The 144,179-nt window shown below is 34.9% G+C and overlaps 4 protein-coding genes across 4 annotated transcripts in view; 3 read left to right on the forward strand and 1 right to left on the reverse strand.

Moving 5' to 3' along the window:
* Positions 1 to 6,532: 6,532 nt before the first annotated feature.
* On the forward strand, positions 6,533 to 8,152 carry MS3_00003816 (uncharacterized protein; the record flags this gene model as incomplete). The annotated part of the gene is made up of 1 exon (XM_012945784.3): positions 6,533 to 8,152. The coding sequence occupies one exon, from the start codon at positions 6,533 to 6,535 to the stop codon at positions 8,150 to 8,152; it is 1,620 nt and encodes a 539-aa protein (XP_012801238.2).
* Positions 8,153 to 10,103: 1,951 nt separating this feature from the next.
* MS3_00003817 (uncharacterized protein) lies at positions 10,104 to 80,029 on the forward strand. Its single transcript, XM_051211678.1, has 13 exons — positions 10,104 to 10,190; positions 18,108 to 18,302; positions 20,918 to 21,036; positions 29,440 to 29,493; positions 34,633 to 34,813; positions 37,689 to 37,884; positions 39,229 to 39,470; positions 57,248 to 57,348; positions 58,002 to 58,133; positions 61,729 to 61,851; positions 65,038 to 65,176; positions 66,959 to 67,159; positions 78,509 to 80,029. Exons 1-13 carry the CDS (start codon positions 10,113 to 10,115, stop codon positions 78,797 to 78,799), a joined length of 2,052 nt encoding a protein of 683 aa, XP_051071767.1. The 5' UTR covers positions 10,104 to 10,112; the 3' UTR covers positions 78,800 to 80,029.
* Positions 80,030 to 87,765: 7,736 nt separating this feature from the next.
* On the reverse strand, positions 87,766 to 101,715 carry MS3_00003818 (uncharacterized protein). Its single transcript, XM_012944248.3, has 4 exons — positions 101,653 to 101,715; positions 101,289 to 101,617; positions 96,054 to 96,194; positions 87,766 to 88,295 (listed from the first exon to the last, which is right to left on the reverse strand). The coding sequence occupies exons 2-4, from the start codon at positions 101,448 to 101,450 to the stop codon at positions 88,221 to 88,223; spliced, it is 378 nt and encodes a 125-aa protein (XP_012799702.1). The 5' UTR covers positions 101,451 to 101,617; positions 101,653 to 101,715; the 3' UTR covers positions 87,766 to 88,220.
* Positions 101,716 to 130,967: 29,252 nt separating this feature from the next.
* DNAJC11 (DnaJ (Hsp40), sub C, member 11) overlaps positions 130,968 to 144,179 on the forward strand; it is a 19,804-nt gene continuing 6,592 nt past the window's right edge. The window contains exons 1-10 of the mRNA XM_051211679.1: positions 130,968 to 131,116; positions 131,152 to 131,454; positions 131,491 to 131,560; positions 131,597 to 131,725; positions 131,760 to 131,821; positions 138,218 to 138,427; positions 138,859 to 139,120; positions 139,212 to 139,492; positions 139,872 to 140,066; positions 140,684 to 142,344. Coding sequence (XP_051071768.1) covers positions 141,957 to 142,344 — 388 coding nt within the window. The 5' untranslated portion in view covers positions 130,968 to 131,116; positions 131,152 to 131,454; positions 131,491 to 131,560; ... (5 more) ...; positions 139,872 to 140,066; positions 140,684 to 141,956. The remainder of the gene's footprint in view (positions 131,117 to 131,151; positions 131,455 to 131,490; positions 131,561 to 131,596; positions 131,726 to 131,759; positions 131,822 to 138,217; positions 138,428 to 138,858; positions 139,121 to 139,211; positions 139,493 to 139,871; positions 140,067 to 140,683; positions 142,345 to 144,179) is intronic.

Genomic DNA, 144,179 nt, shown 5'->3' on the forward strand with positions numbered 1-144,179 from the left:
CAATTTTACTTTCTTTATGGATTACAATTCGCCCATTGCTAATTAACACCAAACTACTCAATGTAATTCAATCATTTCAAGTACAAAAAGATATAGAATAGATATTTTTCATAACCTAATATGAAATCAAATGCTTTGAATGTTTTTAGCGTCTTCCATTAGACTAATAAAACATTGAAATGTAACTATTTACGTCTTGAAAATTTAATGGTAAATTTTAATTCCCTACTCATAGAATGGGAGCACAAACATGTGTATCAACGTGTAACCGTATAACACAAACATTAGTTGTTTGAACTGAATCTAACTGAATGAACCAAAGTTAAACTATTTACAAATATCTAGAAAGTTTGAAGTGATTTTCCGATGTGAAAAGTGATTTTTATCAAAAAATATTTTCAGAAGGGAGTTTTTTTGGATGTTTTAGTAATTTTATAATTGAATTCATGAATCAACTGAAGCTAGACTACTATGGAAAATCTGGAAGCACTGGATGGTTGTTTCATCGTGGTATGGGACTTCTCAGCAGTGCGTATCAACGATCCATCCTTGCGAGATTTGGACTCATGACCTGTCAGTCTCGCGCATGAACGCCTGAGTTCTAGACCACTAAGTCGGCATCCAACGATGTTAATGTTTAACTTCAACAAATCCACGAAATCACACCACCATCCACCATTGTCTTATGTGAGTTACTACCTCACAACAGACTCGGTTGAATTTCACTGATCACAGCTTCTCACTAGAACTTCAGAAAAGACTTCTAGAAGTTTTCTAGGTTTTCCATGTTGCTTTAGCTTCAATTAACTCATGAATTCAAATGTAAAAAAATATTTCCTAAAACAGGATTTATTTAAGTGAAATTGAATTATATTAGCTTGTCATTTTACAAGAAAAAATGAGAATCGATTTTCAACTCACTCATCAGTTACCATAGTTAACTATCATGTAAATGAGAGTAACTATGATTTTACATAAAACAACTAGGCCGATTCAGAATCGGACAATTAAATTTATACGAACATATATATTGTGACGCAATACCAATACTTCGATGAAGAAATTAGTACTGATCTCCTACAAAACAACAGTTAGTACAATTGATTGATACTTTATGAATAATGAGTACAAAGTTCTAACTAAAGATTCTTTTCCAAGACGATTTCTCCATAGATTCAACTGAAAAAGTAATATTTTCAAATATACTATGTCTTTGAAAGGAAAATCTTGACACAGATTTATATCATTTGGAAAACCATTGAAAACTAGTGAACAGTTGTTTTGTGCTTTGTTTCGGTTTAAGACTTCTTAATATTATGCACTCACAAGCTTAAGTGGGATTGAATCAAGAACTTCCGGTCTTTCGGCAAGTAATATGGTATTTAAACACTGATTCATATTTTGATCTTTCTCATTGTACATGTCTAAGTAATTCAGGATGTGGCCTAATTAATGCCGTTAGCAGGTAACTGATTCACTGTCTAGTGCCCTGAAACCAAAACTTCTAGTACTCTTTCTCAAACCTTATCATTAATGTATTTAGTATTTAGTGTTATGGCTTTTGTAAAGTCCCTTAAATGGTAGTTGAAATATGGATTTCAAGTGATTCAACAAAAATAAATGTAGTTTTAATGCTAAGTTTATAGACATTAAGCTATTTCACCACAAATAATACCGACTGAATTCTCAATCCTAGTACACTGGATTTTGAATCAAATTTAATTTTATTAGAACGAAAAGAACTGAAATTCAAAGAATAAAACTGTTAACTTCAAAATATGCATAAAAAAATTATTTAATTAATAATTCATATGGATTGGTGAGGATATTATGTAACCTGGAAGTGGTTTCCTTCCCAATTCGTTATGAACTGGGAAGAAGGAGGACTATTAAAAACTCAAGAATATAGTCAATTATTTCATTATAGTCTTCCACTTGTCAGCAATCAGAACCTACAAGCTAGAAACTTCTGGTTTCCAGATAAGTAATCAACATTTAAAGCCAAAAATGAACTAAAACCTGTAATCCTAGATTTTTATCGTGAAGTTATTTTTTTCGGTGGTTTTGTGAAATCAACACAACCATTTGAGAAATATGACAATAATTTACCAAGAACTCTGGATGACTATTGTTATAGTGTGGGTTACTTATATTCACATAAGTAGTATATAATGGTGGTAAGGCATAAAATATATTTCAGTAGAAGATCGAGATGCAAAGAACGGGAACAGAACGCAATTGATATGAAAATGCATGAACAATGAAATCTGAGACAAGATACTGATATTTATAAAGGAACAGTGATGTTTGAGATGATGGATTGATATTTTGCAAATTAACTATTTACTATATGGTTCTCAGATTTTATTGAGATGCTTTGTAATTTTGTGCTCAAATATATTCGATTGTCCCCACTGGTGTTTTGTTCACTACATTGTAAGCTGTCCTAAACTGAGCAACATGGTATAAACATGATACTATTTTATCCCAAAACAGTGATTTAATTATATGTTCAGAACTACGATACCTAATTCAATCGCACATGTAGCCAACGTTCAACATTTCTAAGACTTCATCAATTGAGACTAAATAACTGATGCCTATTATATACATTTATAACCTAAATTCATTGTTTTATAGAAATATGAAATTCGAGCAGTAATATTATTAAACATAAGAAATTCTTAGAGAAAGTCAACCTTTTTAAAGTTTCTATAATTGTTCAGATTGTGTTTCATAAACAAAACTTTTGTAAAAACACGTTGTTTTGTAACACAACAAACTCATTCATAAGCTTGTTTACACTTTTTATTACAATTCATTTCAAGCTCTTATTCACTAGTTATTATCATGAGCTTCTTTTAGTTAAACAATCATTGAAAACCTGAAAGCAAATTGATCCTAAGCATTCAGTAATAGTTTAACTTAAATCAGTCCATAGTGTTAACCATGGAACTTAATAAATCTCCATAAACTTCTCATAGTATCTAACCCATTGTTTTATTCCAGTATTTAGTTATTTATTTGTTTAATAGTGAAACATTTTACAAAATGGAATTAATACCAACCATTTGAAGGTAAATTGTTAAAATGTTTACATTTCTTTAATGTCGTTATTTAACATTGTAATAATATTCTGGTTGTGATAGGTATAACTGAATAGTTTAATATATTAGTCAAGAATAAAAGGATCATTTAATACTCTTAGGTTAAACTTTATAAGTGGGTTGGAGAATGCCAGTCGGCGGCCTATGCTCCATTGGGAGTAACAGGCGTAAGTAAGTAAATTTTATAAATCATCATATTAATAATTTATACATCAATAATCATATTGTAACAATAATATTTGAACTTAGTTCTTCAAGTTAAATAAGATTCATTTTGTATTATTTTGTTCGGGTTAATGAAAGTATAAAAGACAAGTTATAATATAAATATAAAATGTAATCGATTGGTATAATTTATTTAGGATACTTTTCAATTTCTTACAGATTAAGGATAAAAATAAATAATAATGTAACTAAATTCTTCATTTGATCGGACTGAGTTTCACGAAATCATCTTGATGTAGTTGGTGAACTCTGTTAATCGAATAATGTGATAATTAAATATTCATATCAGTTAATAATGTAATGAATATAGATCTGATAATTATATCACTGACCCTGTAGTAGTGAACAAAACACCAGTGGGGACAATCGAATATATTTGAGCACAAAATTACAAAGCATCTCAATAAAATCTGAGAACCATATAGTAAATAGTTAATTTGCAAAATATCAATCCATCATCTCAAACATCACTGTTCCTTTATAAATATCAGTATCTTGTCTCAGATTTCATTGTTCATGCATTTTCATATCAATTGCGTTCTGTTCCCGTTCTTTGCATCTCGATCTTCTACTGAAATATATTTTATGCCTTACCACCATTATATACTACTTATGTGAATATAAGTAAACCACACCACAACCCTTTTGATTGTCTTATATATATATATATTCACATAAAATCCTGGAGAGATTCCTGTATTATACTACAATCATATATGAAGAATACTTAAAGATAATTATCTCCAAAAGGTCCGCCATTCTTTAATTTGAACCCATTGTCGATGTAAAAGTAGAATATACAGTCAAGAGGGGAAAATAATTTACATAGATATGACATGATAAACTTGACGTGACCAAGTACCATTAAAAAATATAGCCTGATAGAAAGTGATTATGTATTATACTTTTATTTCTTAATATTAAAACAAAGGGAGTATTCTGTAATTAGAAAAAATAAAATTCATAGTTTATATAGAACTAGAATAACGGTAAAATAATCATGTGGCTTAAGAAAAATTAAAACTGACACTTTAAAACCAAAGGGCGCTGAATGTATGCTGTTTTAAAAAATGGAGATCAACATCAATACAAACCCATGGTACAAGACTGAATAAAACATAGGATTTTTGGAATTAAAAGTAAGTACTCTGTCATTATATCGTTCTGTTGGAATTCAGTGGTTTACATATCCAATATCATAATTCACAAATAATATTGTTCTACGTTTATTGTTCATGTCTACGCTCTAATAGTTAGGACTTCTTTATAAAACTTGGAAAATACACTTATGATCTATTTACCAATGAACATTAGTGAAGGGTTCTACAGTAAAATAAAACTCTCTGGAATAAAATAGTTTTCGAACGGTGTCAACATTTGGTAAAATATGAATAATTTCTATTTTTCCGTTGAAATCTTTGGTCTGCTTTTATTTTCATTTAATATAGAAGGAATTAGCTTACTCAGTAATATACGCGTACGTAAACACAAATGCTTTACAAATTAATTCCAGTAATATAAGAAATATAAATAAGAATCAATCCCTCAGGCAATATATAAAACTGATAAGACTAAATACTGTGTAGTATGATAAATGTTTAAATACGAAATTTCGCCGGCAAGATAATGGTTCATCTATGAACATTCTAGTATCACCTTATTGACCGGAATGTCTTGAAAATTGATAATGATCGTTTCAATAGTAGCAATAACAGGGTTAATAAGTGCAGATGCACGTATAGTCTAATTTAGATACCAAAATGATGACATAAAGACTGCCTACTTTAATGTTAGATATGGTTGGAATTATTGTCAAAATTTAAACTTAATGGTGTTTCACTTTAATCACTCATATGGTAACTTTACACCACTGATCTTTGAACCAAGCACATACACCAGTTATAGGTATCATTACCAAGGTTTGATTTGATAATTTCGAATAAATTGAGCATTGGGTAGATTGTTATGAATAAATAATATATTTGTAATATATTTGCAATAACCTCTGAAGAAGTGACTTATACTAAGTCACGAAATGTCAGAAAATCTAATTTTTCTACTCATTGGGATATTACAAATATATTATTTATTGAACAGAGTTGTTATGAAAACAATATATATATATATAGCTCGAAAAGTCTTCAAAATAAATATCATGAGCATGCCACCAAAATGGTCGTTTAATATAATAATAATAAAAATAATAGTAGAAGCCAGCAATAAAAGTAGATAGAAATAAGTGATAAGATAAAGTATCTAACGCTTTTTAAGAAGCAAGTAGTTTTGGATGTGTCTCAGATCACCTTTGTAACAAAAAGGTGATAACTCTTGTTTTTTTAGATACTAAAGTGTAGCCTCCTTTTTTGATACCAACCAATGGATCACATTAGGTTATTTATTATTATTATTATCCCTTAGATACACGCCTAGTATAGTTTCATATTACGCGAACTACATGATTGAGTTCCATAGCCTGCATTCCATCGTTTGATCACTAGTGATCGGCCTTGAGATGAAATTTCGAACTTCTGGTGCAAAATCTTGACCAGTACAGTTCAACAATGTTGTAATTGAGATTTTTAGTATCAATAACAAATGATAAGGGTTGTACCATATCACAAGTTCGTTCAAGTCGGCACCGTGAGTCATTCAATGGCACTTCAGTGATCTGAGGCGATCGTGCCCTCTGTAAGATTCTACAGTTCTGGATTCAATCTCTGGTAGCGTCCTGGGTGTACATTACTGAACGACCTCATAGCTGTCCAGTCTTCAACAATTCCTCAGTTTCATTAAATTCGTGAGCCGATCAATGTTAGATCACCATCGATAACCTTAAAGCACTGGACAATCATTTCATCGTAGTATGGAACTCCCCATCAATGTACATCCACAAACCTGCACGCGAGACTTGAAACCAGAATCTTCAGTCTCGCACGAACGCATAACCTCTAGACCACTGCGCCAGCGTCCAATGGTGTCAATATTTAACTTCAACGAATCCATGATATTGTGCAACCATCTTCAATTATCTTCGTAGAGTAACTGTATCACACCCGACATGATTGAATTCCGCTAGTCACGCACGGTTTCTCACATTGACATATCTGAAAAGTACTGTTTTTTTAAAAAGCACTTTAAAGTGTAATTACTTTTTAATAAATTAATGTCATAACTATTTGTTATCTTGTTTTAGCATTACCATGACAAATTTTGAAACAATCAAACAAACATTTATGTCTAAAATTAATGAACCAAATTCACAACGTCGTATGGTTTTATTTGTTGTTTGTATAGCTTTATTATTAGACAATATGTTATACATGGTTATAGTACCAATTATTCCGGATTATCTACAAAATCTACGTGCAATGGATACAAAACAAATTTATTGGATTAATGCTACACATACTAAAAGATTAAAAGATGAAAACTTTATTTTTATTAAAACTAATGGTGATTATAAAATAAAATGGCTTATTCATCAATCTGAAACTAAAATTGGTACATTATTTGCATTTAAAGCTATAATACAATTATTATGTAATCCTATATCAGGAACTGTAATTGATCGAATTGGTTATGATGTACCAATGATGTTTGGCTTATGTATAATATTTCTGTCAACTTCTGTATTTGCATTTGGTAGTTCATATGGATTAATGTTTATTGCTAGAGGATTACAAGGTATGGGTTCAGCTTTTGCTGATACTGCCGGTTTAGCAATGATAGCTGATCGATATACAAATGAATATGAACGTACAAAAGCATTGGGAATAGCTTTAGCATTTATATCATTTGGTTCATTAGTAGCACCTCCATTTGGTGGAATAGTTTATCAATATTTTGGCAAAGAATTACCATTTATTACACTTGCATTTATAGCATTATTTGATGGTTGCTTATTATTGATTATTATGCAACCAGTTAGAATTGAACGAACAGTTTTAAAAACTCAAGGTAATCTACCTAAAGGAACTCCTATACATCGTTTACTAATGGATCCTTATATTGCTATATGTGCTGGATGTCTCACTGTAGCTAATGTATCACTTGCATTTTTAGAACCGACAATATCAAACTGGATGTCAAAAAGTATGAAAGCAACAAATGCACAAGAAGGTTTAGTATGGTTACCAGCATTTTTACCACATTTAGCTGGAGTTATAACAACAATTAAGTTAGCTGATAAATATCCAAGTAAACAATGGTTAATGGCTGCAGTTGGTTTAGCTATTGAAGGAGGAAGTTGTTTCTTGATACCATTCTGTACTAATTTTATTGCATTAATGATTCCTATTAGTATTTTGTGTTATGGTATTGCATTAGTTGATACAGCAATATTGCCTACAATGGGTTTTCTTGTAGATACACGTCATGTTTCAGTATATGGTTCAGTGTATGCAATCGCTGATATTTCATATAGTTTAGCTTATGCCTTGGGACCAATTGTTGCTGGTGGACTTGTGGATACAATTAAATTTGTTGGACTTAATATTGTTATGACATTAATCACTTTAGGATATGTACCAGTCATGTACTTATTACGTCATTGTTATAATGTTGAAAGACCACAGAATAGAGAATTACCACCTTTAAAAACTGATTCAATTGATCATTCATTTGATCAAGATGATTATGCTTCAGTTAAAAGTTATCCAGGTTATGAACAAAATTCAACGATAAAGGGTGAATCCAATCATCATCACCGACAACAATATCATCATCCTACTGACCCTACTAATCAATATAATTATCAGTCAGCATCAACGTATGAACAAGATGGTAAACTATTAACTCAACGAACAGATTATGCTTATTGAGTATATCATTGTCAACTTATATAAATATTCGTCAAGATTACAACAAACAGTTTGACAAAATTTGGGCGCCGAATATAGAGAAGACATTTTATGTCAAAATTATATTTGAACTGATCTCAGCAATTAAAATTTAAAATAATTCCAATGTTTGGTCCAGCTAACTTGTCTAAACTTCTTCAGGGTAATGATCAAAACCATCAAGGAAATATATATAGTGTTTTAACAATCAAATCTATACTGCGTTAATCCGATCATAGTTGGATGTTGATTATTAATAAATAAGATAATATGAGTCGGTTAAATACAAATCGTGTGAAAAGTTCACGATGTGAGAATAAATATCAATCCATTTCAGTCATTTATTTCCATATCGTGAAGTTTTCACACGATTAGCATTTAATTGACTCATATTATCTTATTTATTAATAATCAATATCCAACTATGATCGGATTAACACAGTGTAGATTTGATTGTTAAAACACTATATACATTTTCTTGATGATCCTGATTATCATCCTGAAAAAGTCCAGACAAGTTAGCTGGACGAAACATTGAAATTATTTTTAAGTTCAATTACTGAGATTATTTCAAATATAATTTTCATATATAATGTCTATCATTATTAACAAATAAAATAGTTGATTTATTTAGATTAAATGCAATCATAATAAACAGTTTACTACGAAAAAAATGTTTATCATACTACTTATTTACCATATGTGAGTAATACACAATTCAATATTCATAAATGAATAACACTGTGATTTCTAAATCTAACATAATAAATATAAATCTAACAGTTACTCTGACATATATTAACTTCTTTTCTTGTAAATTTTTACTAATTTTCTCTGTTTTTTTCTTTTTTTTCCGTAACTGAAAAAAAGAAAAAAAATTTTTCTTTCTGAATAATATTTATTCATTGTTTAAAAATCTATTTTATTCAGTTAGACATTTACCCGTTTAAATGTATTCTGTTTTCATTCAATATTGAATCTACACAAATTAAAGTATATCTATCTATCTATCTATCTATTTATATACATATACTCTTATTTGAAATTTCGCGCAAATTCAACGGAATAGTTTCCAACTGTTAATTTAAACAAATTTCTCATTTTATTTACACATAAAACTTTTGTTTTTATTCTTTTCTTTATTTAATATCCTTTATTTTATTTATTTTTATCATGAATTATGTTGAAAGCTATAAAAAGTGATGAAGACGAAGTTGAAACTGATGCCAAGAATAATAAATGATATTGTATAAATGAAAAAAAAGATCTTTTCATTTGCTTGTTTGTTAATAGTGATATTGTTATGATTGTTTGAAATGATGAAAGTAGTATGGGTTACGTTTAGAATTAGTAATTGAATAAAAATATAGTTATTTCCCATTTCATAGTATTCTCTTCTCTTCTCTTCTTGTTTGTATGACTAATTGCTTATAATTGAAAGTGACAATCGTTGAACAGGAAAATGATTTCAGTATCATTGTATAAGTAATATAATGATTGACTGTATTATACTTGAACTATATAATAAATCATATTAAACTGTAATATCAGTTCTATCAGTATATCAAAAAAGGTATGATATTTGAAATATATAATGATTTAAGTTATCTTGTAACTTTTAGTTGTCATTTGATCATACATATCAAATAACGTTACTTAAAACCATACTCAATAAATAAGCTGAAAAAGTATTCACTATAAAATTCTTTGTAACGATTATATATATTGAACACCTTCAAAAGTGTTCATAAGTACCATTTAATTATTAGAAGATCAAATGATAACAGACTATTACTAGTAGCATTAAGATCTTTCAAATAATAACATAGATTTATGTTGAAATAGTAAGGTAAAATTTCTATTTGTTGTAAGAAACGAAGTAATAACATCGTTCAAATAAATATAATATCTATTTATTTTTCTTTATATTTCAGTCGGTTAGATGTCTCATCCAATTAAAGAATTTGTCAGACGTTTATCTAATCTAGATATTGAACGTTATCCAGAATGGGATTTGTCTGTAAGTGTTCTTATTTATATCCAATAAATGTGTTAAGTTACTGAAATGTTTGTGATTTTTCTTCCGAGCAATTTGTACTTGATGTCTATTTTGAAGTGATATTTGAAAAAAAATTGACTGGACTATTTACCACTCTACTTTAATCAGTCTTATGTCACAAAATTAAGTTCACTTAGATATATTTTCAAGTGAAGTATGAATTTCATATTTCTAAGAAAATAATAATTATTTACTAACCATCATGAATACATGAAAATGAACTGATTGTTAATCCAATTTGTATTAGTTCTTGGATCATCTCGTCAGTGATATTTTTTTTACTGAACTTCCATTTGCCTTAGTTAGTATATGTGCATTCTGTGTGAATTACATTATGTAACGAATTATTATACAATAGATGGAATGTTGTTAATAGTGGGATCTACATCAACTACGAGGTGAATGCATATCCAGTAGAGGAGTTCCAAATAAGATGAAATGCTCATATTACGTCTATTCTATAGAACTTGTTTATTAAACTGGAAATTCTTATCAGTACTCAATCAGTGATCTTTTCTATGGAGCTAGAACAATAACTACTAGTTTGTATACAATTGATGAGAAGCTACTGAATTCAGGATAAATTCGTTGTAAGCAACAAATACAACATTAATTTTGATATTTAAACTAATCATTGATATATGAAACAATTAGACCCATCGAATAGCATTATTATTTTAAACTTTATCATAAAGTGACTTATAGGTAATCACTGACTAGCACCATCTATTCAGCCAGTTGTGACTAATAATAAAAAAACATCTTGAATTTTGCCTGAAATGTTTTAGTATAGTGATCAGTAATAGCGATTTCAAGTAATTCAACAAAATCTTTAAAACAGTCACTTAATCGACAATCAAACAGTGAAAAAATATCAAGTTCTTACAATTGCCAAAAATATTTCATCCACAGTACTGTTAATAATTTGAAGAATAAAGATATGAACTATTAGATTATAACTGTGTACGTAAATTAGCGTATTTCTATATTTATTTATGAATTTTTGAAGACAACTATTACAACTCAAGCAATATTCAATTGAAGTTACTTTTTCCTCAGTTTTATCCTATGAACATAATATCTATACATAGATAAACAACTTTTTGAACAAGTCTTTTTTAGAGCTTATTAAATGGAATCATTTGGAGTGTTTGTCACATAATTTGATGGTCCTAAAATTCATGATTATTTTGAAGTAGACATTCGACGCTTAAGATTGATAACTTTTAAACAATGAGTTTGTAGCGTCGGTTACTATGTTAGGCTCAGATAATCATCCGATTGAATTGACATCAAAATGAGAGGCCTCACAAGTTCAAAGATTTTAATAATAAGATTCTTTTATTTTTCAAAAGAATAACTTACTCCATGAATTCCAGAAATTACTTTATGAGTTAAGTTGAACTCATAGTGAATGGCATTTTAAAAATACAACCTTAGAAACTGGTTTATTAAAGATTATTGACAGATTGAAATACAACATTTTAATACATACGTCAATAACCGGTTGAAACTTAAAATATGATCAACCGTTTTTTTTCTTACAGCTTAGTAAACTTAAAAAAATTCTAAACCAGGGTCTGAAATCTTGAAGGATATACAGTATAACAGTGAAATATATGCTGATAGGTTTTATTCTCAAATAACTACAAAGACAATGATTAGACTAATTATTACAAAAAATTGTATTTGGTTATTTTACAAGCCATGGTATTAGTCTTTTAATTGGACTCTAGATTCGGTTCCTAAGCTCCTCTAGTAGCCCCCAGGCTAAATTTACACAATGACTTGAACACGAGAGAAAAGGTGCGAAATATGGAAAAAAACACTTTACTCCAAAGACTCGTTTTTATACAGAAAATCTAGGGCTTTTACAGCATTTTGGATGGTTTTGGACTTCTGGAAAATTCTGGAACACTATGAAACATAGTAGCAGTATAAGTAATCATCCAATCAGAAACACGATATGTGGCTTTTCACTTTCTAGATGTTTCTGGCAAAACTTCTATTGAATGCCAATTGCATAAGGAGTTTCTCAAAGTTCTCACAGACTTTTTTAAAGCCTTTTTCGAGGAAGTTTCTGGATCTCTCCAACATATTTAATAAAATTATGTTAAGTTGGAAGCTCAATTCTTACATTTGTAAAAAAACACTTCTGAATATAGTCTTCAATATCAATCTATTCCAAAACGATTCTTAAATGAATATCGTTTAATGGGTAGTAATTAACATGAGCATCTCTTAGAATAAAAAAATGTTTATTTTCAAACTTACATAAAATAACTATAGTTTCACGACACATTTATGAGAGTTTAAGACCGGTCAAAGGGATATACCAAAATACAAAATGTTACAAATATGTATATCAAATAATAAATTCTTACATTCAAAATAATTTTAGGCTAAGTTGAGAGGAATTTGTCGAAATGTAAGTGTACTTGATTTGATTTGATTTGATCTTATTTTTTCGACTGTTCATTATGAATAAGTGTTGAATTGGACTAAGAGTATTTAAAACTACAGTAATTAGTCTTTCTATAATAGCTGATATCATTTTGTGTAGTTTTAAGTACTAACCAAGTTTTATTAATCAAAGTGCTGTGTAGACACTAATATAAATAACTTGGTATCATAATGAAATTTGTTTGATCACTACTTAGCTATGGATTGCCTTAAAACGATCAACTGTGACTAAAATAGCTTAGTAGTAAGGTTTAAAACTGTGACATTGCTAGAAAAGGATTTCAATCCTAACAAGAACAATAAATTTATTAGTACAGTCAATTTACTTCACTGGCGAGTGCCAACTAACAGAAAACTTAGATCCAAGAAGTCTTTTCTGTTTACTAGAGCGAACTAACAAAAGTTACCACTATAAATCCTACTGATTCATCAATATTTAATATTCATCTTCATTGTGGGATTTCACAAAAGTGACCATTTTCTTATAATAGAAAGGGTATTTGTGATTAAGTCAATCAGTTGTATAGATTAATTCAATTTTAAGATAGTTTTCGTTATATACTGCATTCAACTGATGAACCTTCAAAACCTAAGGAACTCTGAGACATTATCATATCTTATTTGACACCATCGATGTGGTTGTTACTTAATAGAGATAGAACAGATGTTCTTCATATCTCAAGAATAGTACTTTACATTCTGACTACAAGTATGAAAAAACATCTTATTTGAATTGGCTCAAATAGTTTTGTTAGAATAGATAAATTCTCCCGAATATTCATGGTTAAATATTCAAAACTGCTAGATGTTCTTTCATGAATAAATATAGTTGAAAATTTTGTAATCAGCTGTAACTTGTTTTATTCCATTTGATTCATAAACATCTAAATTGACTTAGGCATAAATAATTATGAGAAATATACTTTCTACATAATGCATACAGATCAAATAACACATATACGATACTAGTCAAGATGACTTGATAGATCTTTCTAAGCAATAGCTAATCTAACAACCTAACATCTTTCCAAGTACTGATGACTTCAACATATTACATTAAATAACTAAGCTAACGGAACAATTCCCATTAAAAAATGAAGAGAGATGTAAACATGAAATGCTTAAATCAAGATTGGTTGAAAACAAACAAACAACAAAAAAGCACGACCACCTTTTTATAGTGAAACATTACAATGAGATACTTATATTATGTTATTTATAGAGTTACAATTTGATAATACATTTAGAATTATCTTCAATGAATACATCTTTTATCTTTAGGCATTAATTTTCTCAAGAAGAAAATGTAGCGTAAGATTAAATTTTAATTGTTTTAAATACAAAACGGTGCAAAATATGATTATAGCTAAAATATATATGTGTATGATTTGATTATGTAAATAAAGGTATAATTTGAATGAAAATAACAGATGGAATATCAATGTATATTTGAATGTTCGAGTTCCAGATCTTATCCATCTAAGTAAAATATGTATAGCCACTCAGTACAAATCTCTTTGGGTAAATCTCTCTCTCTCTCTCTCTCTATATATATATATATATATATATATATATATATATATATAGACCAGTGATCATGAAAGCAATTTAAAGCATATTTTCACATCAAACACCTCCAATTAAAATATTATCTCATTAAATCGTATCACATCAAGGTGGATATTTTCAAAAGAATGTTACCTTTCTAAGTGTAAACTATAAATAAATGTCAGTTTAGGGGTTATGGAGATTGTTGAGCTTTTTTTGATTGAGATCATGAGCCGATTGATGTTGGACCACCATTGAAAACCTGGAAGCACTAAACGGCCGTTTCGTCATTATGTGGGATTCCTCAGCAGTGCGCGTCCACGATCCTGCCCGCGGGATTCGAACCCGGGGCCTTCAGTCTCGCGCGCAAATGCTTAACCTACTGGACCACTGAGCCGGCATCCAATGGCGTTAATGTCTAACCTCAACCAATCCACGAAGTTGCGCGACCATCTTCCATTTTACTGAGGAAGACACCTGTTTCTACCCGACACGGACTAGCTCCATTGGTCACGGCTTCTCACCAAAACTCCGAGAATTTTTTCACGAAGCTAGTCACTAGTGAGCACATGGTAATTATCGGTTATTAGGATTAAATATATACAAGTTATCTATTTTATTTTTCACACGTAGAACCATTGAAACATATATAACTTTTCTGAGTTTTAAAAATATATATTGATTATGGCTAAACTTTTCAACAAAATAATTTGGAAGGGATTTTGTGGAGATTTTAGTATTTTCAATGGTTGAAATCATGAGTCAATTGAGGTTAGACCACCATGGAAAACCTAGAAGCACTGGACGGCCGTTTCGTCCTGATATGAGACTCCTCAGCAGTGTGCATCCACGATCCCGCATCGCCCGTGAGATTCGAACCCAAGACCTCTTAGTCTCGCGCGCGAGTGCTTAACCATTAGACTACTGAGCCGGCATACAACAGTGTTAATGTTTAACTTTATCCAATTCATGAAGTTGTGCCACCATACGCCATTGTCTTCAGTGAGCTGATATTTCACAACAGACCTGGTCGAACTCCACTGGTCACAGCTTTTCACTAGAACTCCAAGAAATACCTCTTGAAGCCAGTCACTAGTGAGCAGATGATTATTATCAGAAGGAGTTTGGTCTTATATAGATGACAACTAAGTCCACTGAAACAGGAAATCTAGGCCGTTTACAAGAAAAAAAGCAAAGTATTTCACCAGTTTCAAAGATTAAATCGTTACTCTAGTTATTATTTAAACTAATCTTGTAATCAGTTACAATTAATTACATTTCAGAAATGTTATGATTACTTGATCATAACAATAACTAATTTCTCGGAAATTCAACTTTTCCTTATTAAACAAATGGATTATTCAAGAAACTAATATACAGCCAACCCTTAAAAGAAGTTTTTTTAGATTTTGCGTCAATTTTAGTTCAGCAAATGATTCTTTATATTTGAATAAAATTATATTAAACGCTTATTGAGTAGAATTACCCTAAAATGTGACTTCATAAAGAATCCTTAAAATGTTTTGAAGGTGACCGTTTTTAAAAAACAAACGTTCATAGAAAAAGCAGCGGAAACTGTTTGAAGGCTTCTTCTTCCTATGATATAAAATATTTTTTTCTAGTGCTCATTCAAAATATCACACAACCTCATGGTGATGATAATATCATATAATTGAGTAACATTCGATTTGGAAATTTAAAAATATAGAGTTTTGATTCACTGCTTCATTAAAATCAACACTTACTGAATTACGCTTGCCATCCCTCGTAGAGGAGAATAGGACGCTCACCAGCATGCTCCAACCAACTCTATCCTGGGGAATCGCTTCCACTTGTTTCCAATTGTTGTTCATTCTTTTGATGACTGCCTCCAATTCCTAACCCAATGTGTTCCTTGATCTGCCTCATTTCCTTTCCTCTCGTTGAGTCCAAGTTAGGGCTTGCCTCATGACGAATTCTGATGATTTCCGCACTATATGTCCTATTCACCCCCATCGTCTGTTTGCAATTGCCTCTTCAACTGGAAGTCAGTTTGTATTCTCGCACAGCAGTTGTTGCTGATGTCATCTGGTCAACAATGGACATTGAGTATCTTGCACAGACAATTGCTCGTAAATACATTTGCTCTTTACACTACTTACAAACAATCATGTGAGTAACGTCCTTTACAGTAATAGTAGTTCTTCACGTTTCAGCTACGTGCATTAGAACTGTCTTGACGTTCGTAATGAAGATTCTGACTTTGATATTGGTTGACGGTCGTTTCTAGTTCCATATATTCTTCAATTGTTGGAATGCTGTCCTTGATTTGCCGATTCGTGCCTTCATTTCTGCATCCGATCCTCCTTACTTGTCAAAAATGCTGTCCATGTACACGAAAGTTTCCACCTTCTCCAGTGCTTCTTTATCAAGTGTAATCGCGTTAGTGTTCTACATGTTGTATCTGATGATGACTGCCCAACTTTGCAGTGTGGTCTGTCGTGTGAACTCTGCATGATGTTGAAGATCTTCTCAGGTGCACCGTAGTGTCGAAGACGTTTCCATAAGGTTCTCCTATCTCAACTGATTGATCACTGGATGGTGATCAATGTCATGCTTGTCTAGTCCTTATTAGTGCAGATCGAATGCTATCGATCATTTTGCAATGTGGCCACCAGTCTAGGTGACTCGACACTACAGGCACTATGTATTGAGATTTAAATGGTGATTGGAGGTAGTCAACAGGAAACCCTGGACCCGGGTTTCGTGCTACTTGGCACTCGTCAGCAAGATGTACCTGTAATCTTGAGGGAACTGGTACTCCCTGGCGGATTCGATCTCGTGTCACCCAGCTTCACAGTCAGAGACGTTACCACTGAGCTATCTCCTATCTACACTACTAAACACTTTCTCACAGTCAAGGAAGTTAATGTATAGTGAAAAATTCCATTCACTTGATTGCTCAACAATGACTCATAGTGTCGCGATTTGGTCTGTGCACAAACGATGTTTATGGAATCCAGCCTGTTGATCTCGAAGTTGGGCGTCTTTTGAATCTCTTATACGGTTCAGCAATACTCTCTTGAAAACATTTCCTGGCACTGACGGCAGTGTGGTATCTCTGTAGTTAGTTCTCTCACTCGCTCAGATCTCCTCTCATTGGTATCTTTATAAGGCGTCCTTCTTTCCAGTCTGTCAGTGACAATTATTCTCCCAAATTTTCCCAAATAGAACGTGGAGCACATTTGCAGTTACTTCTATGTCTGACTTCAATGCTTTATCCGGTATGTTGTCAGGTCCTGATGCTTTCCATCTCTCAACTTGTATGATGGTCATCTTCCCATTTCCGCAGCTATTTAATAGATTCTTCCGTTGTCCCACATTGTCCCGATATTCCATGTCCCCACATCAACTGTTGTTCTGATTGTTAGAAAGAGCATTGACCTCGTGACTTCCGAAGAATCTCGGCTTTTACCATGATTTGTCATTATTTTTGTGTATGCAGATTCTTCAACTCAGAGGGCAGAGTTTAAATGGTTTAATTTTTTAGTCTACTTAACGTTTTTTCGGCAACGTTGTTAACCTCATGCCCAAACCCCTCCTCTATCTCAGTTTAATACCGGCAGTAACCCTTGTGTGATTAAATCGATGTGCATTATTAGTGAAGGTTCTTTGGTTCTTGAAGTTACTTCTGATGATACCAATTCACGATTAAATCCACCATAACAACTTCATTAAATTCTTATAGGATTACCTAACCACACTGTATTCCGTTTCATTTTAAATTTAAAATCGTTTGCTAATGATTCTTCGATATGTTGCTTTATTTTTAATATTCTAGTCATAATATTTTGATATTTTTTACATTTCTTCCGACTACATATACAGAAACCACTTCCTAGATTACCGGTTCCAGATTTACATAATACATTAGATAGATATTTACGATTAATAGCACCAGTTGTTTCAAAAGAAGATTATGAACGAACTAAACTATTAGTTGAAGAATTCGGCAAATCTGGTGGAGAAGGAGAAGAACTACAAAATTTACTTAAACAATATGCAAAGACAAAGATCAATTGGGTACGTTAAACAAAATACCTCTTGTATTCTGTTCTGTTTAAATTTAAAACTTAATATTATTAGGTAATAGATAGTACTAGAAAAGAATTTATAAATATTTTCACATTCCTCTACTTCTAGACAGTGTACAATTACTCTTCTATTTGTAAAACAATCAATATTATATCGCGAACAATTGTTTTTGATAACTTCTTCATTAGGCTCTACAGTTGTAAATTCAAAATCATTATTGTATTACAACAGACAAAATATCAGCGTTGAGTTAACTCATGTTAAAGATTAATAATGAAAAATTTCATGCCAACTGAGTCCTACATATAACAAAATACTAAGGTTAGGCATTCGCGAGAGACCAGAGGTCCTGGGTTCGAATCTCGTATGCGGGATCGTGGATGAGCACTGTTGAGGATTCCCATACTAGAACGAACCGGCCACTCAATGCTTCCAGGTTTCCAAGGGTGGTCTAACATTAATCGGTTAATAATTTCGACGAAATTCAACAATCTGCACAACCCCATACTGAAAAAAATCATCAGTAAAACTAAAACGTCCTTTATAAAGAGTTAGAAATATTATACGGCTCAAGGTTATGAACTTTAATCAATAAGCCAAAATTGTATATTAAAATGTTTGATACAAAATGGAATTCCAAATGAGGAGGCGTAACCAGTAGAGTTCAACCATGCCGGGTAGGCGTCAGCTATCCATCTTAGATGAAGGATGAGGGTTACTCAATATCATGGATTGATTGAATTAAGACTAACGGAGTAAGATGTTGACTCAAAGGTTTAAAGGCCAAGCACTCACTCATGAGACTGATTGTCCTGAGCTTGTTCTCCAGTTGAGATGTCATTAGTGTGCACTTCTGAAGAGTCCCACAACAGAAAGAAACGGAAGTCCAACGCTTCCGGTTTTTCAATTGTTGACTACCTAAAGTTGGTTCGTGTTTTAAACCACGAAAATGAAAATTTTGTCTTAGTTCTTATAATAATAATGATAATAATATAGTAATAGCGATAATAGTCTACTCGTAAAAGCATCCATCATAAGGCTCTTGTACAGATGTATTATAGTCCCATTAATAAAATCAAATTTTAATTTTTAAGTCTTCGTTGAGATCTTAAGTACACCCACTCAATAAGTACAAAAAATCTGAAGATCGACCCCAATTACAGCATCCCTTAAACTGATTTTAGTGATGGGAGATCGATTTGACCTGGTCATGGTACCAGGTAAATGTATCATAAAATTAATGACTACAACTAGACCAAAACTTAAGACTAGATCACATTGTAAGAAGATGAAACTAATGAACAAAATGTTTGGGTTGGTTACCTTTCTTATAACGCAATATTATTTCTAAACGCTTTCTGTACTAATTATTCAATTACACCTTTTTCATACGTAAAAATACATAGGATTATAAGTATGGGGGTGGTGTAGATTTGAATTTTTACCGATATCACGGAGTGATCTAATTTAGATAACCATTGAAAACCTAGAAACTCCGAACATCTGTTCTGTCCTAGTATGAGACTCCTCAACAATGAATATTGAAAACCGCACCATTGAGGTTCATACTCAAGACATGGAGTCTTGCACGTAAACCTTCAACTTCTAAACTACTCAACTGAGATACGATGATAAATCCACGATATTTAGTAGTAATCTTCTATTGTCTTCGTGGAGTACATTATCTATATTCGACACAGTTTAGTTGTAGTGGTCAGTGCTTTTTACCAAAACTCTGGAAAGTTCCTCCTAAAACTAGTCACTAATGATAACATGATACTTATCAGTGTGGGGATTGTGAGGATCGTTGAATTTCTATTGAGATCATGAACCGATTTAAGTTGGACACTTGATGTGAAAAAAATGACACATTCAAAATATATAATTTTGTCATCAGATTAAATGTAAGAATTTATGGCTGAGAAAAGAAGTAATACAATACATTAATTTATTCTGCTACATAAAGCATCTAATATGCTTATCATTGTAGTGCACTGATGGATCAACACTACGCTATTTATTCACATTTTCTAAATATATTATACTTTCATAATGGACACTTTTTCCTCCTTGAGATAAACCATCATTTTCTAAATTTTGTATTTTCATGAAAAAGAAAAGAGAAAAAAAGAGAAAGGGAAATAACATAACTCATTTCATCAAACTATCTGCCTATTTCTTTCTCTAGTTGATTTCTATTAGTTACTTATTGTATCTATCATTCTTCTCATTTGTTATCTATTTAAGAAGAATGAAAAATCTCTCATCATCATCATCATTGTTGATGATGATGATGTGGATGATCAATGTTAAATGCACCTGTAACTATTCCCATACGCAATTATCTACACTCTAATATAGATTTTTTTCTTTCATAGATAATAAACATTTAATTTCTTATTCATTTATAATAGAAAGAAAAAATAAAACAAAAGAAATAAAACAAAATTTAGTTATTTTTCTTATCCAATATAACATTAGTTATCTCCTTCTTGTTCTTTCATAGAAAATGTAGCGTATTTTATTAAATGATTTAAAGTGAATTTACATTTGTTTTATTTTATACTAATTACTCATTATATTTAAATATTTATGTATAACAGGTTACAGAATGGTGGTTAGATGATATGTATTTATTAAATCCGGCACCATTACCAATTAATTCTAGTCCAGGTATGGTATTTCCACGTCATTCTTTCATTAGTACAAGACAACAGTTAAGGTAAGATGTAATTGTTATATATATATATATATATATATATATATATATATATATATATATATATATATATAAGTTTACGAAGATTTACTGAACCTAAGACCTCAAATTTATTGGTTAATGGTAAAACGTATTATGATGTGAACTTTAATATAAGTTATATCTCATAGACGGTATCACACATTTGACAGCGTACTTGACACTTTTAATACCACTGTCCAGAATGTTTAATTTTATTTATGTTTCTCACTTTTATGATTGCTTAACGGTAACATCTAGAAACTGATAGTATTTATTGTTATACTTTATTGACTTTGTGCCCTATTAATATATAACGTAATGATACCGCCAATTGGAGAACAGTGATTTATCGACCGGACTAATAACGCATACGAATAGTCTAGAGTCTTTATCGGTCCTTCAGTCCAGAACATCAATCTCAGCCTCTGAGATATAAATCACGTATTTCAAACATACTGGATTTATTTTAAAACCAAACAGACCACATCGTAACATAAAATATAAAATAAAATTTGTACAAGATCTAACCAAACGTGGCTGTGAATATGAAAGATAGTAACTGATAGACTGGACATAACTCAAGAATGGTAATTCGTATAATAATAGTCTATGAGCTAAAATAGAGTTTATAATAAGAAGAATGTGAATATGTATAGTTTAGTTACTTAGTAACTATACAATAAAAAAATATATGTACCGTATTGATTCATAGATAGTTCTGAAGAGTTACCATTCATAATTCTTGTCACGATATAACACTCATATATCGGGAATTGATCAAATTCGAAAAAGCTCAAAATCAACACTTCTCATCTCACCATAATCCTTATTATTGAATATCTATACAATATAGTTTATACATTTAAAAAAATGATTCTTTGTCTTTCATCTTTATTTGTTGTAATATTTATGTGTCATATTTCATCATTTAAGTAAACTAATCTTCACTACCATACACTATTTAAATTCATCTACTTTTGTTCTTTTAATTCATCATATCACCTAAATTATGAATTCCATCTATTTATGAATAGAATAATGTAGAACAATATGACACACCCAGTTTTAACCATTGTCTTTTTTTCTCCCTCTTCTTATCGTTTTTTATTATTCTATCGCAACTTTGTTTTTTTCATTTATTTACACATTACTTAACAATAAAGACTTCATGTAAATTTATTAATTGCTTAGGCTATAAGATTATTTAATTGTATTCGCGACCTTTCACCTTGAATACATCTCATTATGTTAGACAATAATGGAATGAATGAGTGAAAAAGACAAAAAAAGGTAGTAGAATAATAAACCAGGGAGTAAAAAACGACGACAACAACAACAAACAAACGAAAATACATTTAACATTAACGAGGACAATTACAAAACAAAAATTAATTAACTAGGTTTATCATAATTTATTATTTTTGTCAAATAAACTAACTAGCTAATTAACATTTTTTTGGGTAAAAGTAATAGTTAAGTATAAATTAGTAATAGAAGTTTAATTAAGTATACTAAATTACTAGATTAACTTGAGTTTATCTTGCTTATAATTAGAGAAGGGTTCTATGGATATTATAGTAATTTAATAGTTGAATTCATGAGTCGAGCTAAACCATTATGGAAAACCTGGAAGCACTGGTTGGATATCGGCTTAGTGGTCTAGAACTCAGGCGTTCATGCGCGAGACTGATAGGTCATGAGTCCAAATCTCGCAAGGATGGATCGTTGATACGCACTGCTGAGAAGTCCCATACCACGATGAAACAACCATCCAGTGCTTCCAGATTTTCCATAGTAGTCTAGCTTCAGTTGATTCATGAATTCAATTATAAAATTACTAAAACATCCAAAAAAACTCCCTTCTGAAAATATTTTTTGATAAAAATCACTTTTCACATCGGAAAATCACTTCAAACTTTCTAGATATTTGTAAATAGTTTAACTTTGGTTCATTCAGTTAGATTCAGTTCAAACAACTAATGTTTGTGTTATACGGTTACACGTTGATACACATGTTTGTGCTCCCATTCTATGAGTAGGGAATTAAAATTTACCATTAAATTTTCAAGACGTAAATAGTTACATTTCAATGTTTTATTAGTCTAATGGAAGACGCTAAAAACATTCAAAGCATTTGATTTCATATTAGGTTATGAAAAATATCTATTCTATATCTTTTTGTACTTGAAATGATTGAATTACATTGAGTAGTTTGGTGTTAATTAGCAATGGGCGAATTGTAATCCATAAAGAAAGTAAAATTGCAGAAAATGTTATAAGATTGAAAGCGGAGTGGATTTAGTGTTCGATTTTATTGCAAGCGGTTTGGTCGTAAAAAATATAGGTATTTGAGTTGGGTAACTTAATTCATTCTGTCAATCTGATATCTAAAGAATTTAAAGATTCAAATTAAAAGTATCATAGACATAATAGATAAATTGCACTCCAATAGATGGCATTCATTCAAAACTAAGGACTAGACGAATATGACAATTATTACTATTTAACGGTCAAACAGTACCTTCAATACTGTAAAAGTTTTAGTCATTATTCAATTTTGATGTTTAAACAAATAACTCAGATACTTTTCAATAATCATGAACAATTAGATGCGTCAGGATAAAAGCTGCAATTTCATTTTGTATTGATTAATAGTAATAACAATATCTGGTAAAAATAGATGACATCCAAATTGATAATATGATGAATATAAATTGTGTTTCGACTAAATAATCGAATGTCTCCCTACCGACATTTAGATGTTCTCATTTATTATAAACATATTTCCATTACTACTCATAAAATACATAAAGTTTGACAAATAATTACATAATCACGGAACTTAAGCTCTCATGATTCAGTTTCTCATTTCCAAATATATATATATTCCTAACGTATGTTAACATCCATACAAATAATCTCAAAAACAAATTATTAATGTAACCTGTTTTATGATTCTGTTATCACAAATGTATTAGAACCGGATGTTCTGTCAAGTTGAAAAAAAAAAGAATTTTTAACGTTATGAAATCATTCTTCATTGAATTCATAAATATGTAGGAGTCAATTAGAGTCAAAACATATTTAGGTGAATATAAAAGCTTAACTATGATACATTTATGTTAATTTATTTATTATTAATTTATTTGAACACATAAATATTGGTACAAATGCACCGAATACATATACGCCACACAAGTCACTTGATTCGTGTGTAGGCTGGTATACTGTTCGGGTGCCAAGGTCGAAGCAGGTGGTTTCCTTAGGGGTCACACCAGGAGCCTTGGACCTAAAGGTTTGATCCACAAGGCAGTGGGGCAACGTTAGGAGATGTAGTTCCATGATAGCGGGTGACCAACAGTTGGTTCATACGCCATTTGTTCCACCAGGATACTGGAGCACATGTGCACCATTGCTTTGAAATCAGGGTTTTCCAAACTTCTCTAAACGGATCCTCCGTATGCACCAACCCGGTTAAAGCGTCGGACATTCGCTTTTCATCCTTTCAATTTCATAAACAACACCCCTGCCACAAGAAAGCAATGAGTGTGACTTCCCTGGCAGTGGCTGTATACGCGTGGCCATGTGAGAGCATTTCAAGAGGGAGAGCTAACTCTCCCCACCCTCGGCCGTACCAAGGCACTTGGAGCTTTATGTTAATTTAATGAAATAGGACACATATAAGTGTAACATAACTGAAATATTCTATAGATCTCAGCAAAAACAAAAAAACCATAGTGTACATAGTATTGAATCTGTAGTTCTTAAGAGTAAAACTTATGAGCATTGAAAAAAAATTTCATTCCTGTTCAGAATTATTTTAAAATGTACACCAAATAATTTTGATAAACTTCACCTTCCGAAATGATATCAATCAAAAACATTTAACAGAACTACTCATTTCCTTGGTAAAATGTTAGACATTGCGAGAATATCGATAAAAAAATTGAATAACGTTACTTAACAATTTCTGTTAAAGTTTTAATATCAACAGTTGAGATCATGAGTCAGTTGAAGTTAGACCACCATGGAAAGCCTGGAAGCACTGAACGGCCGTTTCGTCCTATTGTGGGACTCCTCAGAAGTTCGCGTCCACGATCCTGCCCGCGGGATTCGAACCCGGGACCTATCAGTCTCGCGCCAGACGCTTAAACAACTAGACCACCGAGCCGGCATCCAACGGTGTTAATGTCTAGCTTCAACTAATCCACGAAATTGAGCGACACATCCATCATTGTTGTCAGTGAGTTACTACCTCACAACTGACCCGGTCGAACTCCACTGGTCACTGCTTCTCACTAGAACCCCAGGATATATCTCCTGAAGCCAGTCACTAGTGAGCATATGTTGATTAGTATCAGAAGGGGTTTTGTGGAGATTGTAGTAATTTCAGTAGTTGAGATCATGAGTTTTAATAGACCAAAAGTCATATTTTAGTTTAGGATAATATTCTTTTTAATTCATTTGCCGTAATGTACATTTATGATAACACAGAGTATTTGTTTATATCAATTTAGTGTTTCAGGTTGACATTATCTTAGTTGTATATATCATATTGAATAAATATCAAATATCAATAAAATCAGTACATAAATGAGTAGATTTGATTAATAAGTGATTGCTGTATTTTCAGAAAGTGAATAGGGTATGTTTCTGTCTTTAGGTTTTATCTAGTACAAATCACTGTTTCTTATTACAAGTACCATATTTCAGTGGTTATATGAATTGGTTATAAGGTTTATTAACAATTTTCAATTCAGCTATAACAGTTTAACTTTAGTCATTCCTGAGTTTAACATATTTCGTAAGTTCAGCTTCAGTAATAATAAACTTCTGGTTACAATGTTGAATTTCAAGAGGTAATGGGGGAAGAAAATCAATTAAGATGCCCATTACGCTGGATGAATAGAAATCATCATTCATCCATTTAATTCAATAACGAATGAAATATATCAAAATACTTTTAAATGAACCGAATGCTGAATACCAGTTAATTCACGTGCTAAGTGATCAGTCTAGAGAGTAGGTAGGAAGTAAAGGCAAGAACTGATCCTTCCGTAAAATTCAGAGGCTTGATGGAGGGGTATCTTATATTCTGTAGATATAAGAGAAATATGGTTTGAAGGAATAAAGTCAAAAGTTTCACCACTTTATCAATATTGCTACGTGAGGGTCGAACATCGTGTCATGAGAGAAGGTGATAAGACGAGCTAGAATTTACCCTACTAGTTAAGGATTTATTCCATTAGAAAGTGAATGATTTATAGTTCTCATACTCCTTAGTCATTTATTTTCCAAAATACTCCTAGTCGTGTTTTTTCTTTTGTTTATAAGCATGTTATTTTGCTACAGAAGAAAACATATTCTTCTATTCAGTTGTCTTGCCTTTGATCTTAAAGTATTTGAGGATTGCATTACTAATTCGATTTCGTGAACAGCCATCACCTGTTCATATTGTATCATTGAAATATTATCAATCGACAAACATTCTTTTCTTTCATTTTAATAAATAAAAATCGCTGCATAAAGTCTAGGTTTTCATACCGACTACCTCTAACCACCAAAATAGTGCACGCGATGTTGAGTCATTTAGGCTAGTGACCGAATTGCTAATTGGTTGATAGAATTCGGTTACTACTAAAGACTAGACTAATATGATATTATTCATTACACAATAATCAAAAACTTTAGTCTGGTATGTAAATATTGATCATTTTGACATGTGAATTCTCGATCTCGGGGTGACCAGTTTAATAATATATCAAAATATTGTTACATTCGAATAACTGACCGAATGAAATGAATATCTTTAAATTCATAAATACTCATTCACGAGTGAAACTAAGATTAACAATACTTTCTATTTATACTAAACATACATAAAGTTACCTTACTTAGTGGTTATCATGTTTTCACAAGTGGCTAGACTTGGAAATAAACACAGTGATCTATTGATTCGGTTAAGTGAGCGATGGGATAGGAAATCCATAACAACGATATTACGATGTCATAAATTAGACGTTTGCCCTCATTTTTTAATCTTGATGCCTCGTAGTGAATTTCAAGTATCTAAGTGAATACACATTGGTAATAAGTTCCAAAGAATGAAAAAAAGGCTCACATGTAAATCTTTCTGATTTTCAGCGACTTCGTAGTTAATATCAGGTCACAACGAGAAATATTGTCAATTTAAGAGTTTAAACATGCTTAATTCACAGATACTGAAAAGTATTCTACACCTTAGAAATTTTTTTATATAAAAATATCAATGTTCTCCTTTACTTTCATATACTTATTTGCACTGAAGAAGAAAATCTATTTTTATTTATGACGTTATTCGTCTTCTATTTTTCTATTTTCTTTTCACCACCACTTATATCATCTCCCAGTAAATAAAATTAGACTAAGTAAAGCCTACTGTGTAGGTTTGCATGTAGTTGAATGTATATATATATATATATATATATATATATATATATATATATATATATATATATATATATATATATATATAATTGCCCCAAGGATAGTAAGTACCAAGTAATATGAAATTATTCATTTTCAAGATGAACCGACTTCTTTCAACAGCCTTTCATCATCTACTTCAAGTATAATTTTGGCTTTTTCATTAGCTAAATTACCACTGACGATGGATAAATAGGTAGGAAAGTAGGTAGATATGTAGGGTGAAGTTCAGTAGGGATTTATGTGTGTTTTTCTTTATGCATGTACCAGTGGGATTGGGTTAAAAAAATAATGAAAGAAAAACAGGGGGATAGTTTCAGTAATATCGTAATCTAATTTGTAAATTCACCTTAGTTATCTCAATTAGGTTTTTTTTTTAGTAAACTGAAGAAACTCTACTAAAATTATAGTCAACGTCGATTGCGTTATAAAAGTGTCTTGTTATGCTTTATTTTTCATCTCTTTGAAAATGTTCATCTTTATTTACAGTCAATGAAATGTTTTCTCATATCTTGGTCAATCACCTATATTTGATTCAATTTTCCTTACTTCATTTTTACCATCTGCTACTATCTATTCTTACCTGCCTATCCTATGTATCTATCTAACTAATCATTATAACACTCGACTAGTCACTACCTTTTAATATTGATATATATTCATCATATAACAGATAAGTGTGTGTTTCGTTTTTCCTTTGTATTTCTCATTAGTGAATGCTCCAAGCATTAAATTGCTTCTTTTTTGTTTGTTTCATATCATTGTATTTTGATGAACTAGTAAGACTAGCTCTTCACTAACTCAATTATTGATTGATTCATTTTTCTCTTATGTTTCATTAAGAAAAGATGAGTGATTCACATTGAGGATTTTATTTAGATAATTGTATTTTATAGTTATTCGTTTTACTTTTTGTTTTAAAAATCATAGAAGTAATTCATTGACAGGACTGTATGTTTTGTAAATATACATTGAACTCCATGGTGAATCCAATTCAAACCTGGTTAACAGTAATTGAATAAACAGTTTCAAAACGATTGAATTATATCCTGTCAGGAATATAAATATTCTTTAAGTTTCAACTATCATTAAGAGGAAACCGGTCTTACTTTAATTCATACAAATTTTTTTATGTAGAACTGTAAGTAATAAACAACCTTCAGGAAATTCATTCCATGGTGGAATGAGTATTATAGGCGGCTAACATCACATGGAGTAATATAACATGTCGACGGTTAATGTATAGTATGATTTATCATTGAAATGAAATAATTTAGTATACTGAATATACCTTGGTAACTATTTGTACTTAGTAATTCTCACCAATCTAATTTTGTTCATTTACTTTATGGCTAAAATGAACCAACCTGAGTTGTAATTCAATTAAGAATAGAAAATGACACATGGTTCTAACTACATCTTATACTGATTAATATACATCTTATTGGCCAATACATAATTGTTTGTAAGAGAACATTAGAATAAAGAAAGCATATAGTTATTTGTTCACCACTTTTAACTAGTTTATATATTAATCTTCCGGAAAATCAATTCCCAAATGCCCTGGTACGGCCGAGAGTGGGGAGAGTGCGCTCTCCTTTTCCACATGATTTCACATGGCCACGCGTATACAGGCACTGCCAGGGAAGTCCTACTCACTGCCTTCTCGTGGCAGGGCTGTTGTTTATGGACTTTACGGAATAATTGATAATAATAATAATATGATTATGATCTACATTTAACTGAAACTATTATTCTTTAAACCTTTACATAATCCATCGAATGAAATCTATCGTGAACATTTCTTATAATTCAAACATATTTAGTGAATAATACATTGTCTTTTAAATTGATTAGGTAGATGAATAAAACAATTCTATACATTATTTTCATCTACGCTTTTTGTTTTATCTATATTAGATTTGCTGCTCAACTGATTTCTGGAATTCTTGATTATAAAACAATATTAGATACGTAAGTTTCTATGAATGAACTATTTTATATTGATCTCAAAGTTAGTTTGGATGATCTAGAAATTGTATATTTAATGAAACATGTTTCTTATAAGAATATAAACCGTTTCACAGCACTGAAATACATTTCATTAAAATGTTTAATGTAAATTATCTGAAAGGTTATTGAAAAAACTTCATCAATGAATAGTAAATATGATCTAATTTAAAACTCTTTAGTAATATTGAAAGGGAAATTGTTAAGTTTCAAATTATTAACTTTGAAGCAGTGTACACAATATAAGTTTATTAGTGATATATACAAACCTAAAATGGAATTGTTAATATGTACCTGGTTATTAGAATAATAAAACTTAACATTTTAATAAAAACTTATAAACAAACATTGATATTATAAGCAAAAAATATGGATAGTTGCTAGCAGTGGAATCCAGTTTGACGCGCGTTTCGTCCTATTTGGGACTCGTCAGCTAGATGTACCTGCGTCTCAGAGTTAATGTTCACTCTGGGACTCGAACCCGGGACCGTTCGCTTTAAACGCCATCGCGTTATTCACTTACCTACTGAGTTTTGATAGCCATCATTGTAGTCATTATAATGGTTAAGAGACTGATAAAATGTTATCTTAATATTCATATCTGTTAAATATAGTGAATAGCAAAACTCAATTTATATTGTAAAATGAATTCGCTTTAAAAATAACAGATCCATGTTTGTTTTAATATCCTACTTAGTAAATAAAAATGAACATTGAATCGAAAATTTCACCTTACTGGTGATATTTATGTAAAAATAAAGCGAATTTTATTTTTCTTATTGAGTAAAAGGTTTGAAGTTTCATATTTAATCTCTTTTGTTTTATTTTATAAAGATTGTGTTCTTTCATTGTTGATATAAAAGACTTCGATTGACTACTTCCTTTTCGTATTTCTGTTTTATGAAAGAATTTTATGAACATTATGATTTAGTTTTTAATGAATTTGGATAGTGACTACTAGTAGAACCCAGAACTCAGATTTTGTTCCATTTAAGACTTGTTAGGTGAATGTACTTGCATTTCATTGTTGATGCTCACATCAGAACTTTAGCTCAGTACCTTCAACCGATTGCAAATGACTGCCAGCTTGTTTAATGTATTCTGTATCCCAATGCTAGCCACTATTCAACTTTACTAGTCACTGTCATCTCGGTATTGAATGAAGTGGATAATACTATAAAAATATGAGATGAACTCATATAATATTATTGCTTTATAGATAAAAAAAGATAAAGAAACAAATTAGTTTAGGTTTTTGACGATGGTTTTTTTCCAGAAAAGTATCCGTCTTTTTTCTTCATCGGTAAATATAATTCAGTAACGTTTTTCACTTCTGTAACTATCTCCGTTTCTCTTACTACTCTTCTTTCTGTAATTAATAAGATTTTTGAAGTGTTAACTAAACTTTTCAATAAATTAAACTTCGTGACAATCTTTTGCTGCGGAAAAAAAACTAACAAACAACAACACGTGGAATCGGAATGGAAGACTGAATGAATAATGATAATAATAATAACAATTATTATTATTATTATTATCACAGAAAGAGCTGTGCATGCATTTAACTGATACTTACTTTGTTTGCACGTCAATTTAATGTCTCATACTTACAGAGAATGTAAGCATTGATGTAGAAAAAGTAGAGTTGTAGCGTATATGTATGCATTTGTTTGTTGGTATGGGTGTGTGTATGTATATATAATTGTTAATTGTGTTTATCATGTAATCAAACAGCTGAGTATTATGGTGAATGCATGAATGAGTCACAAAAAGAAGGAGGGGAACTCACTAAAGAAAACTGATAACAGGAGAAGAGGGAAAAAAACTCTACATACTGTTGACCTGTTTTCCACTTCAAAAAGTTCATAATAAATTTTTTTCCCATCGTTTGCCTGAAAATATTCTTTAACATTTAGACATATATATAATCATCTATTTTCTACATTAAATAGATATATCAACCGTATAAATTCTTTTCTTTAATATTAAATATCTGACGAAAAGTAAGGTATAGAAAAGATGATGTATACATACATCAATTCAACCTTCAATGAATATCAAATTACACTTAAGTTTATTTTTATCACCTGTTTTCTTTTCTCATTTTAATAAAAAATAGAATAAAATTTTACCGCGAAAAAAACCAGATTTGAACAATTCACTTGGTGCCGTTTTACTTGTACCTTCCAATTGTTATTTAGAACTGTGATTGATCAGTCTCATGTTGGCATATGTGTATCCTTTGCTAAATTGCCTTGATATACCCTTAAGTCACAAGCTTCTTAAGTAAGGTGGATAGTGAAAATCAACTCTGGAATCGAGGTACATTCAGTTGATGAGTCCCAAATGGGACGAAACGCGTATCAGACTGGATTCCAATGTTAGCCACTATGCATCTTTGCTTATAATGTTTGTAAATTAAGACAATATCGAGGCAATACGAACAGTATGCACATATGCTAATTAGAGACTAATCAAGTGCAGTCCTAAACACTAATGAAAAGATTCAAGTAAAACAATACCAAGTGAATTTAACCTTCACACCACCGCACAAGCAGATGAACATCAACTCTTGGATGGAAGTGCATCCGGCTGACGAATCCCAAATAGGACGAAACGCGCGTCAAACTGGATTTCACTGCTAGCAACTAGCGATCTTTGATTAAAAAGATTTGAACAATGTTTTTTTTTCTCTTGGTTTTCTGATAAGATTTACTTCCGTTAAAAAAAGAAGGAAAAATAATAATGATAAATTCACTGATGATAATGATTGTTTGTACCTCTTTCCTTCTTCTCCTTTACTTTTCTTACAATTTTCCTTCAAAGTAAACAATTTTTCTTTGCATTTATTTACTTAATAAAATTTAATTAATCAGTTGGAATACACGCAAATATAGTATGAACAATAATAGCTAAGAAAAGAAAATTTTATTATGTTTTATATGGTGTAATTTATACTAAGTTATCAAAAACTAAACGTTTACTCACTATATTCTATGGTTAATGTTTCTTATTTATTCTAAGAAATTCATAAAGTATTACAAAGTAGAATTCAGATAATTTTAACTATCATGGTAATCAGGCTATTCTTTCAAATAATGGTCCCCGATTATACCATATACTGAAATTGATTGACAATCATCAGAATGGGAGTTTGTAGAGATTGTAGTAATTTTAATACTTGGTATCATGCGTCAATTTAAGCTAGACTACTCTTGAAAACCTGGAAGCACTGGACTGCCGTTTCGTTTCAGTATGGGAATTTTTAGGAGTGCCCATCCATGATCCTGCACCCGGGACTTGAACAAATGACCTCCAGTCCCGTAAGTGGACGCTCAACCTCTAGATCACTGAGCCGACATCCAACGGTGTTAATATCTAACTTTAATCAATCTGTGACCTTGAGCAACCATTCATTCATTGTCTGTGGGAGATAACTGTCAACACCTGACACGGATCGGACTCTACTGCTCATGACTCCTAAATGGAACTCCAAGAAATCTATCTTGAAGCTAGTCTATAATGACCACATAATTATTATCAGGATGGAAGACTGTAAAGATGCCGGCTCAGTGGTCTAGAGGTTAAGCATTTGCGCGCGAGACCGAAGGTCCTGGGTTCGAATCCCGCACGCGGGATCGTGGATGCGCACTGTTCAGGAGTTCCATACTAGAATGAAGTGGCCGTGTAGTGCTTCCACGTTTACATTAGACAGTGTTACTAACTTTATGGACAATAATATAAAATACAAATAGCTTCTTATCATCCTAAATTTAAACGGTTACAGGTTTCTTTTTCTTTGGTTTGTTTTTTAACCATAAACGTTCTTGAAAATTACTCCGTTTTCATTTTATTTTCAAACGATTTGTACAACTTATTATAAATAGACAGAAAATACAATGAGTGGGTAATAAGTGATACCACATTACTGCTGTATTAACTTTAATTACATACGGCATAAATTTCTTTTCGGTAGGTATCCAATCGTTTTTCGCAAAATAACTGTTAAAAATAAACTTTAATCATTCGAATAGCATTTTAACTTTCTTACTCAGTGGTAAATTGGATTCAAAGAGTCTGTCATAATAGATTCAAAGAGATGTCACCTAACAATTTAGTATATACACCTATGTTAAACTGATTCGATAACAATAAATGTTAACAAGTTTATGCTATAAACCATTCAAGAACTTTTACTGCCAAACTTCTATAACTTTTATCAAATATAACCAATGGTCGTAACGAATATTGGTAATTTGATCTGGTTTGCCCAACAAAATAAATTCAGTAATATAACATACGTTGCTTTTCAGCTTTCATCTGATATCAGGAATAACATTTTCAGTATTCTTCTAAACGATCATGTGTGGGTCTTTGATTAAGTTTTGTACCATGTAATAATATTTTGGCTCGATTCTTCTCATGGTTCAATAAATGGTAATCGGCTAGTTCTTTTTTGAATCTCTTAACAAAACAGTGTAGTTATTGTCAGAACTAATGAAAAATCAATCCTTCGTTACGCGTGAAACGAACATACTGTTTCACGTTGACTAAAAATGAAAATCATCGTACATCACAATAAAAAACTCAATTTGAATATAATGACAGGGTTATGTTTAATTGAAACTTAAAACGATCAACTTCCTTAAGTTTTTAATACGGGTAGCAGTTAGTGTATCAATGAAATTTCTGTCATCAGTTATCACAGTTCAAATTATAATTTTCTGAGAGAAAAAAAAATAGAGTACACATTGAAATAAAGAACCGATCAATGTTGGACGACCATTAAAAACATCAAAGTACTGGATGGTTGTTTAGTGGATCCACCATCAATGACCACCATTGGTAGGTTCATGATCTCAGTAAAATTCAACATACTCCACAATTCCAAACTGACAGATAAACATATTTTAAGTCATTCCACATTTAAACAAGAACAGTAACACCTAGAATCATTTCAGTTCAATCCCTCATCTACTTAATAATACCATCAAAATATAAATGAATTAATTATGTAATATTCTGTTTCTTAACTCAGTATGATATTTTTATGTGTAAATATTTTAATTTAAGAAGTTATAAACTCATTTTATTCTATTTTAGACGTTCACTTCCAATCGATCGAGCACGGCATAGTAAAAAAGGTCAACCATTTTGTATGGAACAATATTATCGATTATTTAGTTCATATCGTTATCCAGGTAAAACTAAAGATATACTTGTAACAACATCTGAACGAGATCCATTCGATCCTGAACATATTATTGTTATTTATTTAGATCAGGTAATTTTCTAAAAAAATATATTCTTTTTTATATCAAGGAATGATGTCTAGTTTTAAAATAATAAATTGCAATTCTTTAAAAAAGCAGTTGGTTATATTTTTTTAGTGATTACTTACGTACTTGCGCCTGTTACCCCTCGTGAAAGAGCATAGGCCGCTCACCAGCATTCATCATCCAACACTGTCCCGGGCAATCCTTACCAGTTCTTTCTAGTTGTTATTCATCCTTTTCGTATCTGCTTCTATTTCCCGACGTAATGTGTTCTTTGGCCTTCCTCTTTTCCTCTTCCTTTCAGGATTCCAAGTTAGGGCTTGCCTCGTGATGCACTTTAGTGATTTCCGCAATGTATGTCCTATCCATTTTCATCGTCTTTTCCTAATTTTCTCATCAACTGGAAGATGGTTTGTTCTCTCCCACAGTGGGCTGTTGCTGATGGTATCCGGTCAAAGGATATTGAGTATCTTGCGTAGACAACTATTTATAAATACTTGTACATTTTTGATGAGAGTCTTAGTTCTTCAAGTTTCAGCTTCGTACAGTAGAACTGTCTAAACGTTCGTATTGAAGATTCGGACTTTGATATTAGTTGACAGACAGTTGTTTTGAGTTCCATATGTTCTTCAATTGTAGGAATGTGGCCCTTGTTTTTCCAATCCTCGTCTTTACGTTTGCATCTGATTCTCCTTGTTCATCGAGGATGCTTCCCAGGTATGTGAAGGATTCCACATTTTCCATAGTTTCGACATCGTGTGATTGAGTTAGTATTCTCTGTGTTGTATGTGAGGATCTTGCTTTTTCCTTCGTGTATGTCGAGGTCTCCTGATACAGGGGCTGCTGCTACACTAGTTATCTTCATTTGGATTTGTCTCGGTGATTAGAATAATCAAAATAAACAATTATATATTCTATTCATATTTTTACTAAATGATTGATTAGACGATCATTAATTTTTGTTTTCATAATATCAGTGTTCTAGTTTTTTTTTCTATTCTGTTTATTCTCATATTTTGGCTTAATCCCATACTTATAAATAATCTTCTGTATTGAGTTACACAGATAGGTTTGACTTAAACTTTATCATTTTTGGTAAATATACACAAAATAAGTAACATAATGATGATTATTGATTATTCTGATAAAATTATTGCATTATTATTGTTATTTCTTTATATTTATTTGTTGAATCATCTTTCCTTTTTTTCTCTCATGGGAGTAATAATGGGTCATTATCTACCAGTGGATTTCATAATACTCAATAGGCGAATTACTGTAATAATAATAATAATAATGGCATAATCTTATTGATGAAATATTTTTTCGGTAGAATCATATAAAAACTATATAGAAAGGATACATATTCTTAGAGAATAATTATTAAATACAAAAAAAATTACCATTTATTTTGTTACCCCAAAAGAAAATACTCAAAGTTCAATTAGTTAGCATAAGATGATAAATATATATGATTATTAGTTTTAGAAAAAAGGTTTATACAGATTGTTTATTATGACCTGATTTTAACTCGGTAACTATCGGGAACTAACAATTACATACTAGACAATTGTTTTATCCACATATCGACTTCTTACCAGTATGCATTTATGACTTCGTCAGAAATCATTCCCAACAAATTTAGGTTTCATATTGAACTATTTCATTCTAGACAATCTTTTGTGTAGCTATCTGATGTTTTTGTGAACACTGATAGAAAAGTAGTAGTCTAACTACAATTGTTCCAATATGTCAAACTTCAAATTCAACAATAATGACAACATATTAAAATAATAAACAACATATGCTTATAAGAGTTAAGCCCTGGTACGGCCGAGAGTGGAGAGAGTCCGCTATCCCTCTCGAAATGCTCTCACATGGCCACGCCTATACAGGCATTGCCAGGGAATTTCTACTCATTGCTTTCTCGTGGTGAGGGTGTTGTTTACGAAATTGAGAGGACGAAAAGCGAATGTCCGGTGCTTCGACCGTATTGGTGGACACGGAGAGTCCACCTATGAAGGTTGGAAACACTGATTCCAAACCAGTGGTACACATGGACTCCAGTATCCTAAAAGAACAAATGGCATATGAACCAATCGTTGGTCACCAACTACCATAAAACTGCACCTCCTTACGACGCTCCACTGCCTTGTGGATCAGACCTTCAGGTCGAAGGCTTCGGGTGTGGCTCCCTAAGAAAACCGCCTGTTTCGGTTTGAGCACCCGGGCAACATCACAGCCCTCATACAAATCAAATGAGATTTGTGTAGCGCATTTGTATCTGGTGCCCCCTTGCACCGGTATTTATGTGTTCAAATAAAAAGTGGTAAGCCCCATAATTCTAATCAAAAGATGTAACTAGTGTTCAGCCATACTGCAAGTGAAGTAGTTACTTACCACTAACACTGGGTGATAATCATGTATATATATGACTTAAATGTTATAGATTTAAGCATAAAATTTATTGTTGACATGAGGCTACTTTAATAACGATAAAATACTTCTACAATATATCTTGATTGCTATTACTTACTTAACGCCACTGTGAAATTATATGTTAAATGTCGAACCTTCAGCACTTCCTTTAAAAAAACAGTAGAGACATAAAATACTGAGCCCGATCCGATGTTGGGTTATGACTGAGGATTGATGAAGTGTTGTAAACTAAGATAAGACAAATATCCAACGCTTTCTAATATTCATTAAATCTTCAGGTGATTTCAGTTCAAGATATAACTTACAGTCAAAATACAAAAATACTTACGATAAATGTCTTAAATCTTTCGAACTAAGAATGATCTATATTAATTCAAACTTAATAAAATTTAGACATTTTTAGTGGAGTTTCTCTAGGATTTTCAATGTTTCTTTTCTTCATAGTTCTTCGTTATTGATGTCATAACTAATGGGAGTAGATTAAGTGAAGAAGATATATATAATCAGTTACGTCGTGTTACACAGTTCGCTGAAGAGTCAATAGCTGGTGAAAGTGAAATGGAAGTACAACCAAGAGTTGGTGCGTTAACAGCTCTACCAAGAAATAAATGGGCAGAAGTTTATGAACAATTGTGTCAAGGTAAGGCATTATGCTAATATATATATCTTCTATTAAAAAAATAAATACCTGTAAATAAAGAAAACAATTTCTTCTAGCAATAAATCTCAGTCAGTTTAAATATTCAAACATACCCAGTTATATTACTGACAAAGGGATACATTATTTTATATTTAATAGTTTAAATAATAAATACAAAGATTATTTTCTTAAATTCAGTTGACATATTCCGTACATAATTCTTTAAGATTGGTAAATATGATGTTTTAAGATATATTTCACTTAGAGTCAATTAGATTGCTTATCATGCTGTTAGATAGTGTGTAATACTTTCATGGAGTTCTACTAATATAATATATACAGATAAATCCCTAACACAAGTAAAATTATGTCTACTTATTTTTGGTTGTATTCCAATCGATGTTATTCCTTTACAATAGTTAACATCAAATTACAAAGTTCATCATAAACTGTGTAGTTATATAACTAAATATAGTTATTGTTAATTTAAAAGAGAAATAGAATATTCTCTCAATGTTCATGGGGAGAAAAGTATCACCTAAATCTATTGGATAACTAATTGACGTAGGTAAACTAACTTCGCAATAAAACTTTTTCTTGAATATGATGAGTTTAAAATGGAACCTTGTATAGTAGCCGACATATCATATCCATAGGCGATGAACATCACTCAATTCCTGTGTATTAATCAATGTTATATGGTCCACTTTCTTAATATTAGTTGAACTATATTAAACAGTTTAGAGAGAATATTTTTGACTAAAGCGTTATATTTCTTTTATTCGGATCTCTGAGTAGCACCTAGTTCCTCATCAACGCTAACAAGTGCCAACCAGCAAAAATCTATAGTGTCGGAATTTCTACTGAAAGGCACCAACTATTTGGAATAGAACACTACTTTTATCTAAGTTACATATGTATATATTCTCAATAAAGGACTAAAAACAAATATTTGAGTTATAGTTGAATACTATCGATAAACTACAGTGTGATCACTAATCTGAATGACTCATCATCGTATGCACTACCTTTGAACATTCGGTGATTGGAGTTAGTCAACTGGAAACCCTGAACCTAGTCTTTGTGTTAGTTGGCACTAGTTGGCAAAGTGTACTTGTAATCTTAAGGGACCTAATTTTCCATAATGAGTTCGAGATCATGTCACTCAGGTTCACAGTCTGGTACGTCGGCATTGAGCCATTCGGGTAGTGGCTGACCTCTTATAGCACTGAAATATTTACAATTGATCGACCACTGAGTAGTGATTAATGTCATGTTCTTCCTATTACTCTACACTTCTTTATTCACCTGTTTATTCTTCTTATCCACTTTTCTTCTAACTAGATCCAGAAAATGAAGGAAATTTAAAAACCATTGCGAAAAGCATGTTCGTATTATGTTTAGACAAACCAATTCAAGCAGTTGAAGAACTAGATGAAACAACAGATATTAATGGATTTTTAAATGAAACAAATGATTCAAATAATTTAAATAAACGTGATGATGTTTCATTAGCTTTACAATTATTACATGGAATGGGTAGTTCATTTAATGCGGCTAATCGTTGGTATGATAAAACAATGCAAGTGAGTTATTTACTAAAACTATGAAGGTTTTTTTTCAAATTAAATGTTTCATAAAATTGTATTTTGAATGTATATAAAAAAGGTCACCAAAACCATCATGTTCTCAGTAGTAAGCATCTTTTTCAAAGAATTTCTCAATGTTCTAATGAAAAGTCATGATTTTTAGAGTTCATTAAGTTTACACTGAGATAGTAGATCACCAGTGGTATTGGAGGATTTGCCCCCAAATGCTCTGGTACGGCCGAGAGTTGGAAGAGTCCGCTCTCCCTCTCGAAATGCTCTCACATGGCTACGTGTATACAGCCTCTGCCAGGAAGTCATACTCATTGTCTTCTCGTGGTGAGGGTGTTGTTTACGAAATTGAGAGGACAAAGATCGAACGTCCGACTCTTTAACCGGGTTGGTGGATATAGAGGACCCACCTGGGAGTTGAAAAACTCTGATTCCAAATCATTGGTGCACATGGACTCCAGTATTCTAAAGGAACAAATGGCGTACGAACAAATTATTTTCAACCGGCTACCATGGGACTGCATCTCCCTACTGTCTTGTGGACCAGACCTTTAGGTCGAAGGTTCCGGTTGTGGCCCCATAAGAAAACCATCTGTTTTGGCCAGACATTCAATTTCGTAAACAACACCCTCACCACGAGAAGACAATGAGTAGGACTTCCCTGACAGTGCCTGTATACACGTGGCCATGTGAGAGCATTTGGAGAGGAAAATATGTCTCTCCCCATTGTCGACCGTACCAGGGCATTTGGGAGTAAGTGAAGGGGGCACCCGAGCCTGTATTAACAACTAAAAAAAACGTGAATAGTAAATTTTTATACTGACCAATGATAAATAAACCAGTCAACTTTATGATGGTCATTAAGCTACAAAGTTCACAGAATTACATCCTTATGTTCTAATCTATCACCTATAACATCATGTTTTGTACAAATCCCAATTCAATAAAACAATTCATTTATTAGTTTTACAAAAATAAAAAAAATAAAAATTAATTGAAAACAATCTAAGATTTAGCTTTATCACAGAAATTTTCTCATAAATTTACAAACTATTGTTTATACTTGTGAAATATTCTGATGGAACATATGATCTTATCCTTATTACAAATTAGCAAATAATCTTTGGGCTCCATATTAAATATTGTCAAATTTTATTCTATTATACATCTTGTAGGGGGATATATTAATCAATAAAAATATCACTACTTAATAGTAAATAATTTATGGTACACCAACCCAAATTTATTAATAAAACAAAGTATGATTTGAAATATCTTTTTTGGTTGCAATGATCAATAATTAGCGAATTAAAACAAACACAACGATTAACTATTATATTAAATAGTAATACATTAATATGAATTATCTCTATTAATTTCAAAAGTTGATTAATATTTTTATCTAATCAGATACATTTTCTAATCATACTGAATAATTACTGAATAGTAACTAAAATCATTTTTGTCCAATCCTTAATGCTAAAAAAAATTCGATTGATCAATGTTCAAGATAGTCACTAGTTCAATTGATTTGACATCACATACATTATAATTTTTGATGTCATATGGTGGGAGATAATCAGTAGAAAATCCTTTATCTACGTTACATACTAAGCAGCAGTCTTAATCAAGATATATCTCTAAGCTTGTGGAGAATAATGTCTTTTGAACTTCATTCTAATTGACTCCAATCACCTAAGATTTGTTGTTCTTTGAAAATTTCTCAATTAGTACAAGATTTTTAACAAGTATCTTTTAATTGTGCCTTAATAAACACGAATAAATCATCTTGGTTCAGTTGATTTCTAATAAAGCTACTCTAAAATCAATTAAGTGCATCTTCTAAAGTTCAAATACACATAAACCACTCTTTCTAAACAAAACTATTATCGTTAAATGTATTAAATATATTAGAATCTTGAAAAATGTGCAATCCAGCGAAGTAAACTTTCTTTCCTATCCTATCATCTACTAAACCTATACAATTATATTTAAAATAATTTTTTGATTGAGATTATGAATTGATCGATATTAGACCATTATTGAAAGTCTGGAAGCATCGAATGGCCGTTTCGGTCTAGTATGGTACGTCTTAGCAATAGGCTGATGAATGTTTACATCATATTATCATCTTGTAGAACATGAACAGTCCAAACATAAGCAAATATTTTCACAATTTATGCATGAAAAAATCACTTTAAATACAGATTACTACTTGCACCGATATATCTTTAAAAATTTTCATAATATTATGTTAATTTCTAATAATTAACCAATGCTTAATTTTAAATGGTATTTCATATTCTTATACTTTGTTAGGCTGATTTATGCACATTTAACAATGTTTATTATTTACTTTCCATTGATTAGAATCATACAACCTGAACCGTTCATACGACCGTACTTTAATAGGAAATAACCCCTCAGTATGCAAATAACTTTAACTAATATTGAAAATTTATCTCCAAGAGTAGTTTATCAGTCAACTTAGTTTTAAAGTAAATATTTCGTTGAATATGACAAATGGACATGAAACCAATAACCAATAGTTTTTTTAATAGACTACATTAAGATGTTTAATAAGTTCCTTTAATATTTGTCAAGAATTCTTTATAAAATACTAATTTCCCCAGTAATGAAATAGGATTTTTTTAAGCTGCTAGGTCCTGGGTTCAGATCTCGCGAGTCGGGATCGTAGATGCGCACTGCTGAGGAATCCCATACTATGACGAAACAGCCGTCTAGTACTTCTAGGTTTTCCATAGTGTTCTAGCTTCAATAGACTCAAAAATTCAACTATTAAACTTTGTTATTCAGATAAAAATTCTTGTAACCTTACCTTTGTTCTATTCGCCTTTCTCTTTCATTTCTATATATATAATTTTTATTTACTAACAATGACAATATAACTCATAAAAAGCAAATTACATTTTTTGAAAAAATAAACTAGTAACATATATTCACACAAGCATAAACTTTACCATATATTCATACATTAACTCATAGTAATAATAAAGGGAACACTTCATAAAAAATGAAAAGTGGCAAAAGAATATATTGAACATTAGTTAATATTTAACATCTGTTGTTATCTCCCATGGAACAAAAGTTTTCTTATTGTTTACCCTTGGTCTGATGCATATATGTATATGTCGGTAGACAGATAGATAGATAAACAAATTAATCAATAATATATAACAATAAAAGAAGTTGCGACTGTGATGATGAAGATAATGATGAATTATTTTAAGAAAGACTTAAGAAACACTGTTTACATATGAGTGAATGAAATAATCTGTTAAATAGTATTGAAAGGTCGCATTAATTTAAATTAAATATTCAAAGTTCTATCAATTAATTAGTTTATATTTGAGAAAAATAATTTATCACAATTTAGATTTAATCAGGTGATGACGTAACAAGTCAATAAATTTGGTTACAATTGATCAACAGGCAGATCATAGTTACTTATTTATATTTAGTAGGTATTGTAGTAGGTAAATACAATTTACCTAACAAATTCTTGAATAGTTATAGTCCATAAGACAAAATAAATATCTAAACTGTTTATTTGATTGACTTTATTATTTGGTTAATTACAGAATAACAGTCAAAATCAGATGATTTACCAGGCACGAGTTTCTGTGTACTTAATTGCTAGCTACTCTATTTGTATGAGAAATAGTGATACAAACCAACTATTTAACCCCAAGCTTACTTGGTAGGTTCCGAATCTAAAGTTTACGGTTTAAAAAATCGGGATTTACCCTATCTACTCTAGTTTTGATAACAGGAAATTATCCGTAGTAATTACACTAAAAATGAATGTAGTTTAAATGAGTAAATGAATATGTACACGGATACTGAGTTACACCATAATTACATAGTAGTTGTTTGAGAACCAGTAATTATGTTTTTTTATCCATTCGATCACTAAAAAGTGAACATACTGTCTGAAATAAAATGAAGGAAATCTAGAAACTAATATTTTATATACATAGAAAGGTTACACAAAATTTCACTCTCCAGGAATATAAATGATAAAACATCTTGTAAAGTCTTTAAGATCTTTCATTAAGCTTCAATAAAATAGTTTTAGCAAATAAAAGAATGATTCCAAGATAATGACAACAGTAAAATCAATCTGATAATGTTCATAGATTCTATCGAAATTGTAAATTGATCTAACTAGGCAAGAACCTGAAACTGAAAATAACTTGGAAATTTCATTGATATATATTTCGATGCATGAATTAATTACTGTTTATGGAGGCCATGTTATCAAAGCAGAAAATTCAAATTCAAAAAATCCACATGCATTTCAAAGCACTATTTAAATTAAAAAACAAATTATCTAAATAAGAAATTTCCATCAGTAAATGGTTGTGGAGATTGTTGAATTTTGACTGATTAATATCAAACCACTATTAAAAACCTGGAAGTCATGGACGGCTACTTCGTCCTTGTTTGGATGCTCACTGATCAGGAGTCCCATACTAGTACAAAATAACCATCTAGTACTTTCAGGTTTTCAATGGTGTTCTAACACTGACAGATTCAAAATCTCAATCAAAAGAATTTAATTGACTACTATTTTTAAGCATTTATTTCTTGTGCATTCCAATGAATGATAAGTTATATGTGAACAGATTATCTATGATGAAAAATTAAATATAAACCAGCAGTTTCTCTTTATATATCATCTTCTGTAAAACCAAGTTGATCACAAAATTACCTATTAATATAACTATCACTAATATTAATATATTAAAAATTTAATTTATTTCTTAAACATTTATTGAAATATAAAAAAACTACTTTATTAAAATCAGATCGGGTTTTGTGGATATTATAGTAGTTTCAATAGTTGAGATCATGAGGCAATTGAATCTAGACCACCATAGAAGCACTAGACGACCGTTTCGTCCCATTAAGAGACTCCTTAGCAGTGCACACCCACGATCCCGCCCTGAGAGATTCAACCACAGAACCTATCAGTTTCGCGCGTAGACGCTTAACCTCTAGACTACTGAGTCGGCATCAAACGGTGTTAATGTCTAACTTCAACCAATCCGCGAAATTAAGTGACATATCCACCATTGTCTTCAGTGAGTTATTATTTCACAACAGACCCGGCTGAATTCTAAAAGTAAAATGAACAGAAATGTCTTCTCATTTGTTCTTTCTCTATTCAACTTAGTTTGAGAAATAGTAAAAAAAATCTACTTCTTCTCCTTTTTTAATCTTTCGCTAGTTTTTTTCCTTAAATAAATCGAATACACTTTCCAATTAAAATTTTGTATGAATCCTTCTATGCATTCGTTCGATTTTTTTGAACATGAATAAATAAATAAAAAGTTAACTGTGATGTTGACAACAAAAATAGGAAATAATAATAGTAGTAGTCATTTGAATTTTGATTATATGTCTCTATTTCGTCTTTTGTACTCATTTGTTAGTTCTTTTTCTAAATAAGCCCATCCCAAAATGTATATGCATAGCCTTGTGTATACTTATGTACACATGTGTACGTGTAATTGTATTCATTTGTACTACTTTTCTTTTGGTTTAACGATAAGTGAGCTAACTAACTAACTAACCAACTAGTTAATTAGTTACATAGTAAGTTCATTTATTTGTTTTTCGACGTGTTTCCCTCTTCCTCCTCACCCTCATAAAAAAATCAGTCTAGGTCAATAAAACTAAACAAATAAACTTTGTGTTTTCTATATATTTTATCTTTGTTCACACACAACTACAAATAAACACATGTAAACGTGAATAATAATTATAAGACTTTTTTTTACTCATACTATAAATCTAATAGAACACTGAGAAATATTATTAATGATACTACTCCCACTACTATTATTACTAGTAATGTCAATGTATATGATACCTATAGTGAGAGTAACTGTCTTTATAACGAATTCAATCGTTCATTTTACTAGCAAGATAGAAATTAATAATGTTACTAATAACAATGTAACTTTTTCATCTGCAAATATTTCTTTTCATATTACTACATATTCATATAGTATTTATATATATATATATATATATATATATATATATATATATACTAATTAGTTCAGTGGATTTCAATAGTTTCGTTTATCACGTCTTGAACTAATATTACTACTTTTCTCCTTCAATGATTCTGAAAATAGTTGTATAAATTTATGTATCCAAGATGATACTTTAACCTATATAGAATATATATATTTATATATAAAACAATATTTTCTATATATTTTACAAACATAATGATTTATTAGAATAAAACAGTTTGTTTTTAAGAATATTTGACTTTTATTCAGTGAACATTCACAGTAGAACGTTAAAGAAGTTGAAATATTCAACTCAAATCTAATATTAATATAAATAGTAATAATAATACAGATATTCTTTATTAGAAATGAAGCCATTTTTAATTAGAATAGGTTGTTAACTGATTGTAAGCAAAAATTCAATGTTAGAAATCTAAAATAATATGGTGAAATATACAAAGTTATTGTAAACTAGAACAAAAAAGAGATTTAATTATAAAATAATAATATTAAAAAAATTATCTGAAATCTAATAATTGAATTCACGAGTCAATTGAAGCTAGAACACAATGGAAGCGCTGGACGGCCGTTTCATCCCAGTATTGGACTCCTCATCAGTGCTCAACCACGATCCCGTCCCGTGAGACTCGACCCAGGACCTATCGGTCTCGCGCGCGAACATTCAACTTCTAAACCACTGGTGGACGGTGGCGCAATTTCGTGAATTGGTTGACGTTAGATATTAACACCGTCGGATGCCGGCTCAGTGGTCTAGAGGTTAAGCGTTCGCGTGCGAGACCGATTGCTCCTGGGTTTGAATCCTGTGGGGCAGGACCATGGATGCGCACCGATGAGGAGTCCCACAATAAGACAAAACGTTCATTCAATGCTCTTAGGTTTTCTATGGTGGTTTAGCTACAATTGAGTCAATTCAATTATTAAATTACTACAATCTCCACAAAATACCTCTGATTATAATCTGAAATCATTGAAGACTAACAGATAATTAAAAATCTCTTAATTTATCTAAATAACGAAGATTTATATCATTTTTATAACTATTTCAATGAAAAAGTAAATCAAATAACTATACAAATCAAAATGATCAGTGTTGTTTAGTTGAAAAGTTAGTTTAAGTTGATTTGCGTTAGGCCATACACAATATCTTCTACAGTTACTGAGGATCTTCCCTTTTTTAGAAATATAAATGTAGCCTAAAAGAACATTAATCATACACTTGAATTTTCAAAACAGTTTGTTTGTAAAAACAATCAAAAAACATTCATAAGCACTAATGAAACACACCAGAACAAATAGATTATCAAGGTTTTCAACAAAATATTTACTACAATCTTATTTGTACGGACAAAATAAAACAACTCTTATGAGTATTGCATACTTATAGAAATCACGTGATCTGTACATAAAATTCCACTATAGAAGTAGTCTCTACGAATATTTTAATATTTTATTCCAGCATATTTCTTCACATGAATAAATCTTGAATTATTTAGTTATTTCAAACTAACTTCACTTCACTGATCAGGCAGAGTTGATTTATTTTTGATTGAGATCATGAACCGATTGATGTTAGACCACCTTTGGAAACCTGAAAGCACTGGACGGCCGTTTCGTCCTATTGTGGGACTCCCCAGCAGTGCGCACCCACGACCCCGCTCGCGGGATTCAAACCCAGGGCCTTCGGTTTCGCGTGCGAACGCCTAACCTACTGAATCACTGAGCCGGCATCCAATGATAATAGTGATTTAGTTATTTCAAACTAACTTCACTTCACTGATCAGACAGAGTTGATTTAGTTATTTCATTTTCATTATTATATATAACTAGTCATGAATTGGAAACTTTATAGTAAACATTCAATAATTTAAATTTGATTAACTAGAATTTTTCTTCTTAAATAAAAATACCCCATTCTAATGTCACATATCTATACACCTCATATTAACATTGAATTTGCTTCATTTTATACTTGTATTGACTTAAACAATATTCTCTAATTATATACTTCTTTTTCTCTTTTTCTTTTTTCTTTTTGTAAATATTTCTCTAATTATTAGTTTATCTTTGAAGTATTTTTTTCCTCTTCTCTTTATTTACTAATTTATTTGAAGTTTGTTGTAGTTTTTGTTTCTTTTTCTACTTAGCCCCTGTCTACTTTGATTTCTTCTTTTAAAGCTTTTTTTGTTATGTGTATCATTCCATTCTTTTCTTCTATTTCAAAGGGGAGTAAAAGTTTATCAGCTTGTAAAATCAAGATATGTAATTAAGTATATGGTTAAAGAAAATCAAACTGTTGATAAGTTACTTGTTGATAGATAAAAGTATTTTATTATAATTTACAATCAAACTAACTTCAATGAAGTGATCATCAAAAAAAAATAACAAGTAGTAATGGGTAGCTATCTCATTCTTTTGCAGAGTACTTCAACAGTATATACGACTCGGTGAAAGATCAAACCTAAAACCTTTGGGTCTTACTTCTAAAATACTACCTTACTACTACTACTATTACAGAATCGCTATCCATTAGTTTATATCTCTTATTTCTTTCAATTTTTGATGTTCTACCACCAATATACGTTAATATCAGTGATGATTAACACTTCTTTAATATTTCGAAAACTCATTGGACAAAATGCGCATTCGATTTTTATTGGGTTTTTTTTTGTGATGATCTAGTTAATGTCAGTCTGTAACGTAAATTATCTTTAAATCAGTTTAAAGCCTATATAATAATCTATTACCATATACTTTTGCTGGTTTTCTCACTTATCTACTCAATCTAATATTTCTAAAATAATGACTTTCCTAAAGATTCTTCGAAATTGATAAACTTTACTCAGTAAGATTTCTATTTTGTCTTAGAAAATAAAAAGATTTACTTTAAATTGCTTTAAATCGAATGTATCTAAATCAGTAAATGAAAATAGTCGAAACTAAGTTGTTTTATTTTCATCTATCAATTTTTAATCATTTACTTAAATCTCGCGGGGTGAGATCTTGGATACGCACTGTTGAAGAGTCCCAGACTAGGACGAAACAACTGTACAGTGCTTCGAGGTTTCCCATGATGATCTAGCTTCAATTGATTGATGAAATCAACTATTAAATAAATAAACAGTCTCAACTAACTCATCGTCTGTATATCTGATATCAATTTTCATAATTTCATAATATTATAAAACCTAATCAATAATTTTATATTTACTTAAATGTATTTCTAAGAATTTATTAATTTAAAGTATATAAATCGTCCATTACATCTTACCGTACATCTAATGATAATAGATGATGGAAATTTATTCGTTCTCCACCGAATGCATGATATTTTATTCTATCTTCTGACCTCTTTACAAATTGATATAAGCTGTAGGATTATTAAAGAATATAATGTAATCAACCTTTTATTCATTCTGAATTTCCTTTATGACCACCCATTATCCAATTTAGGATTGGATTCGAGATATTCACGTCTAGAAGGGAGTATGATATACCTTGACTATTGATTCACAATCTCATTATCTGTTTTGTTATATAATATAGAGTAATATTTATCCGATATAATTAGTAAGTTACTGTTCTACTCTCCACTTGGTTAACTTCATAGGTCAGTACTACTTTTGCAAGAGAAGATCCTTAGCTTTTGGCGATTTTAAGTTGTTTAGAGGTGATAATTATCTTAATTTCAGTTAATAAACAATAGTCAAGGAATTGAAAATCTTCCTGTAAATCATAAGTTAACTTTAATAATATTCTTGTATATGACTGACACAATTTAACCTCAAATCTGGCATTCATATATTTGGACAAACAAGATTTGTAAAAAAAACCAGACTCTTGAATAACAATTACTTACTATTTAGTCAATAATAAACTTTAATAATTCAGAACTAATAAAAAAATTCCCTTATAACCTATAATTCTTTTACACTAATTATACATAAAGGTGTAAACAAACATTACGGACGGAGATTAAAGTCCATTAAAAAAACTAACTCTTAGAATAAGTAAGTGGTCAAGGTTACTTATTTAGGAAACAAAATGATAATAATAATTTTGTCTTTCTATTTTGCTTGGTAGTCTGTAATTATAGTGTACACTGTTATTATCATTATTATTAACATTGATGTTTTTACGTTCGCTTTCATATAATAAATGTTTTACTTAGAACGCAATTAATGGTAAACATTAGCTCTTTATAAACTAGTTTTATTTTCTATTATTCATAAAAAATTTGGATATGCTTATCGTCTATCTGATGATTGATGATAGTAAACCAACAATTATTTCCTACAGTCGTCGTTTACTACTGAAATGCCATTTACCCTCTTCAAGATATTACTGTCTGAAAGTATATATATATAAATGAAAGACAATTTCCACCATAATTTGACATCAAATGAATGTGTAATAAAGCTTGATAATGAATTTCTAACAAGAAATCTGATGAAAATGTTTCAACTTAAAGATTCCGTTTAACATTTACTACATTGTAAAACAAAATATATTCTGTGAACTTATGAAGACTTTAAAAGTAGATAGAAATGGTTATTGACTGTTTTCTGTTAGATCTTAAGACAGTTTAATTACAGAAATTCAATGTAATTCATTCTGATTTCACAGTTAGCGAAATATACAGTTAAACAAAACTTGAGAGAATCAGTACATTTTAGCAGCTAATTTTTTTGACATTTTTACTCAATCTTGAAGCTTAAGTAGCTCAATAAAAAAATGTTTATGCAGAGAACTGACCTTCACTAAGCAATTGTTTAAAATCAGTGACCACTGAACTTTTGGAGTTAAGTCGGGTGAGTAAACTGAAATAGACATTACTAACAACATTTGATAATGATTAAAAAGGTAGGTTATCTCATCTTGACTTACTGGTTTGTAGATAATATGATTATCACAAGGTCTACAAGCTTTGAGTTCAGTCAGTAGCAAATTAGTAGATGAGGAAAATTGGAGAATTTCATACTGGGACGAGACAACTGCCTAGTCCTTTCTAGTTTACGTCATAAGCTTCCTTCAAATCGAACGAACTATACAGAAATCTTACCCCAGTATATTTTGGTTAGCTCTGTGAGTAGGAGAATACATTTTTTAAAAATGAAATAAATGATGAAACACGAATTTCAATCGTCTCTTATTCAAGCTAATTGCATTACTGAATCAAATATTATTTACGTAACATTGTAATTCCATTTACAGCATTATTCATTACAAATAATATAACATAATAATGTTAGTCATACTATTCTGACTAAAAGAAAATCTAATGACAACAATATGTAGTAATAGTAGCTGTTATAAGGTATTCTGATGTTATCTCTATTTCGATTATCTTTATGTTTCTGCTACGAATTATTATCTATCTTATTCCATTCCTAATCTATTTATTAGTAGTATAGAAATTTTATTTTTTAAGAAGACCGATCGTTTCTTAATAGAATAATAAAATGATAATTATCACTAACAACACTACTACTGTAGTGAACACGAACACGAGTGGAGACAATCGAATGTATTTGACACGAAATTACAGAGCATCTCAATAAAATCTGAGAACCATATAGTAAATTGTTAATTTGCAAATTATCAATCCATCGTATCAAACTTCACTGTTCCTGTTGCAAACATTAATCCATTGCCTCAGATTTCATTGTTCATGCATTTTCATAGCGATTGCGTTCCGTTTCTGTTCTTTCCTTATCGATCTTCTACAGAAATACATTCTATGCCCGACCACCGTTATATACTGCTTATGTGGATATAAGTAACCCACAACACACTACTACTAATATTAATAATACTACTATTACTACTACTGCTACTACATATTATTTATTAAAATTATATTGAAGTAAAACGTTTATATATTTGAATAGGGAAATAACTAAACATTAAAATTAATATAAATAATAAAAACAACCAATAAATGCGCGAAAATTTGTGAACAGTTTGAACGATGTAATTCAAGAGGTAAACAACTGATTCATTTAATTTAAAAAATAACTTTATTAAAAACTTCTAATCTATTCTGACAAAACATTGAAAAAGAAATCTAGTTAACTATTTTGAACTTGATTTTACAGTACTACTTTATTAGACATAGATAATGTTTAGTTAGACATCAATATAGATTAGTATAAACTTTAAGACTGAATTGAATAAGGAAATGAACAATCTGAAAATAAAAAAAAGAATGAATGTACAGATAGGAAAAGTAATGCAATGAAGAAGAGTATAAATGTTAGAACTCTATAACTTATTTTTTTAAAATGTAAACAACAAATGTGTCTAGTATATATATATATATATATATATATATATATATATATATCAAAAGCTTTCAGTTACTGATTAGAATAAACATACAAACTAAAACCAGGAAATATTCATCATATAATAACGAGTAACTTCACGAACTAATCATATGGTTTACTTGGACTATCATTGTAGTGAACGAGAACACAAGTGTGGGGATAAATGAATGTATTTGAGTACGACATTACAGTACATCTTAGTAAAATCTGAGAACCATACAGTAAATACTTAATTTGGAAAATATCAACCAATTGTCTCAAACTTGGCTAATCCTTTCACAAATATCAGTCAATCGTCTCAGACTTCATTGTTTTTGCATTTTCCTAACAATTACGTTGTGTTCCCGTTCTTTCCTTCTCGACCTTCTGTTGCCAGACATCCTAATTTTGACTATCGTTGTATACTACTCATGACTATATAAGTGACACACATTAACGTATGGTGTGTATGAGATATATGTTGACAATCCCCAGTAGAAAAACGTACAACACTTTATAAAATGAACTAAAGATTTTGTCATTTACCTTAAGTTTCATTACACCTAGTAGCTCGATTATATACGATCATTACTTCAAAAATTCTGTGATCTCAAAAAAATAGATTTCATTTTCTCCATCTTAAAATACCAAGATTTTGTACACATTCAAATATATAGGGATTAGAACCTTCATGCAAAGTGTGACATCATTTGACCAATCAATGGAAATATAATGATTTAAACATCTAAATCTTAGTTCAACACATAAACGTATAGTTCATATCAATGCGTAATGAAAACGATCACTAAGTGTATGTATTAAAAGTTTAAAAAATTCTTCTGTTTTTTGTCGCTACACATATATACATTTTAAACCACCCATAATTTCAAGTGACAAAATGTTTGTAATTCATTCATTCACTTGTAAATTTAAACTACTCTGAAAAAAATGTATTGCTAGAATATTTATTTATTTATTATTATTAATGGCCTTATTCAGTATTATATTTTTCGTACAACATAGGATTTTCAGTTCAAAGTATTTCAACAAGTTTCCTTTTCTTATTTCTTGATCAATCCTGACAAAAAATATTGAGTAATAGCCAGTTAGAAGTTAGTATTCCAGTCAGTCGACATCTAAATAATGTACATTCTTTTCGCTGCATATTACCAGCAACCACAATATCTCTGATTGGGCCTATTGTAACTAGTACAACGAAATATTATTCACTTTTCAGAAACGGATATGAATAGATTACACGATTAATAGCCATAATGATGTATTAAAACAAAAAAATTAGATAACTTGTTGATATATCGTCGAGATTATATTTTATGAAGGACCCAATTCACTCATCCATTTCGCTTAAACGAGTTTTGTCATTATAGCTGACATCAGTTCATGATGAAAACCCTGAATCTAATTCCTAATCCTAACTATCAACTGTAAATCATAATTCTAATTCTTTAGACTGGTTTATAACCTTCATTTGGTCCTAGTTATTAGATGAACACTCTCATGGTCAGTTTAGCATCGCTCAAAGGTTGTCCATAAATTACAGTCTCACCGAAATATCTAGATGGCAGAAACAGGTAGCCTAAATATTTATCTATTGAAATACTTTCTATTAAGTTACTTTTTTCTTTTTCTTATTCACGAAGGAATATCTACAATTCAATTGGATCTTTTTCTTACGTTTTATTAATTCATTATCTCTATTATTATTGATCATACTATACTTCACTTAATCTTTATTATTTGTGTTATGAATAACAATATTTTTTTCTTGATATCATCATCAAAATATCACGCTAAATTGCTATTTATTTAACTAGATTCCTCTTTATTACTCTGAAAATTTTATGTATTTTAAAATGGTTTCGAATAATTTCATAAGTCAATAAATTTTTCTCTTGTTGCGTTCATAAGAAAAAAGGAGAAAGGAAGAAATTCCACTTATAAAAAGAAAAGAAAAGAGAAATATATCATAGAATATCATATTCATCTCATATTACATTTATCATATTCCAAGTTCATCTGTTCACTTCTTTTTTTTATTCTCTATAATTCATAATGAATATACACTAGAGAGTAGAAGTGCTTAGATGAAACTGTAAAAGTTTATAGATTAAATAAATATGTGTATCGATGTATATTAATATGTGTGTGTACATGTTTGTCTGTATGTATCCAAAGACCTGTGTTTATCCTTCTTGTGTTTTTTATTATTTATTTGAGATATTTCATGATATTGAAAAATTGAGAAAAGCAAATGATTATCAACCATGAAAACAAGTGTATGTGTGTGTATGTGCATTCATGTGTGCGTGTGTGTGGTTGTGGTTTTTTTTTCAATATTCCAATTTTTCTTACTATAAAGAGACAGACAAACAAACAAAATTCTATTCCTCTTAAATAAAATACCACAAAATTCCTTGAAACAAGCAAACAATCAAACTACTAATTTTCAATATAATTTTTACCCACATTACTTTATTTTTCAAAAAAAAATGGTCATAATATGAGGTTGAAAAACTTTTTTTTTCAAGTCAAACCAAGTTAAAAAAGAAAAGATTATCAAGTTGAAAATAAAACAAAAATATCATGGGAGTCATTGAAGATGAGTAGATTAAATTTTGACAGTATGTCTTTATATAGAAATGGGTTGATTTTATTTGAATATCTATTTCATGTTAGTTAACAGAAATATTTGTTCCTTATATATTATTTCTTATTTCATTTAACCATATATTAGTATGATATTAGCATCACCATCATCATCATCAACAACAACAACAACAACACAAACAACAAGAAAAACAGAAGATAAGTAAACAATAAAAATCTATAAAGTAAAATATTGGCAAGAAAATGGAAAACTAGTAGTAAAATTAATAGATGTTATTGTACTGTTATAATTCACCCAAAATATCACTTTAAAATATGACAATATAAAAAATCATAATTAAAATCTTATTTCATTTTTCTTATCTTTTAAAAATCAGATACTACTTCAATTTATTTTAGAATATAGAACTTAGTATTTAAAATAAAAAAGACGATTAGTGGTAAATAGAACTTAGAAATTAATAATAAGAAATAATATCAGGAGTTTTGTAGAGATTTTAGAAATTTCAATGGTTGAAATCATGAATCAATTGAAGCTAGACTACCATGGAAAACCTGGAAGCATTGGAGGGCCGTCTTGTCCTAGTGTGAGAATCCTGAGCAGAGCGCATCCGTGATCCCGTCTACCGCGAGATTTGAACTCAGGACCTATCAGTCTCGCGCGAAAGCGCTTAACCATTAGTTTCAATTGACTCATGATTTCAACCAGTGAAATTTCTAAAATCTCCACAAAACACCTGATAATAATCATCTGCTCACTAGTGACTGACATCAAGAGACATTTCTTGGAGTTCTAGTGAGAAGCCGTGACCAGTGGTTCAACAAGGTCTGTTGTGAAATATCAGCTCACTGAAGACAATGGTATACGGTGGCACAACTTCACGGATTGTTTGAAGTTAGACATTAACGTCGTTGGATGCTGGCTCAGTGGTCTAATGGTTATGCGCTCGCGCGCGAGACTGATAGGTCCTGGGTTCGAATCTCGCGGGCGGTGCGGGATCGTGGATGCACACTGCTGAGGAGTCCCATACTAGGACGAAACGGCCGTCCAGTGCTTCCAGATTTTCAATGGTGGTCTAGCTTCAACTGACTCATGATTTCAATCTGTGAAAATTTCTAAAAATCTCCACAAACCCCTTCTGATATTAGCTATTTACATATAAACGGTCAGTTTCAGCAGCCAACAGCACTTTCCATGATTATATTGAATACTATAACAGATATAAAATTATTCTTTTTATAATGTAAATATTCAGTTTATTTAACAATCATAATTTGCAATTCTACTCACATATTATTCAAATATAATAGAACAATTAATTATAAATCATTTTTGTATTGGTTGTTTGAATCTTCTAATTGGTGTTTAGAGCTGCAATTGATCAGTCTCTTATGGGAATATGTGCATCCTATGCGGATTGCCTTGATATTACCTTAATTCACAAGCATCACAAACAAATATGGATAGTGGCTACCAGTGAAATCGAAAACAAGCGTTTCGACACATTTGGGACTCGTCAAGTGGATGTACATGTGAAGAGTTGATGTTTGCTACGGAACTCGAACTCAGTACCGTTTACTTCGAATGCCATCGCGTTATCCATTTAGCTACCAAGCATAGTTATATGTTAGCTTGTGTAATAGGGAGAAGCTTAGTTCATTTTTGTATTGCTTGTTTGAATCTTCTCATTGATATTTAGGACTGAAATCGTTGCTCATAATGATAAAATAACTTCCATTCCTTATTCATCATAACATGATATCAGCCGGAACAAACTATTTAAAACTAAAAAGAACTAGACTCCTGCTTTGTTCTACTTCAAAATTTCTCAGTACTCCTCATTCGTAACCTGAAAAATAACCTAAGGTATAGGTAGTAGATATTGTGATGATCACAATATTTTTCTAATCACAGATTTAAGATTCAGTGATCTATATTAACAAATTTAGTCAAATATAAATTCAGAAACAATGTGTTCAAATCTTAGGGAAGGATTATATTGTTCGTCCGGACTTTATTTATCAGAAAAATGAAACTTTGTGGCCTATTTATTAAATCCGCTGTTAAATGCTTGATGGAGACGCTGAGAATTCATTTAAATTGAATGAAAGTAAACTTTACAGTCCTATAAATGATTTTAGATTGATATCATAAAAGGATGAATGTTAGAATATCACTGAAAACTTGTAAACAATGGACGGCCATTTCGTTCTAGTATGTAACTCCCCAGTAGTACACGCGCAGACGCTCAACATCTACGCTGCTGAGCCGGTATTCAACGGTGTTAGTGTCTAACTTCAACCAATACACAAAATTGCGCGACCGTCCACCATCGTCCTCAGTGAGTAACTGCCCAACAAGAGACACATTTGAGCTCCATTGGTCAAAGCTTCTCACTTGAACTACAGGAAAACTATATTGAACCAAGTCACTGGTGAGCACATGATAATTATCAGTATACGGTTCGCATGCGAGACCGAAGGTCCTGAGTTCGAGTCCCACGTGTGTGGTCGTCGATGCGCACTGCTGAGGAGTCCCATACTATGGCGAAACGGCCGTCCAATGCTCCCAGGTTCTCAATGGTGGCCTAGTATTGATCCATTCATTATACCAATCTGAACTCAATAATCTCCCCAACCTTTACTGATAATTATAAATGAGTACCAAAAATATATTTGTACATTTGTATTCTCAATTTCTATTTCCATATTTCAGATTCATGTGAGTACACTTAAATATTGCTTTTCTTTCACTTTTCAGTTTATCATTTCCCGTGACGGTAATTGTGGTCTTAATTATGAACATTCTGTTGCTGAAGGAATTGCTGTAGTACGTCTGATAGAACATATTCTTCAATATATGTAAGTTATTGAGCCTTATTCAATTTGCTGAATGGAATATAACTTCCAGAGCATTTTAAATAATGTCCTCATTAAGTAGTTGGAAAGTTCAAAAACTGATCATTTTACTTGTGGAGCTTGAATAATCTCAGCTTTGACCTTGGTGAAAATGATCAATACGTAATATTAATAAATCATAGAATACTACAGAGCTATTGTTAATTGTCAGAAATTCTTTAAATGAAACCAATTCATAAATAGAAACTGCTTCAAACTGAAACAAAATCTTTCATTCTCTAATCACTAGTTAATCTATCAATATTAAATTACTAATTGAAGGTTATCGTAATGAGAACACAATTTAATTACTGAACATGTTGAAAAACCTCGTTTGTACATCAAACGACTTCCCCACTAATTTTTAGTAGTTTCTAGGGTAGATTTTATCCAGCGGTCACTGGAACTTAACCATCAGTAGGTATTCATTCGAATGTCTCTATTAAAAAGGACATGAGATAAATAATACTTATTATCACACTACAACAGTATTGACAAAAAGATATAGCTTTTTATTTGACAGAGATAATGTTATTATAGAATAATTTGCCCTCAAGAATATGTTAATTTAAGCAAGATAAAATAAAGACGGTATTTGCCTCCTATTTGAATTCTAGGAAAGAAGTAAAACGATGGAAATTAGTTCGATTCCCATCTGTATGTGAATTGGCGTATCCGAGAAGAATGAAATGGAATTTAGACAATAATTCAAAATCAATGATTGACTACGCCTTGAATGAAATTGATAAGTAAGTAGCTTCTTTCTTTTCTCGATTATATAATTTAGTAAAACCAGGGTAGTTTTAATCATAATATCTCATCAGCTGATAACTTGTTGAGAATCAAGAAGTGATAAATATCCTTTTCGTCCTAGCTTTAAACTCAACAGTAACATGATTGCACTTAAGACTTACGTGAAAGCACTTGGTCAGTGAGTTGTAATCTAATAGTCAACATTTCAAGTCTTAATAACGAATAGAGACACTGGTGAGCCTTCAAATCTTTAAGAGTTCCTTAGCTGATTCCAATAGGTAGAAAGAACTATCTTCAAATATCTACAAATCATTAACTTAAGAATAAAATGGGTAAAAGATAACTTGAGGTATTTCCATCATTTCGAGGCATCTCAAAAAATAAGTTCTGAACCGAGGAAATCTAAACAAATTATCCATTAAAATAGTTGTTGTGTGCTTAAATACCTAAACAAAACAATCATAAATACTGAACAAATGGATGTATAAAATTAATGCGATACATTGTTTCTCAAAAAAAACATTTTAATTAATTCATTCGGAAGCCAGAGATGGTGACACTGACGAATTCAGATGATTAGTTATTCATTTCAAAATAGATCCATATAAAACGTGAGCGCAGTCATTAAGAATCGACAAAATGCAGGTGAAAACTCAGTAGAAATGTTTTGTTTGAATACCTCTTGACGAGGATAAAGCATGGCCTGTATTAACAATACGAAAGTGTTTGCTATCCATCTCCAGCGACTCGTCCTGATTTCTTCCTCCGCTGGGTTCTGGTTTGTTATCCCCCACAGTACGTTGTTTCTGATAGTGTCTGGCAAACGGATCCGAAGTATTTTGCGTAGACAACTGTTAATAAACACTTGTATCTTCTGGATAATGGCTTTCGTAGTTCTCCAAGTTTCCACCTCATACAGTAGAACTGTCATGACACTTGTTTTGAAAATTCTGGCCTTGGTGTTGGTTGACAGTTGTTTTGAGTTCCAAATGTTCTTCACTTGTGAATATGCTGCTCTTGCTTTGTTAAGGTTTGACTAGGGAGTTTTAAACTAAGAAGGTGTAGAATCTATCAACTGTTATGTGATAGGTAGCAAATAACCCTAACAATCAATCCTTAATCTTATAAATTCGTCAAAAGTTTACAAGACCATAAACTAACATTCATAAACATTTTAAGTAAAGCTTAACCCTAGTTATTTTGTATAAAATATTTTGCTTATGAGTGACGAGTTATCCTCTCTTCTGATAACTGTTCATTGTGAGCTTGTATCATTAATTTGGATTAATATGCAGTCTTCACTCAACCACAGTCAATTCAGCCAGTTATTTATCATTTATAATAACCATTATAGAAAGTGGGATTCGAATTCCTACGTGATAAAACTATGTTGATATCATTTTGTTTATATATTTTCCTTAACATAATGACAAATATAAGAAAAGGTTTTGTGGAGATTGTAGTAATTTCAATAGTTGAGATCATGAGTCAATTGAAGTTAGATCACCATGAAATATCTGGAAGCACTGAACGACAAGTGTTTATCATTTCAAATCTAATTAAAGAGTATTACATTTTATTTACCTATTTTCTTTCAAGTAAAACTTCCTTCAAAAAAAACATTCTTCCAATTTCTTCGGTTATTTTATGCAGAAAATTAGGAAAAAAACTTTTCTTTGGTTAATTCACTAGCTTTTAATTAAAATAAATTCGATTTGTTAGCATTTATCCCTGTTCTCCCTTCTTCCCCTTCCTCTTTTTGTTCATTTGGATACTAACTATTTATGATTTAATTAAATTATGCTTTTTCCCTTAGATGTTGATTAATTTATACAAAAAACCGAATTTTTCCTAAATTGATAATATTTAATTTTATTTACCTATGGATTGAAAAATACAAAAAAATACTTAGAAAACTTCATTATCTTCTTTTAGCTATGCTATTTCATTGAATGACCCTCAAAAAACAAACAAACAAACGTGACTTGAATTGTTCAATCTCAACATCCATTTGAATATATGATGAGAGAGTTTTAGTTATTTTATGATTTTTGATAAGTGTGAATTAATAGAAAATCATGAAGAGTAAACTATTCTATATTTACTACTGAATTAAATATCATTATCTGTTCATACTTATATCAGTTTTTGCAGTAAATAATCACAGTTAAAGATACCTCGAACTTTTTCATAAAACTACTGAATAATTTAATAAGCAATAATGATGATTCTAAGGAAAGATGGATAGTGGGTGGCAGTGGAATCCAGGACACAAGTTTCGTCCTATTCGAGACTTGTCAGAAGTCTAACAGGAATCAGTAGTTAAATGGATGACGCGATGGAGTTTGAAGCGAACGGAACTGAGTTCGAGTCCTAGAGTGAACATCAACCTTGAAATGCAGTTACATTCAGCTGAAGAGTCCCAAATAGAACGAAGTGTGTGTCCTGTATTTCAGTGCTAGCCACTATCCATCTTTGTAAATATTGCTTGTTAATTAAGGCAATAACGAAGCAATACGCACAGTGTGCACATATGCCCATAAGAGACTGATCAACTGCAGACCTAAACATCAATGGGAAGATTCAAATAAACAATACCAAGTGAATTTAATATAGATGATTATTAGTATCTTTTTTACTAAAATATAATTATAAACTTTCTTTTGAAATTAAAATATACATTAGACTGACAATTTTTCAATTGTATCATAGCCAGTAAATACTACTTTCAGTAGGACGTACTTTGAACTACAGGGTATAGAACTATTACATTCACATATTAAGCAACTAATATTGACTATTATTTATGTAAATAAACTCGATAACTGGTCAATAAGCGTTAAAACTATTGTTTTCCAATGAATTCGAACAAATAGCATAAACTATATCAAACATTTCTAAACTACAAACGAATAAAACTTATTTAGTTTATGAAGGATAAAAAGAGTAATAAGAAAGGCATTACCGTTATTAATATTATTATCTATATTATGATTAACCAGTAGAATCGATTATCTTCAAGAAGGAAAATTTTCAGCATAGGGTTACGGAGATTGTTGAGTTTAGATTGATGTCATGAATGGATGAATGTTAGACCACCGTTGAAAACCTGAAAGCAATGGACGGCCGTTTCGTCCTAGTATGCGACGCCTCAGAAGTGCATATCCACGATCCCGCACCGAAGGGACTCGAACACAGGACCTTTGGTCTCACACGCGATCGCTTAACCTATAGACCCCTGAGCCAGCATCTATCGGTGTCTAACTCCAACAACTCCACGATATTGGGCGATTATCCACCATTGTCCTCAGTGAGTAACCACCTCACAACAGACAAGGTTGAACTTCACTGGTCACGGCTTCTGGCTGGACGCGCACTGCTGAGAATTCCCATACTAGGACGAAACAGTCATCCAGTGCTTCCAGGTTTTTAATGGTAGTTTAACATCAATCCATTCATGATATCAACCTAAAGGTACTTTTCATCAAAAAATGTATACTCATTATATTTTTCACTATTAAAATACAAATGCTATTCATTAGTTATAAATCTACTGGTGAAAATAATTACAAACTATCTTTTTTGTTTTAGGATAGCAGATGATCTGGACTTATACATACTTCGTTATAAACAATATGGACGAGAATTCCCAAAAACTGTCAACATGAGCCCAGATTCATTCATTCAATTAGCTTTACAATTAGCTCATTTCAAGTAAGTTATACAGTAATAATAATAATGATAATAATAATAGTAATAACAAATAATATATACATTCATTTCGGAATATCAAATCACAATTTTGAAGAAAAATTTGCATATCAACTAATCTCTATATTCGGTCACTCTTGTACAAAAGTTATTTCTAGGTTGATTCATTTCGTTTATTGTACTAAAAGCTTCTAACTGAAACAAACAACATCAAAAGTAGTTGACTGAACAATTAATTAATCAGAAAACTTTCTGCCTTGTTTGTATTCAATGGAATAATAACAGTTCGCAAAGCTTAACTGATTGATTTTTTTTATTTACGTAGGACAACCACTGATTAAATAGGAATAATAGTTTTATTTTTTATCATAAGAAAAGAATTTTCGACATCAGTTGTGTAGTACTGAAATAAAACCTCGAATACTTATTATTATTCAAGAGTTATATTTTATAAGTACTTCTACAATAGTCATGATTTTCCACTCATCTTAAATAATGAAGCCTTACTCTTAGTTTAGGTGTTACAACCAATTATTGAACACACGAATTCCAATATAATCATCAATCGGTTTCTTTTTTCAAAGAGCAGAGAATGTGGAGAATATGCCGATGAGTTCAGTGTTTCAGCATTTAGTACCGTGATAAATTGTAAGCCTTTCATAATATCACGTGAGTACGTAAAGGATTTACAATTATTTCTTTCGAACAAATCTAAAACAGGAAGGTTTATTGAAATATCTGCACAGTTGGGAAATGTGTCTAAAACTTTTTGCCGGGCAGCTGTCTTCAATAGTGGGGAATATAAAATATGAAAATGATATATATAATATTTGATCAAACAGAAAACCATGTGATTACATAAATACTGTTTTCTCTAGTATCATTATAAGATTAACAATTGATCACTTTTGAACTCATATTTGCTTCGAATGGAATGTACTCATGCGAAATAATGCTGTATATCTTTATAAAAAATAATTGTGTTCAGCAGTAAACCTGAGTTAATTATTACCGCAAATATTCGTTAGTTTTCCTTAGTTAAAATGGTCAGGTGCGATCCGAAGAACTCCGTCATAACACCTGTAACTAGGACACTGAGTTATATGAGCTTGAATCGACTGAGTATTAGAAATTCTCTCAAGATGTTATTCACACTCTGATGATGAATGATGACTAGGACATGACATACGCAGCTCGCTGACGTTTAGCTTGAACTACCTAACGATGGGTATATATATGGTAGTTTATTGGTCTATTAAACTGTTATTTTTACATCTAACAACTTCAATAAGCCTCACGATTACTATTTTTTTCAGTAACCGTTAACTGACTATTAATACTTTATTACATAATAACTAGTAGGAAAATTATTCAGTACACTTTGAGTACAGAACTGAAAATAATCATGATCATAATCACAAAAGCATTTTAGTTGCAATAAAGTTTATGGTAGATAGGATACAAGTTGTCTTTCAATTCCTAATTCAAAAATACATTATAGAAATAGTCAACAAAGCTCGAAAAAATAGCAATAATAATGCGATTAACCCTTCATTACTTCTGTTGTGTATGCTACTTATGTTGACAGATGTAAGTATTATGTAACACCGATCAGAAGTGAAATGTCTGGCAGCAAACGATAGTATTGAAGAGAACAGAAGTGTAAACAGAGTAACTGTAAAAACGACAGGAATGAAGGAAAGATTAAGTTTGTAATAGAAAACTGATGGAAGATGTGCAAACGGTGCATGGCTTTCATATTTTATGAACACAGTGTAATTTTACATCAAACAAATTGGTTTTCCACACCTGAGTGTTCGTTCATCACATATCTACATGGGATTAAGGGAAATACAATTTACTTGCAAAATTTCGTTTTTTTCCAAATAAAATTTAGTCATTCGATAAAAAAGTAGATATGATATGCTACCACCCAAATCACGGTATGTAAACATAAATTTGTACTAACAGATTACAGAGTAGTGACCAATATCATGTTGTCTAACTTTGAAGAAAACGACAAATAGAATTCGGTGATGTTGTTGAGTTACTTGGCAAACAGGTGACTTTTTGAATGAGTTGACTGCTAGAGTCTGATCAATACTAAGCACCATGGAATTCGGTTGCTACCAAATGACCCCGTCGGGTAAAAATTTCAGTCATGAAGGAGGTAAATCTCGATCAACATCATATCCAGTAATACCCCTCACTGTGGGGCTGGATAGAGTATACTTCAATTTAAAGAGTATCATAAAATCCTTTATAAACTCAAAGAACGATTACTGCTGAATACAAAAGAATAAAAAAGTCTAATTTAAAGATTCCTGCACAAAGTCTGTAACCACCTAACACCATAAAGCTTTGTCATAATTTTCACTCCACAATCACAAAATATTATTTGATCATCTGCTTTATTCTATAAAATTACTCATGCGAAACGCAAAAATCATATTTCTGTATGATAAAAGTGTCCATAAAAAGGACTGAAAATGTTTCTGGGAATGTAACAATATATTGTTATTTCTGTCATCAAGAGAGTTCTTCATTACATAGCTAGAATTTTATGTAAACAGAATATACCCATTGAGACAAAATAAGAAAGATTAGTTCAGCGAAGAATATTCTGTTGCAAAGATGATCATCTTACTAGAGAGATCTGCAAAGAAAAAATACTATCATTTGTGTGATTGACAAAAATTGTAACACTTCATAACATTTCTTTGAAATATAAGATATCAAAAGTTGTATATTCTTCAGACATAAGATGTCGACCAGTAAAATTGGTTTCATCGAGACAAAGGCTGATTTCCATTTCAAGAGAAATTTGTAGACAATAACCAGATTATGTCCCATATTCACTGATTTCCATGAGGTTTAATTTTTGTATACACCTGCTGATAAGAATTCAAATCTCGCGAGGACCATCAAAACCATTAAAAATAATAGATACGCCGACTTGATGAATGCAAACTAGCTCAAAATCTAGGTTTAGATTTTAATAAAGACTATCTTCAATCATCTAACAGTAACAATTAATAAATATCAAAAACTATCCGGCTCAAGATTATCCGAAATTTCCTCTACAATACCACTTTGTAACATTACCTGATTAGATTGCTTTAAAGCTATGATAGAAGACTAATTCATCTCTTAACTTATCTGACCATGCTTGTTTTCCATGTTTAACAGATTGCATAAATATTTAGTGCCAACTTATGAAAGTGCTTCAACAAGACGATTTGCTTTAGCTCGAGTTGATAATATTAGAGCTTGTTCAATGCCAGCTTTGGAATGGTGCAAAGCAATGACAGGTCAGACCAAATGTTCAGTAAGTAATTTTATTTTAGTGAAGCTGTACAGTACTGTTTGTAGCCATTTAACATATGTAATAAACAACTAAACAGTAGAACAAGATTGAGATATAAAATGTGCGGGAACTATAAGCGTTAGAAGATTGTGTCATGATCTGAAGTTTTCAAAGACAGTAATATGAAAACTATTAAGAGAATAAACCGTTGAAACCATGAACCGATCAATGTCAGACGTCTATTGAAAACGTGGGAGCACTAAACCGAAAGTTCTGGATTCAATTCCTACATCATGAGTCGTGAACGCGCACTTCTGAGGGTTTTCATACTAGGACGGAACGGCCGTTCAGGATTTCAATAGTGGTCTAATATTGATCGGTTCATGATTTCATTGAGATTTAACAATCATCACAGCTTTATACTGAGATGATTATCCCTTAGAAAAATATGGAGTAGGGAAAAACGAAACGAAAAGCTTCAATGTGATAATAACAAACAACTAACAATTACTAAAAATTAAATGACAGTAATAGCAACTGATTATCGAGTGATGAAAATCTAAAATTGTTTGAAAAATCAAGTTACTCATGCTAGTTAGCAGTGGCTGTTTCAACCTACATGAGATTAACTCTGCCAATCCTGTGCTATAGCAGCATTTACTCTATTTTAGAAAAATGTTCGAATTACATAATTCAAGCAGACTAACCAGGACACACTAATGAAATCATTTCTAATGAAAAAATCTAGTTAGACTCACGGTTAAAAAGGAAACTGTCGATAAGTAATGATAGATTTAAGAACAAAACTATATTATCGGTAAATAGATCGAAGAAAATTGTTCAATTATTGGTGCACATCAAAATTCTATCTTATTTCTAGTTAAACAATCATTTAACAGTTAAACTCATTCATAATTAAGGACACTGACATAAACCTCAATGAATAGATCTTTAAATTGGAGCTTAGTCATCTATTTGTGATTTATTACAACCATCGCAATTAATTCTGAATTTTTTATGGTATTAGGATGAGTGGTTTAATAGATATTAGTACAGTTCAGAGATATTTGAGGTAGTAGGGTTATTTTATCCAGATAACTAGTGAAAACCAGATTTTGGGCAGTGTTTTCATTCTAGTATAGGATTTTTAATCAGTATGCACCCATAACTTAGATGGATTAAATTATGAACATAACGAATTCACACTGGGGTTTTCACCTTCAAACTGCTGAGTTGGTATACGAAGAATCACATTTCCGAATTGAATCGATTTGCGATATTACTGTCCAGCGTCCCGTGGATTTACATACCTGCATAAATAAATTTAATACTTAATCAAAAATACCTTGAAAGTTTTCTGTAATAAACTCTGCAGATAAGTGACAAGCATCAATGAGAGAACGAACGTAATTATACGTTTGTTTTCTTACTAAAATATGACATCTTCGTTGAACTAAATTGAGTCATTTTTCAAAGGTCTGTAGTTTTAAACAAATTAGTCACTATTTGGATGCAATTGGTTAGTAAATAAAACACTGGTGTTTGAAGTGATAGGAATAGAGTTCAATGCTCAAACAGTTAGATCCGTGTGCGGCTTGCTCATGAGTCCTGAAAAGGACAAAACAAGCATTTTGAATTGTACCACTGGCTATCATTCATATATATCATGACTTCATTGAATAAAATATGTATAGTTGTAAATTGTAAAGTTCATATTGAGTTAATTTCAAAACATAAAATTTATTACTTACCGAATTCAATTATAGTTTTAACTGATAACTTTTAAAATAAAAACTTTTATAGACAGATGAAAAAATTCGTTTATTACGCAAAGCAATGGAATGGCAAACAGAAATTATGCTTGAAACTATTCTTGGTCATGGTGTAGATAATCATTTACTTGGTCTAAGACAAATAGCATTAGATCATGGTAAAGAATTACCAAATATTTTCAAAGATCCAAGTTATATGGAATCAAACAGATTTCGTTTGTCTACAAGTCAAGTAAGTTATAAACTATTTTAAAACTAACATAATATGATAAATTTTAGTTAAATAAAAATTATTCTAAGCAAAGATTAATAGTGTCTAGCAGTGAAATCCAGTTTGCTGCACGTTTCTTCCTATTCGGGACTCGTCAGCTGGATGTACCTGCATCTTAGTGTTAACGGTCACTCTGGGACTCGAACCCAGTACTGTCCGCTTCTGAATATACAAATATTAATTAAAATTCATAATTGAATGCCAAGTACATAAAAGATATTAGTTAGAAAATTAAACATTTTCTTAATGATGCCAAAGATATATGATTTGAAAGTTTTACCAAACAATTGTAAAATTCTAGAAGTGTAGTGAACAGAAAACGGGTGGGGACAACCGAACGTATTCGACACAGAATTACAGAGCATCTCAATAAAATCTGAGAACTATATATTAAATCGTTAATTTGCAAAATGTACACCAGTTGTCTCAAAATGCCTCAGACTTCATTGTTCTTACATTTTCATACAAATTGCATTCTATTCCCGCTCTTGTTTTCTTGATCTTGCCTTATCTTCTGCTGCCAGACATTAATTCCTGACTCGCATAATATACTACTTATATCAATATAGGTAGCACGCACCACAAAAGTAATTTTAAAAATAAGATCATACATTTATTAAAATTAGTTGATAAGAGATCAATTTATATTTACTGAATTGATAAGCAACATTTTCTTTTAAGAAAAATTTTAAAAAATTGTTTGAATCAAAACTAAATTGGTATCATTTGGTCTTTTCATGTTAATCACTCGTTAGTGTTCGTTTTTTTAGGGGGGTTTTCAATACTTTTTTTCTTGATAGGGATTTTAAGAAAGGTATAATGAATTAATAATTTCTAAAATTAAGTTTTTGATAGAATAGCAATAAGTTTGTTTTTTTTTATCAAAATGTTATGTGATAAATTTATATATAAAATGCATTTTTTGGAGTTTTACTCTTTCCCGGTGTGCAATACATATATTGTTCATATAGCTTTATGATGTATTACGATGAATACTTACTTACTTACGCCTGTTACTCCTCACGAAGGAACATAGGCCGCTCACCAGCATTCTTCATCCAACACTGTCCCGGGCAATCCTTTCCAGTTCTTTCTAGTTGTTATTCATCCTTTTCGTATCTGCTTCTATTTCCCGACGTTATGTGTTCTTTGGCCTTCCTCTCTTCCACTTCCCTTCAGGATTCCAAGTTAGGGCTTGCCTCGTGATGCAGTTTGATGATTTCCTCAATGTGTTTCCAATCCACTTCCAGAGTCTTTTCCTAATTTCCTCTTCAGCTGGAAGCTGGTTTGTTCTCACCCATAGAAGGCTGTTGCTGATGGTATCCGGCCAATGGATGTTGAGCATCTTGTGTAGACAACCATTTATAAATACTTGTACCTTCTTGATGGTGGTTGTTTCAACTCTGTACAGTAGAACCGTCTTGACGTTCGTATTGAAGATTCTGACTTTGATGTTAGTTGACAGACAGTTGTTTTGAGTTCCATATTCTCTCCAACTGTAGGAATGTGGCCCTTATTTTTGCAATCTTCGCCTTCACGACTGCATCTGATCCTCCATTGTTCATCGATGATGTTTCCCAGATATGTGAAGGATTCTACATCTTCCAGAGTTTCGCCATCAATTGTGAATGTATTGCTACTCTCCGTGTTGTATTTGAAGACCTTAGTTTCCCCTTTGTGTATGCTGAGGCCTACTGATGCAGAGACTGCTGCTACACTGACTGTCTTTATCTGCATTTGTTCGTGTGTACGCGATAGGAGGGCTAGATCATCTGCGAAGTCCAAATCGTCTAATTTATTCTGAGCGGTCCATTGTATGCTGTGTTTTCCCTCAGATGTCGAGGTGTTCATAATCCAGTCGACCACCAGAAAAAATAATTCGAACCACGATGAATAACGTTCATTATAATTGACATGGAATAAAAATGAATACCTTCACAGTGATTAGGAAGAAAATATGAAACATACATGTACTGCATTAACTATTTCAACAAGTTATGTGCATTAGATGATTGTAAGATAGTCAACTAGGATTCCTAATGTAATGCAAATAAATAATTGAAAACCTTGGCTCAAATTGTTTTACTTCAATAATAATCTATTCTCTTACTACTTACCCTTAGAGATATAACAGTTTACATCTGATTTTATTTATCTTCAGTTGTTGTTGTTCTCATCCTTACTAACTTGTTATATTTTAGACTTTGTGAATAGCATTCAAAAAAATACTATTATCGAAATAAAATAGTTATCTTGTGCAATTTTCGATGAATCTTGAAAGTGGCTTTCCTCACAATCTGACATTCATTGTATAACCAATAGAAATCAAGGAGAAATAAACAACTGTTTCACCCAAGCCTTGAGTAGCTTAATATTGTGCACTCATAAAGAAAACTACTGAAGACTTTTAACTTACAAAAGAAATGTAGTCCTCCTAAGTCACTAAATGGAAGTCCAGAAATCCGTATTTTTTCAAAGTTAATGAAATTTTGATATATTATGAGGGTCATTTAGAAACACTGGTAAATTACTTTCTTACTCTTGATGTGGTTAACTGTACAGTATATGCCTTCTCACTAGTATTTCAGAATATCGGTGTTGAGGTATGTGATTATTTCTGAGCTGGGTAGGTCATAATTTGATTTTGATTAATATAAAGGTAATATTCATCACGAGCTAATATCAATCGAAAACCATGGACCACATAAAAGATGCTTAATCATAATTCATTTCTCTAGCTAGAGAATCAATGAACAATTATTGACTAAACAACTTTAGGAAACGTAGATATTCAATGAAAAATTAGTAAAAAAAACAATTATTTTTTTCTATAAATTGATCAATTTTCTTAGCACTGAACAGTGAGGTATAACCTAAGTACTTTAAATCGATTGTCAACTACAAATCTATATCATGGAAACAGTCACTCTGTAAAAAAAAAACACAATCATATTGATTGTAGGCAAACTATTTTTTAAAATAAAACAGTCCCTGTTTTTTTCTTCAACATTATTCTTAAAATCCTTATATAACAATTCAAGTGATTGAAATTTCGATTTTTTCATAAAAAAATAGAATAAAATAAAATAGAATAAAATTTACTAGTGAAACAATTTCATGTTAATGAAACATATTGTTATTTTCTTTCTATCTACTTTGGAAATGACACAGAAATATTTTCATGGATTAATTAATTGTCACTTGAGCAAATAGGGCATATATATATATATATATATATATATATATATATATATATATATATATATATATATATATATATATATATATATAACAATGTTTAGACGTGCATACACAAAGACAGAACTCTTCATAGTCTATGCATACATTAATTGGAAGTAATAAGAATAATAAAAAAATGTGTATGCACGAATAGACAATTAACAATTTCCCGTTTGTTCGTGTTTTTTTTTGTTGTTAATTTTATTCACTGACAAAACTCTCATAGAATTAAGACAAGTAAATAAAATGAAAAAGCATTTGAAACTCTTCATTTGATGTGGAAAAAAGAAAATAATAATAATAGATGAGTAACAAAAAAATAATCATTGATTTGAAGAAAAAAAACAAAAAAAATCATTTTCGATAACAGAAAGAAAGTGGCACAAATTTCTCCGTACAAAAAAATAATAAAATAAAATAACACAATCCAAATATATAAATACTCCATGTTGATAAGTCTGTAACAATAAATTAATAAATATAAAAGAAAGTAAGTGAATAGTGATTGATTTAGTTTTTTTTTCAAAAACAAAAAACACTTTTCCAGTTGGGAAATTTTATCTAACAAATTAGTGGTAACAATTGTATCTAATTGAGATAAAGATTTTATATCTTTATAGATTTGTTTGTTGTTGTTTTTTCTTTGTAAATTTGTTCTATACAAACGGAGTATCATGTGATTTCGATTTATATAAATGCAATAAGTAATATCGAATCATTCACAGTTGATTTAGTTATTTGAACACATAAATATTGGTACAAACGGGCACCGAATACATATACGACACACAAGTCACTTCATTTGTGTGTGGACTATGATACTACTTGAGAGGCCAGACCGAAGCAGGTAGTTTTCTTAATGAGCCACACCCGGAGCCTTCGACCTAAAAGTCTGATCCACAAGGCAGTGGAGCAACGTAAGGAGATGCAGTCTCATGATAGCCGGTGACCGATAATTGGTTCATACGCCATTTGTTCCATCGGGATCCTGGAGCCCATGTGCACCAGTGGTTTGGAATCAGGGTTTTCCAACTCCCCTATATTGAACGTCCATATCCAACAACCCAGTTAATGCGCCGGACATTCGCTCTGAGTACACAACACCCCCGCCACGAGAAGGCAATGAGTAGGAATTTCCTGGTTGTGACTGTATACGCGTGGCCATGTGAGCGTTTGAAGAGGAAGAGACGCCTCTCCCCACTCTCAGCCTTACCAGGGTATTTAATTATATACAAGATTAAAATGTGCTTCATTTTAATACACATTCAGTCGCTTATATCAATGTATACAATAAAAACATCTAATGGAATTTGGCTATGTTATAAATTCAACTAAACATAATACTGATCATTGTACCTAATCAATTCTAAAAGAAAGAAAGAAAGTATTTGCAGTTTATTTACCTCAATCGTTTTATTTCTGGTTCAAAATGGTAAATGATGAGAGTGTGAGTTTCCTGTAGAGTTTCAATGTTAAATTAATGGATATCTTGTTAAATTATCGAGAACAAAATATATTAGATCAGTTATTTTTCTTTTTGATCACCTTCAAAACTTAAACAACAAGTCTCTATAAATGCAACTTTAAGATTGAATTAAAATAATTCAGTTTATGTTAACAACATCTATTTGCGTCTGATGACATCAATCACTAATACAATTTAAATAATTGTACGTGATATTTTCATTGTATTGAGGTAAAAATCATTTATAAAAAATAATAACAAAATAGTTTTTTTATAAACCTTAGTCAACATATGAAATTGCCAACACCTCTTTTATATATACAAAATATAATTCATAAAAGTTGCTTAAAATCCTCTTGACGATTGAAATTTTATTGATAACTTTCACGTTTCATCCAACAAACTGGTTTAAGGTATTTCAGGGAAATAATTATCATCAAAATTATTTTATTCTAAGATCATTAGAATAATTACAAATTAGACTTCGTGTTTTCTGTAGAAACCAGAATATAAACCATTACATTTACAGTATACACATGTGACTAATCGAACAAATAAATGAATTTCAATGTATAAAAGAAACTTATTGCTTTATGCAACTATTCTGGCGTTCAATTTCTTATTCTTATCTGGATCATCATTATCATCATCATTTGTAACACATTCATAAACAAAATGAGTAATTAATAGACAATAATAAAATAATTCAAAAGTTTTGCATAACTAGATTAACTCCTTCTTAACACAATAGTCAGTCAGTCAGTCAGTCAGTCAGCTACAACGTAGGACCAGGCACAAATGTGCATCGGTCCAGGTTGCCATACCGCATCAGCACAACAAGATGAACACCGGATTCACAGCAGTGGTTAGGTCAAAGGTGGTAATATATAAGAGAAAGATTGCATACAGAGATATAGTACAAGAAGAAAGAATTGGTTCGTAGAAAGAAAGATATGAAGTGATTTTAATCTCATAGTTTAAGGGAAGATAAAGAGTGTATACACCGACGCCATTGTGATCGATTCTGAGCCATGTCACCAAGAGTCTCCAACCATTGGTTACGATAGTCACGCGGACCCCAACCAAGTAGTCTTCATCTACCAACATGGCTCAGACTAGAAGTTAGTGTCTTCAAGCACTGATGCCACGTTTTGGTTTGGCCGCCCCTAACTTTCTTCCAACCATCTCCAATACCGGATAGCATTGCACGTCGTGGTAATCGGTGTTCAGGCATACGTAACACGTGGCCCAACCATCTCAGTCGATGAAGATTCATAACCTCATCAACTGATTTACCATCATTCCCTAATACCCTGTGTCTAACCTCACTATTACTTACCCGGTGATCCCAGCAGACGCCAGCAATATTTCTAAGGCATCTGTGGTCAAATACTAATAGCTTACGAGTGTCTTCTACTCTTAATGGCCATGTTTCGCTGCCGTAAAGTAAAACAGAACGGACTGCCGCGCAGTATACCCGTCCTTTTATTGATAGACGGATATCTCGCCTTCGCCATAGGTGACGCAAGTTGGCAAAAGCCAATCGAGCTTTTCGAATCCGTGCTGAGATTTCGTCCGATACCAGCCCATTAGGGCTGATCAGACTTCCAAGATAAGTGAAGTTGCCAACGCGTTCGACTACTTCACTCCCTATCCTTAGTTCAGGTGTTGACGCAGACCAGTCCTGAAGCAACAACTTGCATTTAGAGGGAGAGAAGCGCATTCCAAACATTCTGGCATTGTTGCTTAGTGCTACCAAAAGACTCTGCATTTTGTCAGCGTCTTCACCAAACAGGACTATGTCATCTGCGTATTCTAAGTCGATAAGTGGACCTCCTGGATGGAGATCAATACCCGAGAATTCAGTCGACGAGAAAGTTATTTCCATCAGTAGATCTATGATCAAGTTAAACAAAAATGGGGAAAGTGGACAGCCTTGACGGACACCACTTGAGGTTGCAAAAGTAGATGACAGTTCGCCATAAGCTCTGACTCGACTAGTAGTGTTCGAGTAAAGAGCCTTCACAAGGTTTATGTACTTCTGGGGTACGCCTTTCAATGACAGACACTGCCACAGAATCTCGCGGTCTACCGAGTCAAATGCTGCTTTTAAGTCGAGAAATACCACCATTGTCGGACGCCGATAAGTATGCCTGTGTTCTAGAATCTGACGAATGGTGAATATGTGGTCGATGCAGCCACGACCAGGTCTGAAGCCAGCTTGAGTCTCTCGTGTTTGCAGTTCACGAGTCTTAGTTAGGCGTCTGATAATTATCGAGGCTAGTATTTTAGATGGTATATTAGTTGAACTATTCCCTCTATGGTTATCCCGGGATGATTTGAACCCCTTCTTATATATTGGGACGACAAGTGATTGTGACCAGTCAGATGGGATAACGTCTAACTCCCAGATCCTAGCTAAAATATTAGTCAACCTAATCGCTAAAATTGGACCACCATCCTTAAAGACCTCTGGAGCCAGTCCATCTGGACCAGCTGCCCTTCCTCGTTTCAGATTAACTATAGCCTTTTGAACTTCAGCAAGAGTTGGGGGACCTACTTCAATGTTCCATTCACACTGTCTAGGAATGGAGGGTAGTTGTAGAGTAGCTGAAGGCCAGTTGAACTGTTCTCTGAAATGTTCCGCCCATCGTTCTAAACGTCTGGACTGGGAGCAGATGAGAGTATCGTCTTTTCCGATATAATCTCACTTACACTTGACTTATTAATTCCAGTTTCTTTTATTAGTCTGTAAAGCTGTCTTGTGTTCCCTATAGTCGCCGCCTTTTCCATCTCTTTTGCTTTCATTGCCCACCACTGCTCACGGTCGTTTCTTAGACTTTTTCTTAACCTAGATCTGATTTGTTGTCGCTCTTCATCATGTTCGGAACCTGATGGGACGAGTTTACGAGAATCCATCAGTGTGATAGACTTTGAAGAAATCCACTGGTTCTTTGTAACCCTGTGGTTTAAATCACTAATAGATGTCACTGCTGTTTCCACAGCTGTTTGTATGGCTTTCCAAGCAACAACTGGGTCAACCTCGTTTTCAGAACTACCTAATCGTGACCTTAGTTGTTCCTGGAACCTACTTTTGGTTTTCTCGTTACTCAACTCAGTTCTAATGGGTCTTTTAATGTGGCTTTTTGCGTCCAGTAAGGCGCAAGCAGATGCGTGCCCGTATTAGGGCGTGGTCGGAGTCCAAGCAGGTACTCCAGAATGAGCGACAATCTTGTACCGACCCTCTCCAACGATGACTGATGGCAATATGGTCTATTTGAGTCCATCGTTGGCTTGGTGCAGGCGGTCGCCACGTTAGACGATGTCTTTCCTTATGCTTAAAATTTGTGTTTGCTAAAAATAAGCGATTGTCTGAGCACAGTTGCGAGAGACGGTCACCATTATCTGTTCGCTGTGCCGGAATGCTAAAATATCCACCTAAATGCCTTTCTGTTTGGTTTAAGCTACCTATCTGAGCATTAAAGTCACCCCCTATGAGTACTATGTCTGAGCGTTTAGCTTTCTGAAGAAGTTCAGAAAGCTTTCTGTAAAATTCATCTTTCAAATCATCTGAGCTGCAGTCAGTGGGAGCGTAGGCAGAAACGACGAAAAGGCAACGACGTGTATCCCTATCCTTCCGAATTCTTACGGAGCCGTTTAACCGAACAGCACATAGACGACTGTTGACGGGGATCCACTCTAACAGTGCTTGTTCCGCCCTCATGCTTAGTGCTATGCCTACACCTGCCAGTCCACGAGAACTGGCCATCGGGTCACCAGATACACGTAGGGTGTATCTCGTTGGCTCTCCGTTTTGCCGAGGTGAGGCCAAGTGAATGACCACACTGGAGTCCTGTGTGCGTGTTTCGGAGACACAGCATACATCAATGGAAAGAGACTCTAGGGTTTTAGCCAAGGAAGCCTGCTGACCGATTTGACATAGGGTGCGTACGTTGAAGGCTCCAATGTGTAGTTTGGAGCGAGGTCTCAGTAGACATGAGACAGGGTTTTGAACACTAGAATCTTTGGCTATGGTGACACTTGAGGAGGAAGCCGAAAGAGGAAGTTTAGAGTGGAAAGTTGATGTAGGAGGAATAATAGGAATTGAAGAGGAAGGTTGATTATGAATACAGTGGTCTCGAGTGTTGTTAGAGTTATGAGGGCGGTTATCACTTCCCGGTTGCCCACACCGAGGAAGGGTTCTTCTGGAGGTACCTGAAAAGGAAATTGGATTAGAGGTGGTCTCAGTGACCTGAGAGGGTGACCGCAGTGCCCAAGGGACAACTGCTTGAGGCCGGTCGCGCACGGCCTTTTCGCGGGAGGTTTTTGACGTGTTAGCTACGTTCTTCAAAGGGCCTTACCGCCGGAGACGGAAATCCGTGAGGTAAGGTGAGGTGTGCATTTTTAGGGTCGACGTTTTCTAACCCCACCCCTCCTTGTGGGAAGGCAGCATCGCTGTCATGCTGGTTGTCTGAAGGAAACACCTTACTGCTGTCACACCTCTGTACAGTCAGCAGTACGACTTCGCCTTCGGACCTTGGGTTTGTTGCTTTTAGTCTTACCGCTCTTCAACCGACCTGTCTGACATGGTAGGACCTTGAGGAACGGTTGTTCCAGCCAGTATAGCTCGGTTGCTTCATCACGATAGGCAAGCCCGACCACCACGTCAAGGTAGCAACAACGGTCGGGTAACACAATAGTGAAAATACTCTACACACTAATCTATGACTTAAAACACTATATGGTCAGTAATTTATTGAACAAATACCTTCAAATGTCTTTTTAAATTGCAAAGATTCATAAAATCTTGACAACAGTGATGAATTATTATTTTTATTAGTGCGAAACGGTACAATGGGCAGAAAGAAAGCTTATTGTGAAAAATCACAAGGCATTTATATCATACTTATACATAGCCTTCTATCATCTATTTGCATCATACGGTGTGTTCTGAAGTCCGAACATTATTTTCATCTAGTTATCGAGTGCTCTGCCTATGACTTACTTTGATGTACTAAAACTCTTCTCTCTGTCTGGCAACTAGGACAACTTCGACGCCGAATTCAACTAATCAGTACCTCTCAGCAGTGCGCATCCACGATCCCGCACCACGCGGGGCTCGAACCCAGGACCTACTGGCTTCGCGCGCGAGCACTTAACCATTAGACCACTGAGCCGGTATCCAACGGTGTTAATGTCTAACTTCAACCAATCCACGAAGTTGCGCCACCATATACCATTGTCTTCAGTGAGCTGATATCTCACAACAGACCTGGTTGTACTCCACTAGGACGAAACGGCCGTCCAGTGCTTCCAGGTTTTCAATGGTGGTCTAGCTTCAACTGACTCATGATTTCAATCTGTGAAAATTTCTAAAAATCTCCACAAACCTCTTCTGATAATTAGTACTTACAAGCAATTTTGTGAGTAACGTTCAAAATAGTAGTAGTAGTAGTAGTAGTAGTAGTAGTAGTAGTAGTAGTAGTAGTAATTCTTGTCAAATAAAAATGAGATCATCTATTATGGCATGTGAAAATGTCTATTAATGGTCGAAAGTATTTTCGGGATCCCGGTTGTTGTATAATTTTCATTCCAAAGTGACTTACAAAAAAAACTTTTTAAGTTCCTATACGTTGTACAGACAATCAAAATAAGCCAATGTTTAACAAACGAAATGATTGTAAATAAAAAGAAACAAGATATACTCGTAGAGTTACAAAAGATTCAAGACTGAGTACACCTTAATTCCTGAAAGTAATGATAAGTTGTGTCAACGGTTTTCTCTAAGCATTTATAACCAACAATTCACAGTTGTCCAGTTCGTTATATGAAAAACAATACGCATAGATGAACTCGGAGATTAGCGTCTGATCACTATCTAACGACTCTGAGGTTTTTCTACATTACTCCTGATCCACATCAAATGAGCTTGTTAGTTTAATAACAGGACAAAACATATATGTAAAAACCATTTCAATACAAGAAGTATTCATAATTTAACAAACAACTTAACAATAACAGTTCCATTTCCTAAACTTACTTTTGTAATTGCCTAATAAACGTTTTAATAAAAAAAATAGACAATAAGTTACGGTCATTTTCATGTTATACATCTTTCACATTCTTGTTTCAAAAACATGTAGTGATAAAAAAAGGGGTTGTTGTTTTAAAAATTAGTGAAATAAATAAACAACATATAAAAGCAGCTATTTTCAACTTGTTTATTTTCATATTAGTTTTCGATATTAGTTTATATTGAAGGTGATTATCGTTAGTGATTTATTTTAGTCAGATCAAGTGAAAAGCTAATAAATTAGTATCACGGTCTGTGGAGATTGCTGAATTTTATAATTCACGAAATGATCTCAGGTGGCGACTCAATAGTCTAAAGGTTAAGTGCCAGCATGAGACCGAAAGTCCTGTGTTTGAGACTTGGGTAGATTTTGGATATGCACGGCTGATAAATTACATACTAGAGGGATACAGCTATCCAATGTTCCTAGTTATTCAACAGTTGTCTGATTAAGGATAGTCGGTGATGTAAATCATAAAAATAAATAACTTATCGTCAATTTATTTATTCCTACTATCTTTATTTTACTCAGGTACCAACAACCATGGATGCGTTTATGTGTTATGGAGCAGTTGTACCTAATGGATACGGCGCTGCATACAATCCACATCCTGATAATATTGTTGTAGTCATTTCTTGCTGGCGTACTAATCCTAATAATAATGCATCGAAATTTGCAGAAATGCTTGATTCAGCATTTACAGAAATGCGTGAACTAGTCCTTTCAAATCCTCAATTGGCTAAACAACCATCAAATGAACCTGTTGAATGGAGTATAGCTAAATCACTTGGTGCTGATGTAGGTCTAAATGTGACTGGTTAACGAGGAAAAACATTGAAAGAGATAGAGAGAAAATTCAAAAATTTATAGATCTATTTTTAGCGCCACTCGATATTTTTTCATTCACTAAAAAGAGTTATATTTACATTGATTTTTTCCCTTTTTATGATTCTCTAGTAATTTTTTCGCTTATGATTATAGTTTCCTGATTGTGTTGGGTTACTGATATAGAAAATGATTGTTAAAATCAAGATACCAAAATTTTATTTATTCATTACAACAAATTTTCAAAGCAGTTTTCTCTTATCCCATTTAATTTTATGGTAAGATAGCAAAAGATTTCCATTATTCAGTACTTATTTACGTAATTCATTCACATTCAATCACATATTTATGTTAAGACGAAAAAATGGAACAAATACTTTTTCACAAATTTCAAAATCTAATTGATTCATAAGAATACTACTTATAAATTAGTAAGTAGGATAGAAGAGTAATACATCATTAACTTTATATCCAAGCACATTAGGATAATAAATTAATAATCATGTTAGCGTACATTTCTGCAAGAGTATATATATATACTCTTTTTCTCTCGAAATTGCTCACAGTATTATTGAACTTTCAAATAAAATTTATACGTACTTTACATTTTTTTGTTCATTTTATACTACTAAATCTGCAAACATTTTGTCTATATTAATACATTAATCAACTATTATGATTATATAAAATCTAGTGGATACACAATGATACATTTAAACATGCAATCATTTGTTCATCAAATGAGATTTTAATTAATCTCAAAATCCCTTCAATCATGTATACCCCTCAGGTTGTGAAATGTACAAATTATATTCCAATAATCATACATGCATATATACATATATGTTGTATTAAAATTATTTATTTATAATATGACAATTCTAACTTGAAATAATAAATGAAAACCATACATATGTACTGTGATCATTTTATCATGGACTTATTTAATTTTGAATTTAAATTTCTATATTGAATTTGTTTTAATCAACAATGTCACCAGCCTGGATTAATTATACTTCAAAAAAAAACAAAAAACAATTGGTTTCTATATTTTGGACAAATTAGATTAGTAAATAATGAATTTGTATATCACCTTTTACTTAAAATATTATTATTATTATTATCATAATAATTATCATATTACTACTATGCATACATGATATATATCATACACATATATATTCATATGAAATATAACTTCTTGAATACATCTTCAGCAGTAATGAGAAAATCTTGTGTTTTTATTCTTTTTTATTCGTTGAATCCTACTAAAGACCAAAGAATAATAACTGAAATCTCATCATCAGTAAAATAGATTTGATCATAAATAATAAAATACGATACAAAAGTGATTGATAATTTGGACTCAATAGTAACTCAAAATCCTTAGTGATATCTATTTATCATTTGTATGTGGTGGTGATGATGATCATGACTATCAGCAACTTATTTGTTTTCTTAAATTGAAATAAGACAATGAAATACTTGGTGGTCTGGTGTGTGTATGATAATGAACCAAGTATGTCACTCTTATCCAATACGATAAGGATACGTAACATTTAGTAGCTACAATCAGATCAAAAATAATATATTTTTATTATAAGTAGAAAAACTGTATTTCTGACGTTTCGTGACTTGATGTACGTCAGTTATGTTACGTGTCACAATCGTCAGGATATCAGAAAATTGAAGCTATTTAATTACAAGTATCATACTCAAAAAATACCAAGGCTATTAACTAAACTTGTTCAACTAAACTTATAATTCATATCATTGACAAGCGATGTCAAAAATTAGTTCATCAAAACACAAGTACTTCTTCAATATATTTAAAGTTAGTTATTGAAATTTTGAAATTGACTAAATTCAACTTGGTTAAGTTCGATATCAATGATGAACAATGTCGGTAATTTAACTGTTTCTTATATGATCATTCCACATCATTTACAAACTAGTTCAACTTGTGAATCATTAACAGTCAGTCAGTCAGCTACAATGTAGGACCAGCCACATATATGCGACGGTCCAAGTTGCCATACCTCATTAGCACAACAAGATGAACGCCGAATTCATAGTAGTTACTTCAATGGTAGTAATATATAAAAGAAGGATTGCACATAAGGATATGACACAGGGACAGAAAAATTAGTTCATAGAAAGAAAGGTACAAAGTAATTTTAGTCTCACGGTTTAAAGGAAGATAGACAGTACATACACCTACGTCATTGTGATAGATTCTGAGCCATGTCACCCAGAGTCCCCAACGATTGGTACCGAAACTGATAGATTTTAAAAGTAATTATAATAGCATTAATAACACCAATTACTATCATTTCGAGATGATTAGTTATTATTTTGCTGAGCAATCACTATAGCCATCTAACTTAACAAATTCTTAATAAAACAAGTGATATATGGTCTTCACAGTCATCGATTTGAGTCAAACCGTAATAGATAAAAACAAAGTTTGTATTAAACTAATGATAATTTGACAACTCCAACTAAGGGAAAATACTGATTGTAGGATAATCATTTTTCAACAATGGTTATATTGTGACGATTTAAGATTATGAATGTAGCAAATAATGATAGAAATAGTTCGTAATGAATCTAAACACAAGATTAGTTTTGTAGATGTTGGATATCCTGTATGTTAACAATTTTTAAATATATATATATACTAAGATCTATTTGGACTAGAATTTAGACATTATAAGATGGATAGTGGCCAGCAGTGGAATCCAGGACGCGCGTTTCGTCCTGTTTGGGACTCGTCAGCTGGATGTGCCTGCATCTCAGAGTTGATGTCCACTCTAGGACTCGAACCCAGTACCGTTCGCTTTAAACGCTATCGCGTTATCTACTTAGCTACTGAGTCCTGATAGCCACTTGCTTGTACAATTTAGACACTTTCATTTTGATACTTTCAAATATCTTGGCAAGATGATATCCAATTTAAAAATTTTTCTACACCTTTACTCGGTGAAATTAGCATCCGATGCATTCAAAATTCAATTCGTCAGGCGATATATGGAGAAAATAGATTAGGTTTTAGAAGATAATCTATACTATTTCACTGTAAATTAAATTGATACGATTAAAAAAAGTATTGGTAAGACTATAATTTATGGAAAACCTTTAAGCGACATCAGACTGACTTAGTGTCCACCTAATAACCAGGACCAAATGAACGTTATAAACCTGTGTGAAGAATGACAATTATGATTTACAGTTGGTGATTAAGGTTAGAAATTAAATTTATGGTTTTCATCACGAACTGACATCATTTATAATGTCAAAACTTTATTTATCCAAATGAATGAGTGAATTTCGTGCCAAAATCCGAGACTTGTTATCTTATACGTATATATATATATATATATATATATATATATATATATATATATATACACTTTAGTCAAATATAAAGATAATGTGTATAGACTTAATAATATAAACTAATTGAATGAATTTTGAAAATGAATTCAACACAACAATCTAGATTAAATTCAAATTATAATACTAACATAAATGTTAACAACTATCCTTCAGAAATATAAGGCTGAGTTTAAAGATGGAATGAAATCTTACCATATTCAACTAATAAGTTATAAAAATAATCCTATTCAGGTATACATATCAACACTTTGATATTCTTTGCTAAATCAACTATGAATTCAATCAGTTAGACATAAAAATAACAAGTTAAAACCAACCATACAAGATCTGTGCACCAGATATTCTGAAGATATACGTATCAATGATAGTAACCGTTGTATATTATGCAACTTATTTATTAAGTACGGATTTTTGTATCAGAAAGGATCTTGTGAAAATTGTAGTAATTTCAGTGGTTGAGATCATGAGTCAATTGAAACTAAACCACCATGGAAAACCCCGAAGTGCTGGACGGCCGTTTCGTTCAATTGTGGAACTCCTCAGCAGTGCGCATCCACGACCCCGCCTCGCGGGATTAGAACACGGGATCTATTAGTGTTGTGAGATGGTAACTGGCACCCAATTTCATGGACTAGTTGAAGTTAGACACTAACGCCGGTGGATGCAGGCTGTGGTTAAGCGCTAGCGCGCGAGGTGGGGTCGTGGATGGGCACTGCTGAGGAGTCCTACAACAGGACGAAACGCCCGTCCAGCACTTCGAGGTTTTCCATGGTGGTCTAGTTTAAAATGACTCATGATCTCAACTACTGAAATTACAGATTTTGGTATTTAACATTGAGTTACACTTTATGTTCAAAGAGTAGCGATAGTAATGAGTTACCCAAACTGAAATGAATGGGATGGAGTCCAAACTTGCATCCAATCGATTTAACCCTGACTTTTGTGTGTACTACGTCATCACTAAACGTTCTTCATTTTTTGGGTTATCTTAAACAGCGTGAAATCAGTCAGGACTGATAAAAACACTGTTTAACCATAAATAGAAAATAATCTCCTTCAAGAAACTTGAAAATGCATCCAACTGTTCGGTAAAAAATAGCAACATGACAGATGATTGCTAGAAGTTTTTTTCATGGGTTAGAACGACGATTTATCAAAATAACCATATTTCGAAAATGACAATATATCTCATGACCAACACCGAAATAAATACTGTAGTTAGGGCTTAACTGATAATAAGTTGGAGGATAATTGAGAAACGGACGACCAACATGTTCACCTGTCCTAACTTTTTTTCGGTTTTTCAAGTTACATACTTAAGCTTCACATTTACTAGGAATAACAGTTTCAAGCACCTTTTTTAGATGGTACCGAATAATTTTATGGTTATTGTGAGACCCTAAGATGTTAGTTTCTTACCCGTATAGGGTCACAGGCATGTGCTCCTGAGGAATTTATGATTGCTTTAATTGTCTAAATAGATATACATACGTCTGAGTTTCTGTATGTATCAGTTATGCTCTTCTAAATGCATTATCGTGATACCAGTAGAAAATATATTACGAAACGTTTAAAAATGATGTGTTTTCCGGTGTTTTCTTAAGTTACTACTATAGATTCTCATTTTGAATAAGAATCAAAAGTATAAAATTTATTTGGTTGAATCTTCCCACTGATGTTTAGGAATCCAACTTATCAGTCCCTTTTGACACGTTTATCCTGTGCGGATTACCTCGATGTTGTCACTAAGTCACGAGCATTTTTAAGAAAGGATTCCACTGCCAGCCATCATCCATCTCCGCTTATAAAATTTGTGCTGAATAATGAATATCGAGATAATAATAAAGTCTAGCAAAATATGAAGAGATATTTACTCCACAGGTATTTCGTAAATTATAAGGCTTCTTATAAAGTTTGGATGTGAGGTTTTTGTTATTTCCGAACATACTATTAATCAATAACTAACCCATGAGATACTACATCAGATGAATCCATTCACTAAAACAGAAAGTTTCTGAATAACTAAGCTAATATATTCAGAGTTATAATTCAATCATTCTTATTATTCAACAATGCTAATTTCCTATTTTCCACATCAAAAAGTTTATTTATTCATATAATATACATAGTATAATCGTCAAAATTCCTACTTTCAATCACCATGTAAATTACTTAAATAATCCTTTGATTGTATCTACAGGAACATGGTGCACAACTACTCTCTTCCTATAACACAGATATTAACAATGTAAGAACTGAAACACATTTAGGTCAGTTTCAATTGTCACGTTTTATATAGGCATGGCAAAGAATAAACAAGATGAAATGCAAAGTAGAAAACGCTGTTCAAAAAGAAAGAATAAATTAGATGGAAAGTTTTTCTCAAATACTAGGGCTAATATTTAGACGAAAAGAAAGAATAAATGAGCGTGCTACTGTGACTGATTTTGAACTATAATATCTCAAGTAATCAACAAAAATTTTGGGCATGTCACAAAACTCAACCAAAAACAGATAGTCCCCTCGACAAAACTCAGATCAAAAGCAACGGCTATAGTGACTAGTAGTTAGACTATTTCGTTTAACTTGATCATTTTGCAACTTATGTGGTAGGTAACATACTAACAGCAATGTTTCAAAGATACATATAATCCAACACTTGCAATCTAACCATCTCTAACCATCTTCTAAATCTGTAGGATAATTCAGTGCTAAATGTTGCGCAGTATATTTGTCTTTTGATATGCTACAAATGATAAGGAATCATGGAAAGCCGGATTGTTTCTTACCATCGCCAAGACTTCTTCAGATTGCTAACCATTTATGTTGAGATATTCAACAAACGTTGGATTTAATCATAAATTTACGAAACATAGTTATGCAGAAGCTTGAATGCAAATGAGAATACGATATTAGGTGATAAATCAATATAATTTCGAAGCAAGTCAACACTAGTTTCATGTAGATAATACCAAACAATAGTTCTTTTCCAATTAAATAGCTTTGTAGTTCACATATTACATTGACATGTACACATGTAGAAATTAATAAATACAGCAACATAGTATGCAGACAACTCTTTCGTAAGTTTTATATTATTCAAACGTACATTTGAAAAATCAACTGAATATTGAGTGTTTCGAAGTGATAGACACGAAGTAACCAGGTCGTTTTCATGGTTTTTCTGACTATCCGAATTTTCGACCCACAAACGCCCAGAAAGCATTAGAATTATACATATATATTTACAACAAGAAAACCTCCACAACATTCAATTTAATTCAAATCATAAACCGATCAATCTTACACCGTCACTGAAGACCTGGAAGCATTGAACCGCTGTTTCTTCCCAGTATGGGACTCTTCAAAAGTAGGCGTCCGCAACCCCATACGCGGGAATCGAGCCTGAGGCCTTCGGCACCGCGCGCAAACGCTTAACCTCCAGGTTGTCAGTGGTGGCCTAACACACTGACCAATTCATGGTCTCAACGAAATTAAACAATCTCCAAAACCCTATGCTGGCAGTTTAAAGTTGATCACAGAATTTAAAAAAATTCCTCACCATTTACAACTTAAAAACATCTAGTCCAATCAGAAAACTGAAACTCCCGTATAATCCGGCCATGTTATAATAAGAAAAGGAAAACAGAGAACAAACTTACATTACAAACTCATTAATTCGAATAAACACTTCCAAGAAACTGGTATAGGGGTTGTGGAGATTATTAAGTTTTTGATTGAGATCATGAACTGATTGATGTTAGACCATCACAATTGAAAACCTGGAAGCACTGGACGGCCGGTTCGTCCTATTGTGGGACTCCTCAGCAGTGCGCATCCACGATCCCGCGAGCGGGATTCGAACCCAGGGCTTTATACAACACAAGAGCGCCAATATATATGCGCCACACAAAACAATGAAAATTCGAGAGGAATACAAAGAAAGAAAAAAAGCTAAGGAGCGCAACAAAAAAAAAGAGAGAACAATAACGAAGAGATTGGTGTAAGGTAATGTGCTAGTAATCAGGGAACGCAAAGGTACAATCGGAAGAAATCTTTCAGGTAAGGGAGACACAACCACTTTTTATGAAGAAAGTAAAAGAAGGTTACAGCAGGATCGCCACTGGCTTCTATTCTGAGCCATATCTGATAACGTCTCTAGCCACTGTGTAGCACCATCTCTCAGACCCCAACCAGGGAGTCGTGAAGGACCAACAGAAGCCAGTCCTTTGCAGCTTTCTTTCATGCCACGACACCATGTCATGCACTGACCACCTCTCCGCTTCTTTCAACCAGTCCCAGAGTCGGCAAATAATGCACGACGTGGAATTCTCTGGGACGACATTCGGAGAACATGTCCAAGCCACCGGAGTCGGTGTTTCACGATGGTGACACCAATTGAATTATCATCTCTGTGCCCGAACACACGATGCCGAACCTCTGCATTACTGACATGGTGTTGCCACTGAATGTCAGCAATCCTTCGGAGACAGCGATGATCGAACACAGAGAGTCGTCTAACGTCCTCAACTCGGAGAGGCCAGGTTTCACAAGTATAGAGCAAAACTGCTCTCACCGACGCGTTGTAGATCCGACCTTTTACGGCCAGACTAACATCACGAAGGCGCCATAGATGGCCCAGATTGGCATAAGCCGCTCTGGCTTTCACTATACGTGCATTGATCTCATCACTCACACCCCCACCAGCACTTATGCAGCTACCCAGATACACGAACTTCTCGACTACGTCTATCTGCTCACCATCCAGGGTGAGTACAGGATTGGAATCCTGCCAGTCTTGTAGGAGTACTTTGCACTTCGAAGGTGCAAAGCACATACCATACCTACGAGAAGGCAATGAGTAGGACTTCCCTGGCAGAGGCTGTATACGCGCGGCCGTGTGAGAGTATTTCGAGAGGGAGAGCGGACTCACCCCACTCTCGGCCGTACCAGGGCATTCGGGGGCAACTGGCTGTTGCAATGTGGAAATGCCGGGCATCGATCCCGGGCCCTCTCGCATGCTAAGCGAGCACTCTACCACTGAGCTACGGTCTCGCGCGCGAACGCTTAACCAACTTGACCAACCAACCAACTTGATCCAATGGTGATAGTTTCTAACATCAACCAATCCACGAAATTGCGCGACCAACTTCCGTTGTACTGAAGTAGATACCTGTCTCTACCCGACAAGGATTAGCTCCACTGGTCACGGTCCAACATCAATCGGTTCATGATCTCAATCAAAAACTTAATAATCTCCACAACCCCTATACTAGTAATTAACATGTGCTCACTAGTGACTAGCTTCGTGAGGGAATTCTCGGAGTTCTAGTGAGAAGCCGCTCGCGGGATCGTGGATGCGCACTGCTGAGGAGTCCCGCAATAGGACGAAACGGCCGTCCAGTGCTTCCAGGTTTTCAATTGTGATGGTCTAACATCAATCAGTTCATGATCTCAATCAAAAACTTCCAAGAAAAAAAGTTAAAAATAATCTACACCAATATAGTATAGAGGTATAGAGAAAAATCACCGAAAAACGCACACAAAACTTATTTGACGCTGTACTAATTATGAAAATTTATAAATACGTTTATATATTTGTATGCAGAAACCTTATATCAAAAAAATCAAGTTGTCTGAAAAACATTGAAATACAATATTAAAACAGTAGAAAGACGTATTTTGACTACTTTTAGGTTAAAATGATTAAATCAAAATTAGAAATATAATTTACATTGTAACCAGAAACCGAACGACAATCGAAATTCTAGCTTTATAAAGATGAAATTAGTTACAAATTTTTATTGGTTTCAAGTTTTGTAAGCTGGGTAAGTTCATAGTTTAAACCTAATTGAAAACATCCACTCTTCCCAAAGAATAGAGTTCATTATTTAGCGTTATATTTTTTTATACTAAACATCCCTATAAGACTGAAAAAAAAGTATGGTTATAAGGTGATCTAATTTATTCCAATTAACTAATGAATTGGTTACAAAGTTAAAAGAAATCATACAGAGTTTTATAACCATGTATTTCCTCCCCATCTTTCTCGATAAGTCAATTCACCACAATCATATTCTTGGAACCGGCGTTTCTATTAGGAAAAACAAAAGTCAAATAACCATATGGTATTGAATCAAATACAATATAAGCATGTGAAAACTAATAATAGTTTAGAACAATCTAAAAGTTCTTTATAACAATTTATACTGGATTATTGTTTAAACTTTAATTAAAAAGAACAATACTAGTTTCCCTCCTACATTACGGTTACAGTGACAGAGAATAAATACACACAACGACGTGAAATATATAAAATCAATAATCCTATGAATTATTACTGTCTCATTTTTCGATTGCCGCATGCGTGTACTTAATTATTAATGGTCTCTCCATTTGAGAGTAAGATTAGGTGATTAAAACAACATTACATTTGTTTGGTTAGACAATAAGTTACTAAAATATTCAAGAGTACTGGGATGTTTAGCTCAAGCAGATCTTACCATATTTAGATTACCTAGCAACATATTCCACATAACACTAAGTGACTTACGCAGCTGTCAGTCATACACAACGTAGAACCTGATATACTAGTCGACTTAAGTTGCAACACCACATGGGAACTGCAAGATAAAATTATCAAGATAAATCGCAGAGTACTAAAAGTGATAACCAGTATCAGTGTGGTGTGTGCTACTTATATCGACATAAGTAGTATATGACGTTATTCGTGGACAGAATGTCTGGAAGCGGAGAGACAAGAGGATCGAACAGTAAAGAATGGGAACAGAATGCAATTTGTATGAAAATGCAAGAACAATGAACTCTGAGTCATTATGAGACAATCGATGGACATTTTGCAAATTACGTATTTACTATTTGATTGTTAGATTTTATTAACAAGTCCTGTAATTTTGTGTCAAATACATTCGGTTGTCCCCACCTGTGTTCTGTTCACTACATCAATAGTGGTAGAAAATAATCGGGACAAAAAAATGTGGAATGTCGGGATTCGAGAACGAAAGGAAGATAAAATCAGAATGCACCTGCACCATTATGGACGATTCTGAGCCATGTCACCCAGTCTCTAACGACTGGTTACGATAATTGCGTGGACCTCAATCAGGTAATCTACACTTACCTACATGACTTAATCCAACGATCAGCGACTTCACTATTTTATGCCATCCCTTGTTTTGAGCGCCACTAGCTTTCTCCCAGCCTACTCCTACACCAGACATCACGCGCCAAGGTAAAGGGTGATTGGATATAAGTAACATATGTCCCAACCGCTTCAGTGGATAAAGATTTACTACCTCATCAGCCAATTTTCTATCTCCCGCAAGTCCCTTATGCCTAACTTTAGCACTGCTCACTCTGAAGTCTCAAAATACACGAGCAATGGTTTGAAGACACCTATGATCGAGTACCAGTAACCTATGAATATCCTCTCTTCCTAATGGCTATTTTCGACACCTATAAAATAGAACAGAGTAAACTACTGAACGGTAAACTCTTCCTTTGATTCGGTAGACGAACGGCTTGCCTAAACCACGGGTTATACAAGTTGGTTAAAGTCAAAAGAACTTTTCGGATTTGTGTTGAGAATTTGTCAGACACCAGTACATCAGATCTGATAAGATTTGCAAGATAAGTGAAGTGGTTAGCGCACTCAACTACTTCACTTTCTATTACTAACTGAAGTGTTGAAGTCCTGAAGAAATATTTTATATTTAATGCGAACGAATCTCATCCCAAACATGCTGGCACTATTGCTTAGGGTGGTTAGGAAACTCTACACTTTGTCAGCGTTTTCACCGAATAGAATCGTGTCATCTGAGTATTGCGAGTCGATGAGTGAATTTCAGGTTACGAGGCCAACCTCCAAAAAAGTTAGACGAGTGTTGTCTTTAAAGAGATGTCTATGAAGAAGTCAGATATAAATAAAGTGGACAACCCTGGTGAAATGCTAAGGCGGTCACAAGAATAGTTAAATTTTATTAGAAATACTAAAATCTCTTCAGGAACGATAACTGCCCGCACATTTGAAGTTGACAATTCTGATGACAGTTCGCTATAAGCTCTTACTAAACCTGCAGTGTTCGGGTAAAGAGCCTGTGTAAGATTGATGTACTTCCTCGGGAAACCTTTTAAAAACAACCATTGCCACAAAAACTAATGATCAACAGGGGCGAACGCTACTTTAAGATCAAGGAATACAATTATAGTTCAGAGTCGGAAAGCATATCTGGGTTCTAAAACTTGAGGAAGAGTGAAGATCTGGTCTACATACTCACGTCCAGGTCTGAAACCAGATTTTATTCCCCAAGTTTTCTCTTCACGGGCCTTAGTTAACAGTTGAGTTATTACAGAGATTATTATTCTGGACACTATATTAATCAGGCCGATTCCTCTGTGGTTGTCGCAAGAGGAATTTTGTCCTTTCTAATAAACTAAGACGATCAGCAATCCAGACTAGTCAAGTGGAATCATGTCCAGTTCCCGAATTCTATGATTTCTGTCAGTCTTACTGCTTAAACTGGACCCCATCCTTAGAACTCACCAGCACAATTACATCTGCACTTACAGTTCTACCTTGCTCCGGGTTGCCTATGGTCTTTTCAGCCACACTAAGAGTTAGAGGCTTGCGTTAACTTACCATTTAGGTTGTTTGGAAATATTGGGCAAACAGAGTGTAGTTGGAGCTCAACTGAACTGTTGCTTGAAATTTTTTAGCTATCAGTCTAATCTCCCGGATCGAGAGTGAATAGTGGTCACATCGTTTTACAAAATAGTTCCCCTAACAGATGGATTTTTAACACCTGTTTCCTTAATGAGTCTGAATAGTTGTCTACAGTTATCTATTCCCCCTATCTTTTCCATCTCTTTTGCTTTCGCTACTACCACTGCTCGTAGTTACTGCGTGATTTCTTATAAATCTAATAAGTTGTCCATCTTGCGGGCCGCCATGTTGGACGATGTCTTTCCTTGTGCTTAAAGCTGATGCCTGTTCGAAATAAACGGTTATCTGGGCACAGTTGCAGTAGTCGGTCGCCACTATCTATCGATGAGCTACGATACTGTGAGACCCGCACAGATGCCTTTCAGTCTGATTCAGACCACTTAAATGGACATTAAAATCACCCTCTGTCGTTACTACATCTAAGCACTTAGCTACTGGAAGGTGGAAAGTTTTCTATAAAATTTGTCTTTCGCTTTATTTGAGCTGCATTGAATGAGACCGTATGGAGGGGGCTGGACGAAAAAGTGGTGATATATGTCCCTATCTTTCTGATTTGTAACTGTCCCGTTTAATCGGACAGCACACAAGTGATTGTCTATCATAATACTGTTTAAGAGAACCTATTTTGCTTTTGAACTTAGTGCTATACCACAAGAAGTAGATGTCGAGCTCCCAGGTACATAGAGGACCAACTGAGTTGGTCCTTTATACTGACTAGGTGAGGTCAAGTGAACAACCGGACTTCTAACTTACATGGATGTTTGGGAGACACGACGCATATCGATGGTGAGAGATGCCAAAGTCCTGGTTAAGGAAGCCTGTTGTTCAATTTGACATAAGATCCAAACAGTGGAAGTAGTGAATAGCAGAAGTTTTGGAATTTCAGTAGTTCCGTGTAATTAGATTCTTTAAATAAGTCACAACACAATAATACGTGTATAACAGTGATGCTGTTTGAGTGGATACAAGTACAAAATAAACGAAATATAGAAAGATACATCAATAATGTACTTTTCAAACAACACAGCCAGCACTCTTTACCAATATTTCAGAATCAAACGGTAGAACGACGAGTACTTAAATAGCTAAATATGGACTATTTACTTGTTAGGAAAAACGGATGTTTCTATTAAGATAAGTGATTATACCCCTAAAAAGATAAATTAACGCAACCAACTCGTAGCCCAATCAAAAAGAGGGAATAAACTTCGCTGGATATATAGACAACTCCGCCTGGAGTCCCTCCGGGGGCTACTGCCGGTCCCAAGCCCGGATAAAGAAGGAGGGTTGGACATGGGGTTAGCGTCCCCATCCCGTAGAAAACTAACTCGCTAAAAAAACGCTAACCAGAAAAAATTATTCAAACCTTTTAAACACTGCCCTGGGAGTCAGAAGGTTTTCATTTAGAAGAATTATGACGCCTCATGATGAAAGCCGAATTCCTTCCGAAGTTTCGAGGCCGATGCCCCTTCTGACAACCAGAGCGACCATTTATTTAGGTACATGGAATGTTTGTACAATGTGGGACACCGGGAGAGCCTTCCAAATTGCTGCAGAAATGAGAAGATACAACCTAGAGGTACTTGGGATCAGTGAAACACATTGGACACAAGTTGGACAACAACGACTAACTACAGGAGAGCTCCCGTTATACTCCGGCCATGAAGAAGAAAATGCACCACATACACAAGGAGTTGCATTGATGCTGTCCAAACAAGCGCAAAATGCGCTTATAGGATGGGAATCTCATGGACCAAGGATCATCAAAGCCTCGTTCAAAACAAAAAAAGAGGGTATTTCAATGAACATCATCCAATGCTATGCGCCTACCAACGACTACAATGAAGACGCTAAAGATCAATTCTACAATAGGCTGCAGTCAATCGTCGAGAAATGCCCAACAAAGGACCTGACCATTCTGATGGGAGATTTCAACGCCAAGGTTGGAACGGACAACACTGGATATGAAGACATCATGGGACAACACGGACTGGGAGAAAGAAACGAAAATGGTGAGAGATTTGCAAATCTATGTGCCTTCAATAAGCTGGTCATAGGCGGCACCATATTCCCACATAAACGCATACACAAAACCACATGGACTTCACCGGATCACTCTACACAAAACCAAATCGACCATATTTGCATCAACAAAACGTTCAGGAGGACTATAGAGGACGTGAGAACCAAGAGAGGAGCTGATATAGCATCAGATCATCACTTGCTGGTCGCCAAGATGAAATTGAAACTCAAGAAGCACTGGACAACGGGGCGGACAATATCACAAAAGTTCAATACGGCCTTTCTTCAAAATACTAACAAACTCAACGAATTCAAGATAGTCCTCAGCAATAAGTTCCAGGCCTTTCATGATCTACTCAATGGAGAAGGAACTACTATGGAGGGCAACTGGAAGGGGGTCAAAAAGCAATCACTTCAACATGCCATGAGGTTCTGTGCCACAAGAAGCACCATCACAAGGAATAAATCACTGTTGATACACTGGATAAGATTCAAGAAAGGAGGAACAAGAAAGCAGCAATCAATACCAGTCGAACAAGAGCAGAAAAAGCCAAGGCACAAGCTGAATACACAGAAGTAAACAAACAAGTGAAGAGGAGCATCAGAACTGACAAACGTAAATATGTGGAAGATTTAGCAACGACGGCGGAATAGGCTGCAAGAGAAGGAAACATGAGACAATTGTATGACATGACAAAGAAACTCTCTGGAAATCGCCGCAAACCAGAACGACCAGTGGAAAGCAAAGAAGGCAAGGTAATCACCAACATTGAAGAGCAACAAAATAGGTGGGTAGAACACTTCAAAGAACTCTTGAATCGACTAGCTCCACTGAACCCATCCAACATCGAAGCAGCACCCACGGACCTCCCAATCAATGTTGGCCCACCAACAATTGAAGAAATCAGCATGGCCATCAGACAAATCAAGAGTGGCAAAGCAGCAGGACCGGACAAGTGTGATAACTACAGGGGCATCACTCTTCTCTCAATACCGGGAAAAGTCTTCAACAGGGTATTGTTAAACAGGATGAAGGACTGCGTAGACGCCCAACTTCGTGACCAACAGGCAGGATTCCGTAAGGATAGATCGTGTACAGACCAAATCGCAACTCTACGGATCATTGTGGAACAATCAATTGAATGGAATTCATCACTCTACATCAACTTCATTGACTACAAAAGGCATTTGATAGCGTGAACAGAACAACACTATGGAAACTTCTTCGACACTACGGCGTGCCTCAAAAGATAGTCAATATCATACCGAACTCATATGATGGATTACACTGCAAAATTGTGCATGAACGACAGTTGACAAAGTCGTTCGAAGTGAAGACCGGTGTTAGGCAAGGTTGCTTACTCTCACCCTTTCTCTTTCTCCTGGTGATCGACTGGATCATGAAGACGTCAACGTCTGAAGTGAAGCGCGGGATACAATGGACGTCTAAGATGCAGTTGGATGATCTAGACTTCGCAGATGATCTGGCCCTTCTATCCCAAACGCAACAACAGATGCAGGAGAAGACGAACAGTGTGGCAGCAGCCTCAGCAGCAATAGGTCTCAATATACACAAAGGGAAAAGCAGGATTATCCGATACAACACAGAGTGCACCAATCCGATCACAATTGACGGAGAAGATTTGGAAGATGTAAAAACCTTTACGTATTTGGGCAGCATCATTGATGAACAGGGTGGATTTGATGCAGATGTGAAGGCGCGGATCGGCAAAGCAAGAGCAGCATATTTACAACTGAGGAACATCTGGAACTCAAAGCAACTGTCAACCAACACCAAGGTCAGGATTTTCAATACAAATGTCAAGACAGTTCTACTGTATGGGGCAGAAACCTGGAGAACTACGAAAGCCATCATCCAGAAAATACAAGTGTTTATTAACAATTGTCTACGCAAAATACTTCAGATCCATTGGCCGGACACTATAAGCAACAACGTACTGTGGGAGAGAACAAACCAGATCCCAGCGGAGGAAGAAATCAGGAAGAAGCGCTGGAAGTGGATAGGACACACATTGAGGAAAGCACCCAACTGCGTCACAAGACAAGCCCTCACATGGAATCCTCAAGGCGAAAGGAAAAGAGGAAGACCAAAGAACACATTACGCCGAGAAATGGAGATAGACATGAGAAAAATGAACAAGAATTGGATGGAACTAGAAAAGAAGGCCCAGGACAGAGTGGGTTGGAGAATGCTGGTCAGCGGCCTATGCTCCATTGGGAGTAACAGGCGTAAGTAAGTAAGTAAGGAGATATAGACAGTTATAGTATAGGAGTTGGTCATGGGAACAGGAGAAATATTAGGAAGTGTCGACGGAATTTGGTCGTGAACAAGATGGTCACGGGCTCTGTTAGAGGTATGAGGGCGATTGATACTTCTCGGTTTCTCGCACTGTAAAACGATAGTTGCTCTTCATGTCTGAAAAGAAAACTGAATTAGTCGTGATCTTAGCATGCTAAAAGCAAAACCATTAAGCCTAAAGGGCAACTGCACCAGACTGATCAAATAAACTTTTGGTGTTTAGCCTGTGAAAAGTAGGCTCCCATACTTTGAAGGTTTTTCAGCCAGGGGTGGGAATCCGTGAAACAGTTTTAGAGTCAACCCTTTATAACCCATTTCCTCCGTTTTGAGTAGATAAAATGGCCTTAAATATTAGTGGTTTGAGAGAAACACCTTAGTACCAACGAGAAGCGGATTACGCTCATATGATTTTGAGATGGTGGAAAATCTTCTCCACACCTGATAACGCTACACCCCAGTACAGTCAGCAGTAAGCAATCGCCATCCGACCTCAAGTCGCTGCTTTTAGTCTTACGGTTCTCCGACCGAACTCTCTGTCGTGATAGGACCCACAGGAATAATCGTTTCAGGTCAACCTAGCTCGATTGAGCCATTGCGATAGGCAAGCCTGAACACTACATCAATGTAGGTATCAGCTACAATCGGGATATAACTGCACCAGAAAATGATTAAAGTGAAAAAAACATTCGAACAATTTAGACGCACTAGAAAGAAAAAACGAAGGACGATAAAAAATACGAAAATACTGATTCCGGTGTTCACCATACCTTAAGCCTTCCTTTTATTACCATCGCTAGACACCCTACGCCTAAAACTCCAAGGGCGATTAGTCCCAATTTGGGGGATGGACGTAAATATTCTGCATATGTAACCTGGGCTGAAAAATGGTGTTGCAATGCAGGATCGTGCTGAAAAATATGACAAACGTAGGAGAAAATAAAATCAATAAAGCCTAACAAACTTCATACAATAAGTTATGCTACATGATATCTTAAAGATAACTGCCTTAAGTGAATATCATCCCTACAAAAGTACTTACGGTGAAAAATCTCGAATATCTTGAAAGTGAATAAGAAAAGTTGCCAACCCAAACCTGAAACCCTACTTTTCCATTTTTTTCAGTTCGAACATCTATAAATATCTTCTTAAAAATAAATTATAAACTGATGGTGTCAAACACCGCAAAACACAACTCTTAATAGAATGCTTGAAAGTTTAAATATGAGTTAAAAAAACCCATAACAACAGGTTGAAACTAAAATTCCAAAATATGTAACTACCTTTGAGTGGTAATTTCAATCAATAATACTACGTGATATGTCAAAAGTTTAGGGTTCTGAAGGCGTGTAGTATAGCACTTACTACATATACTCCCATCACTAAACAACGAACATAGATTAACGCTGTGTCTCACATCATATTTACAAACATTGGTCCTATGAAACAAATTAAAGGCGATCTCAATATTAAACACAAAAATATTTGTTCTAACACGTGATGAATTATGGAGACTTAATTACTCGATCTACAAAGTTTTTATTTTGTAATAGTTTTTGCTCAGTATGTAGTCAGCATCCTAAGTAGTAATAGACTCATTTTTAACCACACGTCCATATTTTACTGTTTTCTTTCCATTAATAAACACAACCAAACGATTTTAAATATGGTTATCTGTAAAACAGAAGCACTTAGTAAATGAATAAAATGAAGTTGATTTTATCAGTATAGTCCTCAAAGTATGGAGACAGTTCGCGCTGCTACTCAGCGTCATGTAAAAAGTAAGGATGATTTAACCAAGCAACATTAATTTACTTATTTCATAGACTTTATTGCAACAGATTGAGCTGCAGCTAGGAATATAGGACCTATGAATCTTAATTTAGCTGTTGATAAATCTCATATAACGCTTCAAATCAAGTTGGAAATTTTCGGAATTAAATGTAAAATTAGGTCAGTGGACAACATTTTATAAATACACACCGAAGTGGTAGCGAATACCAATCTATCTTGATGGAAGTCAGTAAAGAATGAGGTACCCCAAGGGAGAACTTCATATCCCCTCCTATTTTTTTGACCTACCGGTGTTCATAGACCCATTCATATTAATGTTTGCACATATTAAAAACCAGGAGCAGTGAATGAATGGATCAATCATATTTCTTTATGAAAATCTATTCTTACACTATAGCTAATAACAGTTCGTAACGAAGGCCCTTACAATTCTATAAATAAATAGTTTCCTTACTGGCCAGAAACTGGCTTAAGGTTGTCCATATACCAATACTTCCACTAGCAAACCATAACAACGACGATAAGATATTGTTACAAGTCAGATCAAACGCACCAGTTGGCTAGACAATTAATTACACTTGGGAGAGGGTACAAATAAATGTGTTGTAACCTGAATCAACCACAAAATATTTTGATCTCTTCCTACAATTTTACTATAGGATCTAATATCATACTAGAGTATCGTAGGACGAAAGAATATTTCGGCGCCAGTCTCTCATTAGAGACGAAATCTTAAGGAAGTTCAAAAGCCTGTAACAAATCGTTTATGCATAGAAGTTTGTTTATTTTGCACTGGGTAATGAACTGCTGTAATTCTCTACAAAACCAGCTACTTTAGCCATATGTTGGTGATTTAAGTCGAGAATATATCTCTATAGCACTAAAAACTCTAAACATTAACATAGACCACTTTTATTCGAACTTTATTACGGAGGACCAAAGGTAAAAACCTTGCATGTTTTAAACAAAATACGTGAAAGCATGCATGTGATGAAGCGCTGAACGAGTCACATTAGCCCCCTTGTGAACTCCTCTCAAACAGGACGAGATGTCTGAAGCATGTTTAAGTAGGAACTCAGCATAGAAGTTAACAAACGCAAGTAGATAAGTACGAGAAAGGTTTAAACGGAACCCAGAACTAACCAGGTAAGAAGTGAAGGCACTGAGTCCTATGCGCGGAACGAAAGGATTTTGCACTACACTGCAAATTATATATCATTTAACGATAAGAAATGACCATTAAGTGATACTCAAAATAATCCTTAAGCCATAAGTCTTAATACATGACTAAACTTCAAGATAATTGATTCTCTACTGGAGTTAGAAACGTAGCATGAATCTCCAGTATTCCATCGAAACTAATGACCCCTAAGTGCAGACCGTGGACATCCAATGAAGAATAAGAGACGAACTATGTATATCCTTACAGCTCTTAACCCACATATGTCATATCATTTGGTGATCTGATGTTTACATTATTCAATATTGTCTCTTTCATCAAAATTCCCGAGTACCAACTTCAAGATCCTTCTTGGTTGGGTCTCGCCTCCAACCCATTTACCGAGTTTTATTACTCTCGTGATATGTACACCTGAAACCTCTTCAGGCAGTACATTTCCGATGACATATTCCATTAACTCCAGATCGTATGTGTCTTTTAGCAGAGTAATTGTCTTCCGACTCCTCTAGATCCCAAATAATTAAACTAGGAACGGGTTTAACTTTGAATGTCGTTAAACATTTTCCTAGAACTTACAGTTCCAGGTAGGGGTTTTGATAGCGACTTGCACTTGCACAATGTATCGCGAAACCGACACATTGACTTGGAACATGATACGTCATTGCTGAACCTTGTCCTCACACACCACTGTGAGGGTGTCATCGACATTCAGCACCTTGCCCCGCTAGCGAATAGTGACCATGTCGTACTTTAAGTTTCGGACACATGGTATACAATTTGTATCTGCTTCACCCCATCCCAATATCTGGGGAGCCAATATTCCGGCAATCATAGACTGTGCTATTTCGACTGACTGGTCGATCGGTGAGGATGAGTCGATCGAATACGAATGGAGTACGTTTAAGGCTACATTCGAGGCCGTAACATCACCGTTTATCCCAAGGTCAACACGTAAGCTATCACATTGCCCTCCATGGATTAATAAGGAAACATGAAGGCTGTTGAAGCTTAGGAAACACTTCTGGGACTTATTCTTGTCAACAGGACAAAAATCATTTAAGTGTGAACACCAAAATATCCGGAATATATGTAAAAAGATCATAGACAGATGCCGTACTATTTACTAAAGACAGTTGGCATATGATAGCCCTACTTGTCTGAAACGATTGTTTTCGCACGTTAAACGGCGAACAAAACGTAGCGGTATTCCCCCGTTACTGTTACACGAAAATCCAGATTTACTAGTTCAATCAGATCTGGCGAAAGCTGAGACTTTTTCAAACTATTTTAGCAAAGTCTACTCTACGTGTATTGTTACAAATACTTGTCCCAATCACACCGAGATACCAGGCATAGGATCTGTACATGTGACTGAGAAAACTGTTTTTCTATTGATCAATAACATCAAACCATGTAAGATATGGGACCCTGATGGGTTACATCCACGACTGCTGTCATCTTTTGCGGACATTATTTCAAGACCTCTCGAAACGCTCTTCAACATGTCCCTTTCACTCGCTTAACTCCCTAGAAATTGGAAAGATGATATAGTCAGTCCTATATTTAAGGATAGTCAGAGACAGATAGTATCTTACAGGTCTGTCAGTCTAACCGGCATAGTCGTTAAGTTACTTGGAAAGATAATTCGGGTTAAGTTACTAAGTCACATAGATCCACACAATCTGTTGACTCTGAAGCAGCATGGGTTTTACAAAAAGCATTCATGCTTGACTAACTTATTGCGAGAGAGGATTAGACAGCAACCCTAGACAATAGTCTGTCTGTTGATGTGATATTCATAGACTTCAGCAAAGCGTTTGACAAGATTTCACACTTAGATCTCATGCAGAAGCTCTCGAGCTCGGGAATAACAGGTGCTGTACAGGAGTGTATAGGAAACTTATTATGTGACCGCAGGCAGATAGTGAGGGTCGGTGGAACGCTATCCGAATAGAGACCGGCCAAAAGTGGTGTACCCCAAGGGCACCGTCTTAGGCCTCACTACTTTTTCTTCTCTACATTAATGAATTACCGCGATTGTTTAGGTCGTCGACGCTATTGCTTGCGGATGATGTCAAAATCTGGAGAACAATAAGAAGTAAGGTTGATCACTTTGATCTCCAAGCTGACCTAGACGAATTAGCTAGATGGGCTCGAGCTTGGGGCTTGGAGGTTAATTCTAGGAAGAGTGTGCTCATGCACATCGGTCACGGTAATAATTACCGTTATACTATCGACGGCACATCTTTTCCATGCGTTCAAGAACATAAAGACTTAGCAGCAATAGTAAGTCACTTACAAACAATTAAGCATTGAAACGCAGCTGTTGTCAAAGGTTTTCGTGCATTATGGTCACTTCGCCGAGCATTCAAATGCTTTGACATGGAAATGTTTCAAATTTTGTATCCCACCTATACAAGACGACAATTGGAGTACTGTATCCAAGCAGCTGACTCATGTTTGACTAAGGATACTAACTCAATTGAGCGTATTCAGCGTGTGAGAATGAAACTAGAGAAGGGTCTTACGATGAGCACTTAAAACGTCTAAACTTTTTCTCTTTGTCGTATCGTAGGACGCGAGGTGACCTTATACTGGCATTTCGTATCTTTAGTTACGACTTGGGTGTTAATATATCTGCTCTTTTTTTCTCCCTCCAGACCAATAATCTCCGAAGTAATAGCAAGAAGGTTCACAAACCGCGATCTAATAAACTTAATGTGGGGTTCTGTTGTTCTCATCGATTGGTCAATGACTGGAACGCCTTACCCAAACAAGTGGTACCAGCCCCATTGGTGAACATTTTCAAGGAGAAACTGGATTTTCACTGGTGGGTAAACTGTTAGAATTAACATAGGTTCACCAACCTACAATCCTCATTACTGAAGACTACATGAATATACACCATCCGGTCAACACTAGGCTTATAACCTACTCATATTCGGCAGTAAAAAAGAAACACAAAAAACTTCGAAGACTACAAAAATTGAGGAGGTAACGCTTAATATTATCATAATACAAAAATGTTTACCAAATGACCCATTGGGGGGTTGAATGGATTTGTATATCGTTTCCTGTACTCAGCCTTCATTGCATCCCTCATTTTCGCTCTCTGTTTTATGGCAGCTTGCTCTTCTGGGGTTTCGTAAAAAGTATTCCATGGGTCGAAAACAGAATTATTGCTTTTGGCCATCAGCGTAACGCACGACTGAAAGTACCACAAAAGCGAAACTCAAACTTCAAACATTGCTTGGTACAATTAACGAATTATGTATCCTTTCGGACTTGTGTTTGGGTAGTTACAAGCATTCTTACATATTAATACTTAAGATTATTGGTATACATAACACCTGAAATAATCTTTAATGTTAATGTAACTAAAGTAAAAGTCCAACCTTCTTTTAAAAGACTCAGCAGAATATCCCGTCACTATTTCTTATAGAAGAGGGCTCCATAACTTACTAATTTTAACCAAAAAGAAGACTGCACAGGAAACACATAGAGAACCATGATGCTATAGAACATCAGCATCGCAATATTGCCACCTCATAAACATGGTTAATGTCAGTAGTATATGATAATAAAGTTCATTTATTTGGTTTCCTACCTAGTAGGGCTTGCAGAATAAGCTGTAGAGGTGGTGAGGTTGTCATGTGCACGAAAAGTTCCCTAACTATATAAGCTGTCGAGACGGTAGCATACGATTCTGAGACATGTGAACTAGTGCTCTGTAGAACGAAGTGTTAACTGTAAGATATTGAATTTGCTGTAGCATATTACAATCCGAAGTGTGTAATGAGTGGCTTTCCGCTAAGGAAACTCAAATCCTGGTACGATAGGGGTAAAATCCCTATAGTAGGTGACTTAAATGCACTACAATTTTCCTAGCTTTATTCCGGCACACTGGGGATTCTACCATATATGACCTACAAAACTCCTCCTATCCCTTGAACAATCTTTGCACTGAAGATGCTACAGGTATTCGGGGTTTGAAAACTCTTTGACTAGTAACATCTAGTATGAATCGTACCCACCAAGTGAAATCAAAAGACAAAAGCGAGTAGGTTCGAAGATATATTTGATAGGCTATCAATATATCGAGGATAGTCTGATCTAATCTAGCTAGCGATTGCGGGGCTTGTTGAGCACGGCGTTCCCACTCGTAATCTGGTGCGGGTGCATGACCGGGCGCCTTCAGCTAGGTGAGTCCATTAAGACTAATGTGGTCAGCATCCAATGTCGAAGACTTACTGAGCTGTTTATTTTGGGGATCTATTTACCGCTGCAACACGCAGCGATGATGTCAGTCAAACAACTTTCCTCCCATCTTAAGGGAAACGAGATCATGAGGTCATCCTATACAAGTTCATGGTCGAGATGGCCTTTCAAGCAGTTGAGCCGGCCCATACAAATATATGGAAGGCAGATATGAACGCAATCAACTTCGCAGCTTCGGCTGAAAACCAGAAAATTGACTCAGGAGCGTCAGTAGAAGAGACATGGTCTCACTTCCGACAGTTGCACAATCAGGTAACTTAACCTTTTGTGCCCTGAACAGTCCCAAAGAAGAAGAGACACGGCCATCGCTAAATAGGCCGGGAGATTCGACGTTTATCAAGACAAAAGAAGAAATGTTGGAGCACCGCCATCGGCCTTTGCACAGTCAGTACGATGGAACGCTGCAGGTGTGTGCGAAGTAAATGGGTAATTACAATCTGAGATGCTCATCAGGAATACGAAAAACAGTTGGCACAATCTGTAATCAAGCAGCCTAAGAGACTCTTCTTGTACACAAATTAGAGAACAAGGACGCGGCGTTGGATTCTCAGCTTAATAAGGAAGGGAGTGTGTCTGAAATGACAGACGAAAATCACGAAGAAGCAGAGGCTACGGTAAACTATTTTGGGGCCGTTTTTACTCAGAGGCCTCTTCCTGACGTGGAACCAGACTCAAATACACAATCTTGAAGTCATCTGCTCACTGTAGACTTCGACTGAGACGATCTACATAAAGCTCTTAGCACTTTAGACACGGAAAAGTCAACAGGACCGAATGAATCACACCCTGAAATCTCTAGACAAATAGCACAAAATATCTTTGCCCCACGAACTACGATATTCAATATGTCGCCTGGCCAAGGTGAGTTACCAACAGACTGGATGAATGCGGTTGCCACTGCATTACATAAAACATTATCATGACAACTCCCATCAAACTACAGACGTACCGGCCTCTCCATTGTCGTAGTTAAATTACTAGGAAGAGTAATCTAAAAATCTGGCTAGAAATCACGGGAGACGCAGATGCATGTTCACTTTGAACAGACATAGATATTTTGATTAGCTGGTCTGAAGAATGGCTGGTGTATATCAACGCAGCTAAGCGTATTTGCACGCACTTTGAGGATGTAAAGGGAAATGTGTATAGCAGACGGAAAGTGCCAGTACTCGTAGTTCGGCCCCACAAGGATCTTAGGGTGACAGCGATCCATGATCCAAAGATCACAGTCCACTGCCGTGAGGTTGCAACTAAGTGGCTTAGAACCCTACGGGGTTTAGAACAGACACTCACCACGTTAAATACTACCCTGTTCTCTATAGTACGAAATTAAAACTTGAAAACTGCACTCAAGCTGCAAGCACTTGTTCAAAAAGTTGACTTGGAAAAAGTACAGAGGGCAGCTACCCGTGCAATTCCAGAACTCCGGGGTTTACCATATAAAGAGCGGCTTGAGAAGCTAGATCTCTTTGCTCTGTGCTATTGCAGATTAATAGGTGGTCTGATTTTGATGTACAGAACATTAAGAAATGATTTAGGACCTGATATATACTTTGTTTTACTTCCTACAAGATTAGAACAACTCAGAATACATAGCGGGCGAGTAGAGAGGTTGAGAATGAACAAGATACTCGCGGCATGCAGGTTTTCACACTTAGTCATCTATTCTTGGAACCTGTTACTCGAAGCAGTGTCTGCACCTTCAATTGACTCATTCAAAAGAAGACTAGGCACTCACATAAGGTTACTAGAAAAGAACTAACCAATGCCGTAGGTCTTCTGCCCTTACTCCACAAATATGAAATCTAAATCTCAATATGAATTGCTTTATGAGCTCTTTTATCTCCTATACTAAATGTATGTCCTCTTATATGTAGTAGTACTGAATCTAATACGTGATGAAGAGGATTATGGGTCAAACGTTTACTCTACGAACCTTCCCGTCTTTTTTCTATCGAACTACTTCTAAGGTTACTATTTCCTCCTTGGAGTGAGGATGCACAAAGTGAATGTTTTCCAGAAAAGGATTTAGATAAGGACAAAAAGCAGTTCTATCGACGTCTTAGAGGTGACCTTATGACATATGGCATCCTAAAAACTTCTCGGCATCCCCTTAGATACCTACTTAAGCCCAGTCTCAACACAAACCTTAGGGGTGACACCCAGAAACTGAAGACAAAGAATGGCAGCACGAACTGTAGGCACACCTACTCCTCAAGAGTAGTCAAGTGCAGTAATTTTCTTCAGGCTGAGCTAGTCCAAACGACTTCCCAGGTGTTTTCATGAGGAAGACTTGACACACTCTCAGGGACTAAGGACAGTATCTCGTTATGATTCACTAACAGTTTTTTCTTTTTCATCGTTAAATATACTAAAGTTCCTACCTGGAGGCATCGGTGATCCATCTCTACAAGTTACAGAAGCTCGGTTAGTGAAAGTTTCTATTCCATCCATAACCACTTGAAACCATTTGAAATAGTCCCAATGTCAGGCTACTCAATATTCTGGAATGAGACCTCAAAACAGTGCTTTATCGGTTATAGGATAGTAATGATATCGCATCACACAAGCTGATACCCTGGTCCTTTTTCGCGATGAAGAGTGTAGGGCCTTTACAACCCAGGAAGTACTAGGCTAATGGAGTATCATTACCGTTCACTATTGGGGTCCTCTATTTGCTGGTACTGAAATGGAGGAAGTTCTTATTAGTACAATCGTACACCATATTCAAGTTTTCGTGCATGAGATAAAGTATCAGCTGGATCTGGCATCTGTCTCTAACTCTTAAAATCCTTTGTGTAAAACAGTTTGGGAGTCTAAGTCACCATGCAAATCGTTAATAGACGATAAGAATACAAATGGAACAGGTATTGAGCCTCGTGGCACTCTGTTTATCACAAAGATCAAACCAGACAAGCACACGATGAGTAAGCACACTGGAAAACAGGTGATGATGGGGAATGTATGCGCTTTTATGAGTCTTAATCGATAAGTGAGTAGTCATTGACTGTCTGTGTTTACGACCAGTAAGAAAATAGATGCAGGTTAGAATTTAAATATCCGTCCAATTAAAATGACACACTGGATACATAGTAAATCGAATGTCTATATTACGGCACGAGGTAATGAAAATATAATGGGCATGACTTCGCCCTTCCTATGTGACCTGGTAAGATAGATCACAAGACGAAAAGCTGAAGTAAACTTAACATGCATCCATTAATACTTATTGTTTTGAAGTAGAGGAGTCGACGTTTAACTATATCAATCAAAACCCTTGCAAACTGAAAACACTGTCGGATTTACCCCAAAACTGACTAAGGGTCAAGCAATTATAATAAACATGAGTTGGAGATGTACTCCACTTGGTTAAAACTTATGTTCTCCCTGGTAATCACATAAGCATCATCCATTGTTAATCATCTTGTAAAGACTTACCTAGCCGAAGACATCTTACAGCACCACATCACCTATAATTGCGGCACATAGGCTTATTGTCACTACATCTCAATGAAATCGTATTCCGTCTTATACTAAACTGATACTTGCAACTAACTCGTATGTACCATCAGCCAGTAGGTATGAATATAAATAATAGTCTATGACAGATCAGAACATTGGGTCTAAAGCACGTCTCTTACGATTACACTCATGTTTAACAAATTCCTCCTAGCTGTCTGTCCAAAATTCACATAATAATCACTTTTCACGTAATAAAAAACTGTTTTTGATAACCATGGATATGTATTAGTTGTATTACTAAATTCTATCACGGTCAAATAAAAATGAAATCGAGAAAATCTCCCCGTAACTAAATAAACCGTATCAAACTATCTGGAACACTAGTCTGAACTCTTCTCCACGGTAATACTTTTGTTCGATCAGTTAGTCTACTAATGCAAATGTAATTGGAAGTCAACTCATAAGAACAGCTTACTGGCATAAACGTCATTTGATTTAATAATTTAAAATGTACCTATGGGTAGCCCTTTCGGGCCTCTCTTAGCTGACGTTTTTACGTCATATGTGAAAAATATGACAAGTGAGCTTATTAGTGAGGCAACTCTATATAGAAGATACATGGACGGTATTCTAATTATATTTGATAAGGATTTTGATGTTTACCGATTACTGGATAAATTCATTGGTGTTCAGGATGATATTGTGATGACATATGAACCAGAAAGTAATGGTCAGTTGCCTTTTTAGACATACTTTTAAGTAGAAGGGATGATGGCACTATTAGACGGTTAGTGTATAGGAAACATACTTGAACCGGACAATACTTAAATTTCCATAGTTTTTGTCCATTGCAATACGAGCGAGGCCTGATTAAGTGTCTCTTTTACAGGACTCAAAGAATTTGTACCTTTGACGCGTTGGAAAAAGGTGAAAAGATATTGACTGACACGTTAATAGCAAATGGTTATCCAATAAAGTTTATTAATAGGTGAAAAGTCAGTTGATGCCAAGACCTCTTGTTTATTTAGCTCCAAAGAAAAAAGTTTATATCAGTTTACCATATAGAGGCAAATCCAACAGCATAGTTTTAAGACAGAGATTGAAAGCAGCCATCGAGAATACCCATTATGCTGCTCAGTTGGTTGTGATTAAAAAGTCTAAGCCCATGATTCCTAATAGACCCAAAAAATGCACTAATGATTGCGCCACGTCCCATTGTATTTACCAATTTACATGTTTGTGTGGACACATGTACATAGGGAGGAGTAATCGAACACTGTAATCAAGAGTCATTGAACATGTGCTTGGATGGCTTCAAAATCAATGTGTGTTAAATGACCCGATCAATGTGGGAGTTAGAAAACCAGATTCATTGATAGCGAAACATATAATTGAAAATAGGCACACAATTGACATTAATACAGCTTTTAGAACGCTGTATAGAAGTTGTCAAGGACGAATTCTTAAGATTATTGACTAGGTTTATTGGCTATTCGTGAATTTAAACCCCCCTTATGCGTACAAAAACAATTTTTTGTGACCTTTTATTTAACTTGGTAATCCTTAAATCATTTTATGGCTTAGGATAACACGACAATTTCTTATTCTTTCTCCCCCATTTGTTATTTTACTTGAACTTTTATTTAATTGACCTTTATTAATTTTCATATAAAAATGCCTTGACAAGTATATGTGTGGCCAGATTGTTCGAAATGTATAGCGCAAATACATCACATCTTTCAGATAAACTCCGTCTTCTCACTGTTCTATCGAAATCTATAAAAGGAATTAATTGCTTTAATAATTTAAACCGAATATAATACCAATTTTAACATTTCTACAATATTGATTGTTTTCAATATTTCTAAATAGGAAATGCCACTAACCTACGGCTATCACTATGCATCTGATGGTGAATTATTAAAATTTCCCCACACGGAATCATTTTATTCCCATTTTTAGCCCAAATAATCTTCAACCTGTTATATCCTAGTGAAGATTACATTACGAGTAACGTCTGAGACTTATTAATGGACTATTAGTATTTATATATTCTCATGGTATAAGTATTCAGTAACTAGATTATGTGTATCTATATTGCCCTTGTTATAAGCTTTATTCTGACCTATATAATAATAATAATTTATTCTCAGATAACAGTTTGTTACATGAGGCATGCCAGTTTACAGGCAAGATCAGATTGTTAAAAGTGATACAATATCCACTGTAATAAATTACTTAGCTGGGTTGATAATTTATAAGGTATGAATGCAGATGGTTTTAGTCAGTATCAAAGTTGGCGCGCTTCATGGAAGTGGCGTTGCGACGTGCAACTGATGGTCAAGGATAGATCCATTGAAGGTGGGAGCTTCTAGAAATCGCAATCTTATATCCCCTTCGGAATATCTGAGGCTTTAAAGATGGTGCAGGATGAAGTCACCCGCTGAAAAAGGGAGCAAGTAAAAGAAAGGGTGGGAGGCAGAGTAGCCAATGTTCATGAAAGAAAATTTAATGTATGGCTACTCAGTCTAATTTTCTTTTACTAGAGTATTTACTAAGCAAGAGAATTCTAATAGGTTAAAGAAAATAAGTGTGAACAACGTATGGGTGGATAAACAGCTGACAAACGGAAGTGGTTCAGAAAGGAGCTGAGAGCATGGGTCGTTGTTATAAAATATAGTGCAAAAACAGTATTGTGATACACAATTGGCTATCTCCCTTTTTTCGAAGCTATTGGAGCCTTTTTATTTATTAATTAACTTTTTTTTATAGATTTTATACGGTCTTGAGTAGGCTTTGTATTTTAGTGAATTGTCTAGTTTGCTTTTAATAGGACTACTGGGTAGGAAGTGAAACCAGTTCAACGTTCTAAACACGATTTAATGAGGTATTTTGTATGATAAATCAGCATCAATACCATAAGCTCATGACATCCTACTAGACCATAAGGAGCCGTAATTAAACAAAATGTTCTGCCCTACAGACATGGGTGGATTGAAGTTATCTCCCCAACATCATGTTTGCTAGTCAGTAACGTCACCCTCCCTCCTTCTGTGATATCAGGCTCTCTTACATTTGTGGTAAGTATGAATACTGCTTTAATCAAAGTCCGTGGTTGGAATACACTGTCTCTACTAGTTCCATGTTACAAGCAAGTCAGAGAATTTGTATTATGGGTTAGATGCCCATTTATTATATCACACTGCTATGGAGATAACTAACAGTTAAAGAAAGTAAGGACTAACAGTAAATCAAAGGATATGAAAGAGTATATAATTACAAAAAAAATTAGGGTAAGAAAAATGAAACATTGAGCAGCTCACAAGACTTTATTACCAATTTTGAGCTTTGTATGATCGGCCTTAGTAGATCAGCATCCATAATATTAGTGAGTTATGACTCAAAGAGACAGCCGATTATATGACAGTGACTTATCGATCGGACCAAGGATTCAGAGACTCGATAGTCTATTCTGGTCCGTTGTCCCCAACTCTGCTAACTCGATCAGAAAGTCTGGGTAAGGTGTAGAAAGTGTATTCTACAGACAAACAGCAGATAACAAGTCAAGTCAAGCACACAAATCAAGCGTATTTATACAAATATTTACAATCGATATTGTCATGGAAGATCTTTGAACATTAATCAACAATTGACTGCTATTTGAACATTTAATCGATAGTTCATCAATTGGCCTATCTGCACATTTAATCGATAAGTAAATTACAAAATTTGAGTTTTGGGGATCTATCGTCCCCAACACTACTTGTGATAGAAAAAAAGGCATGAGACTTGGGAAGAATAATGTATATTTAACCTGTAGAGAGATTCGGGAATTGAAAGTGAGAGTTGCGAGCATTAGGCCATGATTAATGAACAATGAATAATAGGAAGGGATAAGCCATATGTTTTGTAATTCAGTTATATCCATATTAATAACAGTCGGGCTCGTTATATTGATTTTCTGTCTATATATTAGGCGATTCATAATAAAGTGCCTCATTGGTGGGCGGGAGTTCAAGGAAAGGTTGAAGCTCTTTAGAGTCTAGAAACAGGGTTATTAGCTTTTTGAATCTGGTAAAAGTGCCACAGTTACGGATAAGTATTGGCAGCCTGTTCCACAATAAACTACACCGTACAATAAAACTTACAACGCATTTGTTTTTGGTGTTTGATGGTAAGTGTATGTGCGTTGTTTCTAAGTCTATAGGCTGGGTCGTGGGTCATAGTCGGACAGGAGGTTAGAAGGGAGAGCCCATATATCGCTTTGTAGAGAAATATTAAATTGTTCTTTAGCCTAAGGTGCCACAAAGGTTCTAAAGAGATGTGCTTACATCTATCTGTGTAATCGAGATTCTAATTACATCCTAGCAGTTGGCGTGTGAAACGTCTTTGAACGTCTTCTACTCTTATCTTGTCTGTGATATTCATATTAGAAAAGACAAAAGAGCAGTATTAAGGGAGGGCCGTACACATATTTTGTAGAGAGTAAGCTTAGCCTCTGCTGTGAAATTTCTCATTATGAAACTATGATATTCTAATTATCGTATGAACTAGGAATTCCAGGATTAACGCAATTCAATCAAGAAGACACAGACACAAACGAATGTATTGTATTTAGAATTCGAAATCAAGCATTCAACCAGTACAAAGGTATCATTAGTTCATTCAAACACCACATCCGCCATAGCTTAAATTGGAGTCTGGGTGTTTGTAATCAATCGTACGTCTTCTTCTCAAATTCACCCTGAGTCTGTCTGACATTGTATTGGATAAGGATTCTGTATTATCTAGAATATGCTCATTAGCATTAGAATTAACAATCGAAATTGGAACTGACTCACCTGATACCTGAAATTGTATTTGATCTACATGTCGACTGTGTGTACTTAAGTCATCGATGTCTAGAATTCGCACCATCGATTTTCCGACATTCTTCAGAACAATACCCGTAGACGGTCGAAGATCATTTCCTCGATTGTATGTAACTTCTGCAGACTCCAAACATCTCATATTCGACCGAAGAATTCTTCCTTTCAATAGCTTCGCTGGAGTCTCCTTCGTCACCGAATGTCTGGCATTTCTATATTGCAATAGAAAGGTATCTACTTCCCTCTCCAGCTCATTAAATGTTGAGGGGCTATAGAATCAATAGCAGTCTTTAATGCCCTAACAAAATTCTCTGCCTGACCATTAGAACACGGATGTCTGGGAGCAGTAAACAGATGTTTGCACCCTATACCGTTCAACCAGGTAGTGACTGCATCTGCAGCAAAATGTGAGCCATTATCAGTCACCAACACCATGGGAACCCCTTCTCGACTAAACACCTTTCTTAATGCTTGTATTGTGAAATCAGAATTTGGTGAAGTTGTGAAAAAAACTTCAGGCCACTTTGAAAAAGAATCAATGACTACTAGTGCGTAGTATTTACCAAGAAATGGTCCACAATAGCCTGCATGAATCCTCTGCCAGGCCTCAGACGATACTGGCCATGGCACCCACTTCGAAGGATGATTTTTCAACTGATGACATCTCTCACAATTGTTTGCCGTACGACATATATCTGCATTTATCCCTGGCCACCAGCATGTGAGCCTTGCCAAGGACTTCATTTTCTCAACACCTAAATGACCACTATGAAGATCTTCAAGAACAGATTTACGCAATGAAGGAGGAATGACAACACGATCATTTAAACACAGAATACCATCAGGAGTAGTAGATAGCTCATCCCGCTTTGAAAAATAGATAGGAAATCTACGTTTCAAATTAGCATTCCAACCTTTCCTTATAGCACTGAGTATACATCCAAAATATCTACGCGTTTCTCTAATGAGATCTGAACGTCTCACTGGTAAAGGTTGCACTAACAAACAATCCGAAGTATTAATAGATTTATCTTGTAATGACTGTCGAGAAATGTAATCAACATGTTGAATCTGTTTGGCACTTCTGTGCTGAACCGTATAGTCATATGCACTCAAAGCAATACTCCATTGCTGAACCATAGCTGCTGAGGAACGTGCTAAAGATTTTTCGGGATGATAAATAAACTTTAAGGCTTCATGATCAGTAACAATAGTGAATTTCTTTCCGAATAAATATTTATGAAGTCTTTTAACAGCCCAAGACAGCTAATGCTTCCCGCTGAGTCTGTGAATATCCTTGTTCAGTAACAGTAAGTTTGCGTGAAACACAAATAACTGGTCTACCTTCCTGTTCCAAAACTGCACCAATTCCCACAGGTGATGCATCAGTAATAAGCACAGAATGTACATTAGGGGAGTACGTTCGAAGAACAGCATCACTTTGAAGAAACTTCAGTAGACTTCGTAAGCATGACTCTCTTTCCTCACTCCATTTGAGTGAATTGGATGTTAAAATATTAAATAAACAATTTGCACGACAAGAAAAATTAGGAATAAAACGGGAATAGTATTGAAGAGCACCCACTAGTGAACGTAATTCTGTAAGATTTTTCGGAGACGGTGCATTAGACAGTGGAGCTAGTAGTTTCATATCTGGTCTAAAATCAATACCATCAACTAGGTATCCAAGGCATTCAAAACTAGATACACAAAATGAACACTTATTTGGATTCGCTGTCATATTCTTCTCAACTAAACGACGCAATAAAGCAATAAGTCTCTGGTCATGAACTACCTTATTAGAACCATGAACAATGAGATCATCTTGATAAACTTCAACACCTTCAAGATCACTAACTACTTTATTCATAACTTCCTGAAATATGGCTGGAGAACAACTTAGACCAAATGGAAGGAAATTGTATTTGAACAGACCAAAAAGAGTGTTAATTGTCGTCAAAATAGATGAGGATTCATCTAAAGGAATTTGAAGATAAACATCTTTTAGGTCAACTTTCGAGAACACTTTAGAACCATGAAGTCGATTTAGAATATCTTCAGCTTCTACCGTCGTGCACGTTTGCTTCAACAAACGGGAATTCAGAGTTAATCTATAGTCACCACAAATTCTAGGGGTCTTGCCGTTCGACTTCAGTGGCGTAACGATAGGAGTACCCCATGCTGAAGACTGAATTGGTTCAATTATGCCTTTCACACACAAATCGTTTAATGTCTTATGTACTGCTTCTCGACGACCATAAGGAATTATTCGTCTTTTAAGAAAGATGGGATCACCCTGTACTTGAAGTTTTATAGGCTTAATTTTCATACCTCCACTGCACTTAGCACACATAGCTATCAAATCTTTAAGTAAAGTATCAGAATTTTCTTTAGAAACTAAGAAGGACAACTCCACCTTAAGCCTTTTCAAATTCTTTAAACCCAATATTGACAGTCCTGTTTCGCTAACTAAAAATTCACAAGGTATGTATGAAGAATTATCATCTCTGATGAGCAACTCACAACATCCTCGTATGGGCAGTCTGTGTCCAGTAACCCTCAGTATTGATACTTCAGTGGGTCGTACAACGTTAGGATCTAAAGCTTTCAAGTTCTTGAGTGAAATAATGGACTCTATACTGCCTGTATCCAGAATAAAGTCATGAAATGAACCAAGCGATGTATATAGTCGCTTCTGAATATGAGCATTACCTTTCGAAATAGTAGACAAAGACAAATGATCACTAGAAACATCCGAATTATTGAAATTTAAATTACAAGATTTAGTACAGCTTGAAGCAAAATGGACAGTAGCTTTGCATACTGACTGAATGTGTCCTACCTTACCACATTTAAAACATTTAGCATTACGAAATACACATGAATTGCGAGCATGAAACTTTCCACATGATAAACATTTACCAAACTTCATCTCACCTTTGTGACTTGCTTTGTAATTCCTCGTTGAAACACCTTTCATATTTACACGAGAATGGGAATCACTATTAAATGAACGCAAGTTTGATTGACCCTGAGATTGTAGTTCATCTCGACGACTAAGCAAAGTATTAGGAATCTTCATCGACTGGATATCAAGTTCATTGACTGCTTCGTAGTTAATACATGCAGTTCTAGCATCTTGAAAGGAACAGTTTGGCATTCTTAACAACTCTCTTTCCAAACTCGGCATGTTAATTCCTGCAATTAATCGATCTCTCAGTTGCACATGAAGTTGATCACCGAAATTACACTTGGCAGCTTGTTTCTCTAATTCAAGGATGAATTCCCGAGCCTTTTGGTCATTTTGACGAACCATCTTATGAAACTTCGCCCTTTCACGGCATTCAAAACTGGTGCATTTTACATGACTTAATAATAGCTCTTTGAGAGTTGCATAAGGGAGTGAGATAATTTTTTCTGGATATGCCAAAGTTTTTAATAAGCTGTACGCTTCTCTCCCAATGAATGTGAGGAAGTGTGCCACAATATTAACATCCTCATCATCTTCTTTGGTCATGCTCCAGATTTCGAACCTTTCCAAATAATCCTCAAAAGCTTCAGGAGTTGAATGAATATCTAACTTTTCCATTGCAGGCTCCATCGCGACGCCAATATGATATTCTAATTATCATATGAACTAGGAATTCCAGGATTAACGCAATTCAATTAAGAAGACACAGACACAAACGAATGTATTGTATTTAGAATTCGAAATCAAGCATTCAACCAGTACAAAGGTATCATTAGTTCATTCAAACACCACAGAAACCAATTTGCCGTATATATTTGGAAATAACAGAGGAGGCATGTTCTTCAAAGTTCAGGCTTCCTGTGTAATTAATTCCTAAATCGTGTACTGATTCGAGTGTTTGGACTCTACATTCATTTAAGTGAATGCTTTCCAGAGTGCATGATCCTGCATTTGTTGAGGTTAAATGGTAATTGCCACTTTTCATTCCATATAGTTAAGTTATTGAGGTCCTTTTGGACCTGGGATACACTTTCGCTTAGTGTCTCAGGCTTATAGCTGTATACTATTTTGAGATCATCAGCATATAAGTATGGTTTCCCAAATTCTATGGTGTTACATATATCGTTTATATACGTAAGAAACAAAAGTGGACCTAATACGCTTCCCTGGATGACTCCACTGGTGATTGGTCTAGGGGACGAGAGACAGTCGTTGTAATTTACCATCTGTTTACGTTCTGTTAACAACGAAGCAAGCCATGAGTACAGTGGGTTGTGTATTCCGAAGGACTTTAGTTTGACGAGTAGCCTTCTGTGTGGGACATTATCAAAGGCTTTCTTAAAGTCTAGGAATAGGACTGATACAAGGAGTCCGTTGTCTCATTTCAGAGTTATATCATTCAGGTAGTCTACTAGGTATGTATCGCGTGATCTGGACCTAAGAAATCCATGCTGGGAGGTCGAGATGAGATTATTAGTAAGTAGATGTTGGACTACAGCCGCCTTAACTACTTTTTCCATTACTCTGTATACCACTGAAGTTATGTTTATGGGCCGGTATATATTATTATTGTACGACTTATGGTTCTTAAGCTTTGTTCAGTTTATTGACTACTGCCTTCCATGTTCACAACCACTTTTTGGCTTTGTTGTGTACAAATATCAGTCCCTATTTTATGGTGCGTTGCGGTCTGTTTGTTTGAAATTAATGACTCGACTCGCATAGTAGAAGCCGGTATTGGTGTTCTGGACTCAAGTGGATGGGCTAAGCGGACATACGACCAATAAAGACGCTAGGCTGTCCATACCGGTCGAACGTCATTGGTTTGGCACAGTGCTAAGATCGTATAAGTCGTATTTTGATTGTTGGATAAATCACGTGATAAAAAGTCGGACATAAAGTCACAACACACACAAAATTTCATTTTGAGCGTGTTAAGCATTAAAAGACATTAAAATTATTACTTACATTTCTCAGCCAGTTGCTGCCGCCTTCTTTTTGATTTACCTTACAGCGTATCAATACCCGGAGGATTCTTATCATTCTTGGTAACCTCCGGCACCCGACAGTCCCATTCTATTTGGTATCGAACCAAAGTCACGTTGATTCTGGTGAGAGAGTAGTGTAGTGGCATCGGGCCCTAACACGAGACAATATGGGAAAAAGTTATTCAATATTTAGCGCGGGGAAAAACCCGACGATGGAGAAGGCAGGAAGAATGAATTGAATTAATTCGAGCTGATGGGATGGCATAGCTCGGCCTTGCAGGTGTGTTCCCTGTTGGATGTTACCTCATATCTTTTATTCAAATTACAATATGTTGTCCTATCTCCTGCCCGAATATGTTCTTTATCATATATTAGTAATTATTACGATAATATGAGTCAGTGTAGACAATGATGTGACTTCCACGTAAGATATTATAGATTAAACAGTTACATCATTACAAACGTGCAATTTTAGGATTAGATCTATTATTGGAGCAGTACTAAGATCATAGTAGACCATAATTCTAAGAAAATAGTTCTCACCAAGGCTTTGGGAGATGAGGAAAGTATTGAAATCAATCAGTATTCGGAAGGTGCCACTGTGGTTCACTATAAATCTTCTCACTCTTATTAGGTAATAAGGTCAGGAAAAGACTATAAGATTATGGTAGTAACGATTATTAAATAACACAAGGAACCACTAAAGATCAACATACAAACATTTCAACACTCAAAAGACTAAAATAGAGAATTTATCTCACACACAAGTAACTCCTAGTAATCCAGTTTTTATTCTATCAGCGGATCATTGATCTAATATTCACCAATTTTTCCTTCCACCTTTGTCTATCAGTTTTTGTCGTGGTTAGTGTCTCACCGGTGGGTACTATGTGTACGACGAAACAGGAGTACGATGAGCTGAAATGGAAGACAAAAGAAAACGTGAGTGTGCGGCAAATCAAGCTCAAGTAATCCACTTACATTTACTACGAAAAGCAATGAGCAACAATCAATGATGACATGAACTACAGATACAGACAACCTTGAAATCCGAACTGTAAGCAGATAGTTCAACACGCTGCAGTATTACTACACCAATTTGACTCCAGATTGCAACAGATTAAGATCATGCTCACTTATTGACTTATACTTCTAAATAAGCATCCCAGAATGGCTTAATTTAAGCCAGGTAGAACTAGATGAACACAAAATAACTTATTGTATTTGGAATTCGAAATCAGGCACTCATCAAGTGCAGAAGAATCATTAGTTCATACCAACACCACAGTCATATATACGTGATGAAGATAAAATGATTCCGAAAGGTTAACGTGTTTTTAGTAATAAAATTTGGGCGTTTAGAAATAAAATCCGTGTAGAAAGGAAAAAGAGAGAGGGAAGAAAAAGAAAGGAAGAGGAGAATTTCTAATGTGTCAGGGAATCAACCGTGATAGTAATTACAATAATAATCGCAAATATGAACGTGAGCGGACTTCGGAAATTTAGATGAAAAGAAAGGAAATGAAATAAGGGAACAAAATTTCCAACGTTCTGCTTTGCTTCACAGTCAATTAGATAGATATTGGACCCTGTTTCTATAACCCATTGGTTATCACACTGATAATTAATAGGTTACACGAACCATTTTTGAAGACGAAGTCATCAGGGAGTCTTTTGAACCAGGTTATGATTGCACTGCAACGGAAGTTTACTAGAAGTCTGTCCAATATGGTTGGATAGCGAATAAAGAGGAAATTCTGGCGTACGTCTCTGCAGGTTCTCGGAATTGATAGAATATTCTCTTTATTGCGCAAGTGTTGGGTGATACAATAGAGTACGAAGGGTAGATGCCGAAAAGTAAGAAGCATCATCTATAAGCCGGCAGATAAATACAAGGTTTAACTTAGTACGTCTGATCCAGAGAAGTTCTGACTTGAGTTGTTGACATCTTTGGTGGTATACCTTGTGATCGGAATACCCCAAAACTGCTTTAATTAATCTCTTTTGAACACCTCCCATTTTCATCAAATCAATTACTGTGAACTATAATGTTATATTCAAGAATATATAGGTTACATTATGTACATGGTAATAATCTCTATTCGATATTATTGAAATTTATCATAATGAATGCAATGAGCTCCGCCTGGAGTCCCTCCGGGGGCTACTGCCGGTCCCAAGCCCGGATAAAGAAGGAGGGTTGGACATGGGGTTAGCGTCCCCATCCCGTAGAAAACTAACTCGCTAAAAAAACGCTAACCAGAAAAAATTATTCAAACCTTTTAAACACTGCCCTGGGAGTCAGAAGGTTTTCATTTAGAAGAATTATGACGCCTCATGATGAAAGCCGAATTCCTTCCGAAGTTTCGAGGCCGATGCCCCTTCTGACAACCAGAGCGACCATTTATTTAGGTACATGGAATGTTTGTACAATGTGGGACACCGGGAGAGCCTTCCAAATTGCTGCAGAAATGAGAAGATACAACCTAGAGGTACTTGGGATCAGTGAAACACATTGGACACAAGTTGGACAACAACGACTAACTACAGGAGAGCTCCCGTTATACTCCGGCCATGAAGAAGAAAATGCACCACATACACAAGGAGTTGCATTGATGCTGTCCAAACAAGCGCAAAATGCGCTTATAGGATGGGAATCTCATGGACCAAGGATCATCAAAGCCTCGTTCAAAACAAAAAAAGAGGGTATTTCAATGAACATCATCCAATGCTATGCGCCTACCAACGACTACAATGAAGACGCTAAAGATCAATTCTACAATAGGCTGCAGTCAATCGTCGAGAAATGCCCAACAAAGGACCTGACCATTCTGATGGGAGATTTCAACGCCAAGGTTGGAACGGACAACACTGGATATGAAGACATCATGGGACAACACGGACTGGGAGAAAGAAACGAAAATGGTGAGAGATTTGCAAATCTATGTGCCTTCAATAAGCTGGTCATAGGCGGCACCATATTCCCACATAAACGCATACACAAAACCACATGGACTTCACCGGATCACTCTACACAAAACCAAATCGACCATATTTGCATCAACAAAACGTTCAGGAGGACTATAGAGGACGTGAGAACCAAGAGAGGAGCTGATATAGCATCAGATCATCACTTGCTGGTCGCCAAGATGAAATTGAAACTCAAGAAGCACTGGACAACGGGGCGGACAATATCACAAAAGTTCAATACGGCCTTTCTTCAAAATACTAACAAACTCAACGAATTCAAGATAGTCCTCAGCAATAAGTTCCAGGCCTTTCATGATCTACTCAATGGAGAAGGAACTACTATGGAGGGCAACTGGAAGGGGGTCAAAAAAGCAATCACTTCAACATGCCATGAGGTTCTGTGCCACAAGAAGCACCATCACAAGGAATAAATCACTGTTGATACACTGGATAAGATTCAAGAAAGGAGGAACAAGAAAGCAGCAATCAATACCAGTCGAACAAGAGCAGAAAAAAGCCAAGGCACAAGCTGAATACACAGAAGTAAACAAACAAGTGAAGAGGAGCATCAGAACTGACAAACGTAAATATGTGGAAGATTTAGCAACGACGGCGGAATAGGCTGCAAGAGAAGGAAACATGAGACAATTGTATGACATGACAAAGAAACTCTCTGGAAATCGCCGCAAACCAGAACGACCAGTGGAAAGCAAAGAAGGCAAGGTAATCACCAACATTGAAGAGCAACAAAATAGGTGGGTAGAACACTTCAAAGAACTCTTGAATCGACTAGCTCCACTGAACCCATCCAACATCGAAGCAGCACCCACGGACCTCCCAATCAATGTTGGCCCACCAACAATTGAAGAAATCAGCATGGCCATCAGACAAATCAAGAGTGGCAAAGCAGCAGGACCGGACAAGTGTGATAACTACAGGGGCATCACTCTTCTCTCAATACCGGGAAAAGTCTTCAACAGGGTATTGTTAAACAGGATGAAGGACTGCGTAGACGCCCAACTTCGTGACCAACAGGCAGGATTCCGTAAGGATAGATCGTGTACAGACCAAATCGCAACTCTACGGATCATTGTGGAACAATCAATTGAATGGAATTCATCACTCTACATCAACTTCATTGACTACAAAAAGGCATTTGATAGCGTGAACAGAACAACACTATGGAAACTTCTTCGACACTACGGCGTGCCTCAAAAGATAGTCAATATCATACCGAACTCATATGATGGATTACACTGCAAAATTGTGCATGAACGACAGTTGACAAAGTCGTTCGAAGTGAAGACCGGTGTTAGGCAAGGTTGCTTACTCTCACCCTTTCTCTTTCTCCTGGTGATCGACTGGATCATGAAGACGTCAACGTCTGAAGTGAAGCGCGGGATACAATGGACGTCTAAGATGCAGTTGGATGATCTAGACTTCGCAGATGATCTGGCCCTTCTATCCCAAACGCAACAACAGATGCAGGAGAAGACGAACAGTGTGGCAGCAGCCTCAGCAGCAATAGGTCTCAATATACACAAAGGGAAAAGCAGGATTATCCGATACAACACAGAGTGCACCAATCCGATCACAATTGACGGAGAAGATTTGGAAGATGTAAAAACCTTTACGTATTTGGGCAGCATCATTGATGAACAGGGTGGATTTGATGCAGATGTGAAGGCGCGGATCGGCAAAGCAAGAGCAGCATATTTACAACTGAGGAACATCTGGAACTCAAAGCAACTGTCAACCAACACCAAGGTCAGGATTTTCAATACAAATGTCAAGACAGTTCTACTGTATGGGGCAGAAACCTGGAGAACTACGAAAGCCATCATCCAGAAAATACAAGTGTTTATTAACAATTGTCTACGCAAAATACTTCAGATCCATTGGCCGGACACTATAAGCAACAACGTACTGTGGGAGAGAACAAACCAGATCCCAGCGGAGGAAGAAATCAAGAAGAAGCGCTGGAAGTGGATAGGACACACATTGAGGAAAGCACCCAACTGCGTCACAAGACAAGCCCTCACATGGAATCCTCAAGGCGAAAGGAAAAGAGGAAGACCAAAGAACACATTACGCCGAGAAATGGAGATAGACATGAGAAAAATGAACAAGAATTGGATGGAACTAGAAAAGAAGGCCCAGGACAGAGTGGGTTGGAGAATGCTGGTCAGCGGCCTATGCTCCATTGGGAGTAACAGGCGTAAGTAAGTAAGTAAAGGTAAGTTACATTAATGTACATGGTAATAATCTCTATTCGATATTATTGAAGTTTATCATAATGAATGCAATGAACTTTCTTGCTTCGGATACTTGAGATTCAGTTTACTCGGAAATGTTCAAACTGTTTCTGTGACTCAAACCTAGGTCATTAAAGTGTTGAGAGGTCTCATTATGTGTTTTTGTATAACCAGATTTAAGTTTAGGCTGTGGCCAATGTAAATAAATCCACTTTTGTCAACATTCAGTAGCAGATCCCACGACACGGTCCGTTCGTATAACTTGCTTACGCCTTCTTGAATTACCGCTGAATGAATTACCCACTCTTAGGTCATCGGTGAAGAGGAAAGTTTTGCCGTGTTGGAAGAGTAAGCACACGTCATTGATGAAAGGGAGAAAGAGTAATGGGTCAATCACACTTCCTTATATAGCACCACTGGTTACATTAATAAGCCTAGAGTAGTATGATCCTGATGTGACCCGTTGATCTGACTCCAAGATCGTATAAATGATTGTTATCACCTATTCTCGTTTATCATCGTCGACTTAAATCGCGTTATCCAATAACGGAATTAAATAAGTCGAATAACGAGAATGGCATTTGAATACATATATTTTGTATATGAAGTGAATGAAACAGAGCCAAGCAAAATGACGCACAGGGAGGATGGCTGTGAAGCCAACTCCAACTTAATTAAGCGTTACTCAGTATTTATAGGCAGACAAAATAAACTACAGACATGTGATGAATCATGGGATATGAAGTGTACACACATATACGCTCATGTGAAAACAGTCAAGGCTAATAAGCGAATAATTGACAAGGTCAAAATATGGCTCAAGTAAAATGAATAAAATAGGATGTCCGGAAGTTAGAATAAGGTATATGGGCTTGCCATAATAACTGACACTACAATCCAAAGAGAACGATTTGGCTACGTTCTGCTGAAGAAGATTCGAACCAGGATGAATGGTGATTCCGCATTTCAAATGAGGAAAGTTTTAGAAGAATTTAAATGTACTAATAAATTTTAAAAATTGAGGTTTTACCTCAGAGTCTGATTTTTGTTCTGTGTTTACAAACACGCTTATTAAACTACTTACGTGTTTCGCGTTTTATTAATTTATGCTCATTTATATTCTCTCCTTTTTTAAAGTTAACTCAATATCTATCTCAACTACACAGAACTTGTACTTTTTAATATGGCCTACATTACTGAAACTTGTGTATTGTTTCATTTCTGAAGAAACCCGAAATGATTTCTTCACAACATTTATGTACACATGAGCTGTTTGTGAATAATAATAAATTAAACTGTTTCACGAATTCCTAGTTAGTACACTACTTCAAATACTTCTAATTATCATATTGGCGTCGTGATGGAGCCTGTGTTTGAACAATTAAGTATATTTCGATAATGATATTAGAAGACGAAGATTATCAGAACTATGTGATATATTAGCGCAATACATAGTTCTGATAATCTTCGTCTTCTAATTTCATTATCGAAATTTATCAAAGGGACTAATTGTTTTAAATTAAGTATATGTTCAAATTCTGAAGCTTTCAAAGATTACAGTGAAAGGTTTGAAATCTGGATTATAACCAGGAAAGATGTAAGGTATAATAAAATTGTGTCCCAGTTCCTTACATCCGTTGGAAAAAAAAGCCTACAGCTTACTAAGCACTTTGACACTCCCAGATAAGCCTTTTTCACTTATCTACACAACTCTCAAACAACGACTAAATCATGTAAAGTACTAGTTTCGAAAGTCGTGGAGGGGCAACATTTCACAAGACGACTCCTCAGGTCAACTAAAATGCTGGGGAATTTATCCATAAAGTTCAGAAGCAAGCCTGTCAAGTGTAAGTTTGATGATCAACTTCATATGCAGCTGCTAGACGGATTGATTGACGAAAGTAAGAACGGCTATATGTGTTTGTGGATGATTTTCTCCATGGTTCTTGATGGCGCGTATTTCAAGTTAATGGGCCGATAGTCAGCAATATTGCTACGTGATCCCATTCAAAATCTAGGGGTGATATGAGATGCTTTCAATGTAGATGCATAGGCTCCGTATACGATATATAGTTTTAAGAGATTCAAACAAAATAATGGGAATTACCTACTGTCATATTTCACAAATAATGAAGGAATCCTGTGAGGTCCACTGACGTAGGAATTCATCATGGCAGCTATGACCTGCTTGATATTAATGGATATGAAATCAATTTTAAATAAACTTCTAGACGTTAAGATTAGAAACCTTTTGATAGTCGTTTCGGGTTCTGTATTGAAACATTGTAAGAAATGCTGGCTGAATCGTCCAAAAATAGCATCATGAACTTCAACATTGTTTCCGTCAACATTTAAGAGCATGATTGTTCTAGGAGAATTCGATTTTATACGGGACTTAAAGGGTCAAAGCGTTGATAACTCTGAACTTTTACCACCTAGGGTTTTATTCACTATAGTCATACTTGCGCTTAGATGATTCATTTTTCTCGACCACGTATAGTCTGAAGCATATACACGTCATGTTACTTGTGGTGGCATTGTTCCAACTTTCTCAGCTTTCTCTTAAAGGTTTTGAAAGTATTCTGACCCCTATTATCCTTATAAGCCACATGGCCAATAATTGAAGCAGTGCAGTCAAGGCAATATATCCGGTTGTGGCATAAGTTGGAAAGCTCAATGTCAAAATTATTTGTGGCGAAACAAAATTTCCATGGTAAGCATCGAGTAAGAGTATCAGTGCGCTCCCAGGTTTGTCAGTCGAAACGACTGTTTCGATACACTGCTAAGGCCGTAGAGTTCAACTGCATAGTGTTTAAAGAATGAATAAAACGCAGTACGACTCTATGATCACTCATAAAATTTTCGTGACTGAATTGCACTTAGATAAAGTCTGTGTTGATTGTAAATAATAAGTCGAGCATATTATTCTTCTTGGTTGGCTTTCGGATATTTTGAACCCATCCACAAATTCTTAATGTTTCAAATAACTTGTTATATCGACCTGGTACCGAAGTCGAACTCCATGTAATGTTTCGCACACTAAAATCACCTCCTATGATTTTAAACGCATACGGTTTATGCGAAGCAATGAACAGTATGTTTGTTAGTAATTGTTCTAAGTTGGTATCCACACGATGTGGTCTGTACATGCATCCCACCAGTAAATAATTTTGTGATCAACAATTTACAGTAAACCAAGTGAAGTCATCTATAGCATCAAGACATTCATTCTCAAATGTACACACCTGAATGTCGGAACGGACGTAAATAATTGCACCAATCCCCATTTCATGACGTTTGTCGGTTCAGAAGAAAACGTAGTTATCTACGCACAGAGAATGGTCAGACATGGGTGTTTTGCACTACGTTTCCGTACTAAGTACAGTGGTTGGACTTACAGGGAATAGAAGGGTTTTAAGATGAGTAACTTTATTGAACAGAGAGAGGACATTGAATGAACGGATAAGAAACTGAGAGGCATCATGATGAAGTAGGTTAGATTATAGATCACAAGCGGTAGTCCCATGAATACTCATGTGACTGGCTAAGGTAAGAATTGTGTTGTGGGAAGCAGTAGATTCAACAGCTTTGTCATCACTTGTGATATATTTACCGGGAGTGCAATTACTTTCTCGATTGCTACCGATCATAACATCTGATAGAGGCTTTGTGTGCATATTGGAAGCCGGACCAAGATGGCTACCAGGTCTATGCGGCCGTTTATCATTTGGATTACGTCTTAAACCTGAAGTATTTGTAACAAATTCCAGCTGTTTCTTTCCAAGGGTTGTGGTTTGTTTTAGCTCCTTCGTAATTTGAGGAGAATCGAGTGTTCTTAAACATACTTGAGATAGTTCGCAAGGTTAGAATATATGAACGTTCAGTGAGTGACCAGTTATATGAGTTTTATGAGATTTTCCCGTTAGCAATTGCACGAATACTGTAACTAGGTGTTGCACTGACAGGATGATGAGTTATCAGCACAACTACTTAGGATCAGATCTAAATCAACATTTTTAGGTGGATGGACACCATCTAATTTAGGGTTACTTTTTTCTGAGCTCTGAACCTCAAGAGATTAAGGAGAGTTTATCGGCGGCGGCCTATTTGTAAAGTTAGAGGTCCTCTTAGAATCGGACCTAATTTTATGACCTTTAGGATTATGATGCGTTTGGGAGTCTGACGCTTGTGGTCTGTAACTAGCTCTTCCTGTTTTTCGCTGACATGGTGTTCTATCTGGAAGAATCTTAACATACTTAAAAGTCCGTTTCTATCTGACCGTATTAGAGAACGCTAGAAACTCACTAGGGGCTACAGATGAGTTGAATTTGAGCAGAATCGGTGGGTGCATACCAGAGTGAATTCTTTTTAATCTTGTGCACACAAATAATACATGTGTCATATCACTGGCTGTAAGCAGATTAGACCTGGTATTTTTAGGGCATATGTGACCGGTATATTAAACATGATTCCATTGCTAGGTCGTCTTATTCTTTCAGACACCTTTTAAGCAACACAAACTGACTTTCGACATTAAAACAATGACAACTATATATACTTAACATTTCTAATACACTGATCGTTTTGCTACGTGATCTATGCTTAAAATAATTGTACTACTGGTACGTCAAACCAAACCACCGGTTACTGGCTGTATTTTAGTGTGATTTACTGAATGTCTTCATACTAAGTCATTCTACATCATTGAAATCCCGATTGTTTCAACTCCCAAATAGTCTGTATGTAAGAGTCTATGTTACATGTGCCAAGAACGTGACCAAACATCTTGAGATTATAACAAGTTATTCCAGTACAGTTGCTATCTTATCCTTTTTCATTTACCTTTTAGTTCATCAATACTGGGACGATTCTTAATAATCTCCAGCACATGATGACCTCAGTATGCCTGATATCAAATTAATACCACGTTGATCTCGTTGAGAGTGAGATGTAGTGACATTCGTTTCTAATCACACAATCCTTGAAGCCTAACATATAATAACTGTTGAGACTTACATTACCTGCTGAACACATGGAACGGGCAAGTAAAAGCAAGCGCGGAAAGACTTTATCTAGGCGACGTGACTTGGACGTCGAGGATTGACCGTTGTGTGTAGCCTCTTGCTTTTATATAAAACATATTGTTCTCTTGGTATCCTGAATGTATAATGTGGTAGTTCTGGAAAAAGACATTCCTTGCCCAAGTGCCAGCACGCACGGATGAATTTGGCTCTCGTCCTCGAGAGGAAAAGTGTGACCATATGCAACAAATGCATAACCTCGACTTCATAAAAAATAGAAATGGATGACGACCATACCCAGAGAATACTGAGGCTCTAAAAACCACGTCTGGGGCAACGGATATTCCCACTCAGCGATCCTTCTACTGGATGGTTAGCCACTGAAAAACTTCTCTCCCTTATCTCTACTGTTAAAGAAAATAAAGTGGAATCAGTCCTCAGACTGTTAAGCAGCTGTGGTATTTGCACAAACTAAAGAGTCCTTTGTACTAGATGCCCACTGATTACTGCCCTAATAATAGACCTAACCCTAAAATTATAGATTTGTCATGATGTAACTGCCTTATCTATAAGATCTTACGTGGAAGTCACATCATCGTCTATTCTAACTCGTATCATAATGATCAGCGATATAACGTATGGTGTTTGTAAAGAACATATTTAGGCTGGAAGACGACTAATACATTTAGTGTGAGTAAATACAAGTTATACAAAGTGACCACGTCTGCGAGGCAGAGCCATGCCATCCTGTTTATTTCCATTAATTCCTCCCTCCTTCTCCATTGTTGAACTTCTCTTCATGCTAATTGCTGATTGGAAAATTTCCAATTATCTCATATTCAGCTTTGAAGATTGTGTGGTTAGGACCAATCGCACGACATGACCGCACTTCTGGGTTACGATTTCTAATCAATATTCTGACTGAATGCTTTAATAGGTTTTCTAAGCTCTTCTAATAACCCCAGGTTAAGTCTACATTCTAACTTCAACACTAGAGAAAATGCGCGAAAGATGGTAGAGACGTTATACTCCAACATTAGTTTAGGTGCAGAAAATTGTGGGTATTTATTGTGTTTCAGATGGCCTTTAGCTTCTTGAACCCTACTAAACATAGTTGCAGGCAATCATCCAAATGGAAATATGACACGTATCTCTTCTTTTTCTAGATGTTTGGGATAAAATTCTATTCAGTAACGATTGGACAGAATGTCTTTCAGCGTTTTCAGGGCCTCTTGGAGTTTTTTTAGAGTTTTCTGGGTCTACCTAAAACCTTGAAGATGGAGTACCAGTTTTTCACAGCTTTTAGACAAGCCGATGCCTTATCGAAATTATTGAGTTCTCAGACATGAATGTTGGAAAACACTTGTGGTAAACATAAAGTTTGGAAACGAGGTTTGTCGAGCATTGGATCATGCAATCGATGAAATATTACTTACCTTCTAAACTACTAAAGAAGTCACTGAAAATGACAAGACAATAGAAGTTAGTAGTTATCTTCTTATTAGATGATCAAACCATCTCTTTCAGTGAGAAAGTTCGCAATGATTTTGTCAGCGTTACTGACTGATTGTAGTCGACCCACATGTTATGATCGGCGGCCGTTCGTCATTCTAGAATTACTGCTCCAAGAGTTCTCACGAAGTTTCACAGTGGTCACCCTGGGATCAATAAGGTGAAATAGTTGAATCGAAGCTGTGTTTACTGGCCTTCCGTGATCATGACTATCATAGAAAAACTACATGACTGTTAGTTTTGCTTGAAAGCCGTTAAAATTCCTCCAAGATTAGAATTGCAGCAGTTGCCCAAGCCTTCTTGACCTTGCTAAACTTCATGCGGATTTTCCTGGTCCATTCCAAGGATCGATATTTCTATTATTGTGGATGCATTTACAAAGAGGCCAGAAACATGAATCATGATGATTTGTACAGCCAAGTTGTCTGTCGTATTTGACTGTTTTGGGTTGCCAGAGACATTAGTAACAGATAATGGCATACGATTCGCTTCTTACCTGCTCAAACAGTTCTGCGATGTAAAGGAGATGATTTAGTTATGCTCCCCACCACATCATCTTTAGTCTAACGAACAAGCAGAGCGCCTCGTGAGCAAATTCAAGGGATCATTGCTTTAAAGGAAAGACGAGTCTAGTTATCATTAACTAACGTCCCAAAAACTGCTTTCGACCCTGTTGTACCAGAAAGGAGGTCGTGAGTTGGAGTCATATTTGTGAGAAGCATCCAGACAACTTTTCAACGCAATGCTGCAGTCCATGAAAGTGACTGGCAACAGAAAAAGTAGTTATATTCGCAGGTTTGACGTAGTGGTAAGAGTATTTATCAAATCATATATGTACCGAAATTGATGGAGACCAGGAATATTTACACAAAGAATGGGCTGCGTATTGTATTGGGTGCGAGTAGCTTTCGAAACATGTACTGGATATAAAAACCAAACTCATAAAAATAAAAGAACGATGCACACTAGAAATCGTCAAGAGAATCCATCACTGTAAATAACTACAGACACTTACGTCATAAAAACGTCCAAGGGCACCGTAAAGAACAAAAGGATAAATTGTCAGTAGAGAGAGACAACGTGAAATGGAAGGTTCCCTGCCGCCTGACTGAGTATCTGGGCTACCTGTTCCTGACATCTAAATATTTCAACAAGTTACCTGTTTCCTTGTTTGTTTTAACATATCATTATATCAATTAATTGTATAAGTTTATTATCTTTTTCGGTACAAGTTACAAAAATGTACGATCGGAGACATCATGATTCCTGACAATATGGACTGAAAAAAGAGAACATTATTCAGATGTCAATTTCTGAAATGCGAACACGTAACTGACGACCACTCAATATCGATGAAGAAATAAGAAACGGAAACTCTTTGAAATACCTTGTGTGTAGAATTCTATATTGTACCAGAAATATAATATTGATCAGAGCTAGTAACATTAAGCCAGTAACCAAGTTGCGATTAGACTCCTGGACGATATCTTACTCATGGGAGGTAGTGGAATGGCTCTCGAAAAGCACGACGAAGTTTCTGGAGGATATAAAGACGCCAAAGAGGTTCCATTCAATTAGAACACGGTAGACATTCCAAGGATATCAACAAGGTGCGCTATGACCGGAAGACTGAATAACTTCCTACTTACAGAGGAGCTGGATTATAGTGATTTTGTAGCCTATGCTAAAAAACAATGAACATTCCATTTTTCCGTACATTTTTGACGCTTACTCAACGACCGATCATTCTGCTTTCTTCCGTCTTTTGATTTGCGACTGTGAAATTCTGAGCGTTCGAATACCGATAGCCATATGCCATTTCAGTCATAACCAATTAGACGACACAAATATTACTTGTTAGTGATTTTGATTAATAACATTCAATATATGAGCGATATTATCTTACTGTAGGATCCCATAAACGACCGGGATCGGTCAATAATCATTGTTTGTAAATAATATGTGAGATTTGCACAGTCACAGCATTGATCTGTGTCTGTTATTTAGTCATGGGAATATATGTAGTATTTACCATAAAAAGTTTTGTCATATCACCCAGTATATGTGATTGAAATCACCACTCAAAAGTAGTTACACATTTCGGAATTTTAGTTTCAACCGTTTTTTAGCTCATATTCGAGGGCTGTAATGGACTTACAATTAGGTTTGAAATTTCGCTTAAAATTAGGCGTAAAGTAGACACGACGAATTCGTCATTTTTTTCCAAGATATTCCAATATATGATACATACAGGGGAAAATTCTCATTACTCCCTCATTTCAGGCTACCAAGAAAGACTTTAAGATGAGTCTTCCTTTCACTTCAATCCTATTTCCCTACTCTTCTTCAGTTGCTTCGTTCGAACCGTATGTATGAAAAACAGATCATGCTACAAATCTTCCACTAATTACAGTACTCACCAAGGGTCCACGTTTAAAAAACCACGAAAGATGTAGAGCTTTCTGCGGCAGAAAAAACCATGCTGAGCACATTTTAAGTATTGGACAGTCAGTCATGATGGAATAAAAATCACAACACACGAAAAGACATACAAATTGTCGTGAAATATTTACAATTAAGTGGCTAAATAAGTGAAAACGTTAACTCAATTACTGACTAGGATATACTTAAATGACTTTACAACGCAGTTAAAAATTCTCCACTGTTAACTTTTGTAGAAGAGAAGATATGATAGCGACCCAAATTACTATCAGCACGATCGATTTTTCCGCAAGCACCTCATTTTTAGTCTAAATATCTAACATAGGGGAAAGCCAACAGCCTTGAACTTCAGTATATGTTCGCAGAGGCACAAATGAGATGTGTGACCCCGATGTTAGTTAAAAATAAATACTTTTCTTGCAAAGCTAATCATACATATTATTGGTCTATAGATTTGATTTTGAGATGATGAAACATGGTTGTGGCTCAGGATGAGGTCAGTAGAACAAGCACCCGGTCAATTGTGGAGAATTCTTAATAACTCCATTTCATTAAGCTGTGTGACAATCATGTTTTCAAGGTAGACAAAGAAAGGCTCGTGATTAAACCAACAAAGCTCAGAGAATAAAACATCCTAAAAACAGGTTAGACCGTATGCAAAATTTCGACTCCATTCCAGCAGTCAAGGTGTGGAGTCAACTATTCTGTGAAGAGGTCTTAGAATCATCAACAGAGGGATCTGAACGAAAAACCTTGGTCTGTTGAAATGTCTGTACAGAAACGTACAAAATATATTTTATTCATTAACACCTTCCGAGAGACACAGGAAATTCATTTTTTCTAGATAAAGTAGCGTACTGATTGCAAGTTTTTTTGATGATTTCTTTAACAATTCTAAACCATTTAGCTGGGTTCTAAAAGTGGTTTTAGGATAATCTGTTGCCGGCTATTTTAAATTTGGTAGTTAGGGCGCGATAACTTGGGTGACACGCCGTGTCGTAGCAACTACTTGTGTCTGTTTATACTTAAACGATGGCTCTCCATATTCCAAAGGCTCCGGGCTTCATGTCGATGCTCAAGGAGGGTGCTAGGGTAATTTGTCAATATCCTTACAGATTTCTGTTAAGTATTTTGAAGGCCTAGAAGAGTCAGTATACCGAAATATTGAGGCATGCCTGGCACTCTCCAAGTCTATCCGATCAACATTTGGACCTTCAGGACAGAACAAAATTGTCATAAATCATGTTGGCCGGTTGTTCGTGACTAACGACGCAGCTACGATACTCAAGGAACTTGAAGTTGCCCATCCTGCAGCTAAAATACTTGTTATGGCATCTCAACAACAAGAACAAGAAGCTGGTGATGGAACTAATGTTGTATTTCAGCTTTCCGGGGCACTTCTGGAGCAGGCTCGAGACCTTCTGAAAATGGTACGTATATGTATTCATATTTCGTTACTCAGTCAGGGTCTCTCAGTTGCTCAAGTCACCAGTGGATTCGAAATGGGATGTAAAAAGGCCTTGGAAATCTTGGATGGTAATTATGGCTTAACTGTTTAATCTCTACTGACAGAACTCGTGGTGGAGAACTTGTCTGATATACGATGTTATAAAAGTGTTTTACGTGTCATAAAGACAGCTGTTATGAGTAAACAAATCGATCTTGCTGACTTCTTATCCGAACTTATTACGAAAGCATGCAGTAAGTGTGAGATTGACATAGGTTATCTTCCTAGTCGAAACTTTACCGCAAAAATCATATTTCAACGTTGATAATATACGTGTTTTAAAGATTTTGGTAAGTTCATGGACTTTTCTCATTCCTTTCATGTTTTACCCTAATTTTTTTGAGTTGATAGTCACTAAGGTGCTTAGATGGTCCTAGTTACGGTTGCATTGTGCTCCTAAAAGGTTTCATTTTTCACTAGTGCATAGCTGGAAATGCAGATTCATTTGTTTCTAAACAACCTGAAGTCTTGACAGTTTCTGTACATAACAATGTAATGGTGTAGTTCGTTGGCATTGTTAGGGAATACTGCTAAATTTTGCTGAGTATATAGTTGACAAGTCAACCCATCTTTTCTTTATGTCCCAGTTTACATATCGCCATATTCTCACTGATTTTTTCGTTTGCGTTCATGTTATCTGTGATTCACAAACGCAACTACAGATACCGGCTTTTAGGTAATTTGCGAATGACAGCAGAGGTCATCTCTCAGTAACCAGTATCCGTCCATAAGGTTGAGATATTAGTATCCACTTATTAACAACTAGTGCTGTCATGCTTGTCAGAACTAGTTAAGATCCAGACATGTGAATGAGATGACTAAATTACTGTTCCCAATCATCCATTGTGACATAAGTAAGGTCTTTGACCAGTAAGGATATGTAATTAAATGACGTGACTAGTGTTTCTGTCTTAGCAAGCACTTGGCATCGTGAATTGTAATTTTGTTTAATCTTCTGGGCTAAATCTCAGGAATCATAACACTGACTTTCACTATTCGTGCATTGATCTCATCACTTACACTCCCACCAGCACTTATGCAGCTACCCAGATACACGAACTTCTAGACTACTTCTATCTGATCACCATCCAGGGTGAGTACAGGATTAGAATCCTGCCAGTCTTGTAGAAATACTTTGCACTTCGAAGGTGCAAAGCACATACCATACCTACGGACACTGATTGCCAACTGATTAAGTGCGGATTGCATGCCTTGGGCATTATCGCACAGTAAGACAATATCATCCGCATACTCAAGGTCGAGAAGTCTTTCTCCAGGCAACAGATCCACACCACCATTACTTACATCCATCAGAGCAGTTTTCAGAATGTCATCGATGGCAAAGTTGAAGAGGAATGGTGAGATTGGGCAACCCTGTCTAACCCCACTGCTCGAATGGAACAATGGAGAGAGGTGGTTGTATGCCCTCACTCTGCCTGAGGTGTTTGTATATAGGGCTTTTAGGATGTTAATAAACTTCTCAGGCACACCCTTCTTCAATAGACAACCCCAGAGAACAGTCCTATCCAACGAATCGAAGGCAGCCCTGATGTCAAGAAACACTACGACTGTTGGCCTTTGATAAGTATGACGGTGTTCCAACATTTGGCGTAGGGTGAAGATATGATCAATACATCCTCGACCGGAACGAAAACCAGCCTGCTCCTCGCGAGTCAATCTTTCTCGGGTTTTGAACAACCTACAAAGTATGACGGAAGCCAATAGCTTGGACGCAATCGGAAGTAGACTTATCCCCGATAGTTGTTACAGGAACGACGTGAACCCTTTTTAAAGATAGGGACAACTATCGACTCATTCCATGACGTTGGTACACTCTCTAGTTCCCAGACCTTTGTAAAGAACGTCGTCAGTTCCTTAGTCAGAATGTCACCACCATCTTTAAAATGGGCCAGAGGTAAGTCATCTGGGCCCGGTGATTTGTAGCGCTTCAAGAGTTTGAGTTCCTTGTAGACTTCCTCCTCATTTGGTGGATCAGTCGTCACCGGCCGTGGAGGGCAGAACAGTCTGGTCGATGTTGCCGGAGCAGCAGGCCAGTTGAACTGCCCTTCGAAAAATTCTGCCCATCGCCCAAGACGTCGATAGATGTTAGTGATTGGCATCCCATCATCCTCGCAGATTGTTCCGCTCACACCAGACTTCTTGCTGCCAGTGGCTCGAATGAGTTGGAAGAGCTTCCGGATACAGCTGCTGCTTCCAGCTCATTAGCACGCTCCGACCACCAAGCTTCTCGGTCCTTACGCAAGCTTTGCCCAATTTCCTTACGTAACATCCTTCGTTTGTGGTCAAACTCACGGTCACGCGGAGTAGACCGACGGGCTTTAATGAGTTGTAAGGAACCTGAAGAAACCCAGTGCTTATAAGCGGGACGTTTCGCGAACCCATGACTGACTGTACCCGCTATTTTCATGGCGTCATGCAATTGCAACCAACGCTCATCTATACTTTTCGGTGCAATGGTGGCTAGCCTAGAGGCTAGCTCGGTTCGATACTTACTTGCAACAGAAGTTGCAACCAGCTTGCTAACATCAATCCATTGGTGGCGGTCACTTCGTTGTCCACTGAAAAGTGAGGTAAGATTGGCGCAGACCAAGGCATGATCAGAGTCCAGATAGGTACTCCAAAAGGAGCGACAGTCTTGTACACAACCACGCCAGCGGTAACTGATCGCGGTGTGATCAATCTGAGTTCAGGCTTGGGATGCAGAAGGAGGACGCCAGGTGGCACATCGGTGATGACTGTGCCGAAAGTTATTGCTAGCCAGAAACAGGTTGTGGTCTGTGCACAGTTGCAGAAGACGGTCCCCGTTATTTATCCTGCGGCCAACGAGTCCCCATCGGCCACCTAAACGACCCTCTTCTGCGCCTAGACCCCCGACCTGAGCATTCAAGTCTCCGGCTAGTACTACAATATCTGTCGAACGCACTTTCTGGAGAAGAACAGATAACTGGTGGTAAAACTCATCCTTGATTGCATCCGGACTGCAATCTGTCGGGGCATAGGCGGAGATGACGAAACGACGCCGCTTCTCACGCCGGTTTCTCACTTTGGTGGAACTTTCTAATCTAACAGCACATAACCGACTGTTAATGGCGATCCAATCGACTAGTGCTGCCTCAGCTCTAGCGCTTAGCGCGACACCAACGCCAGCAAGACCAGACGAATATGCCACAGGGTCCCTGGATAAACCACGTAAAACAATCTTTTTGAAGCGACAGATTGAGAGCGAATTTGTAGTAATTCACCAGAGTCTTGAATACGGGTCTCGGATAGACAGCAAACGTCGATATTAAGACTTTCCAAAGACATAGCCAGCCCTATCTGTTGTCCGACCTGCTTAAGTGTGCGAACGTTGAAAGCAGCCAGTTTGAATGGTGCACGTGGTTTCAGAAAAACTGCTTCAGTACTCATATTCGGTGGTAACATACAATTTTCAACCGGACAACGACTCGAGAACGTTTAGATAGAGTCGAATTTCCACCAAAGACGAGCCGCTGTATAAGTATAAAAGAGGGTGAATAATGTGGTAAATAATAATAGTAATAATAATCGTTTGATTGTTAGTTGAAGCGAGTAAAGTAGTTTCCATAATTATAGGCAGTTTATCATGTTTGTGTGTGGGCTGTGATACTGCCCGGGTGCCCAGACCGAAGCAGGTGGTTATCTTAGGGGGCCACGCCCCGAGCCTTTGACCTAAAGGTCTAACCCACAAGGCAGTGGAGCATCGTAAGGAGATGCAGTCCCATGGTAGCAGGTGACCAACGATTGGTTCATACGCCATTTGTTCCCGCAGGATACTGGAGCCCATGTGCACCATTGGTTTGGGATCCGGTTAAAGCGCCGGACTTTCGCTTTTCGTCCTCATTTTCGTAAGCAACACCCCCGCCACGAGAAGGCAGTGAGTCGGACTTCCCTGTCAGAGGCTGTATACGCGTGGCCGTGTGAGAGTATTTCGAGAGGGATATTTGACTCTCCCCACTCTTGGCCGTACCAGGACATTTGGAGTAACCCCGTAGCGATAGAAGTAGTAAGGGTATCAGTAATAGTAAGAATGTTAAACAATATAATTCAATGCGAAAATATGGGCTCATGGAACAGACGATTGAGAAAAGCCAACAAAAGTCTGAGTAAAGAAATAGATCAATTGCACCTGTGCCATCGCGAATGATCCTAAACAATGTCACTCAGTCTTAAACCACTGGTTACGATAATCGCGCGGGCCCCAACCAGGTAGTTCACGCTTAATCTACATTGGTCAGTCTGATTGTCAATGTCTTCATGAACCAATGCCACGTTTTGGTTTGGGTACTCATAGCTTCCTTTCATCCTGATCATACACTAAGGAATATCCTATCCAGGTGATCTCACCTGCTGCTATAGGTATGGGGGTGGTTACAACTTCTGGGCAAAGCATACTGTTAGTGATTACTTTTAAGTGCACTGAAAAGAAAATCAGATTAGTAATGATCTTAGCAACCTAAGGGCGTGACCACGAAGCTGTTGGGACGACTGATTGTGGTGTCAGTCAGCAACAAGGTAGGACCAGGCACATGTGTGGATCGGTCCAAGTTGCCATACCTCATTAGCACAGCAAGACGAACACCGAATTCATAGTAGTTAATTCAGTGGTGGTAATATATAGAAGAAGGGTTGCATATGAGGACATAGTACGGGAAGATAGAATTAGTTCATAGAAAGAAAGATATAAAGTGATTTTAATCTCATAGTTTAAAGAAAGATAAAAGAATGTATACACCGACGCCATTGTGATCGATTCTGAGCCATGTCACCCAGAGTCTCCAACCATTGGTTCTGATAGTTACGCGGACCTCAACCAAGTAGTCTTCATCTACCAACATGGCTCAGACTAGAAGTTAGTGACTTTGTGGACTGATGGCACGTTTTGGTTCTGCCGCCCCTAACTTCCTCCCAACCATCTCCAACACTAGTCAGCATTGCGCGTTGTGGCAATCGGTGTCCAGGTATACGCAACATGTGGCCCAACCATCTCAGTCGATGAAGATTCACAACCTCATCAACTGATTAACCATCATTCCCCAATACCCTGTGTCTAGCTTCACTATTACTTACCCGGTGATCCCGGCAGACGCCAGCAATATTTCTAAGGCATCTGTGGTCAAATACTAGTAGCTTATGAGTATCTTCTACTCTTAATGGCCACTTTTCGCTGCCGTAAAGTAAAACGGAACGAACTGCTGTGCAGTATACTCGTCCCTTAATTGATAAGTGGATATCTCGTCTTCGTCATAGTTAACGTTACCTATGGCGTTTGTGGTGTCACAGCGTTTTGGTGAGTAGCTCGTGAAAAGTCCCCTCCTTTCCTCTTCATATTATGTTTGTTTGGCACACTATTTTCGATCTTTATCACTGTATTAAATTCAATGCATTAAATAAACATTTAGTCACATTCGGCGTGACTAATTTTTGTCCATAATGTCTGTACTTCACTGTCTAAAATAATTGAACTTAGATATAGTCCATATCTAACGAGATAGTTGAGTTACACAAGCATATCTTTAATTACTGTCTTACAATAAACCAGAAAAATTGAAAAAATAGTCTTACATGTTCAAGTTTAAGAACTAACCAAATTTGTACTAATGACTTCGGGTGACGGTCGTAATCTTTCGCCCCTCTATCTTGAGTCCGAGCATCCCTTCCTACGTACTTTTCCACTGTTCTTAAATCATATTCGTAAGGTTTAATCTTACCTTTTTTATCATTGCCACTCCATTTCTTTGATCCAATGTCACTCATATCGTCGTCCTAATCAGGTATGACAGCTCGCGGCAACGCACATCTGTAGGGAGCTCTGTGCTTGATGTCTATCAGTCTTCTAATGATATCTCTAGCTCATTTTGAAGTAGGTAAAAGCGCTGTTCCCAATACCTATTGCACAATTTTCAGTGTCGACATAGATTATTCGTATTTCTTGGATATCCTTGAGTTTTAATATCTTCATCTTTGATCGGTCAACGTCAACCTTTAGTCGCAATCGCTCCAAATAATGCACGCGTGAGAGCGAATTGAGTGATTAACTTTCCTTAAAGCAGTGCATGGAAAGTATGAGGCATCACACCCGATTCAGCGTTACAAAGACCTCTACACTTTCAGTGGCTGCTCTATTAATCAGCCTTGACTTAGTGTCCGTCCTAGCAAGTCCACTTGTGTCCGAGCAAAAACGTGCATTGGTATTCGTGTTCTTTACTGTATTTTGCATAAATCCATCTAAATAAAAAAAGTCAGTGATAGAAAATCATTTATACATCCAATTAAAAAAATTGAAACATGAAATTACTTTTTATTCTAAACAAATCAAAACGTAAATGTATGTAGTTTACTCATTTTCATTCGCCTCCCAAAGTGCCGTTACTAATGTCAGACTTCCTATTAAAATTTCAATGAGCATGATTTATACGTGATGGTCGCAAATGCCGACGAATAATAAGTTTCTTACACCGTTTTACCTTTAATTGTCACATTTTAGTTCCATTTTAATACTTCAATAAATATTGTCTTATTCTGATACTAACGATACTGTACCTCAAATGCTCGGCTTTATTATTTGACATAAATCTCTTCTGGTTATTGTATTTCAGTTGATGTAACTTTATCTAAATTACCCATTTTACGTAACAACTTCATAGGGTGCTGGTGTCAACCAGTCGAAAATGATTAAAGGTATGGTATTTCGACGGGAAACTGAAGGAGAGGTCAAGGAAGTTTTTAATGGAAAAGTTGCAATTTTCTCTTGCCCCGTTGATGCCCTTCAAACGGAAACAAAAGGAACAGTTTTACTTACATCTGCGGATGAACTCACAAAATTTAGTAAAGGAGAGGAGGACTTGGTGGAAAAAGTAAATTATTTTTGCGTGTGTTTACCTGAAGTATTTGTTATAATTGAGATATGGAAAGTATACTACTTAGTTTGATAGCTATTGTGATTTAATGTCTATCACTGATTCAAACCACATTATTTATTACAAGCAAGACAAACTACTTCATGTGAGTCCCCTGAATTTGGGTTTTCACTTAGCTAGTTTACGACAAAATTTTTAAGTTTCACTTGCAAAATCATAATACTGTAGACCAAACACGTTACTTATTCTGAGCCGTCTTTCAACCGCAAACAAAAAGCATACTTTTACCAACCCATTTTAGATTGTTTTATTTATTTCTTTATAACTTTCACACCTTACTAGCATTATAAACTTTAGATACAGTCGGAACCTATAACTCTTATTACCTTTTGTAATTTACTCACTTGTCACTAATATTACTTTTTCAGCATATGCGTTCTCTTTCGGATGCTGGAGTGAAAGTTATCGTTAGTGGAGGCAAAGTTGGGGAATTGGCACTACATTACGCCAACAAATTGAATATGATGGTAGTAAAGCTCAGCAGCAAGTTTGATGTTCGACGTCTCTGTCAAGCAACCGGTGCGTCAGCTCTCCCTCAGTTAGTAACACCCACTCCTGAGGAACTTGGGACCATTAGTCATGTTTATTCGGACGAAATAGCTGACGCAAGTGTAGTTATTTTCGAACAAGGTAAGTTCACTGGGATATCATTCTACCTGATTTTAAAAAGTTCTGATTACTACAGTCACAGTTAATAATTTCTATTTCTGATTTATAACAGACACACATGAGGGAACCGTCGTTACATTATTGATTCGGGGAAGTACGGAAAACATAATGGATGATGTTGAACGTGCTATTGATGATGGTGTCAACACATTCAAATGCCTTACGCGTAGTCCTAAATTGGTTGCAGGTGCCGGAGCAACGGAAATAGAGCTGGCTCGCCGTCTCGTATCGTACGCTGGTACAGTACCTGGTCTTGAACAGTATGCTATCAGAGAGTTTGCCCGGGCTTTTGAGGTTGTTGTAAAAGTACTTGCCGAAAACTCTGGACAGAAGGTTTGTGAGCTTTAATATATTTGTCTAATTTTTACTACAAGTTCATATAAATAAAGCTAGTGTCACAATAACTGTCTTGTAATTTTATTGGTTTTTGCTTTATCGGGCACATCAAGAATTGGTTTTTGTGTATAAAGGTACTCTATTTTCATGCGACAGTAATCCCCAGTGTTTTGAACCAATCTGTAAACATTGTAACAGACAGCTCTTTGTAATGAGAGTGTTGTTACTTATTCACATGCACGAAACAGCTGTCCAGTGCTTCCAGGTTTTCAATAGCTTTCCAATCTAAATCGGTTCATAATTTTAGTAACATTCTACAATCTCGTCAACCTTATACTGACAAAGATTTTTTTCTTTTCATCTGTCTTTTTATAAGATCACTGAAATAGTTGCTATTTTGTACGCTAAACATGAATCTGGTCAAATACATACTGGTTTAGTCACTCAACCAAATGGTGAAGTATCTGTTAACGATTCTGTCAAATTCGAGGTTTTGGATCTCCATCTTTTAAAACATTGGGCTATTCGACTTGCGACAAATGCTGCGAACACTATACTCCGCGTCGATCAGGTAAACATTTTAAAATAAATTGTCAAATGTAGGTGTATTCATGTAGCAAGTGTTAAATCGATTGATAATGAATACATTTACAAATACTTTGATGCCTTTAGTTAAAAAATCTATTTTCTTACAAAACGTAGTTTTCGTTCCGCTCAATACTTGTCCCTTTGAGTTTAGAATAGAGATTTGACTTATTATTTGTAGTGGTAAAAATAAATTATAAGCAAACTATAAAAGAGTAATCTCAAATTTACGAGTGTTGATCGCTAGAAAAATGTTCATATCTAATTAGTCATATTTCTTTTGATATTCGAATTCCACAGCACTCCTATATTTATGTCAGAAACAGCTCAGTAACCACATACATAGTTGAATTAACCCTTAAGCAGTACATTTCATGCTTCTGTTATACCATCATTATCAATGCATAGAATAAACTGTCTATCATCTATATATCCCTCTTGAATTATTCATACTGACGATGTGTTGCATTCTGTAATGGTTATTAGACCACTGAGATACTATTAGTTGATGTATATCTGATTTCAGATTTCCAGAAGATTAATCTGTCTCTCCCTTTAGTCTATGCCTGTTTTTTAACTCACTTGTTTCGGAAAACTTTTCAGATTATTATGGCACGCCCAGCTGGTGGACCGAAACCTCGTCAACCAGGAGCTATGGATGAAGATTAATAAAAAATACAATAAACCCATTAATAATAACAATGATAGGTTCCTGACTGCATTCGTGTTGTTGGCTTCTCGATTATCTCATTGTAATGTATATTTCGAATAAATTACTGTGAAAAATCTGCGCTTTTTTCCTGGTTTCAAATGGTTCTTCAGCCATGTTCATTTTTTGGCTTCTTCCTAAAGCCTGATTGTTTGAATACCTAAATAAATATGTTACAATGCGCCGTATTATATTTGCAGAAATTAAGTTAAAAATAGTAGTTATGAAGCAAAGAAATAGTATCGTCAGTGTGATGAATATGTTTGACAGGTCTCGTTCTGAAGGATTGCTCGCAACATGTAACTTTTTATGAACAGAAATGGATGGTGGCTAGCAATAATGTCCAGGGCATTCAATTCGTCTTATTTTGGACCTTTCATCTGGATGTGCCTGCGTCCCAGAGTTGGTGTTCAATTCAGGACTCAAACCCATTACCGTTCGTTTCGAAAACCATCGCGTCCGAATACGTGTATTTCAGTTTAACAACACGAAAATCTTTATGAACACAATGAGTCTTTATTGCATTTTTTATAAGTTAATATTTCGTGGCCAAAAGTGGTTGTATTCACCCTTGTTCATGTGGTCAGATTTTGGTTTTACCGATTAAGCTTACGTAACCTGATTTCTTTTGTATAGAAATAGTATCAATAACATCTTGATGGCTAGTGTTTGATAATCGTCTCCAAATCAGTCAGTCAGCTGCAACGTAAGACCAGGCACATATGTGCATATCATCAATCCATTTATTTTGTTTTTTATGCTATGCCTAAATTAAAAATAGTGTGTACATTTTAGTGAACTATTTTTATGAATTGTTTGAGATACGTACATTATGATCATGAAGAATTACTAAGTATTAGTATTATAATTATCTGATTACACATCATCGATGCTTGGGAATCAATGTTGTGGTTAAATGGTCATTAGTGCTCAGAAAACTAATATTTTTCAAGGTTATTCGGTAGCCTCCTCACACAGTAGTGTGAGTTATAGGTTTAATTGAAGTTGTTGATAAGCTAGTTAACGATGCCTTACAAAGAATTGCCATTTGTAAATCTACATTCTTATATATCACATATATTTCGGTTCTTTCTTGTTTAAAGATTCAAACTGACGCTGTTGTGTTGGGAATCATATTACTAATTTTGTTAATCTTCTGTCCCATACATGTACGCAGACCATAACTCAAAATTTGATGACAGTTCTTATCAAGGAAATGAAGTTGTTGATTCTGCAGATGATTCGGATGAACCAGTCGATCCCGAATTCATTAATCTTTTAGAAGATATTGAAGGTAATGAACATGAGAACATCGATCTGTACTCCGTATTGGGTGTTGACAAAAATGCATCGGCAGCTGATCTGCGCATGGCATACAAACGTCTTTCCCTGTTGTTCCATCCGGATAAGCATTCTATTTCGACACCAGAAGATAATGAGAAAATTAATTCAAATCCATCTGATGCGGTGTCTGCATTCAGTCAAATTGCTTCAGCTTATGCGATTTTAAGCAATCCTGAACAACGTGCTATTTATGATAGTTTTGGTTATAGAGGTTAGTCAAGTGGATTTTGCGCCAGTTTTATTTATACTGATGAAATAAATAATTAAAAATATGTCAATTCACTATAGTACCTTAGCATATATTGTTTAAGATATTCGTTCACTTCACATGTGTTTTGACGGGTTTTCAAACATATTAAAAAGGAATATTACTTCGATAGCGTATTCATATTGTGTAAATTACCAGGATAATTTTCTTGAGTGAAATCGGGCTTGCCTATCATGAACAAATCGAGCTACACTGACTTTGACAATCGTTCCTCAAGCTCCTGCCATGCCAAGCAGGTCGATTGGAGAGCGGTGAGACTAAAAGTAGCAAACCCAAGGTCTGAAGTCGTACTGCTGACTGTACAGAGGTGTGACGGCAGTAAGGTGTTTCCTTCAGACAACTAGCATAGCAGCGATGCTGCCTTCCCACAAGGAAGGGTGGGTTTGGAAAAAATCGACCCTAAAAATACACACATCGTCTTATCCAACGGATATCCGTCTTAGGCGGTAAGGTCTCAACAAGTACGAAGCTAATACGAAAATTTCTTACAAAAAGGTCGTGTGGTACGGACCTCAGGCAGTTGTCCCTTGGGCACTGCGGTTACGCTCTCAAGTCACTAAGATCACTCCTAACCCACTTTCCTTTTCATATGCCTCCAGAAGAATTCTTCCACGATGTGGGCAACCGGGAGCCGATAACCGCCCTCATACCTCTAACAGCACCCAAGATAACTTTATTCATAATCAATTTCCCTCTTCAATTCCTGATATTCCTCCCACATCGACTCTCAACTCTGAACTTCGTCTTTTGACTTCAAGTGTCATCATAGCCAACGATTCTAGTGCGCAAAACACTGTCATAGTTGTACCAAAACCTCGCTCCAAACTACACATTGGAGCCTTCAACGTACACGCACTGTGTCAAATCAGCCAACAGGTCTACTTGACTGAGATTCTAGAATCTCATACCATTGATGTATTCTGTCTCCGAAACACGCATACAGGATCCTAGTGTGGTCATTCACTTGACCTCACCTCGACAAAAAGGGAAAGCCAACGAGATACACTCTTCGTGTATCTGGCGATCCGATGACTAGTTCTCGTGGACTGGTAGCTGTAGAGGGGGTGACTTTAATGCCCAGGTAGGTAGCTTAAACCAAGCAGAAAGACATTTATGTAGGAATTTCGGTAGTCCGACTCAGCGAACAGATAATGGTGACCTGCTGAACTGTGCTCAGACAGTCGTTTAATTTTAGCAAGCACTAATTTTGAGCATAAGGAGAGACATCGTCTAACATGGCGACGCTAATAAAATGAAGTCTTTTAGTAGCATTGAGCAACAATGCCAGGATGTTTGGGATGTATTTCTCCCCCTATAAATGCAAGTCGTTGCTTCAGAACTGGCCTCCGTCAACACCTGAACTAAGGATAGGGAGTGAAGTAGTCGAACGCGTTTACAGCTTCACTTATCTTCAGTCTGATCAGCCCTAATAGGTTATTGTCTGACGAAATCTCTTCACGGATTGAGAAAGCTCGTTTGGCTTTTGCCAAATTACGTCACCTATGACGAAGACGAGATATCCACTTATCAATTAAGGGACGAGTATACTGCACAGCAGTTCGTTCCGTTTTACTTTACGGCAGCGAAAAGTGGCCATTAAGAGTAGAAGATACTCATAAGCTACTAGTATTTGACCACAGATGCCTTAGAAATATTGCTGGCGTCTGCCGGGATCACCGGGTAAGTAATAGTGAAGCTAGACACAGGGTATTGGGGAATGATGGTTAATCAGTTGATGAGGTTGTGAATCTTCATCGACTGAGATGGTTGGGCCACAT

The sequence above is a fragment of the Schistosoma haematobium genome, chromosome ZW (genome assembly GCF_000699445.3).
Source record: "Schistosoma haematobium chromosome ZW, whole genome shotgun sequence".
NCBI classification, from domain to species: domain Eukaryota; kingdom Metazoa; phylum Platyhelminthes; class Trematoda; order Strigeidida; family Schistosomatidae; genus Schistosoma; species Schistosoma haematobium.

Bases quoted from the DNA above. Each gene is read 5' to 3' on its own strand.
- MS3_00003818 (XM_012944248.3), bottom strand. From the start codon at position 101,450: ATGGCCAAAAGCAATAATTCTGTTTTCGACCCATGGAATACTTTTTAC. The intron at 96,195-101,288 runs GTAAACATTTTT...CATATTTTTCAG, and splicing joins ACCCCCCAATGGGTCATTTG to CACGATCCTGCATTGCAACA. The intron at 88,296-96,053 runs GTATGGTGAACA...TTTTCCTAATAG, and splicing joins TAATAAAAGGAAGGCTTAAG to AAACGCCGGTTCCAAGAATA.
- MS3_00003817 (XM_051211678.1), top strand. From the start codon at position 10,113: ATGTCTCATCCAATTAAAGAATTTGTCAGACGTTTATCTAATCTAGAT. The intron at 18,303-20,917 runs GTACGTTAAACA...TATGTATAACAG, and splicing joins CAAAGACAAAGATCAATTGG to GTTACAGAATGGTGGTTAGA. The intron at 57,349-58,001 runs GTAAGTTATTGA...TTTGAATTCTAG, and splicing joins GAACATATTCTTCAATATAT to GAAAGAAGTAAAACGATGGA.